The sequence below is a fragment of the Aquila chrysaetos genome, chromosome 16 (genome assembly GCF_900496995.4).
Source record: "Aquila chrysaetos chrysaetos chromosome 16, bAquChr1.4, whole genome shotgun sequence".
Taxonomy (NCBI): domain Eukaryota; kingdom Metazoa; phylum Chordata; class Aves; order Accipitriformes; family Accipitridae; genus Aquila; species Aquila chrysaetos.
In genome coordinates this window covers 4,703,294-4,825,189 of record NC_044019.1, presented here as the reverse complement: position 1 = coordinate 4,825,189, position 121,896 = coordinate 4,703,294, and the positions used below count along the sequence as shown (strand labels likewise).

Below are 121,896 nucleotides of genomic sequence, written 5' to 3'. Positions count from 1 at the left end.
CCAGCCCCTCCATGCCGGCCGGAGAAGCGGAGCCAGGGCCTTGCTGTGTGCTTTTGCTGTGCCTCTGTGTTGCTGTGGGGGTGTATGGGGGGGTCCCCAGCCCTGCCCCCCCTTCTGTGTGTTGTTTTGGGGAGGGGGGTGCGTGTCGTGTGCCGTGGGGTGAGACTTGTAGCTCGGGCTGCCCCAATTAAACTCTGCGAGGTGGTGTCTGTCTCGTGTCCGGGGGGGGGTTCGTGTAGCTGGGGTGGAGGTGGGGGGGGGGGCACAGCTGCAGAAAGCCTGTGCCCCCCCATCTCTCCCCTGCGGTAGCTCCCACCCAATTCCCAGGTGCAGGGCCAACCTTTCCCCATGGCATTGCCACCCACACAGGTGCAGCGGGGTGGGCACTGGGGCACCCCCCCCCCCCCACTCCTGCACCCCACTCCCTGGGGGCTGCGAGGAGCTGGACCCCCCCCCCCCAAAGGCAAAACCGCCCAAGCCCTTTCTGCTATGCGCTCTTCTCTGTCCGCTGCACCAGGATCTGAGGCCACCGCGCGCCCTGGGCTGGGGAGATGCTGCCCTCGTCCTCCCCGGGGCAGGCGGAGAAGAGGCCAGCGCTGCCAGCGTCCCTGCCTGGTGCCAGCATCCCTGCCCATTGCTGGACTGTCCCCCCCGATCCGTCCCCCCCAGCGTGGCCACAGGGCCCTGCAGAGCCCCACACCACAACTATGCAAAGCTGGCTCTGCCCCGGGGTTCCCTCTCTGCCCTGGGGGACACCAGGGTGGGACATGTCACCCAGGCCTGACCCCTGTCCCCAGCGTGGCTGGGGATGCTCCGGCGGGGGGGGGGGGGGGTTTTGCACCCAGCGTGGCCACGGTCGCACCCTCTGGCTGCTCGCTGGGGTGGGGGCACAGCAGGGTGGAGGGGGTGCAGCTGGGCACGGGGGTCCCATCCAGCCCTGAATCCCAGTCTTGGGCTCCCCCCAGCCCCGTGCTTGCCAGGAGCCCAGGGGACCCAGGGCACCCCGGGGGATCGGAGGACACGTGGCCACGGCTGGCAGTGGGGTGGCCCTTTGCCGGCCAAGCCCCCAGCCCCACGCCGGGCAGAGCCTGAGCCTGCGCAGGGGGGACAGAGACCCAATAAAGGATTTTCCTCCTATTCCCGGTGTCCGTGTTGTCGTCACCCATCACCCCCGGAGCCCGAGGGGCGGGTGCTGCCCCGGGAGATTTTGGTTGCAAACTTCGTACCTGCAGCTGGGGACGTGGCTGCGTCCTGCCCCCAGGTTGGTGTTGGTGGGTGGCCCTGAGTGACTCCAGTCCTCCCAGCGATCAGGGGAGGGGAACCAGTATGGGGATGGGAGATACCGTGCTGGAAGATGGAGCAACAGGACATCATCCCCTCCTGTCCCGGGGATCTCACCCCGTGGTGTCCAGCTCCGTGGGGCACATCCCCACTGCAGGCTGAGGCCAGAGGAACTGGGGGAATTGCTGGGCTCCAGATAAGCGTGGACAGGCTGAGCCGGCGCTCGGGGGGAATCTCTGTGGCCGCATCCTGTCACCGCAGGAATGGCGATGGGGACGAGGGACGTGGCGGCAGGGGAGGAGGCCGGGCAAGGTGTGTGCCACAGCCGCCGCACCCCTGGCTCTGCCTTCCCCAAAAATGGTGATGGGGCTGAGCAGCAGGCCTGGGCAGGCAGGGCTCCGTGTCCTGTTGTCCCCAGGCACCCAGCGTCCCCACTCCTCCCTCCTGCCCCGGGCTGGCCTGGCCCTGCGGGGGGAACAACGCTGGGACAGCTTGTCTGCCTGCGTTGTGGCTTGTCTGCCTGTACGGTGGCTTCTCTCCTTGCATGGTGGCTTGTCTGCCTGTATGGTGGCTTGTCTGCTTGTGTTGTGGCTTGTCTGCCTGTACAGTGGCTTCCCTGCCTGTATGGTGGCTTCTCTGCCTACACGGTGGCTTCTCTGCCTGTGCAATGGCTTGTTTGCCTTCATGGCATCTTCTCTGCCTGCACGGTGGCTTCTCTGCCTGCACGGCAGCCCTGCCCAGGGTGCTGTGCCAGCCTGTCCCCTGCATGTCACCACGGACCAAGACTTTCCCAGCCGGGGACGCGGCACTTCAGAGCCACGGGTCACAACTCTGCCCACAGCTCTGCCCACACGGCTCCCGCCTCCATCCCCCGGCCACCTTCCCTGGCCCGGGAGGGGGGATGCGATGGGGCTACAGGGTGGGGGGCTGCCCAGCCCTTCACCCCCCCAGAGAACCCCAGCTTTGCTCCCGCCACCCGGGCGACTTCGGGGCCGGTATTTTGGCTGTGACATGTGCTGGGAGGGGGAACCGGCCCCGGGCCCCCCCGCCACCCTTTCCCCTTCCCCTTGCCCTTCTTTCGCAACCGGCCCTTTGCAACCGGTGCCCGCGGGGGGCAGGATCCGGCCAGGGGGGGTCTGTCCCGTCCCGTCCCGTCCCGTCCCGGGGGGTGGCGGGCGGAGCCGCCGTTGACTCACGGCCGGGACAGGCGGAAGCGGCGTCCGGTGCCCGGGGCGGAGCGGGGCGGAGCGGAGCCCGGTGCGGGGGTAGCCCCGGTACGGAGCCGTCCGGAAAGGAGCCCGGTAAGCGGGGCGGACGCTCCCGGGGAGAGCCAGCCCGGTAGGGAGGTCTCCCGGGGCGGGGGGGAACGGGGCAGCCCGGTGCGGGTTACGGGCTCTCCCGGTAAGGAACGGGGCAGCCCGGTGCGGGGTCTGCCGGTAAGGAACGGGGCAGCCCGGTGCTGGTCACCCGGTACAGGGTACAAGCTCTCCCGGGGGGGGGGGAAATTAGGGCAGCCCGGTGCAAGGTAAGGGCTGTCCCGGTAAGGACCAGGGCAGCCCGGTGCAGGGCACGGGTTCTCCCGGTGCTGAGTACGAGCCCCCAGCATGGATCAGCCTGCCCCAGCCGTGGAGGTGCCCAGGACCCCCGTGGTCACCGGGAGCTGCTGGCAGGACCCGCTGGCGGTGGCGGGCACGACGGGCCGGCCGGTGTGCAGGTCCCGGGAACGGGCGAGCGGGCGGCGGGCGCTGAGCGTCGTCTGCGTGCTGGGCCGGGAGCCGGCCACCTGCCCCGCGCTGCACAGCCTGCGCGACGCCTGCCGTCACCTACGGGCACGCCTGCACACCTTGCCCTTCGGCACCCTGGCACTGGGCGACACCGGCACCCTCGACCGCTTCTACAACGCAGGTGAGGATGCGACCCGTGCCGCCGGCGGAATTCCCGGCGTGGGGTTTCTGTCACCCTCTTTTCCCTGCTATTCTGCCTGGTTATCCCAGCTGTCCGGGAATATCTGGGCCGAGAGTCTCCCTAGCCCCTGTGCAGCTCCCGGCGGAGCTCTGCCGGCTGTGTGCTTGGGTGGTTCGCTGTTTGTTTTCCTGCCTTCCTCCTGTTTACTTTCCAGGGTGGTTGGACATTTGCAGGGATGTCTCCTTGGCGTTAAACACGCGGGTGTGATTTCGGGAAGGGTGGTTTTTGTGGAGGGCTTGCTCAGGGTTCAACCCTGTGCCGGGGTGCAAGCAGGTGCCCCTCACCGTAGCCTCAGGTGCTGTGATGGCAGGGGCCATCCCCTCTCTTAGGGTATGCAGACCCCCCAAACCCGGGGGTGGCTGCTTCTCCCTGCCCCATGAATTTGCGTTCCTGCTTCGGTCCCGTGAGCATCCCCGCCGTCCTGCCCGCAGACGTGGCCGTGGTGGAGCTGAGCGACTCCGTCTGCCAACCCTCCCTCTTCTACCACCTGGGCGTCCGTGAGAGCTTCAACATGTCCCACAACATCCTGCTGTGCTGCCAGGCTGACCTGCCCCCCCTCCAGGCCCTGCAGGTCAGTGGGGAATGGGGACAGGGACACCCCAGCCCCTGGGTGCTGCTGCTCCAGGGTGGCCCCAAGTACCTGGAGCATCCGCGCCGGCAGGAGGGGGATCTCCATCCCACCCCCCCGCCGAGCCCGGCAGAGTTCCCACGGTTGCATCCTGCTCTGACAGAGATTTGTCTGCACCTGGATGGGATGAGGAGAGGGTGGCTGGGGATCCCAGTTAACCCCGGAGCTGGGTGCAGGGTGCTGGGTGCTCCCCTGGCCCCAAGCAGCTGGAAATTCGGGAACAGGCGCTTTTCCCTGGGGAAAGCCGATTCCTTGGAAGCAAAACCTTCCACACAGAAGGGGCCAGCACGAGGGATTCTCACTGCTCAGGGAAAAAAAAAATGCAGCTGGGAGCGCATCCAAATCGTCCCCAAATGTCACCCTGGCTCGGGGGAGCCCCAGGCTCCCCTTTGGAGACCCTTTCCCTGTGCCGGGTTTGGAGGAGAAGCCGGCTGCCTTTGCAGCCCTGCCCGGGGTGGGGGGGTCCCGCACGCAACGCTTGCAGTGTGGGGGCAACTGGCCGCCCTTGTGGCTCGGCCCCAGTGTCCCTCGCTGTCCCTGGCTGTTTTCCAGGTAACTCCGATCCCTGAGCCTGAAATCGGCTGATTTCTTTTGCCGGGGACTCTCATTAAATCCCTCCTCCTTCCCTCTCTCCCCAGGAGGACATCTGCCAGAAGAACTCGGTGCGTCTCTTTTCCTCATGCTTTCTGCTGCAGTGCCAGCACGGTTTGAGTCCCTCTCCCCCTGAGCTGCCTCTCCCCAGCCTTGAAGGGTGGACATTGCAGACAAGGAGCGAGACCTCTCCCCAAATCTGAGTTAGGGGGACCTCACTCGCTCAGAGCAAGCGCCAAGAAACAGCAGCACAGAGAGGGGTACCTGGTTTTGAAAGAACCGGGAGTGTTCACTCTGGAGCGTAATGATGGCAGTCAGAGAGAAAGCTGGTTTGTCTTTCCTTGCTAATGACTTATGGAAGGTGGTTGTGTTAGCATGGCCTGTATGGTCTGGGCAGCGTGAGCAGGCTTGGGGAGAGGGGGTTGGTCCATGATATGAGTAGGGGGGTTCTCAGCTCGGCTGACACAGCCTCTCACCCCTTCTCCCCTCCCTCAGGACCTCTGTGGCAGCTACACCTTCATCCCCTATGCGGTCACCCCCCAGAACAAGGTCATCTGCTGCGACGCCGGGGCCATGAAGTGCCTGACGGAGCTTTTCCAGCCCAGCTCTGAGACGGAGGCTGCCTTCACCCCGCTGGCAGCCCGGCTCGTCCAACTGCTGGAGGGGATCCCCACCGACTCCTGGTACTGCTGCCCGCCCCTCCGGCTGCGGGCAAACCCCCATGCCCACGTGGGCTGGCAGGGCTTGGCAGAGAATTACCACCACCCCATAATCCCCACGTCTCTGCCCCCCATCCCCAGCGGGTATTTTCGGGAGATGATCCGGCGGGATATCCGGAGGGCACGGGAGATGTACCGGGGGGAACAGCTGAGCCGGGAGCTGGCCCGCATCCAGCAGCGCCTGGACAGCATGGAGCTGCTCAGCCTGGACATCGTGGTGAACCTCCTCCTCTCCTACCGTGACGTGCAGGTGAGGGGATTTAAACATCCCGGGGAGGTGCCGGGGACCATGTCGGCATCTCGGGGGGGGGGGGGGGGTTTGCTCCGCAGCCTGCCGTCGCTCGGAGGAGCTTGCAACTCTCAGGGCTTGTCCGGTGCGGGGAGAGCATCTCCCCGCGGAGTTGGGGACGGGCAGCCCGGGGGTCCCCGAGTCAGCCCCACCGCCATCCCCGCAGGATTACGATGCCATCGTTTCACTGGTGGAGAACCTCCAGGCGCTGCCGACCTGCGCCGTGGCCGAGCAGCACAACGTCCGCTTCCACTACGCCTTCGCCCTCAGCCGGTGAGCGGTGGCCGGGGGGGGGACACACATAAACGTTCCCCGGGTACCCCAATGGCACGGAGCCGGGGGGTCGGGGGACTGAGGGGCCGTGCTGGCGATGCCGTTTGCCGAGCGCCGGTCGCGTGTGTGCAGGCGTAACCGTGCCGGGGACCGGGAGAAGGCCCTGTCGGTGCTGCTGCCCGTGGTGGAGCGTGGGGAGGGGGCTGCGCCCGACCTCCTCTGCTTGTGCGGCCGCATCTACAAGGACATGTTCATCAGCTCCGGCCTCACCGACACTAAGATGAGGGACCAAGCTTTCTACTGGTAAGGCTGGGGCCAGGGCTGGGGCCAGGGCTGGGGGCCGCCTGCCTGTCCATGCCCCTGTCCAGGGGGGTTTGCAGGGGTTCTGGGGGCTTTCCAGGCAGCACAGCCCCACATTCAACCCCCCCCCCCCAGCAGCAATGCGGAGGCAGGTGATGCTAATTCCTGCTGGGCTTTTATTATTTTTACTTCTTTCGGGGTTTTTTTCTGGCTTGGGAGCACTCCTCCATCATAGGGGGCAGCTCCAGGACCCCGAGGCAGCCGCGTTTTGGCTGGCAGGGGGGTGGCAGCGGCCGTGCCCCCCACCCGGCATCTCTGCCCAGGTACAGCAAAGCCTTCAAGGTGGAGCCGAGTCTCCACGCGGGCATCAACGCCGCCGTCCTCCTCGTGGCTGCCGGCCACCAGTTCGAAACCTCCGTGCAGCTGCGGCAAATCGGTGGGTGCCCACCCACGGGTCGGGGACAAGGACCCACCGGGGATGGAGACCGAACACTGGGGTCTGTTGGCATCGGGGCACCCCCGGAGCAGCTCTGCCCGGGTGCAGGTTTGCCGGCGGAGGGGTGATGGGCTCCTGCTCCCGTGTCCAGGGGTGAAGCTGAGCTGCCTGCAGGGTCGCAAGGGAAGCCCGGAGGAGCTGCGCTACTACTGGGATGTGGGTTTTTGCCTCGGAGCTGGCATCTTGGCTAACGATCTCAGCAAAGTCATCCAAGCCTCTGAGAAGCTCTACAAGCTCAACGCACCAGGCTGGTATGGCACGGCACGGCACGTGCCCACCCGGGCAAGACTGGGTCTCCAGTCCCTGGTGTCTGTGCTCCAGGAGGGGGTTTAGGGGCTTTTAGGAGGTGCTGGGGACATCCCTCTCTCTCTCCTCTTTCGCCCCCCGTGTCCCCGCAGGTACCTGGTCTCGGTCATGGAGACCTTCCTGCTCTACAAACACTTCCAGAGGAGCCCGCAGGTCCCCTCTGCCCGGCAGGAGCTGGCTGATTTCTGGCTGGGCTTCCTCCTCCAGGCTTGCCAGCCCTTCGTTGCCGCACCGCACTGCCCGGTGAGGGGCTCCATCAGAGCCAACCCCTCCTGCCCGGACCCCCGGACGTCCCTCGGGATCACCCGGTGGTCCGGGCTCACTGGGGATTTGGGGAGGCACCAAGCAGCCCACCGGTGCCAACGCAGGGGGGAGGATGGGGGTGCAGGGATGCAGGCTGGGGACCCGGCGGGTGGGGGGCTCACCCCGCAGTCCCCCGCTGCCACAGGTCCTGGTCCTGGAGCTCAGCAAGGTCCTGCGGCCGGCCCGGCTGGCACTTCACGGTGGCACGGAGGAGCCCGCCCTGACGCTCGCCCTCGTCTGCCCCACGGAGGAGGTAGGGATGGGGCTGGAGGGGGGAGCTAGCGGGGTCCCCACCGACCCCCTCCTCACCTGCCCCTTCTCCCGCAGAAAGCGGCATCGAGCTGGACCTTTGCGGCCACGGCCATCCGCGGTGTCAGGTAAGCGTGTCCCCAGTCCCCTCGCCGACAGGACCGAGGATGCCCCTGTGTGCCCGCAGCCCCTCTGCCCGCCCCGTGGGCAGCATCAGCCCCAGCGCTGACGGGACCGGGGGGGGGGGTCTTCTCCCTCCAGCATCTGCAAATGCGACGAACGGGGCTGCTTCCTCTACGTGATGCATGCGGAGGAAGATTTCCAGCTCTATTTCCCCTCCCAGCAGCACTGCCGGTGGTGAGCAGCGGGGGTGGGGGGCACAGGGACCCCCGCATTGCTGGTGGGGGCATGGGGGACCCCCAGTCACTGCCCTGGTGAGCAGGGAAGGATGGGAACATGCTATTTCTTCCCTACCTTAATTTGGGGGGGGAAGGGGCGTCCTAGGAACCCAAGCCCTGCAGCTGTGTCCCACAAAGCAGGGTGGCACAGGACCCCCCGTTGTGCCACTGGTGGGGGACAAACTGCGAGGGGGAGCAGGAGCCCTTCTGTGCCAGGGTGGGGGGGTCGGTGGCCAGGTCCCCAGCACCCTCACTGGGGCTCAGGACCGTCGTCCTCCCACCGGCAGGTTCTGCGACCAGATCCAGTCCCTTCTGGCTGAGCAGGCAGCGGGTGGTGAGGAGGTACCCAGCCCCACACAGCCCATCCTGGAGGTGAGACGGGGACGGGGGGGGTGACATGGGGGGGGGACACGGGGCGCCGAGTGGCACAGGCTGCCACTCCGCATCTCTGCCCGCAGTACAGCTACGAGTACTCGGAGGCGGGTGAGCGAGTGATCCTGGGCAGGGGGACGTACGGGGTCGTCTACGCCGGGCGCTGCCTCAGCAACCAAGTGCGCATCGCTATCAAGGAGATCCCGGAGAGGGACAGCCGGTAGGTGCCATGCCGAGGGGGTCCTGGAGGGTCCCGGGGGACCCTGGGCAGCCCCTCACCCTGGTGTCCCGCCATGCAGGTACTCGCAGTCCTTGCACGAGGAGATCGCCTTGCACAAGCACCTGCGGCACAGGAACATCGTGCAGTACTTGGGCTCCATCAGCCAGGACGGCTTCATCAAGATCTTCATGGAGGAGGTGCCGGGAGGTGGGCAGCGCTGGGGATGGGATTTGGGGGACAAAAGGGGGACATGCGGCCATATGTGTGGCCTAAATGGGGGTGATGCCCCCCTCTGTGCCCCCTCCCTCTCCAGGGAGCCTCTCGTCCCTGCTGCGCTCCAAGTGGGGACCCCTGAAAGACAACGAACCCACCATCGTCTTCTACACCCGCCAGATCCTCGATGGGCTCAGCTACCTCCATGATAACCACATCGTGCACCGTGACATCAAGGTGAGGGGGGCATCACCCATCTGGGGGCGTGAGACCTGACCCCCTTATCTCAAGGGACACCGGGGAGCCGGGAGCTGCCCCTCCATGTCCAAAGCCCCTGGGGCGATGCCCTCCTCAAGCACCAGGAGCCTTTTGTGGCTTGGTTTTATTTTGGGGTGCCCTTCTCGCCCCAGGGAGACAACGTCCTCATCAACACATACAGCGGGGTGCTGAAGATCTCTGACTTCGGTACCTCCAAGCGCCTGGCGGGCATCAGCCCCAGCGCTGAGACCTTCACAGGTAAAGGCAGCCCGGGGCTGGGGACTGGGTTCCCTCGACTTGGGGGTGGTGGGATGCTGAGGACCAGGCGACAACGGGGGTCTGCATCCTTGTACCCAGCATGGGGACAAGGAGAGCCCACCCTGGGGGGGAGTTTGGGTGATGGGTACGGGCTCCTCTCACCCCTCCTCATCCTCTCCCCAGGCACCCTGCAGTACATGGCCCCAGAAATCATCGACCAGGGGCCGTGGGGCTATGGGAAGCCAGCGGATATCTGGTCCTTGGGCTGCACCATCATCGAGATGGCCACAGGCAAGCCCCCCTTCTACGAGCTGGGCAGCCCCCAGGCTGCGATGTTCAAGGTACCCATGGATTTGGGCAGGGAATGGGGGTTCCCCAGCCCTGAAATTGCCCCCTCTCCTTGGGATGACTGGTCCCTTTGCAGCTCCACGGGTGCCTTCCCTCCAGGTGGGCATGTTCAAGATGCACCCGGAGGTGCCCGAGTCCATGTCAGATAAAGCCAAGACGTTCATCCTGCGCTGCTTCCAGGCCGACCCGGCCAAGCGGGCGACGGCTGCCGCGCTGCTGCAGGACCCCTTCCTCGCCGATGCCAGGAGGGTCCGGACTCGGCCTGTGCCCCCGGCGGGGGGTGAGTCTTGGGGGGGGGGGAGCAGGATAGGGGGAACCTGGCATGAGCTGCTAAATAACCGTCTCCATCATCTCCCTGGCAGGGGATCCCCCCCGCTTTGTGCAGCAGGATGGGGATGTGGAGGGCAGCGATGGGAGCAGGGGATGTTCCTCAGCCAGGCAGGACGCCCCGGTGAGGGGCACAGCAGGCAGCCCCCTGCTCCCGTGCCACCCCAGCGAGGCAGCCTCCAGCCGCAGCTACTTGGGGTAGGGCATCCCGGGCACGGGGGGATGGAGGGACCCTGGAGGGGGGGGGGTTGGCTTTCTGCCTCCCGTGGCACCCACTTTCCCTGCCGTGTCCCAGCACTGCACCCCACGGTGCTCCCTCGTCGTGCCAGGGCATCACATCCCTCCCCATTACAGCTCGGGGGGCTTACAGGAGGTCCCCCATGCCCTCTGCCAAGCCCAATGGCTGTGCCAGCCCCAAGGCCACACTCCTAAATGCCCGAGGCCAGGGTGGGGAGGGCAGCGCCAACCTTGCCCGCCTCCCCCCAGCACTGCCCAGGGCTCGGCCGGCTCCGACCACAGCCTGCGCTCGTCCTCCCCCGAGGAGAGCGGGGACGGGTTCCTCCTGCGGAAAGACAGCAAGCGCCGGGCCACGCTGCACCGCATCCTCGCCGCCGAGGCACCGGGCATCATCGCCGCCTTGGAGGAGAGCCAGGTGGGTGCTGGGTGCCCGGGGTGGGGGGGTCTGCACAGCAACTGGGTGGAGGGTGGGCATGGTGGCAGCCCCTGAGCATCTCCCTTACCCACCCAGAGCACGGCGGGTGCGAGGTTGGGCTCGGAGCATCTCGCCCAGCTGCTGAGCTGCCTGCGGAGCTACATCCAGTGCCCCAGCCAGCACCAGCTGTGCCAGGATCTCCTGGCACTGCAGACCCGGCTGCGGGCAGAGGGGCTGAGCCTCCCCCACCTCCAGGCTCCCCTCTTCAGCTTCCAGGCAGTGGTGAGTGCCCGCGATGGAGTGGTAGGGTGCTGAGTGGGTGATGCCCTGGTGTGGGTGATGCCCTGGTGTGGGTAATGCCCTGGCACAGCGATGCCCTGGGACGGCTCTGCCCCTTCCAGGTGAGACGGGTGCTGCGCCGGCATCACATCAAACCCCACTGGATGTTTGCACTGGATGACGCCGTGAGCCAGGCAGTGCAGGCGGCTTTCACCGTGCTGGTGAGAGGTGGGTGGCACTGGGGGATGGCTGGGACGTGGGTCTGGGTCCCACCACCGTGGCCGGTTGAGTGGAGGAAGAGGGTGGCTGGTCTGGGGTGAGCTGGGGGACTTTGGGGTGCTGGGAAAGGGACATGAGGCGGGGAGCCAGCACTGGGGCAGCTTTGGCTGAGCCCAGCTCCCCATTTTGTCCCTGGTGCTCTGGGTCCGAGGCCATCGGGCACTTCTCTGTGCCCATCGCTGCCTCTGCCCCCACAGACCTGGGACTGAAGGCCGGCAGCCCGGGGAGGGATGGCACCAAGGACACGAGTGACAAGGATGACCCCGTGCCGCCGAGGCTGCCCATTCCCAGGAGCCCACCCCAGCGGGACAGCACCAGTTCGGGACTCGGCACCGGCCCCAGCACCCAGGCGGACCCCCTGCCCTCCCTGCAGGCATCCTCGGCGCTGGTGACACAGCTCTGCCATCTCCGCATGGAGACGGGCAGGTAGGGCTTCGCTGGTCCTTGTCCTCTATCTCCTGGGGTCCCAGTCCGTGCCCCTCACTGGGTGCCAGTCCGTGTCCCACTCTCCCCAGGCTGCTCCAGGAGCTGGCCGAGAAGGAGCAGGAGTGGCAGCAGCTGATGCAGCGGGCACTTCGCTCCGGGGACGATGACACCGCGGTCCCCAGCCGGCCCCAGCGCAGTGGGGAGCGTGGAGAGGTGCCCCCGAGGTGCTTCACCCCGGGGCAGGATGGCTCACCCCCAAGCCCCCGGTCCCCCCAGGGACGGGCTGACCCCCTCCTCCTCGAGTGGCTGCAGCGGCACGGCTCGGACCTGGCCACCACGGCCACGGTGAGGCCCGTGGCCACTTGGCACACGGAGCTACAGTGGGAGCTGGGGGTCGGGCCCCGCTGGCGTGAGCAGGGCAGCCCCCCCCTCCCTGGCGTTGCCCCCCCAACACGTCTGCCACCTCCTGCAGCTCCTCTCCCATGACTTCACCCTGCGGGACCTGCTGGGCTGTGCCACCCGTGACGACCTCTTCTACGTGGGCATCAGGTACCCCCAGCCCGTGTTGCCCCTCCTGGCCTGGCCGAGGTGGGGAGAACGGGGCGGCAGCTTTGGCAGGGTGTGGGGGGGACGACACGGCTTGGTCCCCTCCCTCCAACAGCCCCCCCATGTCCCAGCAGGCGCGGGCCGGCGTACCGCCTCTGGGCAGCCATCCTGGAGCATCGCCGGACCCTCGCCCAGGAGGAAGGGGAGTAATTCCCAGCCCCAGCGTGGGGATGTGGATCCGGGAGCCCCAGCTCCTGGAGCCCCAGGGCTGCCACCACGGCGGCTGGCAGGACGGTGACGGAGGGGACAGCCCCACGCTGGGAGCCGGTGGATGCAGGGGCTCCAACTCCACACCGGAGGGAGAAGTTGGGGTACGGTGCCCACAGCAATAAACAGCCGCCAAATGTGCCCTCCGGTGCCACTTCATTGCTGCTAAAAGGTTTGGGGGGGGGGGCACAGACCCCAGCCCCACCCAGTGATGCTCAGGGTGTAGCTCTGTCCCCCGCCCCGGGTCCCACAGTCCTGCTGGCACGGGGTGCTCCATGGGGGGGGGCCGTGGGGGCTATGCCCGGGGGACGAGGTTGGTCCGCAGAGGCAGCAGCGCTTCCACCCACTGCCCCGGCTGCCGGAGCAGGCGTCCCCACACTCCCCGCTCCTCCGCCGTCGAGTCCATCCAGCCCACCGGCAACCCGTAGCTGCTCCCTGCGGAGAGACCACCGGCGTCACCTTGCAAGGTGCCACCAAGCCCTTGCAAGTTGCCACCAAGGCCTTGCAAGCCGTGGGGGGCACCCTGGGGTTCCTGGGGCTTGCTCCCCCCCTTCCCCACCTCACCTGTGCCCAGGCTGAGCCGGATTCCACCCAGCTGGCGTTTGGAAAAGGCTTCGCGGTGCCAGAGGGTGAACTCGGCACACGCCTCGGCCAGGTCCTTGGCCTGGAAGCCGTCGTACACCATGGTGTGGTTGAAAAGAGGATTGAGGCTTCGCTTCACCACCCGCGTCTTCTGCCGGCTCGCCTTGCTGTCGTCCGGCAGCACGTAGCTGGGGGGTGACAGCAGGGTGAGGGGGGGGAACACACATCAGCCCCTCTGGGTGCCCCCCTGGGTGTCACCCCCCCCCCCCCCTTACCACTGCACAAAGGCATCCACGGTGCCACTTTGCAGGGGGATGAGGCTCTGAGCATCCTTCACCCAGATGTGCAGCTCACCTGTGGGTGGCAGCCCCCCACCTGCGGGCGAGAGGGGTCAGGGGCACCCTGCCATGCTGGACCACCCCCCTCCCCGGTGCCCACGGGCACCTCTCACCTTCCGAGCCAGCAGGAATGAATTTCAATGCCAAGTTGAGGTTGCCCCGGCTGGTGAGGCCATCCGAGGCGATGGGCATCTGGGGAGGATGGGGGGTTATGGGAGGCTGTGGATGGGGGGGGAGCGGGCTGGCAGAGGGGGGGCTGGGAACTCACACGGGGCTGGAGGCTGAACCACTCGGGGCGCGTGTTGGCCCAGTCCCAGGCGCCCAGCGCGATCTCCACCTCCCCCAGGAAGACGTTCCTGCCCAGGCTGTCGTGGTGCCACACCGAGAGGTTCAGGGTCCGGCCCTGCAGGTCCCTCTTCTCCAGCTTGTACTGGTGGGGAGGGGACACAGACAGGGTAAGCTTATTCACCCCCACCCGTCCATCCCCCCTTGAACCAGGAGGACCCCCCCCCCCACCCCCAAACCACTCCAAAGCGGGGTTAGAAACCTTGAGGGTCTCATTGAAAATGGGATCCAAGCTCCTCTTCCTCACTGTGGTCTTGCGCTTGCTGTGGTTGGACTTATCCGGCAGCAGGTACGTCTTGATGTACCTGGAGCCAAAAAAATGAGGAGGATGCAATGGGTACCACCACGAGCATTGCCCGGGCATCGCCGCTCGGGGCCGGGGCACTCACGGGTCCGACCGCTGCTTCTTGGCCTCGGCCAGCTCGCGGCACCGCAGCACGTGGACCCGCAGCTCCTTCTTGGCCGGGTCGTAGCAGAGGGAGAACTGGACGCAGCCCCGTACGGCCACGCTGCCCAGCTCGCCCTCGCTGTACAGGCTCATCAGGCTGCCGCTCAGCTGCAAGGTGGCGGGACAGGGTCAGGGGCGCTGGAGAGGTGACCCCCCCCCACACACACACACACACACCCCCAGCAGCCCCCAGCCCTGTACCGTGGAGGAGCTGAGGCTGGACACGGAGGAGCTGGTGGTCAGCAGGCTGCTTTGGGGCGCGTGGCCATTCTGCGGGGACACCCGGCCCGGGCACGTCTGATCTGTCTGGGGGGGCCCCAAGCCCTGGAAATGCAAAGCAAAGAGGGGTCAGCACCACCCCCCCTGGACCCCCATCCCCAGTGTGGGCTCCTGAGGGCACCCAGCTCCCAGCAAGTGCCCGGTGCCTGGGCACAGCCCATGCCATGCTGGCTTTGCATGCCCCAGACAGCCCTGCTTCAGCCCCATACAGCCCTATATAGCCCTCTCCAGCCCTCCCAACTCCCTCCAGCCCCATACACCCCCCCCAACACTATACAGCCCTATATAGCCCCCTCCAGCCCCCCCAACTCCCTCCAGCCCCATACAGCCCTATATAGCCCCCTCCAGTCCCCCCAGCCCCATACAGCCCCATATAGCCCCCCCCAGACCCCCCAACTCCCTCGAGCCCCATACAGTCCTATATAGCCCCTCCCAGACCCCCCCCAACTCCCTCCAGCCCCATACAGCCCTATATAGCCCCCTCCAGTCCCCCCAGCCCCATACAGCCCCATATAGCCCCCCCCCAGACCCCCCAACTCCCTCGAGCCCCATACAGTCCTATATAGCCCCTCCCAGACCCCCCCCCAACTCCCTCCAGCCCCATACAGCCCTATATAGCCCCCTCCAGTCCCCCCAGCCCCATACAGCCCCATATAGCCCCCCCCAGACCCCCCAACTCCCTCGAGCCCCATACAGTCCTATATAGCCCCTCCCAGACCCCCCCCCCAACTCCCTCCAGCCCCATACAGCCCCCTCCAGTCCCCCCAGCCCCATACAGCCCTCCCAACCCCATACAGCTCTATATAGCCCCCTCCAGACGCCCCAACTCCCTCCAGCCCCATATAGCCCCCTCCAACTCCCTCCAGCCCCATACAGCTCTATATAGCCCTCTCCAGACCCCCAACCCCCTCCAGCCCATACAGGACCCCCCCAGTCCCACCTGCCCAGCATCAGGGCCACTGCATGCGGAGTCGGGCTCCTCCTCATCTTCCTCCGCGCTGGACGTGCCGAAGGGGTTCCCACCTACTGTGTCACCTGCAAGGGTGCGGTGTGGGTGGGGGGGGGTCCTGCCGCAGCAGGGTTGGATGGGGGGGGTCCCCCTTTTTTTGGTAAGAGGAGTGAGAAGGCAAGCGAGGGATGGGGGGGCTGGGAGGAGGCTGGTAAGCAGTGCTGGGGGGCTCCAACCTCCCCAAATCTCAACAGCACTGACCCCCCCCACCCCCCCCCCATTACGGTTACCTGGCTGGGCTGGGATGTCCTGCTCCCTGGCGGGGATGTCACCCTGCCACAGGGGCTGTGACACTGGGGTCTCCTCCAGAGCTGGGGCTGTGGGGCTGGGCTGCGAGGTGGCACAGAGGGGAAAGGGTGAAAATGGGCACCCTCCTCTCCCCGGTCTGCTCCCCTCAGTCCAGCCCCTCTGGGTGCCTGGGGACAGGGTGGGTGACATCCCGTGGGACATCCCTCCCATCACTCCCCATGCCACAAGGTTCAGGATCATACTTTGCAAGACCACGCACAAGGCTGGCCCCAACGGCAGCATCTTTTTGGGGTGACGCTGTGGCCCCGGGGCCACGGCAGTCAGGGTGACTGAGCCCATCACTGGGGCGTCAGGTACCGGCTGCAGGCTCTGCCGCGCTGGCTCAACCCCCCCACCAGGCACTGACCTGGGGCTCTGCGGTTGCCTGCGCCTCCTCCGTAGGGGGGCTGTGAGAAGAGACAATAATTAGTTTCTCTCGACAAGGCATCAGGCTAACGAGCACTTTCTCCCCCCCTCCACATCCCCGCAGCTATTTATAGAGCCGGGGTCTGGCAGGGCCGTGGAAACCCCCCCGGTGGTGGACAGACAGACCTGGGGACAGTGGACAGACGCCAGGACGGTGGACAGACACCAGGATGGTGCAGCTCTGGCTGTGCCATCCCCTTCACCATGGGCTCTGCTCCCACTTCCCCACCTCCAGCTCCCCCCGGGCGTCCCAAGGCTGTGCCACCCCCAGCAGGGTACCAATAAGAGATGCCACCGGCCCCGGGACACCCATGGGGTAAAAGCCCCCCCCCCCTCACCTTTCCTCCAGCTCCTCCACACCATCCTCATCCTCCTTCTCCTCCACCAGTGGCTCGCCGATGACCTCCAGCTCGCCAAGGCTGGGGCCACGCTCCAGGTCCCCCGCTCCTGGGGACATCGGGGACCTCAGCAGACTGAGCCCCGGCCCCCAGCATCGCCCCCCCCCCCCAACCCGCATCCCCATCGCTCGCCTACCCCGGGGCCGCCTCCTGCGGCGGATGGAGGCACGGACGAGGTCGGAGCCCAGGTGGTGCCGGTGGCGCTGGGCACGGGCGTCGCAGAACCAGTCCCCGGTGAGGGTCCTCAGCCGCGCCGGGTCCGACACCGACTTGCGGAGCTTGCTGGCGGTGGGAGGGCGGCGTTGGCTCCCCCACCACCCCGGTGCTGCCATCAACCCCTGTGCCGCTGTCCCCATCGCCGCTTCCCAAGCGGATGACGGAGCCACCGCAACTGGCGTTGGGGACACCAGCCACCCTCTCCCAAAGCGTTTGGGACGCCTGATGCCGGTGTCACCCACTGCGGGACTTCACCCTGCTGGGCTCAATGGGTGCCCCCATCCACAGGGGAAAGGGGACCCCAGGCTGGCTGCTCCTGGGGGGGGGGAGGTGGTTAACACTGTCCCCAAGGGTGATGCTGAGCAGGGGACCCCCACCTCACCTGATGCGCCCCTCCTCGCGCCGGCGGAGCTGCCAGTCGCGGCGCAGCACCTCGGCGATGGCGCGCCTCTCCTCCTCTGTCAGGAAGCTCAGGTCCAGCAGCGCTTCGGCCCCCAGCTCCAGCGCCATGGTGGGGCTGGGGGGGCCGGTGGGGGCACCCCGGGGTGCTGGCCTAGGCGGGTGCTGAGAAGCAGAGGGCTGTGGCCGGGTGGGCTCAGCGTGTCGGGCATGCACCAGCGATGCCAGCATCTGGAAAGGGACTTTGGGGCCGCTTTGGGGTGGGAATCATCCTGACCCTCTGCAAAGAGATGGAGCGGAAGCTCAGCATGCACCCCCCCCACATACACACACACATTGCACCCCAAAACACCCCTGGGACCCCCCATGGGGACAAACTGAGGGGTGGGATGATGCCAAGGGAAGGAGCACGGGCAATCCCATAGGCAGGCTGAGGGAAGCCCTGCCGCTCCTGGTGCCGGGCCCTGCTGCCGGCCCAGTGCCAGGACCAGCCCTGCCCGCTGCCGGGATCCTGCCCGCAGCCCATGTTTGCAAAGGGTGTTTGCTCAGGACTGGTTCTGCCCCTGCCTGCTTTCCCACGGGTTTCATTGGGTGCCACGGCACTGAGATGGGGGGCAAAAGGGGGCTCGGCTGCCCCCACGATGGGCTGAGACCGAACCAGGCTGAGACCGAACCAGGCTGAGACCGTACTCAGCTCATCACAGCTCCCAGGGCAGAGGACGCGGCAGGGGCTCTTGCCCCACTTCCCCAGCGTTGCCTCACTGTTGCCCTTCCTCGCTCTGGTGTTGCAAAAGCGCTCGCTGCCTGGCGCGGGATGCTGAGGGCAGGAAATTGCAGCAGCAGTGAGGCAGGATCGGTCCTGCTGCCCCCCAGTGTCCCCCCCCCCCCCCCCCCCCCGCCCCAGCCACCCCACTGGGACGTTAACACCGGCACAGCCGCACCCCGGCATGGCCGGGGGGGGGGCTTCTGCCTCCTCCATGGGGCTCGGACACCAGTGGCCCTGTCCCCGGCTCCAAAGGCGACTCTGTCCCTGTCCCAGGGGTGGCCCTGTCCCCAGCCCTACAGAGGGTCCTGTCCCAGCCCCATGGGTGCCATTATCCCAGCCCTGTGGGTCACCCTGTCCCTGCCCCACAGGTGGCCCTGTCTCAGTCCTGTCCCCAGCCCCGTGGGTGCCCCCGTCCCAGCCCCGGGGGGGGGGGTCTCAGACATCCCCCGGCACTGGGGACCCCAGCCCAGGACCCGAGCACACTGGTGCCGGTGGGTGGGCTGGGTGCCAACCCCACCATGGACCCCCCCCCCCCCAAGCCAGCACCAGGGACCCCCCCCCACATCACGCACCAGGGACCCCCACACACAACCTGAACAACCCCCTCCCCAGCACCCCCACGCGAGGCAGGGGGACCCCGCGACACCCACCAGCACCCTGCACCCAGCCAGGCTGCAGCAGGGCTGGGTGGGGGGGGGTCTCGGTGGGCACGTACCCGCTGTCACCGGGGCCGGGATGATGCTGCCGCTGTCTCCCCGCCGCAGCTCGCTCGTATCCTGTTTACTGGCGGCATACGGGGGTGTCCCCCCCACCCCGGAACAGAGCCGGCACCCAAAAAAAAAGTCACCCAGGTCTTGCCCGGGCGCCGCCGCGGTTCCCTGGTCCCTGCAGGGACCCCAGTGGGTGGGCGCAGCCGGGGTGTAAACAAGCACCCACCTCCCGCACCCCCCGGTGTGCAGAGGGGTGCTGGGCACCCCCCCCCCCGCATGGGAGACCAGTCAAACCAGTTAGACCTCGCCAGTAAGCCACAACTTTGGGGGGGGGGGGGCGGTGCACATCTCCCTTTTTTCTTTGCAAGTAGCCCACCACAACGGAGGGGGGGGCAATGGATGGTGCGAAAAAATACACCCACCCACCCACCCCCCGCAAATGCACCCAGGCTCAGCCTCCCCGGCACCCCTCCTGGGGACTAGCAGGCCCCAGCTGCCCTCACCACAACCCAGGGCCGCACACCCCCCCCCCGTGTGTCCCCCCCCCCACCTCCCTCCCTGCACCAGGGGCCCTGCAGCCCATCACCGTGGCCTCGGACCCCGTCCAGCCCCACCAGCTGGGCCAGGCCCCTGGCACAGCAGTAGGGACGATAAAAGCCACAGCAGAAATTCGGGTCCCAGAGCCCCCATCCCATCCCTCCTCGGTGGGGAGCAGAGCAGAGACGAAGGGGGGGCTGCAGCCCCCCCGAGCCAGGCGAGAAGAGCCAGGACCCCCCCCCCCCCCCCCCCCCCCAAATCCCCCCCACCCCAGGATCCCAGCGCAGCCCCACCATGGGGCAAACAGCGGGGTCAGCCCCACGGCCGCCCTTACCTGCCCAGGACAGCGTGTGTGGGGGGTCACGGTGGCTTGTGTCCCCCCCCCACCCACCCACCCAGCACCCCGCGGGGACGTGGGTGGCCCCCGGTCCCCACCCTCGGTAGGGTGCTGGTGGCCTAGAGCTGAGTCAACCGCAGGCGAGGAGCAAGCGCCTCCTCGCCTCGGCGGCACGAAAGCAGGGACTGGAGCCAGCAGCACCCGCCGGACGGGACTGAACTGGGCTGAACTGGGCTGAACTGGGAGGTGTCAGGCAGCCTGGGGAGGAGTGGTGCAGAAGGGAAGTGACCCAGGGCAGGGGACCCCCCCCCCAGCCCCCCAAGCTCGGTGGAGGCTCAAAGCCAAGAGCGTGGATGTGGGGATGGGGTGGGAGACCCCCCCCCCAACCTCACCAAGGGATTTCTGGGGAGCACACGGGGCAGGATGCGGCCTCGGGGTGCTTTATCTGGAGCAGCTCTGGGAGAGCTCCAGGGCTGCACTGGGGGGGACTGGGCAGACTGGTCCCTGCTGCACATGGCGGGGGGGGGGGGGGGCAGTAAATCCCCCCCCCCGAAAACCTAGTGTGGGGCAGTGCAGGGTCCCTGGGGCCCAGGGTATCCCCAGCCCCACGGCTCCCATCCCATGGGGCAGCCCCAGTCCCCCCCCAGCCTCATCCCATCACTAACCCCAGCCCCACAGCCCGGTATCCCCAGCCCCACAGCTCCCATCCCGCCCGGTGCGATCCCATCTTGCTCCGAAGGGATGGGGGTCCCGACCACCCAGGACAAACCTGGGTGCTCAGCCCCACGCAGGATCAGGCCAGCAATGCCCCGCAGTGGTAAACCCCAGCACGCAGGGCAGGAGCATCCTTCCCCAGCACAGCGGGGACCTGTGCCTCAGTTTCCCTCGATCGCAGAGGGAGGGTGGCTGGCTGGGGGGGTGGGTCAGGCTCCCCACCGGGCTCCAGCCATCACCCAGCCAGCTTTACGATGAGATGGCGGTGCTGCTGGGGGAGGAATTGTGGTGGGGTGCAGCGGCAGCAGCCTGGTAGCACACGCCGAGCACAGGACCGCAAGAAAGGGGGATTATTTTTAGTGTGGTTTCTAAGGAAATGAGACTTTAGCAACAGCTCTGTCTGTCTGTCTGTCTGTCGGCTGCCCTCCCCTCGTAGGGTGCTCTCTGGGTTCCCCTTCTGTGTGTCCCGGACCCTTTGTACCAGCAACATCCAGAGCAAGAAATGTTTATTGGCTGAGACTGGGACAAGAAAGGACGTGGCAGGATGCGTCCCCTGCTCCTGGATCTCTGGAGATGGATGGACAGACGGTACCTGACACCCCGGTGATGGGCTTGCTTAGTGGGGCAGTGCCCCTCCTCGGGGCCACGGGCAGGCAGCTCGGGGCAGCCTCGAGCACAGCACACGCAGAGCTAAACCCCGTGGCCGGAGGCGTGGGGGGAGCAGTGGGTCACATCCTGCAGTGTGTGTCCCCACGCCATCCCTGGTGACCCAGAGGCGTAGTGAGTTTGCTGGGTCTCAGCTGTAGCCGCTGTAGCACTGCAGTGCCCGTGGAGCAGAGCCTCCCTCGGTGCCTCCCTCAGCCCAGGACAACCGTGGCCGGAGGCTGCGTCAACCGGTGACACCCGGGAACACCCTGGCCACCAGCACAAGGTGAGCACGGCGCTGGATCAGCCCTCGGGGATGGTTTTCCTTGCAGAGACCCTGCAGCGAGCCAGGCAGCCGCGATGGCCTGCAGCCCGGCTCCAGCCACCTCCCAAAGCAGCATCGGAGGGAGAAAAAAACCCCCTTCTGTCTCCTGGGTGCCGGATGCTCAGAGCCGGGTGCTGGCAGCTCGGAGCCGGGTGCTGGCAGCATCCCCGTGGGTGCACAGAACAGGTTCTGCCTCATTTCTGTGCTGGGCGTTTGGGCAGCGGGGAGGGAGCGGGGGTGAGGAGCAAGTCCTGTCCTGCTCCCCAGCCCTGCTCCCTCTGCCAAGGACTCGTTCTTCAGGAGGCGCAGGCAAGCCTGGCTCTCCCGGGGGGAAACCGAGGCAGGGAGCACGCGCCGGAGCATCGGCAGCATCTCGCCTGCTTGTGGGTTTGCAGGTGGGGGAGTGGGGCAGCACCCGCAGCATCAGCAGCCCGGTTGGGTGGGCAGCACCTGTGGGACCACCGGCTGAGGGCACCCAGGGTGGGCTGCAGGGCTGGGGGGGGGGGGCGTTGAGGGAAACAGAGGCTTTGAAGGCTCCTGCTGGAGCTGAGCTCCACGGTCACTAGCTGCCAAGAGCATCTCTGGAGGGATGGGGACCCTGGAGCGGCCCCTCCAGCCCATGTCCCCCTGACCAGGAGGTGCTGACCCCGCACGGTGGTGGGGAGAAGGCCGGGAGGGATGGGGGTCCCTCCCCCAGGGACCCTGGAGGGGAAGGCAGGCCTTTGTGCATCCACGGAGCCCACGCAGGCGGTGGATGCAGGAGATGCTAAATCCCCCCACGGGCACCAGCTGCAGAACACAAACATCTCTGCAAACCAGAGAGGGCGTTTCACATCCCAAAGGTGCCCCACAGACACACAGCCTCGGCAGCCTCCCCCAGCCCCAACTCGCCCCCCTTCCCTTTCTGCTGTTGCTTTTACATCCTCACGTCCTCCCCCCCAGGGATGGAGCCATCTGGCCCCGTTCCCCCCCTCCAGGGACTTGGCTCCCCATGCCCTCTGCCCTCCCGGTGCCTTTGATGTGCCGCTCGAGCACTCCCTGGGCATGCGGGAATGGACCCCAGCTCCCACAGGCTGGGGGGCTGCTTGCTTGCAGCCCCCTCCTCATTTTTAATTTTTAATCCTGGCAATAGAGCAGGAACCTCGTGGCATTTCCACTTTCGGCTCTGGCCGGGGATGATGTGCAAGGCCTGTCTGGGAAGACGTAGGCATCAAGAGCCCCAGCATTGGGTCTTGCACCCCCTTCCCCTCCCCTGCCTGGGAAACAACTGGGATGATGGGGTGGCTGAGGATGAGGAGGGAGCTGCAGCCTCGGAGGCACCACAGCCGCAGGCAGCCCAGCCACCACCGCTGGCGTTTTCAAAAGCTTCCACCGTGCAAATGCTTAAGTGCAATTTGATATTGCTCCCCAGGGAGCCCTTTGATGTGCCCCCGCCCCCCCAATAAGGGAATGAGAAATGGGGCCCCCTCCCCTCCGGCCAGCTGCAGCAAAGTGACCCCGCTTCAAAGGCAGCTCCACGCCAGCCCCGTGGCGCTGGCATGGCCGGCGATGGGGCATCCGCTTCCCCGACCCCGTGGAGAGGTCAGGGACCCCCAGCCCCGCTCCCCACGCTGAAGAAGCCCCCACACCGTGGCTGCTGGCGTGGATCGGTCACGCTCAGCCATCCTGGGTGAAGGCAGAGGGGTGGGAGGCAGCGAGGTCCCTCTGATGATTTGGTTCAGGTCATTTGGCAGGTTGGGACAGATCCAGCCACTCTGCTTTGTAGCCTCCCTGGCTTCCAGCAGCCTCCGTCCCTCCTGGGGCTGGGCTGACCACGCTGAGAGGTAGAAGAGAAAAATAAGAGGAGCAGGGCTTGCAGGGTCCAGCCTCCTGCCAAGGCCGGAGAGCTGTGAGCACCCCAGGCGCCCGAGTGTGACTGTCTTGGCACATTCAGACCGGCTGCTTCCATATAATCCCCAAATACCATGACCCAAACCGTGCGGCTCAGCTCCCACGCACCTCCAGCCAGATTCCCTGCAGCTCCCCAGGCAGCAGAAGTGGGTTAGAAAAATCTCGCCACGCTTGGGAGGCAAGCAGGGACCCAGCAGGACGGTTACAGCAGTACAGAGCCGTGCACGCCGGGCAGAGCGTGTTCCTGGTGGGTTTTGCATCCTCACCTCGTGCTCCAGTGACAGACGTGAGCAGGATAAAGCCCTCGGAGGCTGCCTGCCATCCCCACCGCTGCTGTTTCACAGCCCCGGAGCCAAAGCAGGGGCTGGAGTTAACGCAGCCGCAGGAACAGCGTGGTTTGGATCGAGGGGCTGAGCAGGAGAGGATCCAGGTGGTGTTTTGTAAGATGGCTGTGCCGTTAAATCCCCGGGCCTTGTACACAACCTAATTTTAAGGCTGATCTACTTTCCCCACCGCGTAGCTCTGGCCTCTGGATATCAGATGTAACGGAAAATCGGCTGCTGCATTAGCACTCGTTACAGCACTCGGAGGCCCAGCTTCCCTCGCTCCCAGTTCAGGCAGCGGTATCCTGCTGGGAGAGGGGAAAACGAGGCCGGCTCTTCGCATCCCACTCTGCTCTCCGCTCCTCTGTAGCTCCCGGCAGCCCCAGGCCCTGCACACATGTCCCCTCCGCAACAGCTTGCAGCGCAAATGGAAGATGGGGGGCTCTGTGCTGGCAGGGGAAAAGGAGCCAGGAGGCCAGTGCCCCCAGCCTCCAAGAAAACAGAGAAGTTAAGAGACTTAAGGGAAAGGGAAGCTATTTACAGCTAAAGGGGATCAACCTGCAAGCGGGGGCTTATCTTCTAAAAAAGCATTCTCTTCCCCAGAGCGCTCGGCTCCCCCCTGCCCAGGGCCACACAGGGCTCTGCTGACCGGGCAGAGGCTTAGAGACCAGCACAGAGCAAGAGCAGGCAGAGCCCCTTCTCCTCCCAAATATAACAAAGACCCTCGGCAGGTCCCTGGCTTTGAGAGACCTGGGATTAAAGCCTGCAAATGTTTCCCAATGCTGCGGCAATTGGGTTCCTCCTGCCCCCAAACCCCTCTTCCCGACAGCAGGTCTGAAAACAGGGCTGTGAGTTTTGCCCTGGAGCAGAGCAAAGGGCAAATTCATAAAGTAAAAGGCATGGGAGCTTCAGGGCCTGGCTTGTGCAGGCAGCCAGACACGCTGCCTTGGGCCAGGAGAGGGGCCAGAGCTCAGCCAGGCAGGGGGGGGAATACCAACTCTGCTCCCGGCTGGAAGAAGGAAGGAGTCTTGACTACAAGAGATGCGGCACTTGGAGACATCCACAGAAATAAGTTTATTTCCCCTACCGTCAGGATTATGAAACCACAGAAGCAGAGTTTAAATATTTACAAAGTAATCCAGTGCCCCACAGAGATAAAGAGAACAAAGGATGAGGGTACAGAGGGCTCGCCCCTCGCTGGAGAGCAACGGCAAAGCCACGGAGCTCTGCAGCGCAAGCGTGTGCAAAGGGGAAAAGAGGGGAGCATAAAACTGGCATCTGGAAGGTGAAGGACAGGGTGAACCTTTAATATGGCTAGTCGAAGGGGGTACTGCGAAGACGCCAGCAGTGAGATGAAGGAAGCTGCAAGGAGAGGACATTCCTTACCCACCCACCTCTTCTGCCACCTCCCACGCCAAGAGGAAGCAGTCCACTCCCTGCACAACCGCAGCCGCTGGCTGCAGCACTGCTGGGCAGCCACGCCGAGCACCGCCGGCATTTCTGCACACTCCCGCAGCGCTGGGCTGACACTACCGCAGCGTAGGAAAACCGTAAATCCGACCAGCCCACCCGCCTCCCCCAGCATCCGACCTCTGCGGGCACCATCCTTCATTGTGCGAGTACAGGCAGCTTTGCGTGTCCAGCACGGATGTGCAGGCTGGCTCTGCAGTACCTCAGCTTTGGGCCTTGCTCTCCCGTTAGCCACATTTCCTTTGGATGCCCGGAGCCATCCTCCATCTCCGTCGGTGGAAGCAGATCGGCTGTTCAGCCAGGACTTGGGCAAAGCACCGCCTTCCTTCCCCGGCAGTCAGCACTCCAACCCACTACGAGGTCCATTTGCTGCTGCTCGACAAGTCTCCATTCGAAACCCAGATCTGGTAAAAAGCGTTAGGAGCAAACGACAAGGATTTTCACAGTGGGGAATGGCACTCAACATGTTTTCAGAAGTCCCAGGAGCAGGGACTGTGGCCAGCAGCCCCACTCCCGGCCTCCCCCGACAACTCAAAGTCTCAGCTTTGGCAATGCTTGTATAGCTTATCTATAAAACACTGAATCAACGTGTGAGACAGGCCTAAGAGTCTCTAGGTTATTGCTACTGCGTAAGACAGGTTGGCTTCAGCCCTGGGGCCAGGGACTCCGAGCACATCCTTGGCGGGTCGCTCTGAGAAATCATACTTAAATTAAAAACAGAGGCAAAGGACTAATCTCTCCTGTTCAACTGGCTTGTCCTAGGGCACGTTAGCCAGCAGGCTAGCTGGGTGGAAACCGCAGCGACACCGGGTAGCTCGGTAAGACACCATCCTTTCATCATAAGGTTCTCCTTGATCAAGATCTTGGCTTTCTAATCAGCCCCAGGCCCAGCACCCTCCAGCTCACTCTCCACACAGGCTTGAAATGACTGTAGAGAGCAGACACCGACGACTATTTTAGTTCCAGGTAGACAGGGAAGGGTGCTGAGGTCTGCACACCTCCACCCAGCCCAGAAAGGCCAGCACCAGATGAGAGACAGACAACTGGGTGCTAGGGAGAAGGGAGAGGTTAAAGGGGCTACTTAAAAGTGATAGGAGGAAATGCAGAAATTGAGAAGACCAAGAGAAGTCCCCGAACTTCCCATATGGCTAGAGGAGCTGGGGAGATCGAAGCAGATGAGGCACACAGGGACAGGTCTGAGGGCCAGCAGGGTGACGGCAAATGGGCTTCCCAGTCAGAGGAAGCCACAGAGATGGCAGGCAGTGGAGAAGAGCTTTCTTGCTGGCCATAAGCACTGCTCGAGGTTGAAATCCATCAGGCAGTGGAGTAAAGAGCCGGCCTTTGAAGGCCTGAGTGAAAAAGCTATTCTCCTTCCTCTGCAGTCAGAGGGGATCTGCTCAACTGCACATAACCCTTCAGCCACACTTTTTTTTTAAAAAAGCCACCTGGCTCAGAGCCCCACAGAAAGCAGCATCTGCAGGCCAGAGCCTCAGCAAACACAGACCTGGACCTCTTCCCCTGGAAGAGGCTCTGGGTCACGTCCAAATTCACTTCCTGCCTAGCAGTCAAGAACAATCTATCCCTCTACTACCCATCCTGGCCCATCCAGGGCTCAAAAGGGCCATCAGCCCCACAACGCTGCCAGACCAGCATTTCTCACATCAAAGCCAGTCCTGCAAAGCATTTTTACCCAGGTGTGCTCTTCAAAGCATGCCAAGGAGATAAACAGACCTTCTCCTTCACCATCCAGGAACCAGTCGCAAGAAAGCCAATGCCCCAGTTTGCTGCTGCAAAGCCCAACCAGAACATGGCTGCCTTCCAGTCCCTTCACCTTTTCTGTTAATCTCTGATGGCCCCACTAAGCTCAGGTCTCAGGTGCTGCTCTCATGGATGCTTTCAAAACCCTACGCTAAGCCTTCTGCCCCAGAAACATGTACCTGCTCCTACCGGCACCTCTGCAAGCTCAGGTAGGCTGCGACACACAAAGTACTAGGGATCAAAGGAAAGTAAGTGGCTCGCGAGAAGTGTAATGACAATTTTAGATATTCAGAGCACAGGGAGAAGGAGGGAAGCTATGTTTTCTCTGGCACAAGCTAAAAGGGACTTAGCAATAGACTCCCAACTGTGCAACAGGCTATTGAAAGTGTGCAGACTGCCATGAGCCATACCCAAGCCAGTCAATCGACTTTCCTGCCTTTCTGGGCTCACCAGCAGGACCAGATGAATTTGCCCTGCCACAGAGCGTTCCTCTGCATGTCTCCTCAGAGGAGTGTCCCACCGTCAACACCTTTCTGTCACTACTGGGGAGACCATCAGTGAGTGCTGTGGCACTCTACACCCTCAGGAGGAATCCCACACCTCCACTTTGAAACATGTGCTACAGGAGAGTCATGCAACAGGGAAACAACTCCTTCTTGGAGACCCAGGAAATCTGAGGAAGCATCTGATGAAGTCTGCCAAGAGGAAGAAACCAGATGATCAGAGAGAGCCTTACAAGGTGTATCTGTTTGTGCTCCTGAACCAGGAGGCAGGTTTTGCCTTGTGGCTTTACTTGGCACTGAAAGCAAAGGTGCCTACACCTCTCCTTTCCTGATTGCACTTCTACCTACCAAATTGCAGAAAGGGAGCACATTCAAGGAGAGAGCAGGAGTCTTCAGAACCCCTGACACTGGGAGACACCATCGACAGAACAAAAACAGAAGGAAAAGAAGCCAGTTCCAGGAAACAAAGACGAGCTGTTACAATGGAGTGGAGCTGCCACCTTCCCTGGAAAACTCCTCCCAGAGTCCCATGCCTCCATCTCGCTGGATCAGTCACAGTTTCTTTCTTCGTGTGCCCATGGAATGGGGAGTTCACAGCTGCCATCACCGCAAATGAAGCGTGAGAACAACGGTCACGATCACCCCCAAGAAGAGGACAAAGGGAAGCCAGGTCTTCACAAATCCCCCTATGCTGCAAAACGGAAAAAAGGGGAAGGGTTCAAAGGTAAGAAATCAGCAGAGAAAGACAAAAGGGAGAGAAGGATGTGAGAATAACTGGAGAAATCAGAGGGAGACAGATGCCCTTCTGACTTTCTTATCCATTGCTGACACTGCCACACATCACATCCTGGAGATTCAGTGAGTGTTAAGAATTGAGACTAAATCAGGTCCACAAATAACTATATCATGAACAACAGGGCTGGACTCTCTTTCCAGCTTAAATTCAGGTCAAAGACTAGCACGTTTCATATCTGAACAGACAGGAGTGGTGACAGACCACAAAAAATTAAACCCCGTTACCACAGGCCTCGTTATTCAGACTGCTGGCATATTTAACCAAGACAGCAGGGACTACACTTGCCTAAAAGCTGGTAGAGAAGCTTCTCCAGAACAGGGAAGACCCAACAGAAGTGGACCAACTCAAAAGCTTTATGCAGGGCAGTCCTCGCAGAATCTCCTCTTCAGGCACAAGGAGCTGAAATGGAGATTAAGCGCCCTTTCTAGTAAGGAAAGCTCGGGGTTTACCTCTCCACTCAAGTTGGAAGCTCCACAGCAGTTGAAAATCTGACTAGTTTTTATGTAAACAAGATTCAAGAGAGGGAAGAGAAACCAGTAATCCTTGGAGACAAGCCATTCTGTGACCTTATGTTCTGACCTAACCCAGCCAAAAGACAACAGAGTGAGATTTGCTTTAGCTAGCATTTCCCAAATTCCAGGGACCCTAAATTAGATGCCAGACAGTATTTTGGGAGCAGCATCTAGTGCAACCCAGCAAGCACTCTTGGTCCTTTTCCTAAGAACAGGCAGCAGGCAGCGACAGTACCACCTACCAGCAACATACACCCACATGTTCTGAGGGAGAGATGTTTATCCCTTCTCCATGGGACAGTCTGAAGCTTTGGAGGGCGAGGAAGAACAAAAGAAACAGAGCCCCTTTGCCTGCTGAATCTAGACTGCTCCTCACCTCACCTTACGTACTTCCCATACAGGAGTGAGAAGAAGCAGAGTTTCACCATGTTCCAGGAGGTGCTGTTATCGTATCTCATCAAGTTTAAGGCCAGAGCCACATGAGAATGGCAGTTATCACAGCAAAGGTTGTGCTGGAACAGAAAAAGGGGCACCGGATTAGAAATTCTGTTCTTGAGGCTCCCCAGTTCTGCACCCTGCGCTGGTGCAGAGCCACAGGTCCCATCCCTGCAGCAAGGACCCAAACACTGGGGAGATACTCCTCCACACACAGACAGGACATCAGTGTCGGAGCCGTACCATTCGGTGCTTGTACTCCTCCGAAGCATCGTGTACAGCCGTGTCCCAAGCATTGGGACCGGTGGAGTATACTTTGCTTGGATCCAGTTTCCAGTACCTAGAAGGATGAGAACAGATCCCTTTGCACTACTGCTGCACCTTCACAACTTCTTGCTCTTCCCAGCAGGAAGATGCCTAAAGGACTTGGAGAAATCCACTTCCTCTGGAGTCCATGGAGCTGAGCTCTTCAAGACAAGCGTATGCCGCAGAGGACAGCAGAAACTACTGCTCAGCACCCTCAGCCCAACAGCACCCCAGAGAGAGAAACTGCAGACCTCAGGGGCACAGACAAAACTCTGAACTGCTTTCGCATCCCGTGATATGGAACCTTCGGCCATTCAAAACGTAAACCTGATCTGACAGATACACAAAACCCAGGCACCTCTCCTCCTCCCCCCAGAAAATCATTAACAGGATGTGAGTGATGACAGTTCATTAGTACAGCACAGGCAGTATTTACTTGGAAGACTTGCTGTTATCTTAAAATGTTTTAGCCTTTTCTTTTCTCTCTCTTTTTTTTTTTTAATAAAGGCTCCATACAGCTCTAGTTATTAATACCATTACATTGCTGTCACGCTTCTAAAAAGATTTAATTTAACGTGGTTTCTTGAAAAGCAGAGACACAGTAGCCATCCACTTGAATTAGGGCATCTGAACAACAAGAAAAGCAATATTATAGCATGTCTGTCTCCATGAATTAAAGGACATCTGCAGGTCAGTTGGTTAGTTTAATAAAAACTAACAAGAGCACTTACTTCACTGGCTTCCCAAATGCCATGTTGTCTTCCTACAAAAAAGGAAAAACGTCTCAAGAGGATAACCCCGTGCAATATTCATGACATGCCTCTTGCTGGAAGGCCTCACAGCCCGCGATTGCTTAGTGATAAAACTGTCACATTGCCTCAGCAGTCTCGAGACACCAACCTTATTTGTGTGTCTGGATTTAGATTTCAATTGTTTTCATAGTCCTGTTCTGGGCACGAGTATATTTATACTCTATACACGGTGACATCATCTAGCTATATAGTATAAGTACCTTGTTCCCCCTCTTTTTTTTTTTTTTAACTGTTAAGACTTTGTTAACTCAAAGTTGTAAATGTCCCGATATATTAAAAGTTTTAATTAAAACTCCCTTACTTTCAAAATCCACCAGACTATAAAGCAGTTTAGAAGACTGGCACATACCTGATGCTAAGCAGCATGATAGTAACAGGCTTGCTGAGGAAGTTGGAAAGCAACTTCTGCTACTCAGAATTAGACTACTATAAGAGAATTTAGGTCCAAAATTCCTAATTACGAACCTGAACTACTAAGGATTTTTTCCCTTCTGCTCACCAAACCAAACTAGCCACTACCCATCATATCCCTCAAACGATCTCCACTGGACAGCAGCCCACAGAGGAATAGCAAAGATCCGTGATCTTCAGAAACATCTAAAGCCTTTACTTTGCAGAACTTTGAGCTGTAAAAGACAGGAGATGGCTCAAAAGTCACCAGCAAAGGTGAGAAGCAGACCAAGCACAGATTCTGCTTCAGCACCTGGATCCATCGTCTACTTACTGAGACAAAGTACGGCCCTGCGAAGTCCCGAATGACTCCAGTCGACGTGCAGATACCCATGTGGCCAATGATCGGGAAGAGCCATCTACCGAGGCAACAAGCGAACCGTCAGGCTGAGATATTTGCCCCCCGATCATACCGAGTGCGTGCAACATGCTGCCAGAAGATTGCTGGAGCGGCCGTACAACCAGCTGCATAGCATGGGATAGACAGGCACAGTTAACATGTTATACGCAGCTGAGAGATGAAAGCAGGTGAGCCAAAGCCAGGCAAAGACAGGTAAGGATGAAGAAGAGGTACAAGCAAAAGAAAAACACAGAGGGAATACCCAAAGCTGTGCTGACAAGCAGATCTAGAGTCAGCTCGTCTGTGGGGCAGTCAGGCTCCACGATTTTAGCATGAGTGGCAGCAGTTATGGAGAGCGCAAGACTCTGAAGGCCTGCACTACACACATCCCTGGCCAGGGAAGGGCAAGCCATGGTCTCGCAGAACAAACCCATTTGTGTATCCAGGAGAAACTGCCTTGAGATAAAACTGGACTTTCCACTTCAAGAACTGAAAATAAGGTCACCTTGCCCATCTTCCTATCTATGCTACAGTTTTTCACAGCAAACTAGATTTAAGCACCCCAGACAGAAAACGGGGCTCCTGGCTCCAGGAAGAGCATTCCCTCCCCTAAACAATCCCATTGTTTCAAAGACCTCCTCCCTGTTAGATACTTATGGCCCGGGGAGCAGCAGATCTATATCCCAACCCCCTTCCATCATCATCACTTAGAAGTAAATACTTCAGGCCAAGTTACAGCTCTCTCCCACATCCTCTGGCATTCTCAGGTTTGCTGACCTCTCTCCTGAGGGACTGCGCGCAGCGACTAATATTTCAGAAGAGATTACAGCAGGACTAAAGAGCAACAGATTCACAAGTCACGGCTCAATCAGAGAGATCCTAAAACTATCAAAATAAAAAGGGACCGAGGCGGTTGGATGTTATGAGGAACGACAAGCCATACATGCCGACAAGCGCAGCTGAGGTTATAACGATCACATAGCTCCTGTTGATAACAGAACCCTACGACAGAGAAAGGACTCTGCACAGTTTGATGGTCTGCGCTTGCATCACTTACCCTCTGCATGTTCCTATCTGGTGCAAAAGAAAGCAGCCAGACAGTTTGGCTATCTGTGCAATGTTATATCAGCCAGAAGATACGGCTGAATATAACGCTGTCACAGCATTACCACCTTCAAAGGTCTATATAGTTCTTCCTTTTTTTTTTAATTCTCCTCTCAGCACTGACTAGCTTTCAAGCCTCCAAATCCAAGGATGACAGGAAATGTCAGAGGAAGAAAACGGAGCTATTATGCAGTCTAACGAGTGATTTTGCCAAATAACAACGCTGAAATTTCTGCTGCAAAACAAAATCAACAGGAAAATGCCACTGTTCATCAGGGAATGAACCCACAAGAAATACGGATGCCCAGTGACTTTGGCAGCAGGACAGTTCTCTTCATCAGTCCCAGCAGGAGATAAGAAGGTTAAAACCTTTGGAAAATCCTCCAGGAAAAGACTAAGGTGGGAATTTTAAGCAATCAAAAAAGAAAAGAGGTAAAAAACAAAGCTGGTTTGTAGCTGTATGCGAAACAGCAACAGCAAAGTTACAGCTTCTCCTCACTGAGGAGAGTTGCAGTGCCATTCCCAATCCTGGCATGGACCACACCACGTCTTCTACCTGACTTTCAGCTCTGGCTCAGTAAACATTACCACCTGATTTGAACCGGAGGGGAAGAGGAAGGCATAAAAATAAGCCTTTGTGTTCCCAGACTACCCCTAAACCCACATTTTACAGCTTTTCATTTTCCCACGACTAGAGTAAAACTCAGAAGTTCTCCTTGGAGCCTGCTTACACTTGGCTGACAAGACTGGAAAGGCAAATCCACTTCTAACTCATTACAAGTGAAGCGCAGGGGCTCTCCTCGAGGCATAAGGTGGTCTAAGATCCCCGGAGCCAAACCTTTGCTCCAAAAACATGAAAGCCTTCCCACGTTTCACTGGATCCCCTCCACTCCCGCTCCTGCAGAGACAAGCCCGCTCTACCGCAAAGCTTTCCCCACACACGCCCTCGCTGCGGGGAGAGGAGGGCCCTACCCCGAGGACAGAATCCTACACGGGCCCCGAAGCAGCCTGGCACCCAGTCACCCCAAAGCAGGCCGAGCACCCCGAAGCGGGGCCACCCCGGAGCAGGCCAGGCAGCCAGTTACCCCGGTCTGCCTGCCCCAAAGCGGGCCTACACCCGCTTACCACAAGGCAGGCCGGGCTCCCCGCCAGCTCCGCAGCTGGCTGAGCAGCCGGGCACCCCGAAGCGGACCGGGCAGCCGGACCCGGGAGAGGCAAGGGGTGCCCCGGCCCTGGCCCTTCTCCGGTAAGGAGGCGCGGGCCCAGGCCTCAGCCGGGCCGCCCGCCCCCGGGGCCGGCCGGGAGCACAGGGCCCAGCACTCACGTCAGGACGGGGATGGGGGTCCACACCACGCAGTAGGGGAAACGGCCGCGCTCGGCGTCCAGCCCGGCCCCGCCGCCATTGAACTGCTTCATCTTGGCCTCCGCTTCCGCCATCACCGGGGCCCGCCCCCCCGCCCGCCGCGTTTACGTCACTTCCTGGAGACCGCGCCCGCTTCCGGGCACGGCCGGTAACCAGGAAGCGGGAGCGGGCAGGCTCCCTCACGGCCTGGCGGGCCCAGCGCCGCCTCCCCCGGGCCCTCCCCGTTTTGGGGAGGGGGGAATCCGAGCTGGAAGGGCCCCGGGGCTCACCCACCTGGCCGGCCAGAGCCCGGGCGGAGAGCCCACAGCCCCGCGGCTGCTGCTTGACGAAGCGTTGGCTCGCTGCTCTCCACCCCCACGGAGAGCCGAGCTTCGGGCTCGTCCCCCCACCCCGCCCCAGGACTTCAGCGGCTTCGTGCGGCGCAGAAGGGCCTGGGTTTGTTTCACAGCGGGGCCTTCTGCTCCGGCGAAGCTCCTCGAGGCAGGTACCTTCACCCCTCACACCTACCTTGTGCAGATCCACCACGCAAACCTCAGTAGCGAACTTCTCCCTGCTGCCCTTCCAAAGACCAGAAGCTGGAAGAGTCAGGCCCCAGAGCTGCCAGGTAGAAGGCGCCCTCAGGAAAGTGCAAAAGCAGAAATAAGTATCAGACCCAGCCTCCCCTGAGAGAGGAGGTGGTCAAGGGACTGCAAGGGGAGGAACAGCATTTACAAATGGAGAATCAGATTAGAAAAATAACAATTGCTTTATTAGGAAGTTTAATTCAAACTACACGAGAAAGCTGAAGAAGAAATATGTTTATTCCAGATTTCCACCCACCACAACACACTCGGCAAAATACAGAGTGACAACTCACTGAACTAGTGGGAAGAACAGGGAGGACATCGCTTGCCCCAGCCCAGCAGACCCAGGACAGGGACGTTCAGCCCAGCAGGTGCAGGAGAGCTGCAGAGCGTCCAGCCCCCACTCTCCTCTTCGCATCCTTCCATGCTTTCCGTGGAAGCTGCTCGTTTCCTCCTCACACAGAGACCTTGAGCTGCATTTCCCTTCAAGCCCTGTAGTTACCAGAGCTCTCCAGCACAGTTTGTGACGTTACACAGCATGATGCCAAGGGGTTTTGCTAATAAAACAGTCTTGGCCCCTTCCTGCACGTGGTTAGGTTCCTCCTCACACAGAGCAGAGGCAATGCAGAGCCAAGCACTCTGCTCACAGAAGGTGCTGGCTTTTGTTATTAGCAAACCCTGTTAACGGCAAGAGCCACGTTCCCAATGGTCGTCACAAACTTACAGCTTCCACATAACCACCCCACTTTTTACTGAAATTTCTCTCCTTCATCAAAGACTTATCTCTATGCATTCTGCTTTCCATTACCTGACTGCTCAATAATTAAGCTGAGTCCAGCCTTCCACATTTATCAATGTAGTCTCTGTTCTGGGGACAGAACAGCACTTAACACGCTCACTGAATTTTAGACTAAGGAAGCTTCCAGCTTGAAAGCCCAGGAGATCCGTAACCTCTACCGACAGCAGAGGCACATCAGAGGGGACACCAGTTGGGAGTTGCCGGTATGGCAGTAGAAAGCATTGGCTAACAGTCTAGTGCGGAGGTGGCCTACCCGCCCTCAATACACGCTAACTTGTCATATGAGTACTCAGGCTTCAACACAACTAGCTTAGTAATGCACTGAAGACTACATTTCCTTGCCTCTACCAAGCCCTCAAGAGATCATCTAACATCCCACCTTATTTCCTAGTCTAGACCATGTTTTAGGACAGCCCCTCCAAGAAGGAGGGCTGCTTCAGAGGCAGCTGGATGGAAGCAGAGCCATCAACCGAGGTGCTCATGCAGAGCAGCTCACGTCAAGCTACAGCGTGGGCATCGTCTCAGCGTGACCTGTCACTGCATCAAGAGTTGATCAAGAGCCTGAGATCGTGCTCCTCGGAATCTGATGGTGAGGGAATTCACAAAATAGTCCAGTTACAAAAGAGAGAAAGCCGAGGAAATATAGACACCCTTAAGAGCAAAGCCATGCCTGGTGCTTTGGTTTCCAACAGACACTTCCTATTTTGGCACTTTGGATGGAAGATGCACACAAAGGTTGTATGTGTTTCAGTGAACACTTTGTTCAATGAAGAAAAATACTTGCATTGATTTGCTCCAGGCTAACGTAAGTATCAGAGATTGTTAAAAATCTATGAATAGGGGCCAATGTTCGCATCAGCTAATGTGGTCCTGGCGCGTTTGTCGGATTAGGCAATGGATTTGCTCTTCCTGCTTGTGTCTCGGAGGCTGCTAAGCAGCGTATCACCAGGGACCAGCTCCCTTGGCAAAGCCACACAGCAAGGATGACACCGACAGCCTCAGCAGGACGCATCTCCCTGCAGTGCCGCCTCATACCCTCCCCTCCCGCATGGGCAGGGGGCATTTCAGACAGCCCAGTTTATTCTCTCTTAAACTAAGTGCAGGAAGGCAAACCAGCTGCTGGAGCACAGGAAGAACACCGTTTTCCCCAGGCTGGATTTAAAAAAGAAAAAAAAAAAAAAAAACCAAAGAAAAAAAAAATCAATACAGCACTCCTGTACTGCACAGCTTTCTTTTGTGTTTGTCAGGCAAGCGGAAGGGCTCTCCATCCCCAATACCGCACTGGCAGAAAACGGGTGAGCTGTAGCTGACAGCAGGGTCTTCCTAGTGACAACTGGAAAGCTGCTGCTGTTCTACTGCTATTGATCTAAGCAGAATACAAAACACCTGAAGTCAGCAGGGAAAAATAGCTGCAGTTGGAAAAGAAACTGCGGGGGGGGGGGGGGGGGGGGGACACAACGACACGGACAGGGAGGGGAGAGCAGGTAAGAAGTTCTCCATGCATAAAATTAAAGGCCGGGCTTTTTATTGCAGCTATCTTGCCTGACTACAAGACTGGATCGATGTACAGAGCAGGAATCCTGCCATCATTGTTTTTGCAATCTCTCATTTGACAAGAAACAAAAGGTTTCACTCCTACTTGTGCCAGCGACTTGCCATCAATGGCTCCTCTCTCCTGTTGTCAGCAAGGAAGCAGCTCTACTTCCCGTTGGCCCAAAACATCCTCAGGACAACGATCTTTGCCTACTCACTGCAGGTGCCAATGCATCACTCACACCCTGGAGATGCAGAGCCCTTCCGAGAGGAGAGCCTGTCTGCTCTGGGAAGAAGCGGCCCAGACCGCACACCGGTTTGTCCAAGCACACGCCACCATGGCTATAGCTGGAGCTCGGCCTGGAAGGGATTTGGTTACCTCCCCTTTCTACCCCGGCTCATCTCTGAGCCTGAAAGAAGCAGGCACCCAGCCAGCTCTTGTTCAGTAAAGCGGCTTCCTTGGGAACCTTCCCTGTTGTGACAGCTCAAACATTACAGGGACTGCCAGGACCAAACCACTCAAGGAAGAGATCCCCTCCCCCTTCTGACATTGACAACCGAGGCAGCAGCAGGCAACACCGCGTGCAGGAGTCTATTTAAAATGTCACCGAGGCACAGGCTGATGGAGGACACCAAGGCGTCCTTCCCCCACCCTGGAGGTGATGCTGGGGTGGGTTGCTTTGCGTTTTTGTTGTTCCTTTCCTGTGGTCTGTGCCTGCTGCAATCTGACAGCCTCTAATCGCTCAGCGTGAACCAGAAACGTCACTCTCATCTGTATTGATGATGGTGCTACTCACAAGCGAAAGAACATACGCAGGCTCAGCCACCCACCCCAAAAGCAATGCCCCTAAGCCATCTCACCCCTCAGCTTTAACCTTCAGGTCTTTTCTGCTTCCCTGTCACTTGAAAGCTGCATTTCCTTCTCTCTCCCTCTCCAACTGACACAGCCAACCCACAGGGCAACTTTTATGTTTAAAGGAAAAGCCACCAGTTTCTCAGGGACAAGGGGCACAAGGTGGAAGCGCTCAAAGAGCCAAGTGCAGGTCACAATCATTTCTCAGCTACGAAATCCACAAAAAGGCCCACCTTTTCTCCTTGCCAGCCCCGGCGCTGGTCCCGATCAGTCTCACCTCCTGCAGCAGCAAGGCCTGAACAAGCTACGAGAAGCATAACAGGCAGAGGACTGAATTCCTCACTGCAACAACAGCAGGCAGTTTTCCGACATCCTGCTCCCATTTTGCTCAGAGACAGCAGCCATCTTGAGCCCTTTGCAGACTTGTTCCTGGCACTGTGACATCCGAGAAAAGTGATCTCATCAGTAGGGCTGTGATTGCTCTTCTCCCCACATCCCAGAGCATATCGCTCCTCTCCCTCCTCAACCCAATTCCCTTACCCAAATTACAAATAAAACTCATTTCCTGGGTCCTTCTAGCCATTTCCACCCACGATTCAACCACTCAGCTTCCCCTTCCATGCTTCCTCTTTGTCCAGCCATTCAGTCCAAGATCTGACCTAATTAGTTGATTGCCAATTCCAGCTGTGGATGCGCATTGCTTTGTTAGAGCAGAGCTGTCTTTTAAAGCAATAATTTGTATCAGACAGGATTTGAAATGAAGAGGCCTCTAAAGGCCTTCAGCTGAAAGGTGTCCAATGGGAATTTTTAAGAGAAGACTTCAAATGGATTCTGAAAATAGCAGACTGGTTTTCTAACTCTTACTTAAGGCCTGGCATTCTGCAGCTTGGAGGGCAGGAAAGTATTTGGGAGGTTTTGCTGCAGGAGCCCAGAGAAGAAAGTGAGTTTGTGATATCCTTTAGCAAGGGATCATCTCTGGGTCTAAATGTTGATGTCCAACACACCATGCTGAGTGCGAGACACTTTAAGGCAGTAAGTGCGCTGTTTCTGACAGCGGAAAGGTCTCAGAAGATCAGTCAGTAACATGGTGACTCAGGTAGGTGACCTTGGGTCTGCCCCGCAGCCTAAGCCACCAGGGCTCTGCTTCTCAGGGCAAGAGGCTATTTACTGTTTAAGAAGAGCTAAAAGGCAAGTATGGGTTAATTTTCCCTACACAGCTTTTTGCCTCCCCCTCACTCACCTCTAACCCTTGGGTTCAGCAGGGGCTCAATGAGGATTTTAACAATTTTACCCCCCACCCTGACAAAACGTAATTCAGAGAAACTAACTCCATTACAGCACCATTCATCTTTCTGTAAGACGTGTGCATCACTTCTCTCTTCTCCAGCAAGCCCCAGGCAGCCGTTCTCATCCTCACTCCAACGTTTGCAGCTTTAGCTCTAAACCAAGCCAGAGGCAGACTCTGCTCCCAAACACAGCCCCAGCCCTTGGTCCACTGATAGATCTGAGCTCCCCACACCTGCACAAACTAACATCAGCACTAACTCAGTAGCCACCACAGCTTACAAGCCATGTTTTGGGCTCCCCAGCCCCCTTCCCACTCAAGTTTACTGGGGCGTCTATTCTCCAAGAAGCAGCACTGTTGAATAGACAACATCCAGCCCAACCAGGCCACCCCCCCACCCACGCTTGTCCACCTCCATAGAGGAGAAAGGTTGAACAAAGCCAGAACAATCCCCCAAACAAAATGACACCAAGAAAGAACTAGAACAAAGAACTGTTTAATTGCTTAACCCTTTCTCTTCCAGGGACCAGAGAAACAAGTTTTCTGCTCCTTCTAGTGAGGGCAGTAAGGCTTGTGTGTTACCTCTACAACTGCAGGGGCAAAGTTTACGAGATGATCATCTTTAGTACTTGAAAAAGCGAGAAGCAATGATCACTGCAACACTAAGAGAATCCTAGAGTCTCCTAACGGAGAGCCCATTTCTAGAATACAAAAATAAAAGAGGCATCCCTGCATATCCCAGGCTAGAAAGAGTTAACCAGAAAGAGCAGGAAGAAGCTTTCCCAAAGAGGGGGTTGAAGTAAACAGCAGAGGTCAATAAAGCAACATCTTTTCCCTACTTCCCCAGCATGTTTCTTCCTTCACCAATAAATACAAATTCCTCATTAACAAGCAACAAAGCAGGTAATCTGCCCACGACAAGGGGAAAAGGGGCTAGAAGCAGAAAGATTTTTCTCTCTCCTTCTCTCCCATTATTATTTATCTTTTTTAACCAAAGCAGCCATTAAAAAAAGCAATCCACTGCAGAGGCAGGGAATCTTGTAGCTTTCACACTGCAACTGGCAGGTAAAAGAGCTGCACTGTCTCACAAGGGTAAAAACAACAAAAAATAGCTGCCACAGCAAAAGGTGAATGGGGAGGGAGAGGTCTGTTCTCTTCAGAGCTTTCTATCTCAGCCTCCCAGTTTAAAAATCAAAGCCTGCAGACATTGTCTACTGAAAGCTGAAAAAAAAGTTTGAGTGGGAGGAGAAGAGAGAAAAAAAAAAAGAGGATGCGTCTAGTAGGAAAGCCTTAAGCAAAAAAAAAGAAAAGGCCAGACCATGTCAAAAAGCCACCCAAGTGAGAAGAATTTTCTGCTGTCTCTGGGTTTTGAAGAGCATTGAGTGCCAGGGTACACCTGGGGTGTGGGAGCTTGTACACAACCAAACAGGTAAACTGAGCAAGTAGTCACATCTAATGCGCTGGTACTGCAATGAGAACAAGCAAACATGCCCTCAGCAGCCAAGTGACAATCTGTCCCAGGAGAGCTCTGCTTCAGCAGGAGAAGATGGAGCGCGAGTCTGCCATCACAGCTCAGCAGAGCACAAGGGTAGCCAGTCGTTTCTGGGCAGTGAGGGGCATGCTCCCACAAGACCGGGGTTCACCAAGGCTCAGTTTCACCCACATGTGAAAGAGCAGATGGACATCTTTGTCTGAAGGGCAGAGATCAGGTCCCAGTTAGCTCCACTGCTATTACAAGGGGGGTGTGGGGGATCTCTCTATGCAGGGAACAGTGTCCTTGGAGAGATGCTGCCAGCTACGAGACTGTGACCTCTCTCCCTCCTGCACAAGGCTCACTCATCTCATAAAGACTGTTCTGGAAGGGAGAGGAAGCCAGTTACCTTGATCAGCCAGCACTGCGCAGTCTCTCTCATCAATGCTTGGCAGCCAGAAGCAGCCAGAGAAGGAAAGGGAGGCCTCTCATCTTTCCACAGCAGGAACAGGAAGACCAGGGATTGCACCACATGGAAGAACAGCCCTAATGCAGCATACACACATGTGCACACACTCCCAGACACACATCTCACACCCCTGGGACCAAGGCTAGCATGTTCAGACCTTCAGCAGTAAGAGATACGAGACAGCGCAGAGCAGTTAGGATCTCCAGGGGCTCTTTGGTCTTAGTTGATAGTCCTAGAAAAAACAACCTCTTCGGATTCGGTTGTAGCACAGCTGTGTAAGATCTATTTGATATTTAGCATTTGGCAACTGCAAGAGGGAAAAACAGGGCTGCATGTTACATGAGAGGGGAAGGGATGGAAGTACAGTGCTGCATTTCTAGCTGTACTCTGGGCTTTGCAGCCAGAGACAGTGTGTGGAGAGCGGGAAGAGGAACGAGGGTTCCTGAGAGGACCACTAATCCATCAGATGTTATACCAACAATGAGGCAAAGAAGGCCCACCTCGGCCAAGACAGAGCAGCTGACTGCACAAAAATGCTGCTTCCTAAAAGCTCAAAACTTTAGTTGCAACGTATACATGGTGGCAACATTCTCAGCTCCAACACAGGTGACTTAGAGAGCAGAAGGTGAATAGAGCTACACACATTTTGGGAAATGGAGAGAGCAGCTCTGGAAGAGTGCTGTTACCAGCCCCTTTCCTCAGTAGCTTTAGCTACGTGAGCCCTAGGTCTCTGATCAAACCTGCTCCCATTGCTGTCACCTTTCTCCATGGGTTCACAGACCACAGAAGAAAGTATCAGAGCTGGGCAATCACATCCTGCCCTGTTGAGCTGCACATACTCAGTGCCTTCACTGATTGATCAACTAAGACAGATGCCCAGGGACAAGACAGGCAATATCCAGTCCTTAATACAACACAGCTACATCTGGTGACAACGTGTTAAGAGATGGAAGCCAGAAGAAAGATGTTATGGGACAAAACAGGTGTATCATGGCCAACAACCCTAAACCAGGGGCCTCTAGACAGACTGGTAGCACAAAAGCAGAGTCAAGCTTTCAAGACCAAGATCACTGCAGTAAATTCATTCCATAACCCCTGCCCTAGGTTTGTATTTTATTCAGGAATTTAACATCCCCTCTCCAAATGCATGAATGCAGGCAACATCCCTCTATACCAGATCATACAGCAGCTCTGGAAAAAAATTCACCAGCTTACACTGCTTACAGACAACTCAAAGACCCCTGTTGGGACTAAATTCCACTAAAGGCAAACCTCGGACTGCACTGACATGCTGCTCAGTAGCGTGACGGGAGAAGGAGGAGGTGGTGACGATGTTTTAAAGAGACGGCCGCTCCTGCCCCTGCCAGCTTGTCCTACTCTGTGCATAGTGCGAAACAGTGCAGTCATTCATCAGAGAAAGTTCAGGACCAAGGAAACTAGGTTCCCTTTCAGCCAAACAATTAGAGGAAGGAGAGGCAGTTCTGTTTTAGCTGGGCCGGCACTGGACTTGCCCCTCCGAGCTGTCTTCATCATCTGAGCCTCCAGCCCCACCACTGGTCAGTCCTGTAATCCGGTACCCCATGTTCAGCAACATCACCTCCAGCGGGTCTGCATTCATTCGTCTCTGGTTAGCTTGGGAAGCACCTTCCATGTCTACTACCACGCGCCCATTAAGGGTTTCACTCTGCAAGACAAGAAGGGAGAGAACTCAGCAAGGCAGTGCTAGGACCAAACAGGGGCTGTTACTGCTGCTGCAACTCTCAAGAGAACCCAATAGGAAAGACCAGCTGAGTGAGTTACATCTCACGACAAGACAGTCTTTTACTGTGGCTCTTACCTCTGGCCTAGGATTCCACAGTCGTACAACTGGGTCAATGCCGCTGGTAGCCAGGAAGCAGTAACTGGGATGAGGCTGGAGACAATTCACAATCGACTCATCTCCCTGCAGCACTCTAACAAGGTTGGTGGTTTCTTTCTCCCAGATGAAGAAGGAGCCGTCATCTGACCCACTGACTATGTACTGTGCATTGCTAGGGTGAGAGGAGCAGAGACTGGAGATCACAGCTCAGAGTCAAAGCTAGTCTCTAGCAGACATGAGAATCTCAGTTGGCTTCTATAATCAGTAGGCTGCCACCCCTCACGCTTATGGATCCAGATAAAGCTTTCTGTGTTGGCTCCCTCCATCCCCAGGATTCATGTTTGCAATCCCAAATGGCTTTTCTGAAATGCTAGCCCAACCGGGTCCTCTGTGGATCTGCTACTGAACCAGCTATTCATGCAGCCACACAAGGAGGAGGGTTTCCGTCATCTTTTTCAACCCTGAAAACCAGTGTCAGCATCATTTTATGAACAGTCACATGGGGCTATGCATGAGGCTTTATCCAATGGAAGAGAGCATTCTGCTGCTGCTCACACTCCTGTCCTGCATCCCTATTACGCTCTGCCAACATACCTGCCAAAGAAATTGGCCTCTTTGATGTCTGTAGTAGTGTTACAGTGGCCACAATATCGGAATTTGTAGTCATAGCTGCGCTCCCTCAGCACCATCTCATCCTCTGAGATGGAATCCTTGCGGCCTGTGGCTCGCAGCCGGATGGGGCCACCCCCTTTCTTGTCTTCAGCTGGAAAGACAACAGATTTCCCTCATCACAATTTGGACAGGAACATGTTCTCAGCAAACAGAAAGCACTCTAGGAGACCCCAACAGCTTTAGAGAAGAGTTAAGGACAATTCCAGTAGGGAGCAGGGCTTAGAAGCACAAGCTTCCTTCCAGATTATCTCCTGGGTACATCAGACTCCTTTTACCATACTCTTGCTCAAGAGCGAACCAGGACTAGGCACAAGGAAAGAACATGCCTAGGCCAGTTTTTTGTGCACAGTAACAATCAATCTCAGAAGTTAGAGCTTTACTTCATAGGGGCAGTTTAAGGAGAAAATTCCTTGTCTGATCATTAGATTTTAGTATAACCTTGAAGAACCACACCGAACACTGGCACTCACCGTTATCACTCTTGGAGAAGAGGGCTGCATTGATGTCTCTGTCTAGTGCATCGCAGGCACTGCTATGTGCTTGTTCTGGGAACTTCCCTTTAAAGTCATCCAGACACTCCAGTGCTTCTGCCACATACTTGAGTTCAAAGAGACAGCGGGCAAGACGGAAATGGGCCTTCAGGTGGCATGGATTCAAGGAGATCGCCTTCAAGCAGTCTCTTAAAGCATCATAATGGTCCCCATCCCTGAAGAAAAGGGAGTGATGGATTAGATAGCCCAAGCAGAAACAGTACATTTTCCACTGCTGTTTCCCAGCCCTCGTTTCACTCCAAAGCTGCTTGTTTCCAGCTTTCTTTATGCAAGCAGACACCCCACAAGCTCATGTACTAATAGCATTTGCTGTTTCCCAGGGGCACCATCTGACCAAGCCCAGCTTCTTGAATGCACCTCCACACACATACAGGCAGCCCTGTAATGTGACCACACAGGGAAGCCCAGCAAGTCTTGACCTGCCATTTTAAATCCGACAGAGCAGAGCTCACTGATAGAACACATTTAGGGAAGTCCTTTGAAGATGGAGGATGCACAAGCCCTCTGGCCAAGCAGACACAAGGCCTCTCCTGCAAGGCGAGCAGGGTCTCCTCGGAACACAGCAGCTCACGCGTGCCCCTTTGTGGACGCACAGCGTGGCAGCATGTTTCCCTGCCCACAGTCACAGCCACTTGTAGCCCTCAAGAAGGAGCTACAGAACCACCACACTTCATAGCCCTGATGGACAAATATTTAAAGCAGCAGTCTTTTCTCACCTTTATAAGAAAAACCTTTAAGTTTTAGAAATAAGCATTATAGCAGACTGGTATCATAATGGATATTTATATCCTATTTACAGTTACTGGAGACTACGCTTGATTTCCCTAAGCTCCATGGCTGTGCAATAAGAATGCCTCTGTTTGTGCTCTGGAAGCAGGAGAGACTTGACAAGCCTTGCATGCTGGTATTCAGTTCAGACTGACAGAGGCTGAGAAGTCAGCCAGGACTGACACGCCTGGTGTACCACCGTCAAGCCTAAACTGTTCAGAGGCACCACAATCTGCTTTAAGAGAGTGCTGAGTCTCCATATGACAGCTAATAATAATAATAAATAATAAATAATAATGTTTCACACCTGTAACCTATGTGCACTGCACCTACCAAAGTCTGAAACAGCCCCAAGGGGAAGGGGTTGAATTGCCCTGTACCTTCCACAGGGTGCCAGCTGTAGATCATGTGGAGCCTTTGTCAGGGAAGAGGTGCTCCTGGGTCTCTACTCATTAAGGGGAGCTCCAAATCCTTGGGTTACATGCTAAGCAGTGCTTATTCAGTGCCACAAGCATGTTCTGCAAACCATTCATCCTATTGCTCCCTCCTCCCATCTAGGAGGATATTGGCCACATATTACAGCTTGCTAGCACAGTACAGAAGGTGGAGTGCCTTGTCCATGAGATCTGCAGCAGAGCAGAAGAAACATGGTTCTTGAGGGCTGTCTTTGCAGCACTGTGTCTGTGTCAATCCAGGAGGCTGGATGCACAGCATCAGGCCACTTTTATTCAAAGAAAGAGGGAATGCAAGTTACCTGTTATGATGACAGACGGGTGTCTCGAATTTTCAGAGCTGATTGGGCTATTAGCTGCTTTGCCACCCTCAAAAATCCTTCACCCTCAACTACCAGCATCAGACAGCCCAATAGACTGGTGTGAAAATGTACACATTAAGATGTAAAGCAGGCACTGACTTCTTCCATTGTTACAGGTTTGACTCAGCTTGTACAAAAATGCTCTAACTAGAAATCAGCTAAGTACTGTCAACATAGACTGCTAAAAGCAATCTGGAGAGTGAGGCAGTTGGCTCTTATGAGCAAATTTTAAAAGGACAGCCTTAGAAGTGCTGCAGAGTATGAGTAGCATCTTAAGGGAGATGAGCAAGGGGAGGCTAGGAAATTACAGACCTTCCTTTTTTCTAGAGCTCTCTGTTACTCAGAGAACAAGGCCAAAGCAAGACCTGCAGTATTCTGCAGGGTGGCCTACAGCTGTTCCTGCTCCGAACGTGAAGACACACGATGGTTCGGTGTGGGTCACTGTCCAACTGCTTCATCCTCCTTCTCAGTGACATCCCAGCCACCTTCTACCATACACCAGTAGCTGTTTCTAGCAGAAAAGTACCCTGTCTTTTCTGCACCTGAGAAGATATCAGCTCAGTACTATTTAAATTCTAATCATTGCATGCCACAGAAACCCACTGTGCATATATTTTCACATCTTCCTGCTACCGAAAACTGTAGCAAAGCACTAGCTGACACACAGAAAGGTTCAGATCTGCCAACATCCTTCGGGAAAAACGATTCCTATAAGAAAAATGTCATTCATGAGATCAGCACTCAGCTTCTGTCTTCCATTCCTTAATCCCAACCTATTGTTCTTCTCCCTCTGAACACTGAGGTCTTTTTGAGGCAGCTCCCAAATCTCTGCTATTGCAAAACAGCCAGTAGGCCAGTTACCAACAGTCACAACAACTGCTGGCTGCTCTTTATCTTGGCAAGAAGATAGGAGAATTCATACTGGGGATTTCAGCAGGGAAAGGAGAAGGATATCCTCACAAAGCAAATGTAGATGAAGGACCACAGCTATTTTAAATATGTTAATGGCAAGTCATGCTACTCAGTCTTACTCTGCTCAAGGGGACAGATACTGAAATAACTCAGCTGTATCTTGCAGATGCAGCTCTGGCTATTGGTCAGAGAAGACATTACCTGCTGCAGAGGCTAACAGCACATTTTGCAACAATCAAGCACAACCTCCCCCAGACTCTGGGGCACCAGTTGCCACCTCCCCAGATCCCTCAGAGAGGTTTGTTTCCAGTCAAGGGGAATGTGGGTTAGCTGGGGTGACATGGGAACCACCAGGTCATGTCTGACTATCTGCAGTACTAGTTACTTGGATAAAGCAGCAACCAAAGCAACTCCAGGCAGTCCTACAACAATCTTATACCATGAGATATGAAGTTATAAAGCATAGTAACCATTACACCTCATCTGCTGACAGCAGATTTAGAGACATACTCTAATGCAGATCAGAATTACCCAAAGAAACACAAACACCCTTAGAGACACTCATAACGCTGTTACTCAGAAGTGGATTTTTGGTGTCTTTTTAAACAGGAAAGGAACGGAACATTACTCAGCATGCCAGTAGGCAAAATGATGACCTACTACCAGCTGTGCTTGCCTGTGTGGTATCTGTGGCTGTAATTTCTCCAACACATGCTGCTGTGCAATCCCCTTGTTCTGTACCAGAGGTGACCCACTTACAGCTTGGTCCAATAACCCCAACCCTGCTCTGCATCTAGGGAAGCCAGGTGCTTCGCAGGGGACAACAAGGTATCCATGGTACTCAGACGTCAGGCACCAGCAGTGCCTGTGACACTAAATTCTCTAATATTCTCTGCTTCCTTACCACTTGCGCTTCATGTAGGCAGCAGCTCTGTTTCCATACAGCATGGCATTGTTGGGGGCTTTCTGGACTGCTTTGCTGTATAGCTGAATGGCTTGAGTCCACAGCTGGCAAGCAAAGGCCTCGTTGGCTTGCTGCTTGATTCTCTCCAGATATGGAGGTAGCTCCACTTGGGGACTGAAGGGAAAGAAAGGAGCACAGGTAAGTCTCACATGCTAATGCTCTGTTAACTCCAGTTAAAAATCTGCAGTGTTTTGTTCTAGCTTAGCAAGTCCCAGCAAGCATTAGCTATTACCAAAAGTTTCAGAAAAAGGCAGAAGAGACCCTGAACCAGAATAACCTGAATTTAAGAGGAAGGTTTCTTTTTGACCATCATTTGACTGTTTCTATCTTTTCTTTATATACCGACCCATACTCAAAATTGAACAGTAGGTATTTTAAGCATCTAATCCTTCACCAATACATCTTTGCTTTGACTGCATAAACAACATCTCCAATCCTTTTTTAGCAATGCATAACAGAACGCAAATTCAGAAGGAAACCAAGCATCCGAGTTCACAGGGCTGCACAAGGCCCATGCTCAGCAACCCAAAATTCCAGCCACATCTCTGCCGCCGTGGTGGAGGGGCCATCTAGAGGAAACAAGCTGAAAACATTCAACAAAGTGACTTTGGTGGAACCTAGACTACCCATATATGGTATTAAGCAACTGTGTCTTGACTTTTAACCATGTCTCATCAGCTGGAGGAAATACAGTCAGCAAGATGTGCTTCAAGTCTGATTCTGCTTCGCCCCAACTGCATTTTGCTCTTAAGGAAAGCAAGCAGTAGGAACAACAGAAGAGGGCTCTCCATCCATTCCTAGCTCACATGCAGACTGCAGGAGTAATGACTCCAGCGTCATTGTCATAAAGCAATTTTGGCTGCTTTAGTTCAGTTTGCAGCAGGCAGGTGCCCAAAAAAATTGGCAAAGGGAAGCAAGGCTCTTTCAACCTGACAGCCTCTCCCATTTACCAAGACACAGTTCCTGCAGATCGGGAAGTAACAACCACTCAGGACAACTAAGAATACCTTACTTCCAGGCCTGAAAAGTAATTTCTTAGTTTTGTCCGTAGTAATTCATTGTAAAAGGGGAAAAAAAACCTCACGGACAACGTTTCTCCCAGGACGCTCTTGCCTGATCTGACTCTTGTTCATAGCCCCCACACCACAAGCAAATACAGCTCCTAGGACAGAGGCCACTTGACAGTCAAGCTTTCATGTAGGTAGAGCTGTCCCTTTACCTCACATGTGCTCTTCCTTCAGACAAGCGGAAGCCATTGCTGTGGAGATGGATGCCATTTGACACTCCATTGGTAGAGGTTTTTCCATTCTGCACTTCTGAAAGTTAGGGGGAGGGGAAAAAAATACATCCATGCTAAGTATCAGTGTAGATTACACAAACTAACATCTGAAGCTTAAGGGTTTTATTTTACAGTGGAGTCAAGCCAATGCCACAGCCCCATTCAGAGCAGAAGTAAAACTTCCATGATTCCACATGCCCCACCTCCTCCAGCCACCTGGATTTGATTTGCCTTCTTACATTTACTACAAAATCTCTGCGGTATCCTTCGCAATACAACTCTAGAACAGAAAACTAGATACACATAGAACTAAGTATACACACACAGAGGGCAACTTGAATTGAACTGCCTTCAGACTGAGTCTAGGCCATAATTGGAGTACCCAACTGATCACCAGAAGCCTGACATTTAAAACTGCGGAAGTATTTAGTAACATTAGTAACTTTGTATTTCAGATTCACTCAGATAAAGAATCATAGAGCTAAGTTGTTGAACATTTAATAGAACAAGGAGGATGAGTAGAACCACTGGAGGAATCCAGTAAAGGAATTCCAGATGCTTTCTTCCTTTTGTTCTTTTCTTACCCTACTGCTCAAGGAGCCATTACAAGCTGAAGTAATCCTCTGAAGGTCGTACAGCCACATCATCTGCCATTTCCATAGAAAACATTCAGCTTAGATTTTTACAAACTGCATTTACGTTGCAGCTGGGAGTGCTCCTGCGGCCATTTCACAGGTTGGGAAACTGGGGACACTGTCCAACCAGTCTACTGAACTGCTCAGAGATTTCAGTGTGTAGAGACATGCATGCACATGAAGTTCAGCCTTTGTTCTGATACCACCTTTTCACAGCCTTTGCCTGAACTTTCTGCGCCCAACAGGGTGGAGCGTTTGCAGCAACTGCACCACTGTGAGCCTGTTCAAACGCTGTCCTGCCATTTAAAGCGTGACCTCACCAGATACCACAGCACAGATCACCCACATGCATTCAAGACCAAAGAGAAAGGCAGGCAGGGCCTATATTTGCTACCAGGATGTGAGTGTTAGATTAAGGCCTAAGGCGCACTGAGTACACAGATCAAACTCTGCCAGAGTGCTAAGGGGCTGAGCAGGGAACACTCCCTGATAAGAGTCAGCCTCTGCCCAGGGAATAGCATTATAGCCATTCACTGTGTACTGTCTGCAACATCTATGTACAAACAGGCCCTGTAAGAAACAGGGCCAAGAATAAAAAGGCTTTTGGATATACTTACTCATCAAATAAATGACTTTGATTCAACTATCTCACCACCAGGAGGGATATTAGTGCCAGGCCAGATTCTTAGACTAGGGAAAAGATTGTTCTGTCTCCTTCTTAATGGGTGCATAAGGGGATAACAGATGTATTCTACATTTTACTAGTAAGTTTAAAAAATATATACTATTTCCACACCTGTCCACAAAGTTTTCCCCCTTAGCTGAAGGCAGGATTCCAGGACCTCAACCACTCTACAAAGTCTACTTTATCCTTTGTGCACAGCTTTAAGCATTCTCCTTGGTTCACATGCATAGACCTCTCAACAGCTCGCTTCTCCTCTCAAGACACATGTTTTGTCACTCTGTAGAAGGGTTTTGGAACTTGGAATATGAACTGCACTGCAGAAACAGCCCAGCAACAGCCATGCCCTACTTCATTTTCCTAGTTCCTGCCCAGACTGGGCTGCACCCTGAAAAAAGAGCTGTGTAGTACGTAATTTCACTCTGCCTTCCACTCACTTTCACGATAGCATCACACTTACCCCCTGAAGTATGGCACTTCTTTGGGAGGAGAAAAGTGTATGGTCGCTGTTTGTATGTTAGATCAAACAAGTAGACCTAAGGAATGAAGAATGAGACAAAAAAAGTCAGTGAAACGTAGATGCTCAAGTCACAGAAATAAAACAGGGCTAGATGGGTATATGGTTCCATGTTTGTGTTTTTCTATTTCCAATTTTCTAACTGGGAATCTTGTTTATAGACAGGAACACACAGGATGACAGCAGTACCGCTGGCATGTTCCATTCCAGCATTGGGTTCAGAAAGAATAATGCTAAGAAATAGGAGCCTTGTCTTAAGAGGTAAGAAAGCCCTCTCCACACCTACAGAACTTAAAAGATGACCTGACTACAAACCAACCTGCTCAAAAAGCTTCAACTCCAGTAAGATATTTTAACTACTTAATTAACACAGTGATCACGAAAAAATCAAACATTTATTGACAGAAAAGAGGTGGTACACTAAACCAAGGCAAAGTCTCCTAAGATGAAACCAGGATTTCCTGAGAAACTTCGAAAGCAGCCCTGCAAAGCCCTAATTTAAAACTGTACTGGTACAGGAATTGACAACCCAGATCAAACCTCCAATTCATTTAACTCAGCACGTTCTCTTAAAGGGAATGAGTGCACACGTGAGAAAGAGATATGTAGAGGACAACCACAGAGTAACCTGCCCACAAGCAAAGTTCCTGCTTAATCCATGCTGATTAACGCTGTCAGGAGGATTTTCTCATTTCACCGATAGGCTTTACAAAAGATCCATGAATATCACCCAGTGCTTAAAATTAAAGCAATCAATATTCCAGGTGAAGGCCTTTGCTTCTGTAAGTTCCTTATTCACTAGATTCTATTACAGAAGCAGTTTGATGTTTCAAGAATGAGTTATGAAATCTTTTCTAGGTCAGCAAAGGTCAGTTCCAGAACTGGTTTTTTCCTCTTCCAGAGTGTGAAATGTGAATTGGAAAACCAGAACAGAATGCAGTTCAAGTTTGATCAGTGGTAGCATAACAAATAAATCCCTAATACCAAGCATTTAGTCTGAAGGAATCAGAAAGCAGTTTAAAATCAATTACAGTACCCACAGAGAAGTTGCTATACTCGTTTTCAAGAATGCACAACAACGTATGGTCACCCAACAAGCACAACCAAATGTAAAGCTTTCTGTCAAAACTTTAGCTGTCTTCTTACCTGCTCCCCTCCCATGTTGACTAAGAGCTCAGTGCCATCAGGACTGAAGGTGACATATGTGGCCACCAGAACTCTCAGCCGGTTGTTGTAGTCCGGAAGCTTCACTGGAAGGTGCCCTGTGGAGAGCAGGGGTCCATACTAATTAGCATAAATAGTAACCGTTGTCTTTGTCCTACCCCAGCTGCTCCCTTTTACAAGAGGTTGTTAGGAAAGCAATGTCACAAAGAGCATGCACCTAGGTGATTTTCCATTTCCTACTGCTGTTTATTGAATCCCTCCATCAGCCGCCAAAACACATAGATGTGCATAGCTGCCTTTTTACAAGTTCTAGATACCAATTCTGCAAGGCTATCTCCATATGAAGAGAAGACTGGATTATAACTAGCTTGCTAACAATGAAGTCCGCAGAACCCAGCAAATCTCAGTTTTAGGGATTCACAACGGATTTGGCTTCTGTGATTTGTGGCCATCTGCAAACAAATACCTCCATCTTCAACCCTCTGATCAGGTTTCCTTAATAAAGCCCTTAGCACAACCAAACCAAGGCTCCTAAACATTCAGCTCACACACAGGTTCTTTTGCTTCAGACAGCAGATGTGTTACATGACCAATTCAGGGGACCTAAGAAATCCTCTAGCGGGACTCATCAGAAGCAAGACTGTCAAAACTGGTCTGCTGAACGTGCTGGTCTAAGATACTTTTAAAAAACCCAACCATTTGGGGAAAAAAGATAGTAAATAATGAGCACTAGAGAAGAACGTCATCTGGATTGCCCAGATGCTGCATCGCTGATTCTTCATCTGCAGGATGAGGAGAAGCCATTTCTGTGCCAAAAAGATTTTGAACAGCAGCCTGGCTGGGACCAGTTCCAGGAGAAAGCCTATAGCGCCCAGGTTATCCAATCCTTGACTTTCCAATAAAAGTGACAAAAAGACATTTATGCTAGACAAGAAGAAGTAAGGCCAGCTTCACCAAACACCGCTGCCAAATCAGGGAAAGTGGGCAGGTAACATAAGCAAGAATTCACAGCATAGAAGTGAAATAAACTGCAATTCCATGGAACACTCCCCTGTATCAGAGAACTCTTCCAAGCCGTGTTTTTTTGTGTGATGGATAGAACTCTGCTTTGTCAGGCATTAAGTTAAAGTCCCATCAGTCACCCCCAGCACAGGTCCCAATACCTGCCACGTAGTACTGTGCTGCACCATCCGGGAGGGGTTTCTGTCGGTCACAGAATGTGTGTACTCCAGCTGAAGGACTCTGCTTCATGCTTTTTCTAGCCAGAAAGAAGAACAGTCTTATAATCACAGCATTCAACTGCTGGAAGCCTGATCTGCTCTGACACTTCTTGTTCACCACGAGGGCAAGGCCTCATGCCTATACAGCTGTGCAGTCACAAGCCTGCCTCACACCATCCCTGTGTACTCACACAGATCAAAAAGACTGTGGGATGATAGAAAACACTGGGTAAAAACTTCACAGTGAGACACCCAAGTGCCAGATCATTGCAACTCCCCCTACCCACCAGAGCCTTGAAGAGATTTCTGTACCACTCACGTCTGCCCAGAAGGCTCAGAAAAGCCAGTTGCCATTACCTGTGGTTGTGGATCATGCGTATGTCGTAGAGGCGCACAAAGGGTCCACTTGCCCCTACTGCTAAGTAGTTGTTATCTTGGGGGTTGACCGTCAGGCATTTGGCCTCCACCAGCTGCCCGCAGTACTCTGTCAGGTCTATCAGGACTTCTGAACGTTTGCTGTTCTCTCGCAGATCGTACTGTCTGCAAAGGGAAGAGAGAGTCAGGCAATCCATGTCACTAGATAACAGAAGCAGCAATAAGAGAGAGGTTAGCTTTCCACAGTGACCTAACTGAAGACCACTCAAAGCAGCACATTTATAGTGCTCAGTAGTGACCTACACTTCATTATCTGGCTTGTGCATGAAGAGATTACACTAATGACATTAACAGTCGTTTGTGCCACAGGTTACTGGAAGCATCTCAGTTCAATATACGCTAGGCCTCAACATCAGGATAACCATTAAAACCAGCTCTATAATGCGCACAGATTTATTCAAGTTCCAAATTAAACTCCAAGTCATGAACTCACAAAAAGTAGCTCATATGAAAAGTGGAACAGACTTGTAGTAACATTACTCATTTAAGAGTCTCAATGACTCTGGAGGGAAACATTGCCCAGTGTTGTATCTCCCCTCCACTTGACACGGCTGTTTCTTTCCTGGTCTCCCTTTTCAGCAGAGGAAAACAGAGGAGCTGAGGAGAGTGTTTATCAGTGGAGTCTACATTTCAAGATGAATCCTTCCAGTTTCAGGAAAGCGAGAGACTAGCTTAAGATCTGTAGTATAGACACAGTCTCTCTTCAGATCTATGCATAGTACATACTGCAATGGATCCTAATCCAATTATTTTTGGGGCAGAACAACTGGAGATCTGTACCTGATTAGCCCGTCTTCGGCTGCACTCCAGAAGGTGTTAGGCCACATGGGAGCTGTGGCAATCCGCTTAACTCTGTTGGTGTGGTCTCCAAACATGTGGATGGTCTCCTTGACAGTCAAGTCATGGACATGCACCTTGGAATCTGCAGCTCCTGTGATGAGGATCCGATCGCCTGAATGTGGCAAGAACTGTGAGAGAGAGATTTGACATTCAAACTTGGAAAGTGCTGAGGCTGTTCATATAGACATCGTTGAGCTGTCCTGGCAGGTCACAGAGCAGCTTGCTTTAGAAATGAACACAGGATGACCCATGTTATTAACGACATTACACACATGCCAGTGTGCACGCTCAAGAGTCACCAGCTACAGTAGCACACAAAATAGCCTCTTCATCACACATCCCAATTTGCTGCAACCATTTCCTTTGAATTTACAGAGAGAATGAGATAAGCCTGGGAGCTGCATAAATTAAGAAGTGCAGGTATTAGATTTAATGCAATTTTTCCTAATATTAGAAATACTAAATTATTGGGGGGGGGGGGGGGGGGGGGGGGGGGGGGGAATTGCTTGCAGGAAAACATTTCCCAGCAAGGATCTATTCTCTTGCTGCTTAGGTTACTGATTTTGTTAGCCGTTCATTCCTTCTAACCATGTACCTTGACAGAAAAGATGTTTGCAGTATGTCCTGTGTGCATAGAAAGGAGTTTCTTGTGGTGCAGAGGATCCCAGACAATGGTATGCTGGTCATCAGAGCCAGAGGCCAACAAGCTAAAAGACACAGAAGAGAAGTATGCATCATGTATTCTTCTGTTCTAAGCTGTGACCAATTTCTTAGAGTGGTTTGACCACAGACAGCCATTAAGTTAATTCAGCTCTAAGAAGCCCACTTCCTCTCTCTTTTCTCAGCTATGTGTTCTTGTTGCTCCCCATGCACCAATCCATTCAGCCAGTTCAGGGAGCTAAACCAGCCAAACATCAACTCCATAGAAAAATCAAGCGAGTGTTTTTCGTTGGTTTAGCTCAGTGAACCAGCTCACCACAGATTCAGACGGCACAGGGGAAAACAATAGGAGCATTTGGTCAACAACAAAATGCAGGGCCTCCATTTTCCTTATTAGCCTGGCTGCATTAACTGCTCCACATCATCCCCAAACCCAAGCCAAGACATTCATTCCTGGACTTCGGATGTGCCCAAGCAGTCCCAAACCAGGGCTCATTTAGTGATTCACAGACTGCTTTTTAAGTGCAGGGTGTGGCAGCGGTATTGCAAAGCGCTGTTTGCCTTGTACATCTATCTTCATTTGAAGCAAAAGAATTTGACATCTGCAACTATCAGCTGTTTTAAACTTATTTCCTTGTAGCTAGATCTCTTTCAAGTACATGAAACTTTTACTGGTAAATAACTCTGAAGAGTATCAGACAGCAGACTTTGGATCTTGTAATCAAGAAATACATGCTCTTCCTTCCATCTAGTCATTTCTCAAGCAGATACTCTTTATTCCACTTGGTTAACAGAAATGCTCTTATGTTCAGTTTCCCTCTACAACTGCAAAGGGGTAAACATTCTGCCTCCCTCCCTTATATATTTGTCCCCCAGCAGAAGCTTTTAACAGCATGGTGAAGGGGGTGGGGAAATGTCACTACCAGCTGGGTAAATCCTAAAGATCCATTATAATCCATAATACCACTTAAGAGAAGAGAAGCAGCCTTCAATCTCCACTTCTTAGTCTGACCATTTCCCTTCTGAACTCACTAAAGGGGCATTTCTAATAATATCCAGATATATTTAACAAAATAAAGCTTCTTTTGAAGCGTGAGCTCTACTACAGTTCAAAACTTTGAGCCTGAGCTCCACTTTACTAGGAATGGGAAGCAGCTGCTTATGATAAGATGACCTACATCCTACACTTGGGAGAACCTGGGGTTATCAGTTTGTTGATCCCTCGAATCAAGCCACACACTTACTCTCCTTTTTCATTCCATTCTAGACAGTTGACACACCCAGAGTGACCCTGAGAAAAAAAAAAGGGAAGATGGTATTACACAAACTTCAGACTTATCAAACAGAGCTGTTCTAAGACAAGGACATAGTGAGCTCCCCACACATAACAACTTGTTCCAATACAAGCAGGTTTTTTTATTCCAACCCTGCAAAAAAACACCCACATGGCAAATAAGCACCTCCAGAAAAGACAGATATGCTATAGCAGTTGGGGTAGAAAAGGCAAAGTGAAACAAATAAAAAAAAAAAAAAGTAGCGTTGAATAAAATGGCAGTTTAGTCTCGGAGGCTACAGATGAAATCCTGCTGTACACATGGAAAGGTGACTTTGCTTCAAAAGCCCTTGGCTAGGCTGACAAATTACATGTACAGGTTCTCTGGGAACGCAGGGAAAATGCACTTTTGATAACTCTTTAGAAGCACCTTGCTGCTGGGTGACTATATCATCCATCTTCATCCAAATTAACTAACAACTGTACCAGGAAAGACTAGGGGAGCATGCAGTAGCGTCTGATATGGGAGATGCAATTGAAAAGGGCGGACAAAAGAATCCTTTCCTCCCCCAAACTAAGATAATCTTAAGATCTTTTTAAGCCATGTCAGACAGCAATACAACAACCTATTCTTTAGGCAACACGTTACACACTTCAGCATTAGAGCCGAGTATCCTGAACAATTGGCAATTGCCTTCTTCAGGCACCACTGTTGGGATTAGCTGATACACACCTGTTAAAGGCTCTCTTGTAGGTGCAATAGGTAATGCAGAAAGCTCACAAAAAATCTCACTGAGCTATTCCTAGCTCTAATGCAGTTTAGGGGACTAAGTAATCAGTATCTATCCCATACAAGAGACAGAATCCCGTAGACTCCTGCATGCTGTCTTTTCTGCAGGAAGTTGTACAACAAGCAGCTCAGTTTGCTCTTTAAACACTGCCCACTTACCTGCAATTCTGCTTCTAGGCCCAGGCGTCGAATGAATGGATCAGTGACATGATAGTGTCGTTCGAAGCCCAGTGCACCCCTCTCCTGCACAAAGCAAACAAGAGCCTGACTACAGCAAACAAAACACTCCTTTTTCCCTTAAGAGAAGATTCAAGAACTTTAAAAATCAAGCAGGGACCTTGCCAGGTATTGGGGTGTCCATAGCATCAGGTACCTGTCCCGTAGTAGGGAGACATCATTTGCATGACCTCCAGGTAGGCAGTTTGTAACCCTTGCTCCTGAATTGGTTTAAAATGATGTTTATCTAATTGCCAGGCTGCAGATGGGTAGCCAAGACAAGGTTTGAGAAGCCCACACTAAGACAGTATAAGTTGCCTACTTTGGGCCAGAAACAGAAGATAGAGAAGAGCTTGGGAATGCCTGTCATTATGCCTTGGCAACCATTTCAGAAGCAACTCACTCCTGAGGACTGCAGTACTAGACCACAGCTGCTGAGAAGAAGTCTGCCATTACACAGAATCTGTCCTAAAGCACCACCACCATGGGGCAAAGTATTGGGGAACGTAACTGGACAGCATCCTCTAGAGATGGCTTATTTCATCAGCAATGGAGTGGGAGCATGTAGCTGCAGTACCACAGCACAGCCTGTTCTACAGGGAAGAGAACAGCTGCCACAGAACTGCGTCAGTACAAATGAAGGTGAAGAAAAGCAGGACAGTTGTTTCCCCTGTGATCTCACAGGGTTCACAGATGCATTAGCAGATGGCTTCGATGAAAGAAGGCCAACTGCAGAGGCAGGCAGAAAGAAAAAGGGAATGCAAGTCATATTTTGGATGGAACATCTAATGTCCAAGGAGATTCCTTCCTAGGACCTGATCCAGCCTCGGTCCCATCCCATGCCATGCTATCGTCAGGTGAAGACAACTTAAGTCTTTGTTATCACCATTTGAGAAGAGATGAGAACACTAATGTCAAAAATTACACTAATGGTACTAGGAACATGTTAGTAGTCATAGAGCAGACACACAATAAAAGCTATTTGAAAACAAAATGGAGATACTAGGGGATTGGAGGAAAAAATCAAACAGAACAGGCTTTTTGTAGTAACTTCCATTACAAACTTCAAATCCCTTGACATATTTTTTATGGCTAGCATTCCCAAAACACTGCTAGGCCCAGTGCAAGGTGCTGCAGTTATAATTGCCTTGCTGTTGCAACCTCAGTGGCTTTGTGAGGTCTGTGCAGTAGGATATTGCTTTGCCTACAAGGAACTGTCAGACTTGCAATCTTCCCAAGGTCACAAATGAAAGCCTAACAGAGCAGACACTATGAAAAAGTCCCAGGCTAATGCTCTAACCACAGAACCATCCCTTCCTTGTTAGAGCAGCAAAATAAGTCTTTGCACATGGATTAAATCACAAGCTTATAATACAAAGTTTGGTACCAAACTGCGAAGTGAAGTGAGCATTCAAGCTCCTAGTTCCTTATTCTGGCCACCAACAGACCACTTTCGTGAATGCTGATTACCAGCAAAGCTGCAAATGATTTAAGGCCTCTGAGTCCAAGCAATAATTGCCTATTGTGTCTGCTGTAGCTAGTCCTTTCACGTTAAGAGATATTTCACAAATGCAGCCATCAGATGACTGATCCAACCACCGTAGAAGTTTTTCCCTACACAAAGGAAGCAACACACCACTCTTTATAATGAAAAAGAGACAGAAAGAGACTGAGACAGAAATCATTAGCTTTACTACAGTCAGAAAATACCTTTGATGGCAAGATCACACGAAGAGAACACATAAAGAAGCAGACAGAAAACTCATGAGGGAAGCTAGCTAAGGGTCCTTTATGGTGCCCAAACACAAGCAGCCATATTTCTCTCTTCAATGTTGTACTCAAAAGGAACAGACCTGCTGATGTCAAACTAGCACAGTGCGCTCCTGCTAGGGAGAAGAACTGTATTCCTGTCATGCCATACTTCATCCCAGCTCTTCATTAAGGATAGTGAGAGGCCTTAGGCGTTTGTTCTCTTAAGCTTCTTATACAGCTTATCAATACATAAGTAGCAGAGATCTTTTCAGAAGTAAAGGCAACAACATCAGTATTTCCCAATCCAGCATGAACACTGATTCTCCATCTGCTCTCCACCTAACACAAGCAAACACTTGACTAACACATACCTTGATCTGTCTGTGGATGATGTCTCTGGTAATGTTTGCTTTTGCCATCTTCTTGCAATGGGGCAGACGAAAAGAAGCTATCGGAAGAGCTGCTGTGCATCCAAGCATGCCAACAGAGCAAAGATCCACACTAAGGGCATTTAATTACCTGCAGGACAGAACAGGGAAGGAACAAAGGCAGGCATACAAACATATTAGGCCATTCATATACAATGTCAAGTACTTTATTTTCAAAAAATAGAGGTGGCTAAGAACTGAAAAGTTTTGTATAAAGGCTTCTTGAAGAAACTCAAGGATGGCAAGGAACAACACAAGACTGAAGAACATCTGACTTAAAAGGCCATCCCTAATTTGTGGGGAAATTCACAATGAGCAGAGCTCCAGGACTACATCAGCCTAGAAAAGCCATGTTTCTATGCCAGCAAAGACCCGGCAAGTCCAGGGTAGCATCCTGTTTCACAGCTTGCCTCCCACCATTACATGTCCACTCATGTCCAATTTCACATTTCCCAAACTCTATAAGCAACAAGACATTATATTGTGAATAAACAAGGCATCAATATTTTTGGCCACCTCTTCTCTCTCATTTACTACATTCGATTACCAGCCAAAAAAACCCACCCAAAACAACCCAACCAAAAGGGCATAAGTGTTCCTTAGAAATCACAACAGCCAACCATCAGGTGACACTATCATCTGAATACCCAATTACATTAGCAATAGAAAAGGGGCTATCATTTAAAGCTGTATTTCCAAGAGAAATTAGAGTTTTCCACACTCTTAATGGAGTTCCATATTTAATGCACTAACCTAAATAATTTAAACCCCATAGAATTAGCTACACCTGCTAGAAAACACTGCAGAGTGATTGTCACAACCCTGCTCTGGACAGGCTGCCTAGCAAAGGACCAGTCATTCTCTAAGAAATGATGTCATTCACCTTATTTACATACCGCAGGCCCTGTACCGTCCCATTTTGATATTTCTACAGTTCTCTTTAAATTTATTTTTTTTTTTAAACACACATTTTGTCCTATGTAACCCCATAGTTTTAAATTCTCTTTAAAAGCATTCACAAGCAGAACAAGCCAAAATTTTCAAATGAGTCCTCTTTTGAATGAGGAAACGCTGATTCATTAAAACAAGAACACTTCACAGAAACGCAGCAACAAATAACTCCGCTGAGGTCAGGCAGAAGTTTTGACAAACGCTGCCTGATTCTCTACCGGTTCATCTGTCAGGTTGCTGCAAAGTGAGGGCTTCCACCATTAGCAACTTCAGGGACGTGCAGCCGTACTGCACAGCAAAACCACGAGGCTCCTGCACTTGAGATTCCCCAAAGCCCTGGGCTTCAGCTTCAATTTGCTTTCAAAAAACTGTTAGCGTGCATACGTAGGCATTTCCCCATGGGTATGAAGTACCAAGAATTGCTTTCTGTGAGGAAACATGAAAGTTCATCCAAAGTGGAAGTTCAGATCACTTTCCTAACACAGCTGGCTCCTCTAGGCAGCTCTGCAGTGAACACAGAAACGTCATTAGACCTACAGATAGCATGAAAAGCCACACAAACTTGGGTTTTCTTGCAGTGGGCTCCTACACAGGATTTTTAGGGTAGCCATATGATCTCTCCAATACAACACACAGAGAAAAGGCACAGCTGTTTGCAGGTCTCTGAACATCCCTACTGCAGACAGCAGAAGACAAGCAGTCCTCACTGTTGTATTCCAGTCCCATTTTGTACGTATGATGAGAACAAAATTGATAAAATTCCCACAATGAGAGCGCAAGCCTTGAAAGCAAGGCAAGTCAGGACAATGGGAGGACTTTGCACGGCAAGCCTGCTCCCAGTCCATGCCCAGCGAGGGCTAATGAGGCCGTCCTTTTACCAGGACCAATTCAAACCCCAGACGTACACATAGCAGGTCAAACTCACCACCATCCAAGTCTAGTTTCTGCAGCAGATGTGTCCAGTAAGCCAGCGGCCTCTGCCACACGTCTTGAGTTCACCGTGGCAGAAGCAGCACACCCCACACCCCCAGATGTTGGAGAAATCAGCTGACATTTTTTAGGGCCCATCATCTATTTTAGTGAATAAATTGGGGCTCCCTTAGAATCCACTGGCCAGCCTGAAACTGAGCTAGTATGTACGTATTTATCCATCACGTATGTATGTAATCCACATTCCTTTTACTCCAGAAGCAGCACCAGGAAAGCTAGCATGCATGCCCAGGAAGACACCTCATGTTTTAAGCATCTTTAACCTCACTCTCACTCACTCTCATGTTATGTTAATAGTTGCTTCATCCCAGGCTTAATAGCAAGAGGCAGCACTGTGACTGCATTTGATCATCAGTATTTCACACTAATTCTTGTAGTAGGGTGATTAAGCTATCACATTTTGATACCCATCCTCTGCCTTTCCACATGAGCTTAGTGTAGGTATTGTTTTGCCTGTTTATGGAGACAGAGTCTGTAAGGGGACAACAACAACTGCTCTTACGAACAGCTCACAAGCTTGGGAAGGAAAGGAAGCAGGCACCTGCAGCAAAGCGCCTTGGCACGAGGGCAGGTGGATCCCGCTGACTCTGCAGCTCAGAGGTAAACACGGGAAACCAGGACAGACACATCGCTACTTGTGCCCAAGGCCAGCTCTACATAAACATGCCAGCTGGGCTAAATAAGCTACACTGCTGGAGACACCCACGAGGACGTGGTTTCCAGACACTGTTTTCTGCTAAGTTCTGCAAGCGAGAGGACTGCTAACTCAAAAAGCAGCTTCAAGTTCGGATAGACTAAACATGCAGGGATGAATGGTATCTGTGATCTCTCTCCTCCAGTTTCTCCAGACACCCTTTCCAGCTAACAAGCCTCCACCTGCCCTTCTCCTGTGCTGGATCCCCACAGACTGGCCTCCTTAAACAAACCCTCCAGGATATGCAAGTGTTTTCTCCATCCATAGCTGCAACAGGGCAGACAGACCTTCCATCGCTCTGTAACACCTCAGCAGCTCACCCCTCAGGTGAGGGACTCTGGTACTTACTGTATAAAACCCAAAATCTTCTCACCTCTAAGATTATATCCCGAGGCTCCCTTCCTCCTGCTCCGCACAGCCCTGTTAAACACACCAGCCACCCAACCTCACACAGCACTTTTCTGCAGGAACCTGTGACCAGTGACTGATGACAGTTAAACAACTTTTTCCAGAGAAGTGAATGATCCAGTAAGCCAAAGTACATTGTCAAGAGACACGAGGGACAATATTCCAGCGGATCTCAGCACCTCAGTCTTGCCTGCAGCTTTCCACTCTTCTTGGCGCTTCCCCACAACATTCCCAGACTCTGTCTGCAGTCGCCCCTCTCCAAGTGGCACCAGGCTAAGTCTTCTTTCCTGCCAGGCAGGGACTGCCTTTCTTCCTCTTTAAGGGCAGTTTAGTTTTCTTTTGATCTTAGTACCCCAAAGAGGACTAATACCATGCCAGAGCCAAGCAGGCAGTCATCCCCCAACTGACAAACGCCCCACTGCTCTCTTAAGAGCCCTGGAAGTATTTTTCTCAGATTTCCTACCTCTAGTTGTGGCTAATTTCTAAACAGCTCCTTTTTTATTCAACTCCTATCTAGCAAGAAATGACACCAAATGACCTGAAGGACACACATGGAGAAATACATGTTCATGGAATGATACAGGTCTTCCATACTCTACAGACATAAATAACCCATACCAACGAGCCAGTTTACTGCTAAATAAGTTACTGCAAAACCACTTATACACTAGAAATCCACTCTTTGTCTGTATGAACAGGATGCTCAGAGGGAACAAACACCCAATCCCCCAAAACCTACCATTCCTTAAGAGAGACTCAAATTCTCTTACTCTCCAACAAAGTCTCCTCTGCCACAGCATTTTACACTTTCTGGAACTCTGAAACACACACTGGCCGGGGGAGCGCAGCAATACAGAGGAGCTTGCTATTTCTGTGAATGTTTTTAGGATTACAGATGTGTTATGGAACTTCCCAACTCTCTGGACAGGTCATTGTCAGCTGCGGTAACTCAGAGGTGCTCTCAACAGATCATCACTCAGCAGGTCTCAACAAGAGATGAACACATCTTAACTGTTTCTTAAAAGATACAGGTCAAGAAACTCATCCATGAAATCAGCCCTTTGCTTGACAAAGTGGCATAAACCAGAGTTTAAAACAGAACATCTGATGCAAAACTGGCTTTAAACATACTAATACCAGCATCCAAGGGTATGTGGGCAAATTGTTCAGCATCTAGTATACCCGAGATGCTGATGTATGCTTTTTAGCATTTGATCATTAAAAAAAAAAAGACAGCCCTGGAAAAAAAAAAACAGTCAAACAGGAATGCATGAGCCTAAGGTGTCTCTCTTGCCTAGACAGGGCTTGGTTTGGCGACTGAATGTTGACAAATGCTTACAGGTCTCCCAGAACACATGTACATGCTTGGCCAAGAAAAGTCTAAGAGCCTTTCTTGCATTCACGATACTATTTTTTGTTGCTCAACAGGTATTCCACAGCTGCAAAGGCTTTGGCAACCTTAAATTATCACAAAATCACAGACAAAGAATTAAGAAGTCCCAAATTCTCATTCCAGGTCAGACTTTGCTCATTAGCCACAACTGGTCACAATCCCAGACTCACGTTCACCATGAATATGATAATTACCTAGTTCACGAGTTAATACGTGTAGAGCTCCTACTATGAAACAAGCATTAAGTGCTCTTAACACTAAAGGCTATATTGACCACACCATTGTACATGTAGATCAACAATCTCCAATTACATTAGAAACTGACCCTGGCATAAAGCATAAAATCCCCTAAGACTTGTAGGTCTCCTGGAAAATATATTTAAAAAAATCAGACAAGAATTAACCACACCACCAATTTCTTAGACACATACAAGCTTCCGACCATGAAGCCCCTTCAAAGAGTCTGTCCACTTGTTACCACTAAAGGCATTTAAACTGGTATAGGATGCTCCTCTTTCAGCAAAACCACCGTGCAAATTCTGTTTGCTTTTAGATATATTGTTTCCTAAACCATTCAGGCAGTTCTCTGGCTTTTAACTAAACCTGCACAACCAACTCATGAGAGGATTAAGTCCCAGTGACAAGAACAATTTAGGATAAATCTGCACTATTGCTACCAGTGATGATCCCACAAGCAGCTTCATTTTGGCTACATGTAAGAGATCATCATGACCTTTTTTGATTATTTATTAGATGACACTGGAGCATGTTTCTCCATCAACCTTCAAGAACAACTCTGTGCTCAATTCCAAGCAAGGACAACCTTCCCTCGTCCCTCACTGTTCCAAACCTGCCTGGAATACCCCAGACAGGACTAAAAACCTGGGATCCAGTTAAAGCTGTCACCTCATCCACAGTAACAGCCTCTTCTCAAACTACACCCTGAAGCATAAAGAGGACCACCCCACCTGCAGTTAGCTGTAGTTGGCTCATTGGACTCTTCTGTTCCTGCAATGCAAAGCTCCAGAGGCAGAAAAAGAACTTTCGCAACACTTGGCCTTTAAATTTGCAGTCAAAAATTAACAAGCCACAGATTTCTGCAGGCTGTGGGCTCAAAATCTGCTAGGCTGTATTTACACTGACAGTAACTTAAGAGCCCCTTAAGCTCCTGGAAAAGTACACCTTCAAAGGGTGCTTCTGGCTATGGGGAGGAAGGGGAGTAACAAAATTCTCTGGCTTTCCCCAGCTGGCTCTTCTAATTTTCCCAAAACAATTGCTCTAAGTCTGGAAACAAAGCCTCAACATTGATAACGCACACAGAAATTCAGTCGGTTTTAATACTGAACGCTCCCACTGCAGCTAGGATTTGGGGAGCTGCTCTTTTGCTTGAATGTATTTTCCCCTCGCAGAGCCACCTACACACACACACCCCTACCTCACCTACACACACAGCAATGCATGGACACAGAGAAGTGCCCTGCAGACATGGGCTTCAAAGTTCAAACCTGGGGACCACTGCCCTTCAGAAAAGCTCCATCAACACTAGGAAACACCACAAAGCAGCAGGACTCAAATTAGCAATCTTAAATAAGCAATCCAATTCCTAACTGTTTAGGTGCACCCAAGTTTCTCAGTCTCCAAACTCAAGGTCATTGAAAAAACCAGCACTCTGCACACTACAAGCCTTGCAGATACACGACTCATCCCAAAGGAAGATTCCTATGACCCTTACCTTAAGCATCTATAAATTACTTCACCCATCCAAACACCACCTAGGACCCCACTCAGCAGGCTTCTTTAGCCTCACAACTTATTTTCCCTATCCTCTTTACCTTGACTTTCCAAGAGGTCACGGATCAAATTAAAATATATACACATAAATAGGTAGATTTTTTTAACAAACCTAGCAAAACAAGAGGAAGTTACCTGGTTAGCAGCAGACACCTCATAAAAAGGTTTTGCTACAGCTGAAGGAGTCGCCAGGAGCAGCAGTCGCTCCCCAGGACAGATGGCTCAGAACACGGAGCCAGCCAACAACAGAGGAAGGAGTTGCTTGCAAGAGAGGTGGACAGGAGAAGAGGTAGGATCTGAGACCCGACAGGCCCAGTACAAGAGGACGGTAGTGTCAAGGAAACTTTGATATGCCCCCAGATGCTCGCCCACATGGCGCTTATAGCTCAGCCAGCAGCCCTGTGAGCTGGCATCCTACCTCTACCCTTCATCCTCCAGCTGACACGGCCATCCACAGGAAGAGAGGGAAGATGCAAGACAACACCTCAGCCCCAGTACAAGTAACAGCCCAATGCCAGGACTCAGATGGCCCAGTAGCTCCAGGAAGGAATTCAGCCAGCAGACACTGGTAGAGGAGGAAAAGCTGATCTCCTCTCCAAGGAAAGCAGCTGCAGAAGACCCACTGGGGCAGGGGAAAGTTTCACATGAAGGCTTTAGCAAGGGAAAGGTGAGCAGGGGAGGGAGCGGGGCAGAGTCAGCCCTTAGGAAAGGGGAGAATAAAGTGAGGACAGGGGAGTGCCAGCTGTGGGAGGGGGGGAAAGAGAAGTCAAAAAGGCAGGGGCTAAACCTGGCAGAGGGGCAGGTACCAGCCAGAGGATGCAGGTATCAACAGGGCTGGGGGGAAAGAAGTGCTTGGTTAGAGGGGGAGGGCAGGCAGAAGGGATGGGGAAAATGGGGGATGAAGGGCTGGGGGGGGATGAGGGGCTGGATAAAGGAGGGCTTCTTAAGAGGGATGGGGTCAGGCTCCTGGAAAGGGGGCGGTGTGGGAAGATAAGAAGGGGGGTGGGCACCTGACAGGGCCTGCGGTGGGGGTAACTGACAGGAACGAGGGGGACAGCAGGGGGCACGAGGAGAAAAACTGACAGGAAAGGGAGGTAAGGGGCCGGGGCGGGGGGGGGAATAGCTGGCAGGGGAGGGGGGACGGGGGGGATAGCTGGCAGGGACGAGGGGCTGCGGGGGCGGGCGGGGCCCGGCCGGCCCGCCGGACCCGTTACCTGTCAGGCCTCCCCGGTGCGGGCGCAGCGGGCACTGGAAGTTGCGAGGCTCCATCCATGCGGGGGGGAGAACGGGACCGAGCGGAGGGGGGGGAGCCAGAGGGGGCTCCACAGGAGCCGGGCGCCGTCCCCGGGGCGCGGGGAGGGCCCTCAGGCGCGGCCCGGCCTAGGCCCCGGCCGTGCCCCCCCCCCCCCTCCCCTGTTTACCCCCTCCAGCTGTCCGGGGCTCAGCAGCACCCCCCGCCGCCGCTCTCCCCGCGCAGCTCTGCGCATGCGCCACGCTAACTGCGCCACCACCCCCTTGCTCACCCGCAGCAACCCCGACTCCACGCAAACGGCGTAAATCGCTTTCCGGAATACTTTCCCGTCCTGCCCTCCCGGCCGCCGCCGCCCCGTAATTGACAGCTCCCCTAACCAAAGGGAAGGGGAGAGCGTTTTCGTGCGGGCTCGACCAGTCGGCGTGGAGGGGGGGCGGGAGGACGGTGCCGCGAAGGGGGTGCTGGGAGTTGTAGTCGGCGGAGGGAGGGATGGCCGCCTGCCTTGAGGGGGGGGTCTCGGCCCGCGGGGCTGGAGCCTCAGGGCCCGGTCACATCCCTCTGTCCCTCCCGCGGTTCTCCGTCCTCCTCCCCCCTTCACCAAACCCGGAGGCTGCTTAAAGCCAGCCCTCGCCGGGCCTGGAGCCCCTCAGCTGGCAGGCCGCAGCGGGGCCTGGGCCCCACCTGCCTCACACGCTTGCCCCAGAGGGTGCCCGGCCTGCGCCTCAAACACGGCCTCGATGGGGGGGCTTGGGCTTCGCGGCCCCCTTTCCATAACCCTGCGGTCCTCCCCTGGTTGCTGGGGCCGGGAGCCATGCCGCAGGGATCGCCCTGCGACAGGGAAAGCCGCCAGGCCGGTGTCTTGGTGTGAAGTCCCCACAGGCAGCGAGTTGTGACCGAGGCCCTGCAGAAAAAAAAATAATCCCTGCCCGCCAACGTTTGGTGTTTCCAGCAGCAATTCGCAGAAGTGAAGCGCACAGCTCCCTCAGGCAGCACAAAGTTAGGCTGGGTTTTTTTTTTGGGGGGGGGGGGGAATATAACTCTGTGGAAAGAGCCAGGGGGTGGCAGTGTTCGCAAAAACCTTCCCTTTGCCTTGGCCTTCCAGCTGCCCCGCACAGCCGGCCGCTGGCCCTGGGGACACTGCCGGCAGACCTTGGGGCGAAGGCAAGGCTGGCATCTCCGCTAGTCCTAATTATCTTAACGCACTCTCCTGAAAAATGGTGTGTGTTTGTAAAATAAAAGTTAGGAATTCATCTCTCTGTAATTTATTTCCACAATTAAACATTCCCAAGTCTATTAATAAAGTGTAATGAATAGTTTAAATTTTCATTTAGAACTTAATTCCATGGCTCCTAGATAATCCCAGCTGCACAACAGAAGAAAATTGCTACTTGCCTATTCTCTGTTAACAGAAGGAGCAAAAAGCCCCTTAAATCAGACATTGCATGGAAGCGCGAGGACTCTCCCATACACCTCCAGACTCATAAATGACAGACCAACCATTAGCTGTAATGATTTGTCTTCATCTCATAACCCATTAACTTATTCAGCTGTTGTCAAAGTTCTTTACGGAAGAGAATTGTTAATTGTTGCCTCTGTATCTGTCCAGACTCTTTTAATTAACCAAGTAATAATCGGGATCCATCACTATCATCCTTACAACAGGGTTTTATCTTCTTTTCTCAGATGCCATCCTCTTGGGGATCTAAAGCTCTACACAGAAAATCAGGCAGGCTTTGGATGCCCTTGACATGTAAGTTTTACTCGCTGACAGACAGAAAATTGGGGCACAGGAGCTTGATTTTTTTCCGAGCTAGTGACGGAGAGACATAACAGTGGCTGAAGCCAAAGAGGACCAGGGGTACTTGCTGGTTCTGACTGTCAGAGCTGAAGTTTTCCGCTGCAGTCTCAGAAGGAACTGGAGACACACTGGGGAATGTAAACAAAGTGTTGTCCTCCCAGCACCCAACCTCCTGCAGTATGAACACCACCTTGAAGAGTATCCTTGTGAAACAGGGCTGTGGAGTTTTCAGTCCAAAGAAAGGTACAGGGAGCAAGGAATAAAACTGCTTGAGAGTTGGACTTGCCCTTCTTACAACATTTGAGCGAAAACAATTTAAGTCATACAAAAGGCATTTTTTAATGCTTTCAGTAAATATGTCTCCTATTCTGTCCTCAATCTATGCTACACACATTAAAAAAAGACAATTCAGTGTAAAAAAACCCACAACATGCACACAAAAGTTAAATTTTACACGCTGTGCCATAGTTAGGAAGTCACAGCGCACACATACACAGGTTCATAGCCATAGATCTTACTCTGTGAGAGAGAAGCAACATGGTTTGTCCTGCAGACACCTGGCCAGCAAACGCTGGAGCTGGACTAGGATTTGTTTGCAGGTGGAAATCTAGGCTAGAGCAGTTGAAATAAAATTTAAAGTCATGCATCCTTTACTTTCCACTTCCCTGTGCTGTTTATTGGGGCAGACCAGAGAACAAGAAAATCATCTGACTGAGAGAGAAAGCCTGACCTGCAGCCACTTTGCTCAGGCAATTGCAATTGAGTTGCAAGTGGAGATGGGGGAACAGGGGCAAAGTGTAAACAGAGAGAGGGGTAGCAGCACTGAGATCATCTTTATCAAATAAATACAGAGAGGATGAGAAAGAAAGAGCTGGGTCTAATATAGAAATGGACTGTAAACTTATAGAAACATTCTTTTAGCCAATGTGAGCTGCAGCCAGGACGTACAGCAAGGTCTGCACTCCTGGTTTCTTTGAGCAAATCTGCTGCTGATTCCTTGCACGACTTCAGAAAACACTTCCCTTCTGGTGTCTCTGCCTGGGTTTACCTCCCTGTGCAATGTAAATTATGTTTACTTTTTGATGATTAACATCTGCTGAAAAAAATTTAGACCCTCTGATCAAAGCTATTATGAAATAGCAAAGCTTCACGGAAGATTCTCTCAATATGAGGGCTGAATTCTGCATGATTTACGTGTGAACACAACTCGGGGCATTTGTTGTGTATTGTATTAGCGTGTGCTGGCTTATGAAGCTCTGTGTGCTTGCACGGCCTGGAGGAGCAGGGGGAACGCTGGTGTCTGGGTCAGAGAAGGTGCCCAGTTGCACAGCTGCTCAAAGGCAGGAGGTGTGAAGTATTTCCAGGGGCCAGGGAAAACAATTATGAACTTAGGTATATACACAGTGTCTGCTTTTGCCCTCCAAGATACAACAGGATAAGCTCTGGTGTATTATGTAATTTGCTTGATGGGACATTTCTAAAGCTCCCTCTGCTTGTTCATGCGGTTGTATTGCTCTCCCTTTGCAGGCTAAGAAGCTTAATCCTAATTACGCTCCCTCCTGGTGGGAGGATGGTGCAAGTTCCAAGAATCACGGCGAGCATCTCGGCTGGGCCGTGAAAAGCTGGAGGTAACTGGACTACTCTCCTAATGCAGGAAACACAAATAACTGAAAAAAGCACCAAGGCAGCTCAAGCCCCAAGGCCCTGATGGGCATATTTGCCACTGTCAGAGCACTGCAGTGCTGATGGATTAACTCAGGAACACAGATTTAATTGGATGTCTCCAGGTCTTCATCTCCCGATCCAGAGGAAACAGGAATATCTTTCCACTTTGTGAAGAATTTGCACCAACTGAAATCCTTCACGGAGTTCAACAGGTTGAAAGGCACTTGTCCAGCCAGTAGCATTCAGCCAAGCAGGTTGGGAACGTTCGCTACCAAAGTAGCAAGAAGTTAATTTGATGCTACATCCCCCACTGGCAAATGTACAATAGGCAGGTACTAAACGGTTCAGACCTACCCACCACGATTGCTGATTGATCCAGGCACAAAGAGGTAGAAAAATCTGACCCAGTTATTTCATGGGAACATCGTACCAGTTTTAGCTTCTAGGAACTGTTTCTGAAAGAAAACCAGCCCCCATGTTTTCTCCTGAACAAGTCTCTAGTTGTCTGCGTGCTGCCAGTGCACAGTCCTGCTTCAACCGAAACGCATACCAACCGCTGTCGTCTAGGATCAGGCTTCTCACCCAGATATGACTAAGCCCTTACAAAATGAGAAACACTCAGCATTTCTTGCTTAATTGGTAAAACAGATTAATTTGACTATCCAGAACATAACCAAGCGGAAGAGAGGAATTGACACACCTAGCTGGTTCCTGCTCAGGCTGATGATTCACTTTAATTGAGGGGTCACGTTTGTTGATGATTTCCACCAAGTAGCTGCAGCAAGGCTGCTGTGCTCCCCTCCTGTCTGCTGGGAAGGTGAAGGGCTGCATTCCCTGCAGCCTTCCCCGAGCGAGTCCAACCGCCAGCGCTTTGGGAGCTGATGCCGTCTTAAAACAAGAATGTAACCGATGCAAACCAGCAAGCGTAACCTTCAAAGCTCGAGTTCTAGCTGCCATGTGTCATGTCAAGGGCCCATGCCCTCCGTACACAGAGTGCCCCCAAGGATTAGGGGCTGCATCTTTACCAAAAGGCTCCTTTGCCCCTAAAGTTTAGCTAATAAATCAGTTAGAAACTCCCACCGGTTTTGATTGCTCCTGTCACACACATGTGACACTCAGGAAGTCAGTAGCAGAGCCAAGAAATCAGGGTGGCTGAGCTCAGTCGCACGGTGCCAAGCAACCCCCCCAATGCTACTCTAGCGGTTTTATTAGAGCCTTATCAGTTTTCCTGGTGACTCAGACTATGCTAGTGACCAGGGCAAAGGGCGAGGCGGTACCAATAAGCACAGATGAGGTTACAGCACCATGTTGGTCCAGAATAGCAGCCAATGCTCACCAGGCCCGTCCCCCTGGAAGTCATCGCTCTGCAAATCCCACCACCCCAGAGGTCTCCCCAGAGCGGTGCCTGCATGCTGAGGCTAAGCAGACCGTGGCTGTCCATTTCCAAGCAGCAAACATGGAGGGGGCAGCTGGCTGCTCTGCTCTCCCCAATGGGCCCAGGGTGCTCTGCTGGCCCCACGAGCCTTGGCTGCCTTCCTGTTGGGTACCTGGGCCGTGCACCCACAGTCTCCCTGCCACCCCCACGCTGCTGCGCATGGTGTAGTGCTGCATCACCCCACTGCACCCCTCCAGCAGCAGGCACAGTCCACAGATTCCATTTCCCTCCCTTTCTTCTGCACCTTCCTGCCACTGCATTAGGGCCCCTTTGACTCCTTGCACCTCCCTCGCCTCTGTGCACCCCTCCTTGCATTTTCACCCCCTCGCTTCCTTGTGTCCAACCTTGCATTAGCACCCCCTGCCTCTCTGTACCTCCCCTTTGCATTGCACCCCCTTGTCTCCTTGCACCCCGCCTTGCATTACGCCTTCCTCCGATGCTTGCACACTTGTCCATTGCCTCTCCTCTGTGCACCCCCTTTTTCGTTGGATCCCACCTTGCCTTAGCACCCTCCCAGTTCTCTGCTCCCCCCTTTGCGCTGCACTCCAATCTGCACTGCACCCCCTCACCTCCAGGCACCCCCTTTGCAGTAGCACCCACCTTGCGTTCTACTGTCCTCCCCTCTTCATGCCCCTCCTTGCATTGCATCCTCCTCCTCCATGCACTCCCCCTCCACGCATCCCCTTTGCCCTGCACCCCTCTTGCACTAGCACCTCCAGCTCCCGCGTTCCCCCTTTTTCTGCTCCCACCCCATTCCACAACGGCACCCGGCTTTGCAGGGCACCCCCTCTTCCACTAGCACCCCCCCCACTCCCATGCTCCCCCTTTTGCACTGCACCCCTCCTTGCATTGCCCCCCACTCCACGCACCCCCTTTGCCCTGCACCCCTCTTCCACTACCCCCCCAGCTCCCACACTGCCCCTTTTCCTGCTCCAACCCCACTTTCCAGCTGCACCTCCTCTTCCACTAGGACGCCCTGCTCCCCCCTCCGCACCGCGCCCCGCTTTGCGCTGCACCCGCTCGCCTCCATGCACCCCCTTTGCCACTAGTGGCACCCACCTTGCCCTGGACCTTCCTCCCCTCTTCGTCCCCCTCTCTGCATTGCATCCTCCTCCTCCACGCACCCCCTTTGCCCTGCACCCCTCTTCCACTACCACCCCCCCCAACTCCCATACTCCCCCTTTTGCACCGCACCCCTCCTTGCATCGCCTCCCACTCCACGCACCCCCTTTGCCCTGCACCCCTCTTCCACTACCCCCCCAGCTCCCACGCTCCCCCTTTTCCTGCTCCAACCCCACTTTCCAGTTACACCTCGCTTTGCACTGCACCCCCTCTTCCACTTGCACCCCCCGCTCTGATGCTCCCCCCTCTGCACCGCACCCCCTCGCCTCTACCCACCCCCTTTGCCACTAGCGGCACCCACCTTGCCTTGTACCTTCCTCCCCTCTTCGTCCCCCTCCCTGCATCGCATCCTCCTCCTCCACGTACCCCCTTTACCCCGCACCCCTCTTCCACTACCACCCCCAGCTCCCCCCCCCCCCCCCAGCAGCACCCAGCTCCGCAGCCCACCCCATCCTCCCCGGCCCCCCCCCCCCCCCCCGGCCACCGCCGGCGGCGCTGCCTCCGCCCCTGCCTCCTCCCCGCGGCCGCCCCGGCCGCTCGGTGGGATGGGCCCCAGCTCCGCGGCCGCCCCAGCTGCGCTCCGGCTGTCGGCGGGGCGGCTCCTGCCCCACGCCGCCGGCGGGCCCCGCCGCCCGCCCGAGCCGCCCCCCCCCCCCCCCTTTCCTTTCCCCGACCCCCCCTTTTGCCCCCAGCGCCCGCCGCTATGGGCGCCGCGGCCCTGCGCGCCCTACCCTGGGCCCTGCTGCTGTTGGGGCCGCTGCTGCCCGGTCAGGGCTTGCAGGCCACCCCTACGTTGGCCTCCGAGCCCCCGCAGGGACAGCCGGTCCAGCTGCGGGGGGGTGAGATGGGGGGCTTTACCCCCGCGCCCCCCGCCTCCGCCCAGGAGATCCATCCGCTGAACAAGCAGCCGGCCAACGGTTCGGGCGAGGGGCACGCCAAGCCCCGCAAAGCCTTTCCCGTCCTGGGCATCGACTACACCCACGTCCGCATCCCCTTCGAGATCTCCCTCTGGATCCTCTTGGCCTGTCTCATGAAGCTGGGTAGGTTGGCGGTGCCGTGGCGGGGTCCCGGGGGAAGGGCACCGGGGAGGGACACCCCCCCCCCCCAGCACCCCGGAGAGGGACCCCTGGCTCCGCGGGGCAGGCATCCTCAGCATCCCAAGGAGGGACGCCCAGAGCATCCCAGGGTGGGACCCTCTGGCTGAATGGGACAGGCGCCCCTGAGCATCCCAAGGAGGGACCCTCTGAGCATCCATCCCAAGGAGGGACCCCCGGAGCATCCCAAGGAAGGACCCCCCCTGAACATCCCAGGGCGGGACCCCCCAAGCATCCCAGGGCAAATTCCCCTGCACATCCTATGCAAACCCCCCAGGCAGCCTGGGGCAGGGGTGGGCACTGCTCTCCCCACGACCTTGGGTCTGTGCCGTAGGCCTGGCAGGCAGGGCAGCGGCACCCCAGCCCCTTTGCTCGGCACGGGCTGGCTCGTCTCGCTGTCCGGGAGCGGGGCTGAAGATGCTCCCTGACCCCTGACCATCCTCTGCTTGGACCAGGTTTGCTTTCCTCCTTTTGGCACTCAGGCAGCAGCAGGGAGGAAGCGTCCAGTTTGTTTCTTTGCTTCCTTTCTTAACCACAGATGCCTTTTGTAACCTTGGAGAAGTCACTTAAAAATCTCCCAGTGCTTCAGCCTCCCCTTCCTCCCCCTCCGCAGCAAACCAGGGTGGGCAGCTGCCTCTGCTGCAAAGCGTCCGAAGGATTCCTGCATTAAAGATACCGAGCATCAGGGGCCAGAGGGCTGGGAAAAGTCACCCGCTACGATGACCCGCTCTGAGAAAGCATCAGTCTGCCGGGGCGGGTGTTGTTGACAAAGTGTTTTCCAAACTTCTGCAGCTGGATCAATACCAACTGAATTACCCCAAAGCGTGTGATGTGATGTAACTGCTCCGCACTTGCCGGCACCGGCGTGCCGGACCCGGCCTCCGGCAGTGCAGAGGTCAAGCTGGCCCCGGTCCCGTCGGTGGTTATAAAGCCAAGAGGGCAGGTGAAATGTTTGCCTGTTCCTGCCTTAGAGCGGGTGACGGGAGGGAAGGGAGCTCTGCGTTCATTTTGCTCCTCAGTTACCATCAGCGATTTAATAATGCTAACGGCAGCGCTCCTTATGGAGCACTCCAGCTTGCTGATTGAAATCTTGCTTTGGGAGCTTTTTTGAGCTGGTGCCTGCTGGAAACCGTGCCCTGTCCTGGCCCGGAGGGGTCCAAGAGACCCTCAGGAGCTCACAGACTCCCTGCCCAGCTTTTCCTAAAAATACCTCATCCCCTTCCCAGCCTGCTGTGAGCGTGCGTAGGCAGGTAAAGCCCCATTTTCACGATCACTCCTGGGTGTTTTATTTACATGTAGGTGCAGGAGTGCAAACACTTCAGACCCGGAGGCTTCCTGCCTGTCTGGGAGACAAGCGGTCGGGGCAGAGTGGAACCAGATGGGATCCGTGGGGTTTATCCCTTCCTGGCTTTACCCAAAATGATTTAAGGCACGTTTAGCTAGAAGGTGCCTTGCCATAGGCAACGCAGCCACGAAATCTCCTTTCCCAGGGCTCACCCAGCGCATGTTAAGCGACCTCTGCTAGCTGTTTGGGGCTATTGCACTGCGTTTTCAGTCCTCCTGCCTCACAGAGCGAAGAGTGATGAAATCAGAAGTATCTGTGCGGAAGCTGGTGGAGAAAGGAGGGGCTAACAGCGTTGGCCTGCAGCCCTGCTCGGGGCGTGCTTTGAGAAACAGCCACTGGAAAGCACCAGAATGGGCAGCAGAAAGTGGCTCCCCAGGGACGGACGTGGTGGGGGGCACGGGGACATCGCTGCCCGCCGGCTGCCCACCTCCCACGGGCACCCTCCATCATAGGCGCTGCATGAAGCTGTTTCTGCCGTCCTTGCCTGAAGTTAGGGCTCGTTTGTGCTGCAGGAAAAGTTATTTCTGGCGGTGAGCTGAGCCCCGTCGGTTCTTACGTGTTAAAAGTATTATGCAAGACTGCGTGTTTAAGGGGTATATTTTAGGAGGAGCTGCCTTGCAAGCTTGGCAAGGGTCCTTTGGAGATGGCAGGTGCTCTGCAGAGCTCCAGGGATGCTGATTATGCCAAAATCCATATCTTAGGTTACCTACACCTCTAACAGGGGCTTCGACAGCAGAGCAGTCCTGGGACATCCTTTTGCTTGGCCTCCTCTCCAGAGTTTTGAAGGGGATGGCGTTGCTTGTTCACATTGTCTTGGCATGTAGTTCCCAAGTTGCTGGTACAGCTGAATATTCAGGCTCCCTCTGCTCCTAACCTGCAAAAATGTCTCACTGATCAGTGTCTAAATACCGGCCCTCCTGACCCCACCCTGGATCAGAGGGTGTTGTTCAGGAGCAGAAAAATACACTTTTTTTCACGCAGGGATAACTCTTACACAACTGGGTGCCACTGCACGCCTGTGCAGTGCAACCTGTGATGGCAGGATGAGGCACACACATCTCCAGGCTCCCTAAACCGGACAGGGTTTGGAGCATCCAGTTTCCACATAGAGGGGAAGGGGGACGATGAGGAGGACAGGAATTTGTGGCACTTCCTCTCTCCCCCGTCTTGTTAGCATGCATTCATTGATGCATCAGGTAACCCTGCAAAACCCTGAGGTGCAAGGGACAAACATCTTTTCTCCAAGAGGGGGAATTCATGCAGCGTGGGCTGTGCATGACAGCTTGGCACCTCCTGACTTCCCTTCCCCAGCTTCTCCTCCAGCTCCGGATGCCCCTTTGCTGTGTTAGAGCTGGGGATTGAGCCACATGTTGCTGCAAAACTGAGAGTCTTCAACCCTATGAATGGTTTCTGGGTGTCATCCGTTGGCGTAGTGCAGGGTGACCATGTAGAGGAGCTCAGAAGTGCTCACAGGGCTCTTCTCTGGGCCAGGAGATGCAACCCAACCCTTGTCCTGTTGCTCAGTTTCCCCTCATCGCTCTTCACGCTTCAGACAGCTATTCAGGCTTAAATGAGTCCCGGCGTTGTCCCTTCCAGGTGATTTATCCTCTATCTAGCAGCCCTAACTGCAAATTTGTTTGGGGAATCAAAGGTGTGAGTTGAGCCCTTCCACTCTTGATGCAGTTTTTGTAAAATGCCTCAAAGGATGTTGATTCCCGGGGGATTCACCACCTGACAGGGTGGCTTTCTGGGACAGAGGGCCTTGTCACCCCAGTGTGTCCTGCAGGCATCAGCTGTTTCTGCTTTGCTAATCCCAGTAGAGAAGGGGAAGCCTGGTGCTGGCTGCTTTACTTAATACTCACATGGTATTTTAAGACTCGCTAGGGGAAGAGGCGGGGAGTGAGGGATAGCTACAACCATGCCTTTCCAAAGCCCCACCAGCTACGTGCAGACCACATCTGGTGATGGCTTGACTTTGCCAGTAAAAGTGGAGAAGCCAGCTGAGGTTTGGAACCGGACTTTGTCTCAACCTGTTGCATTGCTGCAGAAGGTCAGACCTTCGTAAAATGTCCAAATCAGAAGCCTTCTGTGCCCATCTTCGAGGTTTTGCAAGGATATTGTAAGGGTTTCCTTCGCGCTGTGCCCAAGGAGTGGTAGGGAAGGGCTGGGGGGTTTCTCAGCCCAAGAACCTGGTTTCCTGACTCTGAGGACCGACCTTTCGGCTCACATGGCTCCAGGAGTCGTTCAGGGGAATTCAGGTTTGACTGTGAATATTCTTCCGTTTCAGGGGAAAGGGAAGGAGTGAGTCAGGAATGTAAATAACAGTTTGTGGTTAGCAGTCCCTTTGCTGGCTGTGCGAACACGAGCTGGGGCCCGGTGGTCAGGGTTTTATTGCAAGCCACCAGCACTTACCCACCTTGGAGAAGAGTTGGGGTTACATGTGTTTCCCAAGCACATCTCGGGCCCTATCTTCTAAAGCAAAAAAACCACAGCAGTCATATTGCCATCCTGCATTTGGAGCCGCCTTCGATTGAGGCATGCCCTGTTGTCTGTCTGCGGGGCCGTCTGTCTGCACCAAACGGCTTTTCAGCATCTGAGAGCTTCCCAGCCTCCTTGGAGCACCCTGGCCATTCCACCTCGCAGCTCAAGTGTGTAGTGGGGAGTTGATTTCGTACATGTCCCTGCCAGAGACTGCTGCGGAGGGTCCCCGCGAGGCACTACTTCACGGCTGAGCTCTCTTACCCTGCTTTTGCTCGCTGATGCACGCTAGGCGCTAGCTCGCTGCCTGATGTGGTGCTCCGGTTGGGGTTGGAGCCTGTAGCAATCACTGAGTCATTGCTCTGTCTCTTCTTCTCCCTTCGCAGCACTCAGCTTTTTCGTGTGTCTGGGTCAGGACTGTTGTCTGGGGTGTTCCCCCTCCCTCCAGACCGTCTGACAGCAGCCAGCGCCAACCTGGTACTTGCAGAAAAATCACCACTGTGTGATTGTCGGGCTGGTGTAAAACGAGCCGAGGAGAGTCTTTGCTAAGCGAGCAGAAAGGGAGCCCAGAGCTGTGGACAGTGGTGTGTTATGTGGGGACACGCTGCTGCTTTGGGAGTTGTTTGGTGACACATCTCAGCCTGGTTTACTGGGCACGAGGCATCCCGGCGTCAGGCTTCGGTGTTCAGTGCCGCTCCTGCGACAGCGGTTGCCTTTGGCCAGTACCGACCATCCCCATCACTGCTGGTGGCTGGGGAGGAACAAGATTAAGGAAGTTCCCAGTGCCTGTGGGCTGGTGATAGGAGCTGGGAAAAGAAGAGCAAAACATGACGGATGCAAGTGGGGTTGTGGAGCCTCACAGAAGCTCTGCGCACGGCGGGGTGGCTCCTGCACATGAAGCAGCAGGGACGATTTCAAAATTGCCAGAGAAACATTTTTAGAGCCTGGCGGCTGCTGGCTGGCAACGACGTTTGGGTGCTAAAACACTTGGGTGCTTTTCAAATGTCTTCAGCAGCCCACATCCCTCCCCTGAAACTGGGGCTTTTGGAGGGGCCACCCCAGAGGTCTTACAGAGACCTGCGAGTCAGGAACTCGAGGGTTTGTTTGAGTGAGGCGTGATAAGTGGCATAAGAAACCTGTTGCGGTAGTGGCACAGGGTGTAGGAACTGGATCTTGAGACCAGACGCAGCAGAAACACCCCAGAGCAAAGCCATCGGTGTGAGGACACCAGTGCCGCCTGCAAAGCTTGGAAAGGGGACAGCAGAGAAGCGTTTGAAGACGTGCATCACCCCAGCCTTCGTCATCGTGTTGGAAATACGTGTGTCTGACGTACACGATGAGCGTGCTGGAAGTTATCTCTGTTGCCCTTCTGCCACCGCAAGGTTGGCTTCTCTTGGGCACCAGGCAGGGCTGTGCAGGGCAGGCTTCACTCGGCAAAAGCTTGGCTGGTGGGAAGGGCTGCTGGAGGTTTCCTGGGCTGTTTCAGCTGGATCCATGGGACTGATTGATGCGTACTCCCTCGCTGAGCCGGAGGGAAATGTTTGTCTTAAAACTTGCCCGCTCGCAAGCGGCAGCCCTGGGTTATTTCATGTGTGGGCTGCAGATACCGAGGTGGCGTGTGGTCTGAGATCACCCCAGATGTTTTCCCATTTGTATTGGTGAGCTGGTGGCTGTTCTGCAGGGGAATTGAGGCTTGATGAATAACTGTCAGGAAAGGATTTTGAAATACTGGTGCAGCTGGTGCCACAAAAGTGTAAATTGTCATGATAATGAATTTAAACACCCTCTTCTAATGCAGACTTGTTGCGTTCCTGCTTCCTTATTGGGGAATGATCCAAATGCATGCTGTGGTTTCCCTTTCTCTCTGCTTTGCCGTCTCAGAAAGAACAGCCGCGGCATTATTTTTCCTCCGTGGTCTGCCCATTGCTGGTGTCTGAGCAAAAAACCATCCCAACTGTTCCCTCCATGGATCCAAGAAAACCATTAGATTAATTAGGGCTGGAAGAGTGAAAGGTTCCCGCTGTGAAGTACGGGATGACGATGGAGTGGGAAAAGCTGAACACGTCTGTAATCACAGCCCATACCTCCCCGGTGAGCCCTAATGTCCATTAAAGCAGAATTACGCTTGGTTTGCAGCCATGGCTTTGCTCCCTGCAGGGACCCTGTTGCCCCCAGTGGTGCCCAGTTCTGCTTTCTGGACCTTGAGGCCACACAGGAACCGAAGCTGTTGTTTCATCCCATTTATTAATGAAGGCTTGGACACCTCATGCTGGGGGTCAGGGATGGGCTGGCTTCCCTCACAGTCTGCAGGTGGAATTTGGGATATGGGCATTGACTTGCCGAGTCCTGCAACAGCCAGGGCCTGGATGGGTGCTGGGCCAACTTTGGGGGAGATGCCCTGAAGTTGTCCCTCCCTGAGACCTCCAATAGAGCTGGGGTGGTTTGTGGGGTAGGAGCAGAACATGACGATATTTGGTCTGTTTGGTTCATGTCCTCTGTCCCAAATTGCCCAGGCACCCAACCGTGGCTTATCCAGAGGTGCTGGAGTTCCCTTGGGAATTAGTGGAGTGGAGAACGAGTCTTTTGTCTGCAATTAGTGTGGCTATTTAGAGTCCTTCGGGGTTTGAGAATTACACATGGGAGAAGGGGAAACTAGGTTGTGGTGGCGAGAAGGGGAGATGGTTGTTCTTCTGATTACAAGCGTATAAACCTGTGGCACCGAGGGACTGGAGCCCCTCTTCTGCAGAAGAGAGACACACGTCTCCGTGGCACTTGTATAAACCAGAAGCTCATTAGGCTTGCAAAAGAGTATTTCGTTAACATAATCCTTTCCCTTTTCCCTCCTGCAAGTCCTGGGTTTTGGCTGTAGACTGCAGAGGCGATGGGGGCTGTAGAGACTGTGCCAGGGTCATGCAGGAGTCGGTCCTTTACTAGAGCATCGTTGGAGCTGTGGGTACCGAGAGAGGAAACTTTAAAAGTAAGCAATAATGAGGATAAATTACTGCAGCTGTCTCGTAAACATTTGATTTCTTTTTTTTTTTCCTCTTTTGGGTCCCCAAGGCTTAATTTGTTCAAATAAAAACTGAAATCCATCTGGAATACTCTGTGAAAACACAGCCTTGCTGAGAGGAGATGGAGCTGGGTTACACCTCTCCCCTACGCTGCTTCGCTGGGCTGCCTGGGTTGTCAGCAGTTTCTTCTCGCCCGTCGGGGCTCAAAGCTGCTGGTGTAGGTTTGATGACAGCCTCAGTGTTTTGAAATCTGGGCTGGCCGGCTTCAAAGGGAACAGCAGAGGAGCAGGGAAGTTGTGGCGATGGTTTGACTTGGACCAAGCGCTTGGTCCTTTCGCTTCACAATGCCAGCCAATATACCGCCTTAGGCAAGCTGTATGATCTCCATCTATTCTACATGGCGTTTGATATCTTGCTTATCTCTTTAATTTCCCAACGTCTTCCAGTTGTGTGTTAATTGAGGGATGGCTATCTTGTCATGTTTTGTTCTTCTGCTCTTTCCTCGAGCAGTGTTTCTGCTTGGGAAGGAAGAAATGAAATTAAAAGCTCTACAGATGGGCATGCACACACACGTTGCTGCATGCTTGTCAGAAGAGGTGAGATCAAAGATTGATCATTGCTTGGTGTGGAATAGTGAGAATAAAGTTGATGGTATGTCACCTTTGGTGCTATGTCACCTTTGGTTCTACATCACCCCATGGCTTGGTGTTCCTTCCCAAGAAAGCCTTACTCACCTGCATGGTGGATTTGATAGGGGCAGGACTGACCAAAGGCTTGTTTGAAGTTGGGGTGATATTCTGAGATGCCTGAGTGGAAAGTTGGAGAATGCAAAGTACTTTTTTTAATTGGAAGAGAACAAATGCATTTTCTTGGGTTGCCCAGGAGTGACTCATAAACATCATAGCATCAATGGTCTTTGTCTCCAGAAAGTCGCAATACAATCAGCCTCAAGGGACAGCTCTTAAGTTCCGTTTAACAGAGGGTGCTGGTAGGGAAATAATTCCCCTCTCTCTATCAAACCTGCAAGATGCACATTTGCAGAAGCAGACTCCCTTTTGCAGTGAGTTTTTTTCAGTGCCTGGAATTATTCTGCATTTCAGAGTCACGACATGCTAAATCTTAATGATGTATTTGGAGAGAAGACAGCTTCCCACCCCAGTGCTGGAGATTTTAACAGCACAAATGCCACAGGCGCAGACTTAAGCACGCACAGGCCTTTAAAGAGAAGAGCTGGTGTATCCAGCCCTGCTAGTGCCTCAGTTTCCCTTGGGAGTGCTTTTCCCACGTCAGCCTCGGTCCCTGGGGGATGTGTTTTGCAATGTATGGGCTCCTCTCCTGTGTGTGAAGCGCTGCGTAGAGGGGAGAGCATCTGCTCCCAGGAGCACTTCTGTTACCTTGGCTGGGTGTGAAATAACATCGCCTGCATCCCGGCTGAAGGGGGATGCTGGAAGGCTGAAACGGCATCTGTCGGGGACAGGTCTCCAGCCCCTGGGTCTCGCTAGCATTGCGGTTAGCCGGTGGGGTCTCCGTGTGCCGGCAGCTCCTGCCAAAAGCTGGGGAAGAGGCAAAGGCGAGTGGGTGCTCGCGTTGGCTCTCGACTCACCGCTGGCGTGTGTTACGAGTGGTGTTGCTTTGTCTGGGTTTGCGAAGCCCAGTAGTAATCAGTGATAATTGCAATTACCTCCTCCCTCCCATTGGAGTGGAGACCAACAGGTTATTTCCTGAAAAGCTTTTGTTTGTCTTTCCTGCGCATGTTCCCGGTAGGAAATCGGCCCTTCCTGGGAAGGGCGATTGGCATTGCTCTGCCTGGGGAGTTTGTCTGTGGTCACCTCGGGCTGGCTCAGCTTTAACTCTTCCCACGACTTCGAGGGCCAGCAGGAAACGTGTATTAAATGCTGCACCATGTGATTGAGGGCAAGGAGCTGGGAGAGTGACTGGAGCCTTATTTTGGATGACCAGACTGTAGCCTTATTTTAGGTGACCAGGGACTGTCGCTTCACATTACCTTGAGTACCTTCTGCTCCAGAACAATTCAATATCTGCATTAAACAGAGTGAAGTTTAGCTTTGCACCATGTAGAAAGTAACTCAGAGGGTTTTATTGTAGAATTCCCCCAGCTTGAGGCAGACATGCTGTGCTGACCCCTCCTAACACAGCTATTCGTGGCATCCAGCGCGTCTTGCGACAGCTGAAGCAATCTGGGAAGAGCATGGCTGGTGACTGGTTATGTTTAGCTCCTAGCCCCTTTCCCTGGAGCATAAGCAGTTTTTCTAGACCTTCTTTTATTAGACCTCCTCAAAATGCTCAATTCCAGCTGCTGTCACTGTTCTGATGCTTTTGAAGGATATAAACCCAAATGAGGATGCTGTTGCCCTATAGGAAACTCAGTTTTCTGATGTAAACTATCTGTGCCAGGGAGAGCCTAGCCTTGCTGGCTTGGCTGCGTGATGCACCCATCCAGAGATGGTGGAGAAGAGTCAAAATGAGTCCTGGAGCAACAGCAGCAGAAACTTGCATGGCAGTTTGTCTCTGTGCACCTCTGTACCTGTGTGCCTGGCTCCTGCTGGGTGAATGCCACAGGCTGGTAAAGATTCATACAGTCCCACCTTAGAAAAACCGTGCGTGGAGCATGCCTGAAGGCTTTAAACAGGTTTGCTAATCTCAGCCTGTGGTTTGGGAGTGGCTTTGTAACGTGCCTGTTAGAGGAATGTAGTCAGCGGGGATCGGGGTTACTGGGGTACCCGCGAGTCACCGGAGATTTTTAATAGCCACCTTGGCACATAGCACCAAACCCTCTACTGGTTTCTCAAAGCTCCTCTGGAGGAGAACGTTGGCTTTTGCAGCATCTCGTCCTGGGGCAGCTCTGGAGCTGGAGAGAGGTGGAGGAGAGCTGCTCTGCTCACAGCTGTGCACAGCTGGATCTGGAAGAGGTTTCTTCAAAATGTGATGGGACCAAGCCTTGCAGCCTCCCAAGCCATCACTGCTTGCTCCAGCAGCATCTCCAGTTGGCTCCGTGTTTTCTTCCCTACATGAAATGCTGTAGCTGTTGGGTGACAGTCCAAGGCGCCATGGTTTCTCAGTCTTTAATAGCAATTAGGTCTTTCTTAATATCTGCTTTTCTTGCAGGGTGTCCTTGGCTTTTCTTCTGGTTTGAAGGAGAAGCATTATCTAAACATAGGACTGGAAATTGGGAGCTGCTGGGTTCTCACGCCAGCTCTCATGCCGTTCACTTGGGGACTTGGGCAAGTCCATTTAATGTCTTTTGTCTCTCATTTCCTTTTTACAGCTGGGAGGAAATTAATACCAGCTCTATAAAAGACTCCCAATTGATCTGTTAATTTCTTGTGAGTGCTTCAGAGATAAAATGAGGGTACGTGCTTTTGCTGCATAGGTTCTCCCTGCTCTTGAAAAAAAAATAATTCAAGTGTTTCTACTAAACGCGTCTGTAGATTGCTGTCATGGTGCATTATGGTAGTGTATGGGCACTTTCTCTTCCCGGGAGGCTGATGCTGTCCTCCCTGTCCTCCCTGCTGTATTCACCAGCGCTCTCTTAAGCCAGTCAAGGTGCCGTTGGGCGAGCGGCAGGCTGTGGTCCGTCCCAGCCTGGTCAGAGGAGGATGTTGGTCCCAAAAGGCTGCTGTTGTGATCACTTCCCACAACGTGAGCCCTCGGGGACATCTGCCTGCACGGGTCCTCCCTGCGAGCTGCCGGGAGCCTGCCTTTGGGCTGCCGGCTGCGCTGCCGCTTTCCGTTACGCGTGGGGCCGTGCAGGCGTCCCGGTGTGAAGTACACGGGGGGAAAAAATGGGCTTTTTAGGGCTTGCCTGTGAGTTGCCAGCTGAATCAGGGGTGGGTGAGTCAGGGAGGCAGCAGTCGCTCCTGTCCTGCCCTGCCCTGCCTGCGAGGGCAGCTGCAACTTGGCACTCCTCTACCTGTTTTAGGGAGGTTCTCCTGGATATGGGTTTCCTCTGAACGTGGCTCTTGCAGTGGGTACCCCAGGTCAGGGCCAGCTCTGCAGGGAGGTGCTGGCTGGGCTGGAACCCTGGCCAGGCTGGTTCCTAAACCTAAGCCTAACCTACACCTAAGCCTAAGGCAAGTAAAACACAAGGTGGAGCGGTGCAGACGGGGAGCAGGATGAGTCCCTTTCCCAGTGATGGATGCCAGCGCCACAATTAGAGTTTGCTGCAAGCTGCTCCATGCAGCACAGCGGAGCCAACTGTTTAGTTTGGGTTGATCTTAATTAATTAGTGTATCTTTTAGAGTTGGAGGGGGGAGAATTAGGCAACGCTCGGGATATTGCTGGCTCGCCTGGCTGACCAGACCTTCTGGGTCAGGGCAGCAAGGTTTAATTGGGAGGAATTGCTGCTGGCTGTTTGGCACACGTCTGCGAAGTTGCAGGCTCAGCAGCACAAACGTTTGCTGTCTGGTTTGCAGAGCTGCAGGGAACACCGAGTGTTGGACCATACAAAGGTTTTCCTGAGCTGTCTCATGCCGGGTGCTTGGGAAGAGAGAGGGACACAGCCCCTTTGGATGGGGGAACAGCTGAGCAGGCAAACTGCAAATCAAGGAGCAGCCCCCTGCCCCCGGCTTTGTGCTGGAGGGGCGAGTTGGTGCTGAGCCTGGATTGGGCCCCAAGGAAGAGCTCTCTTCTTGTTATTGTTGAAGTTCTCTCGGTCTGCGTAAACAGCTTGTTTATAAGTGTATACAGTGGCTTTCTGCAAGGGGGGTCCGCCCATCCTGGCAGGCTGATATCCAGGGTGCCTGCAGATGATTCACAGCTCTCCTGCGCGCCTGGGATCGTTGCATCCTCCTCCCGCTTTGCAGCACTGCAGCGCTGCCATCGAGGTCCCGCGACACCCGTGTTTCACTTGGCTGCAGCGCAGCAGCATCCTCCGCTACGACCTTCCAGCAGGGCTCTGGGCAGAGAAAATGAGATTTTCCTTGCCAAGGGGAGCGTTTTGCTTCTGGGGGGGTGTCAGGGCAGGTAGGGAGCTGGGCTCATCTGCATGCAGCTCATGACTCCAGCTGCTGCAGGATGCAGTGATGCTTTTGGTTGTGTTCCCCAGGCTGCTTATCCTTTTGGGACCTTTCTGCGTCACCGAAACCAGCCCTACACAAAAGGAACAACCTTGTGGTTTCCTGGTAGTGCCGTCATCATCCTTGGGTATTTCTCTGCTGACGTTGCTCATGGCTGGGAGGGGGCTGCATTGACAGGCTGTGAAATTTGGCACCCCTGCATCCCTTTGGAGCCAGGCAATGCCTGCCACGGCTGGTACGGCCCTCGGCAGAGCTAGCAGCCCCAGGAGGGGGCTGAGTAGGTGCTCCCAGGGGAAGGCATGGCCCTGGCACGACGGTGAGGATTAGAGGCACATTCCTACGTGAAGTTGCCACAGGCACTGGGTTACCAGAAGAGGCTTTGCCCTTGCCCTGCCATGGCTATTGCTGCCTGCGCAGAGATTCGTGGGCAGCGTAGCTCAGCTCCTCGCCCTCTGCGCTCCCAGCCGTGTCGTGCCAGCGGCCGGTGCGGGATGGGGAGGAGCGGTGCCCGCCTGCTCACCCTCCCCTCCGTGCCCTGCCGTAATGGCTGGTTTGACAACATGCCGGACCCATTCCCCTTATCGCTAGTCCCCACGGCCGTTGCTTATCCTAGCAGCTGAAATGCATGAAAAGGCTCTAAATAACTGCTCTCTGAAAGGCTCCAGGCATGAAATAGCACAGCCTTGCACCTCTCCTTGGCCCCTTGACCTTGCAGAGTGCCAGACCAGCATCACTCCTGCTGATGCACTGGCATCCATCCCCTGTGTGCACGGGGTGTGGGGAGCTCTCAGCATCCTCCTGAGGAGGAAGGCTCTGGCTGCAGATTATTCTCTGGTTATCGTATTCTGGCACATGGGCTTTGCTCCCCAAAGGTCCCCAGGGGACAGTGGGATCTGGGAAGGGCAAGTGCGTGTCTGCTTTCTCCAGCTGCCTCAGGGGTGCAAGGTGTCTAGACTCGTCTCCCCTCCCATCGGAGAATTTATTCAGGGCCTGCCAGTGGGAACTGGCTGCAAACTGCTGCTGCGGGAGGATGGTGCAACTGGGAAACCGTCAGACATAGCAGCCCTGCTGCAAACCCCCTGCCAGCCCCTCCTGGCAATAGAGACGCAGAGAAGCCATCTGCCCTTTGCCTGGGATGGAGGGCTCTTCCCTGGTGCTGTGATGCTGCACTAGCGGGACTGCCTGCTTTTGCTAACGTGGCTGTACTTTAAGGGCTTGACCAAGCCGGTTTGCACGAGTCCTTGCAAGGTCTGCCAGGGCCAGGCCAGTGCAAGTTGCTGTGGCTGACTGGCTAAGCTGCATCAAGGCTGTTGCACACTGGTACCTGACACTGTCTGCTTTTTGTTCTGTAGCTTTCACATTTTGACTCATTTGTGGGCTGGCCTGATGCTATCAACACTGTTCTTATCTTCTGCAAAGCAGGCAGGGTCCAGGCAGGTCACCTTCTCATGCACGCTTGCCTCGCCGTAGGCGTTAGGGCTGAATAGATGAGATTGAGTGAGCTGGAGGTTGTACCAGGCGGCTCTCGGTCTCCCATTGCAGGCAACTCTTTCCATTTGCCCCCGGTTTGTTTGCAGTGTGGGGGGAAGAGAGGGAAAACAAGGGGCAATTCAGCGGCTGCGAGGTGGGACCCAGCTGTTTGAGCAAGGTCTGTAGGCAAGGGGGATGGTAACGTCACACCGAGAGAAAATAAAACCATACCTTTGGCAACTAGCAACGGGTCTTAACGGCTATTGACGGCAGCAACGGGACTTGTAGGGGCGTTGTGTGCAATTCAGCTCAGAACTGAGGTCTGGGAGTTGGCCACGATCGCAGCTGGGCTGTGCTGGGCACCTTGTGTTAGGGGGGACAGACCCCGCGGGGACCCAGCCTGGGTGCAGCACGGGGCTTCATCTCCTTCCCCACCTGCATCCCATGCGGATGTGCCCTGCTTAAAGCAAACAAAATGGTTGTACTCGATCCCCGCTTTTTGCAGACTAAAAATGTCTGGAGGCTGCAGCACAGTGCTGGATGCCTATGAATCTTAACCCGAGTCCTGCGTATCGGGCTGGTCACAGACCCCTGCTCACGGGTGGCTGGGGTACAGAAGCGTGATCCCCAAAATCAGGGCTAGGTGTTTTGCTTTTCCCTTCTCTCCCTGTGCTCGCTTTGCATGCCAAGCTCACAGCGAGGTTTGGGTGGGTGCCGGCTGTGTGGCCCCTGTGTGGTATCTGCATTAACTCAGTGAGTCACAAAAAGCAGTATAAATTAATTACACTCCTGATTCTTGGCTTTTCTCCGTAATTAGCAACAAGAAAATAATGAGGCTTGAATGAAACATTTGGTTTGATCTGGAGGAAATTGTTTTGCTTAGGAGCTCTTTCTGTACCTGTGTCTTTAAAAAAAAAAACAGCAGTCAACTTCTAACCAGGAAATGTCATTTTGGAGTGGAAATCAAAACTTTTCCGTTCCGGTCATTGAGGCCAATGGATGCTTCTCTTAAAGGTTGCCCCAACCAACCCAAATTGCTGAAACCAGCCCAGAGAGAGCTGCAGGAGAGCACTCAGGAGACCTGGACCTGCATTAAAACCCTGCCTGCTCCATGGTGAAGCAGAACAGGGTTTGGCAAAGCCCAAGCTGCAGCAGGGCCCCCACACGTGCCGTCCCGGCGGGGCGGCTGCCGGGGCAAGCCGCATTGGTGCTCGATAGGGCTGGAGGTTCAGGGCAGGTGGTGACGTTGGAGCTTGTGAGTCGCAATGGATGTAATTTAAGTATCATGGTTTTACCACCTCCCCTTGCAGGGTGACACGAGCCGTGGCCTCGCTCTATTTTTAGGTGTAAATCACCAGCTATTTAATTCCTTTTCAGCAAGTTCAATTTTCATCCCCTTCCCTCGAGACTTCCCCATTACATCTGGTACCTGCGCCGGTGCCGGGCACATGCAGCTCTCTCTCCGTGCCCTTCCCCAGGCTCCTCGCTCCCTGTCTTTGCAGGCAGGTCGATGGATCCGACTCCATTTTACAAGGGAGGCTGCACAGCAGGGCTGAGACACGCTCCCAGCAGCTACAAGACATCCCATGAGGGTTGTGCTGGAGGCCACCAGCAATCAGCAAAGCCCGGCTGATCTTTGGGCAACTGCAGCAGCAGCCGATGGTTGAGCCGGGGAAGAGAGAAACCCAGCACGTTTTTTGGGAGGAAAGGGGATAAATGGAAAGAAACTGCGGCCAAAATCTGGGAACCTGAGACGGGTTTTCCCCTGGGAGCCGGTTGCAAAACATTCGGTTCCTGCATTGCCATCCTCACAGGGCTTTAACCCTGCTTGGGGCTTAGCCCCACATCCTTGACCCTCTACCACCCCAAAATACAGAGTGTGAAAACCAGGTCAGAGTGATCTTTGTGCTTTGCAGACCCTGGAGCCCAGCCCCAACTCTCCTCCCCACCCAGCTATTTCTTCTAAGCAGAGAAAGAAGAAGGGGATGGTGCTGGGTAATGGCTTTGCAGATGACTAGTCCCCCTGGCTGATGACTTTGTGGCTCATCCAGCAAAGCATCCACATGTCAGGGCTCTCCGTGGTCCCCGTGTCCCACGGGAGCGTGGGAAGATGTCCTCAGCTGCCTGCATCCCTCGTCACCGGGTCCACGGGTTTGCTAATGACACAGGGCCGTTGTATCTCTGTGTGGCCCACCCGGACCCTGCCAGCCTGGTATTCTGAAGGGTTAAAGTGGCCTTTGGAGGGGCCCTGGTGCTGCTGAGACACGTGTGTCTCCTTCAGCCGGTGCTCTCTGCAGTGTCCTTCAGAAGGGCAGCTCTTCTGAGCATGCCTGCTCCCCCTCACCGCCTCCTTCCCGGACCCCGTGCCTTCTCCCAGGGCTTTTCCAGCACCGCAGCACGCTCCGCACCCAAGCCACGCGGCCGCTCGGTCCCACCCTGCAGCCCAAACAAGCACCCATGGGTCCCTGGGGCTGCAGCGAGCATCACTTGGGGGGGGGCTTCACCACCCCCTCACCCAGACTGATGCCTCATCTACCTTCTTTCAGAAAAAATCATCCAGGGGGTGGAAGAGCTGTCTAATCCCTGGTTAATAATTGTGTAATTTCTCTCGGGGCTGCCGCCTGCCTGCTGGAGCCTGCAGCTGCTCTAATAAACTTCTGAAGCCTGGGAGGATGGGGTGTTTTTGTAACCGTTCTCATTTCTTGTGCCTCCTGTTAGCTACCAGGCATCTTCCTGGAAGCAGCCTGGCTTTCCTGCAACACTCCCCATGCGTGGGCGCTTGGGAAGCGGGGTGAAGCCGCAGGAGCATCCCGCTTAACCATGAATGTGCCGAGCCCTTCCAGCCATGCTGTGTGCTCCCTTCCCTCCTTTCTCCCCCTGTTTACCCAGCTCCAACTCAAACACCAACCAAGTGGGTTTCCTTCCCTCCTCCTTCATGTTTCTTTTCCTCCTATGAAAGGAGGGGACGTTAATCCCAGCCAAATTCAATTTGCAGCTCTAGGAGGATGTGATGGCTGATGGCAATCCCAGCTGTGGGTCTGGCTCATGGGGACGAGTGCACGGCAGCTCTGGGGGCCAGGGGGAACCCCACAGTCCCCAGGGCTGGCACGCCGTCTCGTGGTGCAGGCTGCCTCCAGCATCAGCATTATATATATTTTTTTTATATATATATAAATATTTATATATATTTATATATATATAATTTTTTTAAAATTTTATTTTCTATTTATTGCCTCTGAACACCAGTGTTTTTCAGGGCCATGGGGATTGCAGGGGCTCTTACAGCTCCGACTCCAGCAATGTCCCCACGCTGGGAGCCAGAGTGGGAGATACAGATGTCTCCCAGATCTGGCCTGGAGCAGGGAAGTGCGTGAAAGGATGTTTGCGTCCTTTCTTTCATCATATGTGTTCTTTTGAAGTGTTTGATTAAAATGTTCTTAAAATGTTCTTTCCGCACTGCTTTGAGAGAGGTCTTTAAAATTAGGGGAGCACTGCCAGAGCTCTGACTAAGCCTGACCTTGGGTCCCATGCCATGTGGAGCTGTATTGCAGCGGCCAGGGTGATGCGAAGGGAGAAGTCCTGCATGGGTGGGATGGGGAAATGCCATCAGGTGGGGAGGGAGGGGACCTTATAGGTGCTGTAGGACACGGGACCTTATAGCTGCTGTAGGACACAGCACCTCTGGTCCTTGGGGCTCTCTGTTGTGGGATGAGGCTGGGCTGAGCAAAGGGGTTTGCTCCCTGCTCCCTTTTGCAGTAGGTTCCCAGCACCAGAGCCGCCTCGACAGGCACTGTTGGTTTGAGAGCTGCAAATCATCCCCTTCTGGCCTTGTGAGAGGGTTTTCAAATTGCTGTGAGCAGCTCAGGGCATGGAGATTGCCTCTACTTTAGCTGCAGCGCAAGAAACATCGCCTCAGGCAAATGCTTGTGTGGGACCCAGCACGTTTTGACAGCAGTGATCTCCTTGGGTGGTGATGCTGGGTCTGGGTTGGGTGCCCAGCACCCTTTCCTCTGTGTCCCTTCCCTCCATATCCCTTCAGGCTCTTCCTGCCCAGGCTGAGGATGGAAGCAGATCAGATATGGTGGGTTTTGAGTCATTAGGCAACGAAGGAGCAGATGCTGCTGGATGGAGCTTATATAACGCCAGGCACAGCATCCGACCCGTGCGCTGGGGCTGCGGTAACCCAGATACAGCCGAGGAAGGAAAAAGCCACACGTAGGTCAGAGTCTCTCCCAAGCTGTTTGGTTGGGAGTAAATATTTACATGGCACTGCATCTGCCAGCAACCAGGGCCTTGGGAAAAGCAGCCTGGCTCCCCCTTGGTAGGGTGGGGATGAACCTTTAGCAGCTGAAATCAGAGTCCTTGCGTTTCCTGGGGCAAGGACTGGCCCTTGCAAAGTCTGGAGACCAAAGGTGGTTGGCTCTGCTGGGGCCGTGCTCAGGTGTCTTCGTTCAGCTTCCACAGCCTCCAAAATACAAGCCTGCTTTATGCACCTAGGGGAAAAATAATCTGCCTTGCTGCACAATCCAGCAGACACTGGTGGTTCTTGCCACCGCTGAAGTTAGTGGGGGAAAATTCCTGATATTGCCCTCGACTGCCTGCACTTGGGTAGAAATGGCCCCGTGCAAATCTGCTGACACCAAAATGAAGACAACTGATGTTCAAAAGCTGCAGAGCTAACTTTTGCAGCACGAGCATCGCCTTGCAACAGCTTTCCTTGGCCAAAATCACTTTAATTTGAAGGATGATGATTTCCTCCTGTCCTTCAAGTGCTTAGAATGTGGTTAAAACTGGAAAGCCACTCCCCAGCTCCTTTCTGCCCTAACCTGAGGAAGAGCTGACCACCAGCAGAGAGCGATCCCTCTGTTCGCCTTGCTGGGCACATGCAAGCTGGGGTGCGTGATGTGGGCGAGGAACCATTTTAATAGGAACTATTAACTTTTGGATTTCCTTTTCCTTGTTTGCTCAAGCTCTTGGGGTTGATGTTTACTCAACTGGTCTTGCTTTTAATAGTTTGATGCTGTTGATAGGGGAACCGCTCCCATGGAGTTTGTTTTCCAAAGAAACTTGGGGGACTCTGCGTGCCCCGTGCTGGTAATTTGGGGATTGCGGATTGCTCTCAGGGAAATGGGGTCTCAGGGGACTTCCCTCCTGGTGGGGTTCAGGAAAACCAGCTGAAACCCAGTGGGTGCTTCTCCATGGGAAAAGCTGCTCCATGTACTCGCCTGCCCACTCCTGCGCATCCCTGCTCATCCTCCGGATGCGGATGTGCCGGAGACCAGCTGCCTCATCCCCTCTGCTCCTGCATCACTTGTTTATTCAGGGTGTGCTGGCAGCAGCGTGCCGGGAGTCTCGTACGCCTGGTGCAGGCACTGTCTCTCCGTTACTGCTCCTCGCTCCTTAGGGAAGTGCTTCCCGTGCAGCCAGCGCAGCCCTGCCAGCCAGGCAGACCTCTCGGATGCTGGCTCCTGCCCTTCTGCTGCGGCAAGAAGCACTTGCTGCTTAACAGAGGAAAATGAAGGAGCACTGGGGGTCTCGCTGTGCCCCCCCTGCCTCCTGGCTCATCCTGGGTTTGCGCTGGCAGCAGAGGATTTGCAGCTCCCACTGCAGTAGATGAGTCCCAGTTTGCAGCAGAGCCACCACATATTTGGGGACAGGCTGGTGGCAGCAGTAGGTACCTGGGCAGGCGAGCAGCCCGGCTACCTGCTGTGCTAATAACCTTTTACTAAAGCAGCCAGGAGCAGGAGCCTGGGGGGTTATTAAGGCTTATTATTGTTATTATTAAGGCTATTATCAAAACTTATTCCCCTTCCCGCTGCACCTGGATGTGCCCGTGGCCGGGCATCCTCATCAACCAGCATCCTGCCGCAGCCTTCGTGTTCCTCCAGCAGAGAAATTCAGGCGCAGAGCTGGGATCGGACCGGTTCACCCCTGCCTGGCATTGCCCCTGCGGCGAGAGTGTTTCTTCCCATTAATCATCCCCACCCCGAAGCGGGATGCTGGCCTGGCACTCAGAGCAGGATCCCAGCAGGATCCCAGCAACAGATTGGTACCGGTGAGCTTTCGAGTGCTCTAAAAATACTGAGTGGAGAAAGCAGGGAGCAAAAAATGGCTGAGATTCAGCGAAATCAAAGGCATAATTAACATGCAGCCCGTGTGAGTGTATTTTTAGGGCCCTACAAAAAGGCTCTAAAACATTGAATTCACATCAGCACGCGAATGTTCCAGTTTAATGGGATCCTGGGGCCTGTGGGGAAGAAGTGAGATGCTTAATTGTTAGTGTTTGTGTTTTATTCATGATTGAACGTACTTAGCAAGCGAAAACTGATTTGCTGCAGGCTTCTCGCTGCTTGTGTGGCTTTAAACCTTCTCTGGCCAAGGCTGGCGTATGCTGAGACGGGCAATTGCCCGGTGTGCTGGAAGGGCCGGTTGTTCCTGGCGTTTGCATGAGCTGTGCTTGGAAAAGGGTTTATTTATCGCCTCCCCTCTGATGGGGAGCTCCTGCCCGGGCTGCCTTGGGGTGCTCAGCACTTACGTGGGCTCTGGGGAGATCAGAGACAGAAGAAAAATCCCGTGGGGGTAAATCAGGAACCGCATCCAGACCAGGATGTCCCTGAATGCCGGTGGCCAGACACTGGGAGAGCACTGGGAGAAAGCTCGGATGCTTCCCGTTTCCTCCCGGCTTCCCCTCGTGTCCGAACCCAAAGGCCACAGAGCAGTTTGCTCAGAGATCGGTGCCGCTGCAGCAAAGCCAAGGTAGAAACCAGACTCCTTCCCACATCGATCCAGCACCCGAGACCCATCGGAGCCACCTGGGCACTGCCAAAATGGCACGGCCAGACCTGCGTGGAGCCTTGGGTGTGATGAATCCTCCAGCCTCTGCAGTGCTGGGCTTGCCCATGCCGGAGGCAGCGCCTGCAGCTCAGGTAGCAATTTGAGGTCTAATCCTGCCCTTGGGGACCTGTGCGTGGACATGGCCATGGCCGGTAGTTGAATCACTGCCTGTCCTTAGGGAGGGATTGTGGAAGCGGCTGCTTTTCCCATTGGAGCCAGATTCATGCGGCACCTTCCCCACTCGGCTGCGCAGGTGGAGGAGGGATGAGCCAGCACCGCGGCGCAGATGTGGTCCCTGCAGGCTCGGCGGGGGGGGGGGCGAGGGGGCTCGCCGCGGCGCAGAGCGGCTCCGGATCGTCAGCGGGATGGTGGCTCGTTAGGGAGGGGTTTTTTTTAATCTGTTGTGAAACGATGTGCAGATGGCACAGCCGCCCAGCCGGAAGGAATGGAGGAACACGGGATGCCAAGGCAGGGTTCCTTATTTTAAACCGCTTCCCTTGCCAGGGAACAAATGTGCTTCACTTCAAAATAATAATTATAAAGGCTGGGAGAGGATCCAGGGAACCCAAAATCCTTCTGTGGGTATCGGTGCGTTGGCTGAAGTGCTGCTTTGGTTGGCGTCGTGCTACCTGCCCGACCTGCAGGCGGATGCCTGCATTGCCAGGGCTGTGGGATGTGTGGTGGATGTCATCCCAGCGGGTCTCGGCTGGCTCAGAGACCTGCATTTGGGGTCGTGCTGGGATTTCAAAGGGGAAAACAAGTTCCCTCTTACCTTGCACCCCAAGGAATAGCCCTGCACCATGAGGATATGTCCTGTCCCTGCTCCGTGCCCAGGAGCAGCCCTGCCTGCAGGGAAGGCAGGTGTTGCTGCAACTGGCCATATAAAACCTCCCAGCTTGTTCCTGAAGCTGCAGGAGGGGGAATAAGGAGCTGCTCCAGTTGCATCCTCAAACCCACCGAGCATCAGCTTCCCTCCCTGTCCCCTGTGTCAGGGACACCCAGGGACGCCCAGGGACGGGCACTGTGCTGCTGCCTCCTGCCAGAGCCTGGCACGCTGGGTGTAACGGCGCCTGGGTGGGCAGACTGCTGTCTGACGGGAGGTAAATGCCAGTGCCTACGTGCGCTCGGGATTAGTAGCTGCGATGGGAAGAGCTGGAGCCAGCGACAGCTTGTGTTTTGAGTACTGCCTGTGCCGCAGACGGCTGTCGTGGGGGCCTGGGGGTCCCCTGAGAGACCCCGGGGTGCCCAGAGGGTGGCTGCTGCCTGTTGAACTGGGACTCACTGTTATTTTCTGGCCTGAGATCAAGCAATGCCAGGGTACGTGGGTCTGGTGAAGCTGCAGTTTCCTCTTTACAGCTTGGGACCATGGGGAAGAAGGGGGTTAGGAGGGGAAACTGAGGCATGCAAAGAGTAAATGATCCTGAAGAGTGCAGTGAGGGCTGGGAACTGGTCCCTGGCTCCTACGGGGGTGTCCTCCTGCAGAGAGCATCCTCCATTCATGTAGCTAACGTGTGTCTTGCTCTCTCCTCCTCCTCTCCAGGCTTCCATGTGATCCCTTCGGTGTCCAACATCGTTCCTGAGAGCTGCCTGCTCATCGTGGTGGGCCTTTTGGTTGGGGGGCTCATCAAAGGGGTGGGTGAAAAGCCCCCCATTCTCAAGTCGGACATCTTCTTCCTCTTCCTCCTCCCACCCATCATCTTGGATGCCGGCTATTTCCTCCCCTTGCGCCAATTCACTGAGAACCTGGGCACCATCCTCATCTTCGCAGTGGTGGGGACGCTCTGGAACGCCTTCTTCTTGGGTGGCCTGATGTATGCTGTGTGCCAGCTCGGCGGCCCCGGCCTGAACCACATTGGCCTCCTGGCCAACCTGCTTTTTGGCAGCATCATCTCGGCTGTGGACCCGGTGGCCGTGCTGGCCGTCTTTGAGGAGATCCACATCAACGAGCTGCTCCACATCTTGGTCTTCGGGGAGTCCCTGCTGAACGACGCCGTCACTGTCGTAAGTGGATGAGGGGGGTTGGCCAAAGGCATGGGGTTCGCTTTGGTGGAGCATCTCTGGGTGGTGGCACCAGGATTGGCAGCTATCAATCAAGCCCTGTGGGCAGAACCATAGACTGGGTCATTGCAAGCTGCCAGGTGCCTCCTGCCAGCTGAGCTGCGGCAGCTCTGCTTGCTTCTAACCTTTTGCAGGTGCAAAGCTAAATATAGCAGCTTAAAACACCGCAGAGGTGGGTTAAGGTGAAGCATTTTACTTGGTGGTTTGAGGAGACTGAGAGCATGTGCTCAGCCAGCTACTGCCTCTCAGTGAAGAGCAGGACTGTGCCCAGTGCCTTGGTCTCCTGGGAATCTGCTCTGCTGGATGAAATTGCTGCCTGCTGCCGTGCTCATGCCTGTCCTGCCAGGGGAAGCGAGCGGGAGCGTGGAGGGGCTGGCGCTGGGTCAGGCAGCACTGCCATGCAGCAGCTGCTCCCTCTTGTCTCCTTCCTCATGTGGTCTTCCTTGCTGTCCCCCAGCTGCAGCACTGAGGAGGTGGGAGGGCAGGACGTGGCCAGCCGTGGCAAAAGAGGAGCTGCGGGGGCTGCAGCCAGGCTGGCATCCCGCCTGGGTCACCCCTCAGCCCCAGTCTTTGAGCAGCAGCTTTGCAGGGACTTTGGGGAGGTTCGGGGGCCAGGCCACACCCGCTCTGGGGCCATGCCATTTCCAAAGGACGTCTGTGTCCAGGTGCTGGCTTGGCCGTCAGCGTGGTGTCCTCCTCTCTGCAGAGCTGACCTCTAAATTTACTTCTAACCCACTGCTTTTTCCTGGCTCTTCTCCCATATCCCAGCTGTCCGCTTCGGAGCTGGCTGCTCAGCATGCTGCTGACGAGGTTCCTGGTGACGATGAACGTGCTGTCGCACCACAGGGCTTTTCCCAGGCACTTCTCCCCGCTTTTGACCAGAGGGGCTGCCTGCAGGGTCTGTGTCCCCGCTCCCATCCCTGGGGAATGCTTTTGCCTTCTGCTGTCACGTCTGTCCCTGCCCGTGTCCCAGGACCCAGCCCTGGCAGGCAGTGAGCTGGCACCTCACCTGCCCACTGCTCGCAAGCACTGCCATCCCTGCAGGATGCCCTAAAGCCCGTTTCCCATCCTGACACACCTGCATCAGCTTCTGCTTTAAAATCTCTCCAGGAAATGTGTCTGGGGGTGGGAGAAGGCGATGCAGCCCAGGGTGGGCTCCTTCTGCAAGGTTGCCCTCTTAGCTACAAAGCTGCGTTAAGGGTTTGGGCTGTGCTCTGGGCTGAACAGGGCAGAAGATGGCTTTTCTCTCCATGCGGCTGTCAGGTGTCCCCCAGCCTGGATCTGTCCTGACCTGCTCGTTGGGAAACAGAAACAGTCTCTGGCTGATTCAGACCTTGACCGAAGCCCCTCCTAGGATAGGGGTTGGGGCTGTGTTGGAGAGCAGAGCTGTCCCAGACACATCTCTGATGGCACCATGTCGCTGTGAGCCACAGAGGACGGGGAGGTGGTCCCTATGGGTCTGCGTCTCACACAGCAAAGGACCACCAGCTTTTTTTGGCACGAGACTTGGTCAAGCACAGGACCCAGCTTGGGGTCACCAAGCACTGGCACACTTCATCTCAGGTGTGCCATGCTGGGTACCTGCCTGGCTCCCTTTGCTGCTGCTCTCCCAAGGAAGGTCCCCGTGCAGGTCTCCTCTGAGATGAGGCTGCCTCTTGCCAGCGGGGCGGTTTGAACCCCCCTCTCCCTTCTCCCTCCCAGGTCCTCTACCACCTCTTTGAGGAGTTTGCCAACTTCGAGCAGGTGACCATTATCGATATCATCCTCGGCTTCCTCAGCTTCTTCGTGGTATCGCTGGGCGGTGTCTTCGTGGGCGTCATTTATGGGGTGATCGCTGCCTTCACATCCCGCTTCACCTCCCACATCCGAGTCATCGAACCCCTCTTCGTCTTCCTCTACAGCTACATGGCGTATCTCTCTGCTGAACTCTTCCACCTCTCCGGCATTATGGCGTGAGTTGGGCACGGGTGGGATGAGATGCCCTCCTGCCCCCAGGACCGTTTGGAGGATTTAGTCTGGTGTAACCACAGCCCTCTGGCTGTCCCAGCATGGCCAGTACCTGCCCAGTGAGGGTCAGAGGTGTGTTTGGGCTGGGATATGCAGGGAGACAGATGAGGGAAGTGACTCTCTTTAGTTGTCCCACAGATCCCAGGGCACTGGCAGCCCATTGCCCATTCTCCTGGGCACACAGTAACAGGCAGGGCCTGCTGGGCACTCAAGATGACATGTTTTTGTGCTGCCTGCCTCTGATGCTTACTCCTGCCCTGCCAAGGGGAAGGAGAAACCTCGTGTTGCCTTCTCTGGAGGCCTTGAATAATTGCTTATGTCTTGCAAGCCCTGTCCTGCTCTGGGGTTTGGTATAAGAGCACAAAACACTGCTGCAGGGCCAGGGTTTGGGGCTGTCCCCATGTCCCCATGGCTGCTGAGTGCCCCCACCTTGCCCCTAGGCTTATCGCCTCTGGAGTGGTCATGCGGCCCTATGTGGAAGCCAACATCTCCCACAAGTCCCACACGACCATCAAGTATTTCCTCAAGATGTGGAGCAGCGTGAGCGAAACCCTCATCTTCATCTTCCTGGGTGTCTCCACCGTGGCTGGCCACCACTACTGGAACTGGACCTTTGTCATCAGCACGCTCCTCTTCTGCCTCATTGCGAGGGTTTTAGGTGAGGTGTCAGTGTGGTGGCAAAGTCCTTGGGGACGGTCCTGGGTGATGGGCAACTCTCAGGGCCACGAGACCCCAGTTTGCCTTGGTGGGGAGACTGGTGTTGACTGGTTGGCACTGCTCCACCGTGGGCATCAGCCTTGCCGGTGGTTGGCTTTGTGGGAAGTTGGGGTTAAGGCCACATTTGTGCTAGATGTGGGTTTGAAGCTCATGAGGGGTGTTGGGTTGAGCAAGCAGGACAGCACCCACCTGCACCCATGGCCCTGAGGGGGTGACACTGCACTGCGCTGCAAGCTGGGCTGCCAGGAGCGGGGGGGGGGGGGGGTCGCTTTGGGGCTGGAGGGCATCCTTCACCGTCTGCTCACACGAGGCCCTGCCCCGCTCCCCCAGGCGTCCTGGTCCTCACCTGGTTCATCAACAAGTTCCGAATTGTGAAGCTGACACCAAAGGACCAGTTCATCATCGCCTACGGGGGCCTGCGGGGAGCCATCGCCTTCTCCCTCTGTTACCTCCTGGACTATAAGCATTTCGGCATGAGGGACATGTTCCTCACAGCCATCATCACGGTCATCTTCTTCACAGTTTTTGTGCAGGTTGGTGGCACGCGGGTGGTCATGGTGTGGTTTCAGAGGGAAAGGGGGTTATTCAGTGAGCCGCAAGTGTGTGCGGAGAGTGAGGAGCACGTCCCCAGCCTCCATCCCTGACCCTGTCACTGTCCCCCTTCTCCAAAAGCTCTTGAGACTGCCAGGTGACACCGGCAATGCGGAGCCCCGTGGTTCGGCTGTGCTGAACCCATCCCGCTCCCGCCGATGTGCCTTGGGGAGAGGTCTAACCCACCCTCCCCATTCCCTAGGGCATGACCATCCGGCCCTTGGTGGACCTGCTGGCCGTGAAGAAGAAGCAAGAGACAAAGCGCTCCATCAACGAAGAGATCCACACGCAGGTAACCCACTGCGCCCGGCCGGCTCTTCCCGCGCGCTTCTCTTCGCCACCTTAGCCCTCTTCTCTCTCTGCTTCTGCCACCTCCACCGCTGTAACCAGGCGGGTTTACAGAGTGGGAGCTGCCCCTAAATCAGTGCCCAAGGTAAGGGGGGACGGAGCGAGGGCTCTCCCCCATCTGTGTCGTCCAGTGCCCGCTCCGACCCAGACCTCCCCTGTGCCTGGTAGAGCAGCAGCCCGGTTGCGTAGGACCGTGCTGCCCTCCTGAGGCCCATCCTGGACCCACAGCCCTGATTTTGCACCCCCTGAGTGCCCTCACCCCTGTGTCAGCCTGGGTGTCGGGGTGGGGAGAGGGTGGGCAACAACCCTGCGAGCTGCTTACGCCTTGGACCTTCCCTTCCAGTTCTTGGATCACCTTCTGACAGGGATCGAGGATATCTGTGGTCACTACGGGCATCACCACTGGAAGGACAAGTGAGTGCGGAGGTTTGGTGACTCAGGGGATCCATGGGCGAGACGGGGAAGGGTTTGAATGGCCACCTGGCAGGTTTTCCAGCCCTGTGCTGGATTTTTCCCTGGGCTGTGATATACACACACACACACTCCCCTCGATAAATTACGGCCCTGAGTTGGGTGTAAGTGGGGCTGCAGGGCTGCACGCCTTTGCCACGCCACCTACGACGTGCCCACAGCAGTGTGGGAACTGCCAGTGGCCGGTCCCTGCAGGAGCTCGGGACCATCCGTTGTAGGTGTGAGCAGCTGCTGGGTGTTTTGGAGGCTGCCTGGCTCAGGAGGGAGTCAGGGAAGCCTTGTCTGACCCACGCTGGTGGGAACCAAACCATCTTCTGCTGGCCTGGGCCAGCGATGGGGAGCGGGGAGTGGATGCCGGGGCAGGGGGAGGTCTGATGTGTCGCTGCTCCTTCTTTTCCCACGTCCTCGGGAAGGCTGAATCGCTTCAACAAGAAGTACGTGAAGAAGTGCCTGATTGCGGGAGAGCGGTCCAAGGAGCCCCAGCTCATCGCTTTCTATCACAAGATGGAGATGAAGCAGGCAATCGAGCTGGTGGAGAGTGGGGGCATAGGCAAGATCCCCTCCGCTGTCTCCACCGTCTCCATCCAGTGAGTTCCCCGGCCCTGGCCGCCCTGTGCCTCCGACGGGCCCCTGGCGTAGGCTGAGCGCTCCCTGCTAGTGGCCGGAGGTCAAGCAGACATTGGGCCCTGCCGTGGCCATCACAGTGTCACTCTGAATCCTGTCTGTCCACGCAGGAACATCAACCCCAAGACCCTTCCTGTGGAGCGCATCCTTCCAGCCCTGTCCAAGGATAAGGAGGAGGAGATCCGGAAAATCCTTCGCAACAACCTGCAGAAAACCAGGCAGAGGGTAAGGTGTCCCCTGGCACCGTGCATACACCCTTTGCTTCCGTGGGGGTGGCCAGGACCACTTGCCACCAGAAGCCCTCAGAGCCAGCTGGGCCTTTCACCCCTGGTGTCCCTGCCTTCCTGCCCCTCGTATTCCTGGTCTGGCTCTCCCTCCCCAGGAGGCTTTTCCTCCTGGGATGGTGCTGGGATAGTGCTGAGGGGGAGGCTGCCTCCGTCGGTGGTTGAGCCAAGCATTTAAACCCTCGCTGGGCTAAGTGGGTCCAGATCAGGCATCCCATGGTAGCACACAAGGGACGAGCCACCCGCTTGCCTGGACGTGCTCTGCCCACTGGTGGTTGTTTCATCCATCTCCAAGGGAAACGGGTGCCGTGACCTTCCTTTGCCTTTCCGTGTGTTTTTTTTAACATGTCTGCTTGGGGCCTTTTCCCAGTTGCGATCCTACAACCGGCACACGCTTGTGGCCGACCCCTACGAGGAAGCCTGGAACCAGATGCTCTTGCGGAGGCAGAAGGCCCGGCAGCTGGAACAGAAGGTGTCAAGGGGACGCTGGAGCAGGGATGCTGCCGCTTGCTGGGGAGGACGGGGGTCCGAGGAGGGCTTCCCAACCTGGGAAGGACATCGGTGTCCTGCATGGGGAGGGGGATGAGGTTGAGATGACAGTGGGTGACCCCACGCCTTGGGGGCCCTCTGATCGCCCCAGGCTCTGAGCAAGTCCTTGCAGCACGGCTGGGAGGATGCATGCACGTGTCCTCTGCATCCCGCTGCTGCTTCTCGCTCATCCCTGTGGCCTGGGGTCAGTTCCTTGCCTCCCCTTCCCCATTTACCCTTGCCACTCCAATGGAGACGGTCCCTGTGCTCCAATTCCAGATGAACAACTACCTGACGGTGCCGGCTCACAAGCTCGATTCGCCCACCATGTCCCGGGCTCGCATAGGCTCAGGTAGGTGGGACTGAGCTGCTGAGGGAGCGCCGCTGCCGGCACTTTGGTGCTGAAACACTCGGAGGTTGTGTTGTCCTGCACCCCCTCAGCTCCGCTGTGGCTCTCCAGCCCCGATCGTCCCCATCCCGCTCCCCTGTGGCAATGGCAGCCAAGCCCCAGGGGTTTGCAGTTCTCGAGCCCGAGCTCTGCCTGAGCAGAAGCACCCGGCTCGCTTCCCGGCACAGTTCCCACTAGGAAGTGAGTTTGGAAGTGAGCTTGGAAGTGAGCTTGGCCAGTCGGTGGAGCCCGGCTTGCTCCATCAACACACCCATATTTCTGGCCATGCCTCTCCCTGCCCTTTGCAGGGGAGAGGACCAGGAGTGCTCAGCCCCAAGACCCCTGGACTCCCGGCTTCTCCAGCACACATTTGCTCTGCCATCTTTGGTTCCTCCTGTCCCGTGTGTCCTCCCCTGCTTTGGGGACAGTGTGACAGGGTGTGACGGGGGGGGGGGGGGTGACGCTGCTGCTGGCGCTTGCGGAGCCGGCAGTTAATCGGCAGAGGGCAGCTTCACCCCTTGCAAACGGCAAAATCCTGGGAAGCAGGGCTGGGCTGGCTGGACCAGCTCCAGATGGGATGTGGAGATCAAAAAAAGGAATTAAACAGCAGACTTGGAAATTGGAGAGAGAGTGAGCCCGGGCATCCCAGCTCCAAACATCTGGGATGCATCAGCTGGGGGTCCCCTGAGACCCCCCCTTCCCTTCCCCAGGTTATCCTGACCCAGTTTGTTCATGATACGGTGAGATGGGCCCTGCCTGACCCCTCTCTGCCTCCCCAGACCCACTGGCCTACGAACCCAAGGCGGACTCAGAGAACCTGCCCATCATCACCATCGACCCAGCCTCCCCGCAGTCCCCGGAGTCCGTGGACCTGATGAACGAGGAGCCCAAGGGCTGCGGCGGCCTCCCACCCTCGCCCGAGGAGGATGAGGAGGGGCTGGTGATGCGGGTGAAGGAGCCTTCCTCCCCGGGTACCGATGATGTCTTCACTCCGGGGACCGGCGACAGCCCCAGCAACCAGCGGATGCTGCGATGCCTGAGCGACCCGGGGCCTCGGCCGGAGCCGGAGGAGGGGGAACCCTTCATCCCCAAGGGGCAGTAGCAGCTGGCGCGCGAAGCCTCACGCGCCTCTATATGGTTTCTCTCTCTTCATTCGTTCTTTCTTTGCTCTCCTTTTTGGTTTCCTCTGTCACTACACACCGGGTTCGGGAAGGGGAGACCGTCCTGGATGGACTGGGATTGCCAGGACAGCTGTGCCCAGCAAGCCATGGGCTGGCCCCAAGGAACGGGGAAGGAGCGCCCGGGACGCACCAGGCTCCTCGGCCGCCGTGGCCTGGGGGTGACGGACAATTTACTGCCCGGGACTGGGATTTGCAGGTGCCTCGCAGCCCCGGCAGGGCTTTCCCGGAGGCTGGCCACCCACTCAGGACCTGCGAGCGGCTCCTCGGAGCGGCTGCGGCCGGCACGGGGTGGGCTCTGGCCGGGGAGCTGGGGGTGTCCGTGGAGGCTGCCCCACAGCACAGCTTCGCCTCTCTCCGGCTTGTGTTTTACCTGCCCCCTCGCCTTGCTCCAGAGTGGAGAGATGGGAAGACGGGAGCCAGGCTCTGTGCCGAGGCTGGTGCACCCACCACCTCACCCGGCACCCTCCCAGGGACTTGGGGCTCGTGCCGCTGCTCCCCGCCTTGGCCGCTTCCCCCACGGGGCCAGCTGCCGCCCGGGAACGTCTCCTCCGGCCCTGCATTTCACGCCAGGTCTTGTTAAATAAATATCCTATAGCCATGCAAGGGGGGAGCTGGGTCCCCCCTCGCTTTGAGTGGCCCTGCAAGCCTGGGCCTCTCCATTCCTCCTGGAACCGCTACCTGTCACTCGTCCCCACGGGGACCCTCCGCCAGCCTCAGCCCCTCGCCCCGTGCCTGCGCAGCAGCAGCACCGGCTGCTCCTTAACCAAAGATGGTGTCCGGGCTCCCCGGGCGCAGGGAGGGGGCATGCAAGGGGTTGCGTTTGCTACATGGGGGGGGATTATTTTTGTCTCCCTGCAACCGAAAGGAGCTGGGGAAGAGCTGGGGGCCGGCTCGCCCAGCATGGGGACACGTTGGGGCCCAGAGGTTGGCAGGAGGGGGACGGTCTCCCCCCACCGAGGAGGACGGCTGGGGGTGTTGGGTGTCCTGAGTTTAGAAGGACCCATCTTTCCCCAAGGCTTGGCTGGGAGGGAGTGCTGGGTGTTTAGTTGACTTACAGCCCTCCCCAGGCTCGGGGGTGCCCTGCATCGTGCTCGAGCGTGTCACCTCGTCCCCCACGTGCCACCCTTTGCCACGGGTGCTGCCTCTCCCATGCCACGGGGTGCTCGTCGCCCCCCTCCCCGCGCCGTGCCTTGCCACGCGTCGTCTCTGCCCCGCTGCCTTGGTGGGCACCCATCCCGTGCGCCCACCCGCTCCACGTCCCAACCGGGACCCCGGGGGACCGGCATCCACGTGGCTTCGTCATGCTGGGGCGTGAGCCCACGTCGCTGCCTGCGCCTGCCTGCCTGCCCTGCTCTGTCTCCAGGAGGAAAAAAGCAATGAAAATTCTCTTGTATAAAAAGGAAAAAAAAACACATGTAAAGAGAATCTTGGTTTTTATCATGAATATTCTAATAAATTAATGTTAATTTTTAGTGGGGGTTTTTCCAGCTGTTCGGGCTCCTACCCCTGCCACAGGGTCCCGGCCGTCCCAGGTGAACGAGGCGGCCGTGAGACCTCATCCCCATCGCTGTTGGGATGCAGGGTTTGTCCCTCGCCTTCCCACTGTGGCTTGGAGAGACGTGGAGCCCCGGCCGGAGGAGACTTTAAGCCATTCCCAGCTTTGGCAAAGACAGAGGCTCAGCAGAGCCAGGGGCTGCACCGACATGAGGGTGTGTTGGGAGGAGAAGAGCTGTTTTTCTCACTTTGCAGGAGGAAGAAGGCAAAAGGAAGGTCCTTTTGCAGGGAGCATGGATCACCCTGTCACGGCCCAAAGGTGCCAGCCGGGCATCTTGGCGCAGCTTTGCCCACCCCGAGCCCGGTGCGTTGCCCCCGGGGAGGAAGGGGCAGGCGTCCTGCGTCTGGCAGCACCTGCCTGTCCTGGGTCCCTGCCTGCCCTGCAGTGGGGTTTTGGGGGGCTAATGGCTCCATCCCCAGGGGAGGGGGCTCAGGGACATTTGAGCCCTGTGATTTTTTTTCCCTGGGTTTCCCAAGGAGCTGGGGCTGAAGCCAAGCCCTCGGAGAGGAGCCGGGTCCCACCAGCATCCCACGACCGGAGACAGGGAAGAGGCTCAAAGCAGTGCCCGGGTGAGGGGCTGCACCCCGACCCGAAAATCCCCCAGGAAAGACCTTCCCAGCCCCAGCAGCGCTTCCACCTTCTCCCCGCCACCGAGACCCCCCCACCCCCCCAGGGCCAGGGGTGCCCCGGGGCGGCCGGAGCTCCTCACTTTTGGGTGATTGCAATGGGAGCGTGTTTCATCGCTGCAAATTAAAGCTCTGATTCAACGAGGCCGTGACTCACCCCCTCGCCATCCAGCAAGCGCGTAATCGCTGGAGCTGCTCATCTGCTTAAAATACCTGAAGCTCAGGGTCCCCCATGGCCCCGGGGCTGGGGACTTGACCAGGCCACCATGATGCAGGGGTTCCCCCACCTTGCTGAGGGGTCCCTGGGCAGGACGAGGTGGCCGGGGATGCCACGGTGCCCATGGCGGTGCAGGTTGGGTGGGCGCGTGCCATCCTTGTACCCCACGTGGGCTTCTCGGTGGCTCGTCCCCGGGGCAGCGGAGCCGGTGGGGAGACCCTGAAGCAGGAGGGTTTGGCAAGAATGGACGAAGCCAGACCTTGGCTCTGTCCTCACTGGAGGAGAGCAGCAGTTTTGCCGTCCCAGCCCAAGGGGTGGGAGCACGGAGAGGTGCTGGCCACAGCCCAGAAGCCGGGTGATGGCCACCCATCCCGGGCACAGAGGGGAAAGCAAGAGTCCGCGGCAACCCCAGGCTGCTGCCCGAGCATCTCACCTGCCCCACGTGCCGGCGAGCATCATGTGCAGCCGCCCTCTTGATTTCGATCATACCTTTAATGCGAGAACTCACCAAACCGAGGCATTTCCAGGATATTCTTGTTTCTGTCTTAAAGGGTGAGTAACTTTTTTTAATGAGGCAGGACTAATGATCCCTCCAGGGATGGGCTGTCACCGCTGAGCAACTGCCAAAGCACACACAGCACCGAGGCCCGAGGCCAGGGGGTGGACGGGCCCCGGCGCGTGCCCCCGGCCCCGCGGTCCTGGCAGCGATGCCTTTTGCCCCTGTGTGGCCCCCCCTGTGCCCTGAACCCCCCCCAGCTCCCCCTGCTCCCTCCCAAAGCACATTGAGGCCATGGTGGTGACACCAAGGACAGGGAGAACGGAGGGACCCTGAGCGGGACGACCTTGTCCCTGCACACGTGTGTGCTGAGGCGTTTATTCCTCTCCTGTAACCCCCATTTGTGGGGATTAAAGAGCTGCTGCCCCTGCAGCTGCAGGAATCTGCCCCAGCCAGGATGGCTGGGCTACCCCCTGCCTCAGTTTCCCCCTGCGTGGTCTGGCACAAAGCCCAGGCTTGCAGCGAGGGGCAGGGGGAGAGCAAAAAGGGCCCCACAGCCCCACAGCGCTGCATGAGCGGAGAGGACCGAGACCCCTCGGGAAAGGCCATGAAATCACACCCGTCGTCACCGGCTCCGGGCTCAGCAGCCACCCAAAGCAGATGTCCCGGCTGGCTTCCCAGCTTTCCCAAGAGGAACGTTAGCAGGGCAGCCAGCGCAGCGATGCCAAGCAGCTGGTGAGCGATGGGACGGGGTGTGCTGGAGCTGCCCCTACCCGCAGCCATGCTCGGGTGTCACCCAGGGCCCAAAAACCTAAAGCGAAGGGACCAGCTGCGTTCTCTACCAGGCTCAAATTAGTGGCATTAAGACGGGTTGTCCCTCGCCATGGCTTTAAAAGCACAAGTCATGCCAAGCAAAATAACATGTGGTGTCACTGGGAAGCCATGGAGCCTGGGACATGCAGGTCGCTGTTCCTGCCGTGAGGGGACCGGGAGGACAGGGACCTCCCTGGCTGGTGACACCCTGGGCAGCTACGAGGGGGCAGCTCAATCCCTGCCCCGCTCTGGGGCCACATCAGTGCCGTGTCCCCCTCCCCATGCCCCGGCAGTGCCGTGTCCCCCCCTGCGCTCCCCAGGCAGCATTTTTCAGCAGCCGGGGGAGGTGACGGGTGCCATTCCCCAGCTCTGTGTCATCCACAGTAATAATACCCTGCGCTCCTTTTCATCTCAGGGCTTCCAAGGTGGCCGTCTCTGGGACGAGTGTGTCCCGGCATCATCACTTATCTTTAATTCCAGGAGGCAGCCAGGGACGCGGTGGGGTCTGGAGGTCCCAGCCAGTGACATGGGGACCCTGGGCTGAGCGCAGACGGTGACACCCCTCGCTCTGGGCAGTGAACACGGGTGCTCACCGTGCAGCCGCACCGCCTGCGACGCTGAATTTGGCCTTGCTGTGGCCACTCGGGGCCATGGAGGCAGCTGGTGGCACAGCCCCAGGGACACGGGTGTCCCGGCAGCGAGGGTCCGGGGGCAGAGAGCAGCAGTGGCACCTCTGGGATGGGCTGTGCAGGAGTGAGCGGGGCTGGATGTGGATGCGAGCGACTGCGAGGTGTCTGGGAGCAGCGCTTGCTGAGGGAGGCTTCGGACACGGCCGACGAGAAGGGCTCCAACTCCTAAACCCACAGCGGGCACAGAGAGGCAGCGCGTGCGTGGGGACAGCGGCATGTGTGCGGGGACAGCAGCACATGTGCGTGGGACAGTGGGCTTTTGCACGAAGACGGTGGAGTGTGTGCAGGGGGATGGCAGGCAAATGCACAAGGACGGCTGGCATCTGCATGGGGACAGCTTGTGTCTGCATGGGGACGGCTGGTGTGTGTGCACGGGGCAGCCCGGGCATGCACAGAGATGGCCAGTGCATGCACGGCACGTGCACGGGGACAGCTGTCGTGGGCATGGGGACAGCCAGTATGCGCACAGCGACAGCCAGTTTGTGCACAGGGACAGCCTGGGACATGGTTGGCGTGTGCACGGTGGCGATGTCGGGGGCGGCTGCCATGGGAGCGGGGCAGGAGGAATGCCCCCACCCCAACGGGGCGCGTTGCTGCTCCCCTGGGGCGACACTGGGTGACGTTGGTGGCTCCGGCAGAAGGGCTTGGTTTCTCCTGCTTGCTCAGGGAGTTGGCACACACCCTACTTAATGGCGGGTGGGACGGAGCTGGTCCCACGCGGGTCAGGGAGTCCCCGAGGTCTTTCTTCACCTCCAGGTTGGGCTTTCACCCCCTGCCCTGCTCCCCCAGCTTCTCCAGCCCTTTTCCCCCAACTCACCCACTGAGCAGCCCATGACAGCCCCCTGCCCCTCTCCATGCCCCTGGCAGTGGGGTGCCCTGTTCCTCTCCGTGCACACGCCGGGGCACGTCCCAGCTCCTCCCTGGGTGATTTCCCGGCAGGGTGAAGCCGGTGTCCCCCGGGCAGAAGCAGGTTGCTGCCAAGCCCAGATCTATGGGCCAAGCAGGGCCACGGCATCCCCGAGCCCCCGTCCCCCTGCCCAGCCCCTGGCCCACCTTCACAACCCCAAAGGGGCTTTGCAACCCTCGTGCCATCACCCGGGAGGCAGGATCCGCCCGTGTTTCACCCCAAGACGGTGATTATTCCTTAATTGCCAACAAAACAAACAAATAAAGCCCGGGCTGGCCCTTGCTGAGCTGGAAGGAAACGGCCTCGGTGCCATTCCCAGCCCTGGGTTCACTGCCGGTGGCTCTTTGAGATAATCATTTGGTGATGGACATTAACGAGCAGCTCAGCCAGTCCTGCTGGAGCGCGTCAGCTCTTTTTAATGGGCCAATGTTTTCTCCGGAGCCATCAGCACGCCTGTCCCTCTCGGCCCAGGCAGCACCGGCGTGTATCTCCCAACTCATCACCAGGCCACCGGCTCATCCCCCGAGGATCTGCAGCACCCTGTTCATCCCATCGGCTCCGCGGCCGCATCCTGCCCCACTGCCGAGGGGTGCCGCGGCTGGTGGGGTCCCCCAAACTGCCCTGCCTGTGGGGTGCTCAGCACCCAGCCAGCCCTTCCTCCTGTGCCTGAATCCCCCCAGTTGGACCCCCCTAGGACAGGCAAGTGGGATGGATCCTGATCCCTAAAGCCATTTGCCCCTCTCAACATCTTGGGAAACTCTTCCTGATCTGGTTCTTTTGCCGACAGAATCAAAGGGGTTTTGCAATGGGAGGCAGCTGCCTGATTTTTTATTAAGTTCCTTGGAAAATCACTTTCCGGCAGGGCTCCCCTCCTCCTGTGCCCCAATTCGGAGCCTTGCGGGGAGTAACCAGGAGCAGCATTTAATCCCAATGGAGATGCCTGATGGAGCTACACAATGACACTGGCAGGATCCAGAGAGCAAAACCCCACAGCACGAGGAGTGTCCCCACACAGGGACCCCGGCGGAGGGGACACCAGCCCCCCATGGGAATCCCTCGGGCTGGCTGTGCATCATGGAATGGGGAGGATTTCAGAGGATACCAGGGCTCAGGGCACCCCCTTGCCTCCTCTCCCTTCCAACCCAGCTGTGGGTGCTTCTAAACACCCCATTTCCCCCCAAACCCAAATCCCCCTATCACTAAGTTACTCTTTCCGCAGCCAGCTCCAGCTTCCAGTGGCAGACCCCTGGGATATGGGAGAGGACAACCTGCCACCACAGAGCCTCAGCTTCAGAGACAGACTTTGCAGCTTGGAAGAGCTCTGCAGTGGCCTCTGCAAAATGCCCCAGGTTGGGGGTCTGGGGGTTTTCAGGGGTGCTTTTGCAATAATTCCCTGCGAGGGTATAAACATAAATCAGTGCTGGCTCGTTCCCCGGCCCAGCTTTTAAGGATGGATCCCAGCTCCAAGCAGGAACCGAGGAAATGGGAGCGGTGGCTGCTGATGGGGAGCCTGGAGTCATGCCTGTCCATCCGCAGGACCGCGGGGCATCGGGCACCGGCTCGGCGGGGAGGCGCCTCCTGGAAATGTCTGCAGGGTTAAACGTCGCAGAGAAATGAGCTCTTTAAAGTGATGGGAATTGTTGGGATGAAAGGAAATGGGCGGCTGGTGGCTTGGCACACGGCTGGCCGGAGGAGGAGGCGGTGGCTCGCCCAGCAGCAGGGCCACGCGGTGGGTTTTAGGGGCTGGGGTTGAACTCTGCGGGTTGGGAGTACCTGGCGTCAGCCTCCTGAGCCGGTGGGCTCCATCACCCCGGGGTGTCACCCTGTGTCTCCTGGGTGCCAGAGCTCCCTGTAGCCGCCTGGCGCAGCGGGTCCCTGGGGAGAGAGGGTCCTGGGGACGGGGGTGTCCGGCTGGGGGGCATTGGGCTGTGGGGTGCCAGGCCATGGTGTATCAATGGGGTATCAGACCTTGGGGCATCAATGGGACACCAGGACGTGGGGTATCAGTGCGGTATCAGACCGTGGAGCATCAGTGGGTACCAGGCCGTTGGGCATCAATGGGGCACCAGGGCACGGGGCATCAATGGGACATCAATGGGACATCAATGGGACATCAATGGGGTGTCCCTTTAACCCGCGCCCCGCCCCGACCAATCACCGCCGGGATTCCCGCACGCAGCGAGCCGCGCCGGAGGGGCGGGGCTCCACCAGTCTGTCCCGCCCCCTCTTCCCTTCGTCCCGCCTCTTTCCCTACTCCCTCCTCTGATTGGCTTCTAACCCAGACCCTCTTTTCCTCCTGGGCCTATGAAAGCGCCGGAGAGGCGGCAAGGCCGGGCAGGGATTGGCGGCGGGGCCGGGCCAATGGGGGCGCGGCCGCGGGGCCTATATAAAGGGGCGGCCGGGCGCGTGCCAGCGCAGTGCTCCGCGTAGCCGGTGGCGGGCGGGGAGCGGCGCGGGCCGGTTCGTTGCGGCGTTTCCCACCCCCCCCCCCGCTCCGGGCACCGACCGCTCCTCCCCGCCTCCGCCCCTCGGGGAACGGCCCTCAGCACCACCTTTTTTTTTTTTTTTTTTTTTTTTTCCCCTCCTCGCCTTTTTTCCCCCCCTTTTCTTTTTTTTTTTTTTTTCCCTTCAAATTTTCCTCCCGTTTCCCCTCCCAAACCGGCACTTCCGGCTGGTTTCCGGGCCGTTTCCGGGTGACTCGACCTCCTCTTCCGGTGGCTTTTCGGCTGCGGCGGCGGGGAGGGGAGGGGGGGGGGAGGAGGAGGAGGAGGAAGGCGATGCTGCCGGTGGCGGGGCCCGTTGCGGGCCCTTCGGAGCAGCGCGGCGGCCGCTTCAGCGTCCTGACCTGGGAGCAGGTGCAGCGGCTGGACCAGATCCTGGGCGAGGCCGTCCCCATCCACGGCCGTGGAAACTTCCCCACGCTCTCCGTGCGGCCCCGCACCATCGTCCAGGTGAGGCCTGGGGGGGGGGGGGGGGTGTCCAGGTTTCGCCGCCTCGCTGGACTCTGCCCCGCTCCCGCGGGGGTCAGGGTGAAAATAAAAGTGCTGAGGCAGCGGTAACCGGCCCGCCGGGCCCCGAGCCAGCCCCCCCCCCGGGCACCCTCTGCCCCCCCCCCCCTCGGTGAGCTGAGGGCAGAGCTCCCGGCCCGCACGGTGCGGGTGTTCCCCGGGGTGTTGGGGGGGGGGGGGTGGTCAGGGAGCCGACCCCCATCGTCCCAGGGGTGCTGGGTGCTCGGTTAGCCCCGCTTCCCCATCCCAGGGAGGGGGGGGTCTCGGTGGGGTTGGCTGGTGTTTGCTTGGCCTGGGGGGGCTGCCTGCTTGCTGCCTGTGTCCTGCCCGCAGTCGTAGAAATGTATAAAGCTGGAAGGAGTCTCCTGAAAAGCAGCTTTCTCTAGAAAAAAAAATCCCCTGCGTGTAAAATTCGTGCCTGAACCCCGAAGCCGCTGCAGCTTGTGCCGTGGATCCCGCTTTGCTTCCTCCCATCCCGTGGTCCTCCTCCTTTTAGAGTTGCTTTGGTGCCCCAAGAGCTGCGAAATGGGGGGGTGAGGGGGGTGGCCGAGGCCAAGTGGCTTTTTGGAGCTGCTGCCACGAAATGGCTTCGTGCTGGTGGACATGTTGGGCTTGTGCGTTGTAAGAGGCAGTTATTAATTGAAATGCTAGATCAAATGTCAGTGTCCTTTGATTCTCGTCACACTGACTGTATCTTCCAGAGCCTGCCTAAGACTTCATCTTGTTGAAGAGTTCCTGTTAGTTTAACCATAAAGTAATAACTGTGTTTAATATTAAACTAACAATGTAGTTCAAATAAGCTGATGCATATTCATGTTTGGGAGGCAACTTCATTCCTCAGTAATGACTCATCAAATGTAAAATCGGGCATGTTAGCTTCTAATTAAAAAGGCTATTCACAAAGCTAAAACCAAACTGGCTTTCACAATAAGCTAATCACTAGGATTTTGAAGCCTCAGCTGCTTGAGAAATAGTTCTACTTAAGCCTGGAAAATGGAAAGGTGACATTTGAAAGACACTCCGCTGTGCGAAAGCCTCAGCTGATTTCAGATTCCTCGAGTTCTGCTGCATCTGTTGGGGGCAGAAGTGCTAAATATTGGCTGCTAAAGCTTTTAAACTGAAGGACAGATGAGGGCTACTGTCAGGACACTGCCCTTGGGTTGTGCAAGACCAGCGAAGCTCGGCGCTGCTAAAAGCCCGGCGCGGTGCAGCATCAAATGTTCCACCAGTTATTACTGTTTGGTTCCACGAAACTGAAGCGTTTTGGTGTCAGAGCTGCTGAAAAGGATGTTGCCACTAGCAACTTCAAACACTAAATAACTGAGGGCTGTAATTCTGACCAGCCGTGCTGGCAGACCCTGTATTTAGGGCTGACTAATCTGAAACAAGTAACCTAAAAGGCAGTTATTTATTGCATGCTCTTGTTGTTGTGGGAGGTGGGAAGCGGCAGGTCAGGACGCAGGCAGGGTTTGCTCCTGCCTGGCTGTCAGAGTCAATTATCTGAACCACACGTAACGTGAGGTGCTGTTTTGGGAAGCAGGTCAGCAGCTGCCTAACCCTCTAAATATCCAACCCTCTGGGGAAAAAAAACCACATACCTGAACCCACCAGCTGGAGCCGGGGAGATGTGCTTCAGGTTGAGACTGGTAGGGTGAAGCTTGCTGTCCTCGGGGAAGCAGCAAGGCTCTCTGCTCCCTGGTGCTCTGCAGGTTGGAGTTTTTTTGGGTGATTTGGGACAAGACTGACTTGAGCGGTTGGATGAGGTCGTTTTTTTCCCCCCCCTCTTCCGAATACATCTCACATGGGCGGACCTGTAAACCTGGGGGGAGCTCCAGTAAGCCTGAAGCTTATGGTTCTGAAATGCTGCACCCAGAAAGGGGTTAAGCAGATGTTCTTTGGGGCTAGGAAATTAATCTGGAATGAGATCTTCTCCAAGCACTGGTCCTAGCTCTGCATCTAACACTTTTGTGACCTATATCTTGTCTCTCTAAGCCTAATAGCACAAAACTCTTAACTCTACAAGTAGTGCTGGAGTTGTGCCTGGGGTGAGTGACTCCAGTGACTGATCAGTTGGCAACAAATGGGCACCAGGAACTCCCCTGGATCGACTGCGTGATATTTGTGCTATATGGGGGAGTAACCCTGTGTCTCTTCTAGGAGTAAATGCAGTTTTCAGGCTATCTGCCTTTGAAAACAACTGCTTTCATGGCTGCATTGGATGTGCTGGGGGGGACCTGGGACTTCCGATGGTGAATAGCTCACTGGTTAACTGTTGCCTGACATGTGACTGTCACCATTTGGTTGGCAAGGAGCCCGGGCACATTTCTAGCCCGAGCAAGAGTGGCTCATGTCAGGGAGTAGCAGGGGAAACTCCAGCAGAGAAGCTCCATCATGAGATTTAACAACCTTCAAGTTTAAAAAATGTTTATCGGTTTGTGCCAAGATATTTTCTGTTTGCAAGGGCACCTTGGGGCAGCAGAAGCTCACTGGTGTGGCCTCAGCTTGGTCACCAAGAGGCCTGTGACATGCTAAGGGTTGCATACTGCAGTTGTCCACCTCTTATGTATTGTTTCTTCTAAACAAAACTCACGGAGGGGCTGTTTTATAGCTGCTGAGACTCACTGGAGCTGCAACGCTCTGATGTTCCCCCCCCCAGAACTGTCTGCTCAGGGCCACGTCAACCAAGCAGGGCTTTTGGTCCCTCTGATAAAGTTTTTAATTTTAGTGGGGCCTCTCAAACTAGGACAGCCTCGTAGGGCTGAATAGCCCAGTCAGACTGGCTTCTAGTGATATAATTTGTCCATTTGTATCCCAAGCTCAGGCTCTTTCAAGCTCTAGCCTTGCTTCAAGCACCGGGTGAGCAGGCTGGCTAGCTGGGACTCACAGGACAGTGCGTAATTGCTGGAGAGAAACATGAAAGCAGGATGAGAGATGTGAAGAGCTTCTGGTGGAAGATGTGAACTTAATCTTCCTGGGATCTTTGAGCTCAGTTAAACTCAAATTATAACCTGGTGTCCAGATAGTTTATTTTATGGTCTTGGGGTTATTTCAGCCTCCTGCATGTTAAGTAATCAGGCAAGTGATTCAGCTTCACTCTAAATGAACAAAGCTTTGGAGGTACTGGTGGGTGTGCCAGGACTGAGCAGGCAGCATTAAAATCACCGGAGTAACACCCGTAAGATGAAAGCTGCCTCTTGTGCTTGATAGCATGCCAAGTTCAGCACGAAGCTCTGACACACTGGAAATTGTTAGGATACACTTACTAGTTAGGACATGAACTTGCATACGCCTGGCTGGGGCTTTTGAGCAGTTCTGGCATCTTGATTTGCCTTTAATGAATCTTGACAGGCAAAGGGGATGGCTAAAAGCAGTGAGCCACCCTGATTAAATCAGCAGGGACTGCTGCAGACTGTGCTGCCGCCTTGTATTTGGAGTCGTTTCTGGATTGGCTGGTCTTGGCTTGCTGACTGGAGAGGCTGACTGCAACCATGGGGGGGTGAAGGGGGCAGAGGATGCCCCAAAGAATGGGTTCAGATAACCTCTCCGCTTTGGTGGGGGGAAGGAAGAGCAAACAGCTGTACTGGAAGCAGAAACATCTGTTTGTGTGCAGTAAGAGCCCTCTAATGCAAGGGAATAAGTAAAGGAGAGCCACCCCCAGCTGCTGGTGAGATTCTGGATGCTTTCCAAAGTGACCTATTTCTAATGGATTAGCTTTTTATTTCACTGTCTTGCACTGGAGTGACCCATATAAGCACAGGGAGTGAATCCTGCTGCTGTATCCAGGCTGCTCCAGGAATGCTTTCTTGCTTCTCACCGACTCTCTTTATATCTCAGGTTGTCCGTAGTCGCTTGGAGAAGAAAGGAATTGCAGTCCATAATGTAAGGTTGAATGGCTCAGCAGCTAGTCACGTTCTACATCAAGACAGTGGCTTGGGCTACAAAGACCTAGATCTCATCTTCGGTGTAGATCTGAAGACCGAAGATGTCTTCCAGCTTGTTAAAGATGTGGTCATGGACTGCCTTCTTGACTTCCTCCCAGAAGGTGTCAACAAAGACAAGATCACCCCCATGACTCTGAAGGAGGCGTACGTGCAGAAGCTTGTGAAGGTATGCAACGAAACCGACCGCTGGAGCCTCATATCGCTCTCCAACAACAGTGGTAAGAACGTGGAACTCAAATTCGTGGACTCTCTCAGGCGGCAGTTCGAGTTCAGCGTGGACTCCTTCCAGATCATCCTGGATTCGCTTCTGCTGTTTGGGGAGTGTTCGGAGAACCCCATGGCTGAGAACTTCCACCCCACGGTCACTGGGGAGAGCATGTACGGGGACTTTGAGGAGGCAATGGACCATCTCCGGAACAGGGTCATCGCCACGAGAAACCCAGAGGAGATCAGAGGTGGGGGGCTTCTGAAATACTGCAACCTCTTGGTGAGGGGGTTTAAGCCCAAATCGGAAGTGGATATGAAGGCACTACAGAGATACATGTGCTCCAGGTTTTTCATAGACTTCTCTGACATCGGTGAGCAGCAGAGGAAGCTGGAGTGCTACCTTCAGAGCCACTTTGTTGGGATGGAGAGCAAAAGATATGACTATTTGATGACCCTCCACAGGGTGGTCAATGAGAGCACAGTCTGCCTTATGGGACACGAAAGGAGGCAGACCCTGAACCTCATTGCCATGCTGGCTGTGAGAGTCCTGGCTGAGCAGAACATCATCCCCACGGTCACAAATGTTACCTGCTACTACCAGCCAGCTCCTTATGTCAGTGAAATAAACTTCAACTACTATGTCACCCACGTGCAGCCCTTCCTGCCTTGCAATCAGTCTTACCCAACGTGGCTTCCCTGTAACTGAGCCAGGACAAACTTCAGGGTCTGTCCTCCAAGGTACTTTCTTGCCTTGGGGAGTGGGGAGGGTGGGGGGCAAAAAAAAAACAAACAAAAAAACAAAACACAAAAACAACAAACGACACCTTCCTAGAACTGCAACAAAAGGCAACTTCCTGGACTCTTGCTTGAGTGTCTTGTTCCTGGGGTTGTTGGAACGAGGCCTGTCTGCTGTACACTGTGATGGGAAGTGCAGTGTTATGGAAACTAGATGACTTGGACGTTTACAGGAAGACTCAATTGCTTATTGAATTCTGGAGGCAATGGGGGAGGGTTGGGGGTGTGTGAGGGGAGATTGTAGAATTACGCTAAGGTAGAGCTGCGCTGCCCTGAAATGGATCTGAATTGGTGGGTTTTTTTTTAGTGTGGGAGGTGTTATGGGTGTGCAGACTTGTGGTTTCTGAAGATAGAAGCCAGAGTGGCTAATTCCTTTGAAGGACCAAAGAATCCTGTTTAAGTGCCTGTAACAATATAAACACAACTGTACTGTAAACCTTATTTTTTTTGCAGGGGCTGACATCCCAAGAGCTTGAGTGGGGATGTCTGAAGAGGAAAATGTTTCTGTTGGGTGGGGGGTGGGGAGGGTCGTAAGATCATTTCTAGTAACCTCGCTGAAGCAAGAATGGGATCGCAGGTTATGTGTCGCTGAGGTTTTTTGGCATGGCTTGCTGCCTATGAAGGACCAGCTGTAGCAAATAGCTGTCAAAGTGGAGTTGCATAAACAGGGGTGGGCTTTGAATGACTCTGTGTAAATGCCTAAAACTGGGGACACTGGGGTGGGGGGGAGTGCATGGTGGAAAATGCTGTGCAGAGCTTTATGGAGAAAAGGCAGCAGGGACCTACATACAAATTTACTCAAGCTCCCAAGTCTGCAGTGCCAAAATGTAACCGTGTATATAAACAATGAGGCAGAAGATCTGTCCAGGAGCCTGCCCCAGGCTACTGTACCTAATCGTGTATTTTCTAGGGGAATTTGAAATGCTGCTTATTTTTTTTTGTTTGGCATGCAGTGTGGTTTTAATGCACAAAGCCACAGGCCAGCTGGGTTATCTGGGAAGATGAGGCTTGTCCTTTGAAGCACAAACCAACTAGTTCACTAGTCAGTTATGTCCAGCTGTTGCTGTGATGGGGGCTGGAGCCCGTGTCCTTCTAAGAGATAGGCAGACCTCTTTCAGACTCTAGTCTCCTATGGCTGGAGATCTTCCCTCTGCCCTTGGGCAGGTCCTATCTTCAAAAGCAGCCTATTTCCAGCTATGTGATTCCACATGTGAGCCACTGATAGCATTTGAAATTCATTCTCTAGCTAGAAATGGAGCTTGGGGCGGGGGGAGTTGTGCAAAAGTCAGTTGGCCTTAGGAAAAGTATGTCTTCTCTAAACAAACCTTCTTGTGTCTTGAGGGTTTGGCTCTCTTAGTCAAATGTGGCTTTGAAGTTGTTGGGTGTCTAGAGCACAAACAGGCTTTCACTGAGGTGCCTGGATTGCCATGCCCTTTCTCGTGAAACATCATCTCAGACTTAACTATGCACGGAGGGAGAGGTGGGTGAGCAAGCAGGCGCTCCCTAGAGATGCTGCTCTGGAAACACCGTGACTTCATGGTGCTTCCTCCGAGATTGACATACTTGAGTATCTTTAACTTGGGGTTTTTTTTTTGTTTGTTTGTGACAAAACTGTAATAGCTGGGCAGATTGAACGCTCTAATAAAGACTAGATCCTTGGAATGTGTATAGCCAGATTGCTACCTTTTTTGGGGTAGGGGAGATGTGGAGTGGGCGTAAGGGGTGGGAGGGGAGTGATGTGGGGGCTCTTACACTTAACATGAACTAACCAATTTGAAATTGGTCCAGCTTTGCTTCCTATCCAGTCAGAGCTGAAGAAGTGTCACTAACAATGTAGTTATTACAGGTTTAACTGCCTTCCCGTAGAACAGCTTTGTCTTCACGGACAAGGCTGGTGTATAGACTCTGCCACAGCTCGGTAACTCCCTGGTGCCCAGAGCCTAATCAGTGTGGTGGGAGCTTGAGACTTTCCAGTGCAAGGTAAAACTGATTTAAGGGCTGCTTTTGAGATCCTAAGTATGCCACCTTCATGGCTTCAAGGAAAGATTTTTTTCTTTTTCTTGCATTTTAAACTTCAGATGAACATAGATGATGTGTAGCATGCTTTCTTTACAGGCTGCTTACCCTCTACCCACAGACACATAGACGCACTAAACTGAGATTCCCTCCTTCCCTTTAAGATGCAAAAAGATTCCCTACAGCCAACAGCTCGACAGGGCAACTTATGTTGAGATTGCACTTTTGATTTACAGAGTGTGTGTGGTGGGACTCTTGAGAATGGGTTGAATCTGAATTTTTCTAGACCTTGCAGTGATACTGTGCTGCCTCCTGTGAGGGGGCAATTGGAAGATTCCAGTAGCTTGAATGGCACTTGATTTTGTTTTAAATGTCTTTTTTTTTTTTCCTACACCTGTATCACCTGTCATGCGATGGGCTTGACATAGACTCACTAGATTCTTTAGAATCTGTTACAAATAAATACAGTGTATTCAAATTTGTTGGATTTTTTTTATTTGCTTGTCCATCCGGGTAGTGTGGTATTGAGATGGCCGACCCTACTCCCACCAAAAACCAGGCTCTGAACCAACTGGTCACCTCGAGAGGAACGAGCTGAGGTCCTGGTTCTGGACCTGGTCGAATGCTACTTGTACGTCAGGCTGCTTAGTCCCTCAAACTGAAGCAGCTACGGAGCCTGGGAAGCACGTAGCTGTTGGCAGGTCACTCCTGCAGCCGAGGGAGGTTTCTATTTATAACGCTGTTCTTTAGTGTTGTGCATCTTCCCTTTTCCTGGTGGCTCCTCAAGTTGCTGGTGGGGGAGGGTGGCCCGATTTGGCAGCCTGCTCGGTGTCGGTGGGGATCGGAGGTCCCTGGTGTTGGGGACGGTACTGGGAGACTCTTGCTGCTGCTGGTGGCTTTCCATGACTTTCATTCTCACCTGCTGATGGTCCTGAACAGCAAAAGGTTGCTTGAGTAATTAAGACTTGCTTGTTTTGTGTGGCTGACCCACCTGCAAAGTGGGTCCTCTTGGAAAGGGGAGGGTGAGAGGCTCTGAAAGGTTTATCTTCCAAAAAAAGCTTGGATCTGCTGATGTTCAGGCCATGGGATGGCTGGAAGCTGGCTGCCTGTAGCTGGGTGCAAGCTCCTCTGAGTCTGGCTGCCCTCCAGCCCAAGATGAAGTTTCACTTCCCCTTGTCAAGCTACAGGCAGTTCTGGTTCCACTGCAGCAATCGAGCTGATAACATGCCAGTCCCTCTTCGGGACAAATTTGCTGGCTCTGCATCTCCAAATTTTTACAGTCCGGGGCCAAGCTTCCCTCTGACAACAGATCTGGGTTGTTCTTGCTGGGCTGGCACCATGTAAGACTGTGTCCCCATCGCCTGCTCGAGTAGGACTCTGCTCTTGCAGAGCTGATTTCTCTCTAAACCTGTTGGCAGCGAGATGGGATGCTTGCCTCTTGCTGGCACACAACCCAGCGTGAAGCTTCTGCCTTCCCTGAGCGTGTCTCGCGTATGGGAGTGGCTCTAAAAATATCTGCTTAGTTTGTCAGCTGTCTTCTCAGTGCCAGTGGTCGGTCCTGCCGATGGCTGCTGATGCTCTGGTGAATAAGCTGCCTCTGGATTTGTGACCCTGAGCAGAGCAGCAAAAGCCCTGACAGAGTCGGCTTGTCATTGTTGGAGCGGATCAGACTATACAAAAGGATGTTCGTGGAAAGTACTAGTTGTGATCAGAAAGGAGCTATCAATGTTTACAACTGAGATTTGGATCCCTCTTTTGTTAATTGTCAAATAAAAAAAACCAACATATATTTTCTCACAGCCTGTAGTCTGTCATTATTTTTCTCTTTGAACAGAGGGTGATGGACAAGTCAGGATGTGCCCAAGTATCTGGTGGATGAGATTTGGCCTCTAGTGATGGGTGTGTTGGTGTGTGCTGGGTGCCTGAGCGCTTCTCTCAGCCTTGGCTCTAGAGCTTTGCTCCGAGGAAAGACGTGTGTTGGGCTGGCTGTGGCTCTGCCCCAGCAATTCCCTGTATTTAGACCACTGGTGTTACGGCTGTGGCAGCCTGCTCTGGGTTATGCTGGCAGTGCCCAGCTCAGATAAGTGAAGTCAGGAGTGGAGAAGCCCACGCTGCGGTCGGCGTGTGAGCACGGCAGTACGGTACGGCACATGCCCTGCAGCACCTCTGCAAAGGGCTGGTGGGTGATCGATGCCTTGAGATGCATCCAAAAATACTTAGCGTTGTATCAGCTAGATCACTTCTAGGGCTTGCGATGCAGGGTTTACATCTGCAGACCTGCCCACAGCAGCTTTTCTCCTGGAAGGACAGCTGGCTGAGCTCCAAAATCACTGAAACGGGCGGAATTTGCCTTGAATCTCCAGAATGCAAGAAGCATCTTGCTCCAACCTTCCTGTTTTCAGCTGTCCTTAAGCTGTCGGCTCAATGCCGAGGGTGGCACCGTCTACATGCAGGCGGGTAGCTAGACCCAGCGTGGCGTTCAAATTGTATGTCTTTCTAATTAGCCTTTCTCGTGTAGTACGCCAGGCTTTCTACCCAGCTGCCCTCCTCCTCAGTAGCCGCTCGGGCAGCGCGGGTGTTAACTCTGCTATTTGAGATCCTGCAGAATGAGAGAACAGTCTGTCTGTACGGCTCCTCTTTCCATTTATAGCTGTGTTTAGGCGATCCAGCACACGGACCCTTGTGCTCTGACGCCTGGTGCCAAGCACGAGACAAATGCTGCATTGATATGTACATACCGGGAGGGCAGCTTGCTCCCGGCGGGGCCGTGGCAGCGGGGTTGGGACGGAGCTGAGCTGCCGGAGGATGGCACAAACTCGGTCCCCTTTGCCGCGGTCCTGAGCCCCGGGGGACCAGCTGAGCCTTGCGGGGGGGTGGTGTGTGAAGGCTGATAGTGAGAAATGTGCGGCGTGCAACTTGGGCTCTGTCATTGAACCCTCCTATCTTATCTCCTGGCCCTGGTTGCTGTCTGTTGGAGGTTCTGGTTCAGGCTTTTGTATTACAAATAGGATTTCAGCTCATGTTAGAGCTGGTGTGGAGGCGGACGAGCGTTTAAAAGGCTTTTTTTTGTTTGTTTGTTCTGTGCATGGGGCATTTGCCCTGTTCAGCTCCAAATGCAGTTTGCTGCAGACCTTTTGGCTAGCGGCAAGGAGGTGCAGTGGGAAGCTCCGTGAATCCCCTGGGTTGACCACCTTCCCCCACCTCTGACTTCTTGCATCCAGCCTCAAATCAGAAGCTCAGGTGTTCCCTTCCCTCCTGGGCCATCGCAAGAAGAGATCAGCTTGTGCAGAGCCTCTCGCCTGCTCAACCTAGGACAGCGGTCCGCCTCCCTCCAAAAAACCCACGTGCTTCTGCAAAAACTAATGCCGGCTTGCCAGGTGCCTGCTCTTCCCCGTTCCTTCTCTTCTAGCAGCTCCTGCTTTGGTGGAGCGAGCCGTGGTGTCAGCCGTAGCCGGTGAGAGCTGCACGTGTGCCAAGCGCCCGGCTGCTGCTCGGGTGGAAGCTGCGGTCGGTTTGCTGCTCCCTCGTCTGGGTGGATCCCCGTGCCCGGCTACCTATTTCAGCTTGTAGAAACTTGATGGCTCTGACAAATTTGATTGAAATCATCTGTTGGCATCCCAAGTTATTAAGGGGAATGACTGACAGCCGTCGCAAAGTCATGTTTTCTTAGGAAAGGAGGAGAAAAAGTCAATCTGCAGCCTCGAGCTGCTGCACGACTGAGCCCTGAGATGGGCCAAGGATGGGGTGTCCTTGCACCCCCCTACCCCAACCCACTGCGTGTCCCTTCAGCGATGCCAAGGGGAAATAATGGCATTTCCAGGAGAAAAGAGGACTTGTAGGTGGGGCCGTGGTTTTGGAGACAGGCATTGGGCTGGAGCAGTGCCAGGAGAGGCACAGGGCGATGCGTAATGTGTTATCTCTCTCCCCGTACAAGCGAGAACACGCATTTTCCCTCTTAAGAGCTCGCATTGTTCTTGCAGAGTGTCGTAGCCCGTTCCCACCTCTCCTGCCTGGCCAGGAGGTTTCTCTTTGGTGACAGATGGAGACACCTCTCTCTTCGGGGCAGCTCTGCACGGGGCCAGCTGTCCGGGGCTCAGCCGACGGCACCGGGATGGTTGATCGTTGCCCTTTCCTGCCACCACGGCATATTTACCCTGCTTATCTTGCCACTATCAAACCCCGGGTTCAGCAA

The 121,896-nt window shown here is 55.0% G+C and overlaps 6 protein-coding genes and 1 long non-coding RNA gene across 21 annotated transcripts; 3 read left to right on the top strand and 4 right to left on the bottom strand.

Moving 5' to 3' along the window:
- The first annotated feature begins 2,505 nt into the window (after nucleotides 1-2,505).
- MAP3K6 (mitogen-activated protein kinase kinase kinase 6) lies at nucleotides 2,506-12,384 on the top strand. Of its 6 annotated transcripts, none has more exons than XM_041129306.1 (29): nucleotides 2,506-2,709; nucleotides 2,807-3,186; nucleotides 3,678-3,817; nucleotides 4,513-4,536; nucleotides 4,961-5,148; nucleotides 5,266-5,434; nucleotides 5,640-5,746; nucleotides 5,879-6,049; nucleotides 6,370-6,482; nucleotides 6,634-6,793; nucleotides 6,941-7,091; nucleotides 7,297-7,404; nucleotides 7,479-7,528; nucleotides 7,662-7,757; nucleotides 8,086-8,170; nucleotides 8,257-8,390; nucleotides 8,470-8,597; nucleotides 8,704-8,840; nucleotides 9,014-9,119; nucleotides 9,303-9,460; nucleotides 9,567-9,747; nucleotides 9,830-9,992; nucleotides 10,281-10,446; nucleotides 10,543-10,728; nucleotides 10,848-10,953; nucleotides 11,202-11,430; nucleotides 11,520-11,775; nucleotides 11,903-11,979; nucleotides 12,108-12,384. In XM_041129306.1, the coding sequence occupies exons 2-29, from the start codon at nucleotides 2,886-2,888 to the stop codon at nucleotides 12,184-12,186; spliced, it is 3,969 nt and encodes a 1,322-aa protein (XP_040985240.1). In that variant the 5' UTR covers nucleotides 2,506-2,709; nucleotides 2,807-2,885; the 3' UTR covers nucleotides 12,187-12,384. The 6 variants fall into 6 exon arrangements, with proteins under 6 accessions (XP_040985240.1, XP_029895575.1, XP_040985243.1 ...); XM_041129305.1 differs by having other exon boundaries at nucleotides 2,510-2,743; XM_030039715.2 differs by having other exon boundaries at nucleotides 2,508-3,186; nucleotides 12,111-12,384.
- Nucleotides 12,381-19,445, bottom strand: SYTL1 (synaptotagmin like 1). 6 transcript variants are annotated; one of them, XM_030039718.2, is made up of 17 exons: nucleotides 19,319-19,359; nucleotides 18,453-18,622; nucleotides 17,662-17,788; nucleotides 16,955-17,251; nucleotides 16,493-16,638; nucleotides 16,297-16,405; nucleotides 15,900-15,939; nucleotides 15,475-15,574; nucleotides 15,176-15,270; nucleotides 14,158-14,280; nucleotides 13,898-14,064; nucleotides 13,711-13,813; nucleotides 13,432-13,593; nucleotides 13,277-13,355; nucleotides 13,101-13,200; nucleotides 12,808-13,013; nucleotides 12,381-12,678 (listed from the first exon to the last, which is right to left on the bottom strand). In XM_030039718.2, the coding sequence occupies exons 4-17, from the start codon at nucleotides 17,200-17,202 to the stop codon at nucleotides 12,539-12,541; spliced, it is 1,818 nt and encodes a 605-aa protein (XP_029895578.1). In that variant the 5' UTR covers nucleotides 17,203-17,251; nucleotides 17,662-17,788; nucleotides 18,453-18,622; nucleotides 19,319-19,359; the 3' UTR covers nucleotides 12,381-12,538. The 6 variants fall into 6 exon arrangements, with proteins under 6 accessions (XP_029895578.1, XP_040985245.1, XP_040985244.1 ...); XM_041129311.1 differs by lacking the exon at nucleotides 17,662-17,788 and having other exon boundaries at nucleotides 19,319-19,351; XM_041129310.1 differs by lacking the exon at nucleotides 19,319-19,359 and having other exon boundaries at nucleotides 18,453-18,963.
- A 4,832-nt stretch (nucleotides 19,446-24,277) lies between these two features.
- On the bottom strand, nucleotides 24,278-33,186 carry TMEM222 (transmembrane protein 222). 2 transcript variants are annotated; one of them, XM_030039847.2, is made up of 6 exons: nucleotides 33,029-33,184; nucleotides 30,535-30,619; nucleotides 29,730-29,761; nucleotides 28,936-29,032; nucleotides 28,639-28,769; nucleotides 24,278-27,640 (listed from the first exon to the last, which is right to left on the bottom strand). In XM_030039847.2, the coding sequence occupies exons 1-6, from the start codon at nucleotides 33,139-33,141 to the stop codon at nucleotides 27,553-27,555; spliced, it is 546 nt and encodes a 181-aa protein (XP_029895707.1). In that variant the 5' UTR covers nucleotides 33,142-33,184; the 3' UTR covers nucleotides 24,278-27,552. The 2 variants fall into 2 exon arrangements, with proteins under 2 accessions (XP_029895707.1, XP_029895708.1); XM_030039848.2 differs by having other exon boundaries at nucleotides 27,530-27,640; nucleotides 28,634-28,769; nucleotides 33,029-33,186.
- A 607-nt stretch (nucleotides 33,187-33,793) lies between these two features.
- WDTC1 (WD and tetratricopeptide repeats 1) lies at nucleotides 33,794-66,308 on the bottom strand. Of its 4 annotated transcripts, none has more exons than XM_030039845.1 (16): nucleotides 66,221-66,308; nucleotides 58,414-58,561; nucleotides 56,234-56,317; nucleotides 55,256-55,302; nucleotides 53,947-54,058; nucleotides 53,292-53,479; nucleotides 52,434-52,616; nucleotides 52,020-52,114; nucleotides 50,839-50,954; nucleotides 49,636-49,711; nucleotides 47,799-47,895; nucleotides 46,520-46,693; nucleotides 43,041-43,276; nucleotides 42,493-42,661; nucleotides 41,878-42,070; nucleotides 33,794-41,724 (listed from the first exon to the last, which is right to left on the bottom strand). In XM_030039845.1, the coding sequence occupies exons 2-16, from the start codon at nucleotides 58,519-58,521 to the stop codon at nucleotides 41,527-41,529; spliced, it is 2,076 nt and encodes a 691-aa protein (XP_029895705.1). In that variant the 5' UTR covers nucleotides 58,522-58,561; nucleotides 66,221-66,308; the 3' UTR covers nucleotides 33,794-41,526. The 4 variants fall into 4 exon arrangements, with proteins under 4 accessions (XP_029895705.1, XP_029895703.1, XP_029895706.1 ...); XM_030039843.2 differs by lacking the exon at nucleotides 66,221-66,308 and adding an exon at nucleotides 65,912-66,155; XM_030039846.2 differs by lacking the exon at nucleotides 66,221-66,308 and adding an exon at nucleotides 64,833-64,962.
- A 6,205-nt stretch (nucleotides 66,309-72,513) lies between these two features.
- SLC9A1 (solute carrier family 9 member A1) lies at nucleotides 72,514-103,906 on the top strand. The gene is made up of 12 exons (XM_030039842.2): nucleotides 72,514-73,009; nucleotides 94,778-95,238; nucleotides 96,997-97,247; nucleotides 97,743-97,960; nucleotides 98,350-98,552; nucleotides 98,813-98,902; nucleotides 99,302-99,372; nucleotides 99,843-100,016; nucleotides 100,164-100,278; nucleotides 100,708-100,809; nucleotides 101,145-101,217; nucleotides 102,033-103,906. The coding sequence occupies exons 1-12, from the start codon at nucleotides 72,673-72,675 to the stop codon at nucleotides 102,353-102,355; spliced, it is 2,418 nt and encodes an 805-aa protein (XP_029895702.1). The 5' UTR covers nucleotides 72,514-72,672; the 3' UTR covers nucleotides 102,356-103,906.
- LOC121233871 lies at nucleotides 73,571-75,255 on the bottom strand. The gene is made up of 2 exons (XR_005934159.1): nucleotides 74,561-75,255; nucleotides 73,571-73,724 (listed from the first exon to the last, which is right to left on the bottom strand). It is a non-coding gene; the product is annotated as an uncharacterized LOC121233871 (long non-coding RNA).
- A 6,231-nt stretch (nucleotides 103,907-110,137) lies between the features above and the next one.
- On the top strand, nucleotides 110,138-119,503 carry TENT5B (terminal nucleotidyltransferase 5B). Its single transcript, XM_030039429.2, has 2 exons — nucleotides 110,138-110,688; nucleotides 114,580-119,503. Exons 1-2 carry the CDS (start codon nucleotides 110,515-110,517, stop codon nucleotides 115,597-115,599), a joined length of 1,194 nt encoding a protein of 397 aa, XP_029895289.1. The 5' UTR covers nucleotides 110,138-110,514; the 3' UTR covers nucleotides 115,600-119,503.
- The last annotated feature ends 2,393 nt before the right edge of the window (nucleotides 119,504-121,896 follow it).

What these genes read in the sequence shown, in the direction of transcription:
- WDTC1 (XM_030039845.1), bottom strand. Translation starts at nt 58,521, where the DNA reads ATGCTTGGATGCACAGCAGCTCTTCCGATAGCTTCTTTTCGTCTGCCC. An exon ending in CGCATGATCCACAACCACAG is followed by an intron (nt 52,115 to 52,433) that starts GTAATGGCAACT and finishes CTTTCTGGCTAG; the next exon opens with AAAAAGCATGAAGCAGAGTC. An exon ending in TCAACATGGGAGGGGAGCAG is followed by an intron (nt 49,712 to 50,838) that starts GTAAGAAGACAG and finishes TTCATTCCTTAG; the next exon opens with GTCTACTTGTTTGATCTAAC.
- SYTL1 (XM_030039719.2), bottom strand. Translation starts at nt 17,202, where the DNA reads ATGCTGGCATCGCTGGTGCATGCCCGACACGCTGAGCCCACCCGGCCA. An exon ending in GTGGAGGAGCTGGAGGAAAG is followed by an intron (nt 15,940 to 16,296) that starts GTGAGGGGGGGG and finishes CTCTTCTCACAG; the next exon opens with CCCCCCTACGGAGGAGGCGC. An exon ending in CATTCCTGCTGGCTCGGAAG is followed by an intron (nt 13,201 to 13,276) that starts GTGAGAGGTGCC and finishes TCTCGCCCGCAG; the next exon opens with GTGGGGGGCTGCCACCCACA.
- MAP3K6 (XM_041129306.1), top strand. Translation starts at nt 2,886, where the DNA reads ATGGATCAGCCTGCCCCAGCCGTGGAGGTGCCCAGGACCCCCGTGGTC. An exon ending in ACATCTGCCAGAAGAACTCG is followed by an intron (nt 4,537 to 4,960) that starts GTGCGTCTCTTT and finishes CCCCTCCCTCAG; the next exon opens with GACCTCTGTGGCAGCTACAC. An exon ending in TCCCAGCAGCACTGCCGGTG is followed by an intron (nt 7,758 to 8,085) that starts GTGAGCAGCGGG and finishes TCCCACCGGCAG; the next exon opens with GTTCTGCGACCAGATCCAGT.
- SLC9A1 (XM_030039842.2), top strand. Translation starts at nt 72,673, where the DNA reads ATGGGCGCCGCGGCCCTGCGCGCCCTACCCTGGGCCCTGCTGCTGTTG. An exon ending in CACCTCTCCGGCATTATGGC is followed by an intron (nt 97,248 to 97,742) that starts GTGAGTTGGGCA and finishes CCTTGCCCCTAG; the next exon opens with GCTTATCGCCTCTGGAGTGG. An exon ending in CCCGGCAGCTGGAACAGAAG is followed by an intron (nt 100,810 to 101,144) that starts GTGTCAAGGGGA and finishes CTCCAATTCCAG; the next exon opens with ATGAACAACTACCTGACGGT.
- TMEM222 (XM_030039847.2), bottom strand. Translation starts at nt 33,141, where the DNA reads ATGGCGGAAGCGGAGGCCAAGATGAAGCAGTTCAATGGCGGCGGGGCC. An exon ending in ACCCCCATCCCCGTCCTGAC is followed by an intron (nt 30,620 to 33,028) that starts GTGAGTGCTGGG and finishes TTGCCTCGGTAG; the next exon opens with ATGGCTCTTCCCGATCATTG. An exon ending in CAGGGCCGTACTTTGTCTCA is followed by an intron (nt 29,762 to 30,534) that starts GTAAGTAGACGA and finishes CCTTTTTTGTAG; the next exon opens with GAAGACAACATGGCATTTGG.
- TENT5B (XM_030039429.2), top strand. Translation starts at nt 110,515, where the DNA reads ATGCTGCCGGTGGCGGGGCCCGTTGCGGGCCCTTCGGAGCAGCGCGGC. An exon ending in GGCCCCGCACCATCGTCCAG is followed by an intron (nt 110,689 to 114,579) that starts GTGAGGCCTGGG and finishes TTTATATCTCAG; the next exon opens with GTTGTCCGTAGTCGCTTGGA.